The sequence below is a fragment of the Diceros bicornis genome, chromosome X, assembly GCF_020826845.1.
Source record: "Diceros bicornis minor isolate mBicDic1 chromosome X, mDicBic1.mat.cur, whole genome shotgun sequence".
Taxonomy (NCBI): Eukaryota; Metazoa; Chordata; class Mammalia; order Perissodactyla; family Rhinocerotidae; genus Diceros; species Diceros bicornis.
In genome coordinates this window covers 104,480,469-104,606,677 of record NC_080781.1, presented here as the reverse complement: position 1 = coordinate 104,606,677, position 126,209 = coordinate 104,480,469, and the positions used below count along the sequence as shown (strand labels likewise).

Genomic DNA, 126,209 nt, shown 5'->3' with positions numbered 1-126,209 from the left:
TCTGAGGAGGGTCCTATGTACTCCAGGCCCACCTGGGCTATATACCCTCCCCCTGCCTTGCTCTGCTGTGTTCAGTGTTGAAGGCTGGGCTTCTTTGGTTCCCAGAGTATATTCCAGTTCTCTCACTGGCACAGAAGCTCTTCTCTTACATTCCAGTCTTTAATGGCATTAACCCTGACTGCTTGCCTAGTTCTTGTCAGATCCCTCTCCCTGGGGACTCTAGATGATTAATTGATAAAGTATGATGAGTAAGTGAAATCACATATGTCTTAAGAGGTAAATTAAATTATATATGTAAAGCAATTAACACAGTGTCACATGGCATATACTTGGCAAATGTTAGTTCCCAAAGGGGTATTGAAAATCTGTTTAACAAAATCTACCATCTAGTCCATGCTTTTACTTTTCATTTTGCACATTTTGATATTATTTAGACTTTTTTAAAACTACAACATGAATTACCCTTATTTTAGAAATTAAAATAACTAAATAAGCCACTCACAAAAAGATAGGTACTGTATGATTCCACTTATATGAGGTACCTAGAGTAGTCAAATTCACAGAGACTGAAAGCAGAATGGTGGTTGCCAGGGGCTGGAGGGGAGAGGGAATGAGGAATTAGTGTTTAATGGGTAAGGAGTTTCAGTTTGGGAAGGTGAAGAAGTTCTGGAGATGGATGGTGTTGACAGTTGCACAACAATGTCAATGTACTTAATGTCACTGAATTGCATACTTAAAAATGGTTAAGATGGTAAATTTTGTGTTGGATGTATTTTACTACAATTTAAAAAATTTTTTAATTAAAATTTTAAAAACTTAAAATAACTAAATGAAAACGTCTCTCTCCCTTCCTCTTGTTCTTCTTAAAAGATCTCTGCCTCCCTTTTGCCTCCCCTTCAACCTGTTTTCGATACTGCCACTAGAACAGTGAATCTGACTACAACGCTCCCCATTAATCACTATAGGATAAAATGCAGTCTTCAGCCTGACATGCAAAGCTCTTCACCTAAAACCCCTGCTTAGCCCCATCTCCTAACACTGCTATATTTTGTATTTCTGATCAAGCCATACCAAATTGCTCTTGTTTTTCCAAATATGTGGTATTTCATGACTTTTTGTCTCTGTCTAAAATGTCTTCTCAGAATCCCTTATCTCTCTGACAAACACCTCATCCTTCAAGGCTAGGCTTAGTGTCTGCTCTGTGGAGCCTTCTTTGACACTCCTCCACTTCAAGCCAGGCAGAACACTGCCTCTTTTGTCCCACCACTCTACCTTGTATAGCACTCTATCACTGTAAGTAGCACACTGCATTGCAATGGTTTGTTTATATGTCTGTGTCCCTAACTAGACTGGGAGGACCTCAAGGGTTCATTCATGTTTGTATCCCTAGGGTTTAGAGAACAGTGCCTGCTACATAGAAATTGATTAATGCATTGTTGAGTGAGCGAATGAATATAGAGAAGTGGAAGCACAGATCTGTTCATTTTTATCCCTGTTTCCACCACAACTATCAACAAAAATCCTTAAAAAATCTTTAAAGAGACTCTGTGTTGTCAGGGCACTAGGTAGACCAATACCCGATGATGGAAAAGAAAAGAGGTGGCCACTCTCAAATGCCTAAAAGTCTCTGTCTTCCCTCTTCTTTTCTTCCCCTAAAGAAACCACATGAGTCTGGGAGCCAAGGGTGTTTCCCTTTTGCACTGCTTGGCTGATAAAGGATTCCGAGTTGGGGTAGGGGGCAGCACTGGAGGGGAGTCACTGCAGGAAAGGGAAATTGATTCTGGTCTTCCCATGTTGGAACTGAACTTTGTGTTTCATAAAAACGCTATTATATATGATGTACACACTACTTTACTTCAAGCATGTTATGGGTTTAGTAGCCTTGGGTGGACTGGTTTGGGAATATGCCCATAATTTATAACATTGTTTATATGGGAAAATTGTTTCTGAGTTCAAAAAGCAAACCTTTGGAACTTAACTTGGGGACTTCCTGAATTCTTTTTTGGAAGTACAGTGAATGTATCAATGGCAATCTAGAGATATACAAAAATGAAGAGTTTTAATCTAGGGGACAGTGATCAAGGCTATATTTAAGTATAACATTATAGGTATTATGACTAGATTATAGCAATCCTATTCTGCAGTTCTCGACTTACCAATTATTGCAACTAGTATTATATTCTATAACAAAGTAATTGAAATAAAGTTGAAAAATGCAAGTTTCCATTTTAACACAGTATCATAAAAGTCCACCATCCAATATAACATATGTGTGTGATACACAGTGCCTGCCACTTACCTTCAGGACTCAAGCAGCTTGTAAAAGTGACGCACCCTCTCTCAAGCATTTTTACAGCAAAATGTCAGACCATGAAAATGACTCACTGACTTACAGTTTGTCATCAGGGTAAAACAGTCCCTGAAATAAGACAGTCTTTTGTAGGGACCCTCTGTGAGTAAACAGATGCATTTGAAAGCCCATATGACCTAAACGGTTATTTCTGGCTATTCCCCTTCCCACATCCAAATGTTTGTGATATATTACTATGCAGTTGAAGGCTGCAAAGCAATATGCATGATTTGAGAGAAAACAGTTCATTTACTGACACTACACAGAAAAGTTGAAGAAAGAGGCTTTCTTCTCTAAAAAAAGTAGAAGCAGGAATCTAAAACTGCTTTTAAGAATCACCATTTTCCTGTTAAAAAAACAATCATGGATATCTTTCAAATACTAATGACAGTCTGTCAATCACACCTAACGCCACCCCTCCCTGTTTTCAAGAGCTTGTCTTCTTATTGTAAAACTAGCTTTTAACTATTTCCAAAGAAACAGAATTATATTGCTGCTGTGTGTGACTGAAATGTGTGACAGGTTGTTTGGATTGTAATTCCAAGGCCCCAGTTATGACCCTACTAGAGAACACACTCTCCTCATTCAATAGAGCCTTGTGTCTACATAATGTCAAACAAATGGTGGGGCACTAAACAAATAATGAGCTGATTCAGTAACCTGTGCAGTGTCTCAGGTTGTGCCTACGCCGTAGGTTGGCAACTTGAAATTATTCTGAAAGGCACAGTCAAGCCTGCCCCAAGGCAACACTGTGAAGTTGAAGAATTGTCTGGGCCACCCTCCCACATCTCATCTTGATATACAGTACTGAGCACGTAGAACACATTCATTCACCACTTAAATGAATGAACCTTAAAGAAAGACTCTTAGGTCTTTTTGAGATGGACTAAAGTCATTTGATGTTTTGCTACTTTAACCATCTGATTCATACTCATTTAAAGGAATCACCTACTTAGAAATGCGATATTCTCTTAAATGTTCCCCCAGGGACATCTTAGGCTAAGGCAAATTAAGGGGATTGCTCTGTTGTCTGCTGACCCAAGCAAGGCTGGATTCAAACAAAGGGATATATTAAAAATGGGGCCTGTGGAGGGTAGAAGGAGTAGGCAAGGGGCTGAAGTGTCCAGAGAAGGTGACAGAGAAGATATGGGCTTTGGGCTCTGCTTTTCAAGAGCGGCAAATTTGTCCTCTCTACCTCTGCTTCTATCTCTGAATTCATCTGTTCATCCTTCCCTCCAATCTCAAAACAAGATGTGCACCCAATTATTGTCCAAGATTAACTTTCCTGCCTTTCCTATGAACAATTTTAGCATTTATTGTCACATTTAGCACGGACAGCTCTACTGACTAATACAGCCAGTACCATGGCTTGTCTACACAACTGGATGATAATCTACCTGAGGAGAGGGACCTTAACGTCTACTTCTTAGGATAGCTAGTCAATGCTGGTCATCTCTTCTCTTCCTGCTTCTGCTGGATGTTTTAACTTTCTCTTCTTTGCTTACTAACATGCACAGGACCTTCTGACTGGTAAAAACAACAACAAAAACATAACTGTGCCTTCCCTAAGGTTTTATCATCAACCTGCTTCTCTTCTTACTATATTCTTTTTTCTGGGTGATATCATCCACTCTCAGAATTTCAACTATCAACTATGAAGATGGTTTCTAAGTAGTGGTCTCCAGCTCTGATTTTGCCTCAGAATCCCAGTCCTACATCTCGAAAGTGACTGATGTCTTGATAACTTGCTGTCATTTCATACTTGGCCTAAGAACAAAAATCCCCCTCTTCCTCGCAAACCGACTTTTCCTCCCTGGCATACAGATTTATGCTAATGGAGCATGAATCTCTAAATTATTCTGTTAAGTTCAGTTTATTTCAACAAATATTAATTGGGTACATATCATGAACAATAAGTTGAGCCCAGAAATCATGCTGGCATCATTAAATTTTCTCTCTAAATCTTCCCTCTCCTTCTCTGTCTTCAGTCTATCCTGAAGCCCCGTACGTTATTCCTTTCAAATGTCACGCACATCCAAACCTTCCTCTCTATTCTCTTTGCCACCCACTCCGGAAGTCCCAGGACTCATGATCTTAAGCTTGCATTATAATAGCCTCTAGCTGGTCTCCATGCTAGTTTCTCTCCTTCTTCCATTGCAGTGGTTCTCAAACTTTGCTGCAAATTAGGTAAACCTGGGGATCTTTTTAAAATCCGAAGGCCCAGGCTACATCTCATACCATTAAATTGGAATCTCTGTAGTTAAGACCGAGGCATCAGTATTTTATAAAGCCCCCAGCTGATTTTAATGTGCACCCAAGGTTGCAAACAAGTGTTTATTCCACTCTACTCACTACTGCCAAGACTTCTACAAACACTGTTTTCATTATGTAACTTACCGGCTCAAAATCTTTAATAAGTCTCCATTGACCAAATTCAAGGCTCCTTACAATCTGACTCAATTCTATCTTATGAAACATGCCTTGCCCCTTCCATGACTATCTGCTGGAATGCCTTTCCTCTGCATATCCAAATCTTATTCATCCTTCAAGGTCCAGTTCATCCAAGGAGAAGCTTTCCCTAAGGAATCCAGACAACAGTGATTATCTACCATTTGGGCACCTATAGCATTTCTGCCTAATATAGTCATTTCCTAAGCATCACCTTGTACTGTAGTAATATTTTCAGTTTTTGTGTCTCATTTTCCTAATTAGTATCTTAGTACTGCAGACATAGTCTATATCTACCATATGCCCCCACTGTACTTAGTCCAGTGCTATGAACATTATAGACATTCAATAAATATGTTGATTATTTTATGGCCATCCTACCATAACGAATGTTTCAATAAACATGTAACTAACTTCCTATGTTTGTGTCATATTTTGATATTATAAAATTAAGCAGTATGCTTAATCTCTACTCTTGTCAGTAGACAAACTGACAGAAAACAGGACAGCATCACTTTCAGATGGGACTGCTTCTCTTGAATACCTCCTATATAGCTAAGGCATGTAGATATACTGTATATAATAAACCCAAGGGAGGCTATTAACAATTCAACATTTCCTGTTCATGTGGGAATGCTAATTCCATTTATCAAACAAAGACAGAAACATTGTTCCTTTAGACTGATCCTCCCTTTTTGGCTCCTCAGGGCCAAAGGCTATAATCACCAGTGGAGACAGAGAAGGGAGAAAACCCTCCCACTGACCTTCTGACCACTGGTCAGAAAGTCTGGCTGACAATAGTTAAAGATTTCTATGTTCAGAAATGTTGTAATGGGCCATTTGTGGTTGGAGGTAGTTGTGGTATAGTATAAAGAGCACTAGACCTGGGGTCAGAGGAGCTGGATTTAAATCCCAGCTCTGTCACATAATTGTCTTGTGACTTTAAGCAAATCACTGAGCCTCTATGGACCTCAGTTTCTTCATCAGTAAAATGAGATTAGTAATAAATAGCATAGTGTTTGTAACTGTCCCTAGCAATATAGTAGGCACTCAATAAATGTTAGTATATTTGAATAATAATGCTAAAATGTATTTGCTTAATTAGCATAAAATACAAATATTTTAACATAGAAGAGTCATCCAGTTATCCAATGAATGTTCCATACATTTAAAACAAAAATTTCTTTTACTTGGCAATAATTTCAAACTTAGAAAAGTTGCAAGAATAAAATGGCACAAAGAACACTCACAATATGCTTTGCCCAAATTCACCTATTGTTAGTATTTTACACCATTTTCTTTTATCTATATACCTAATCTATCTATATTCCCGAATCATTTGAGAGTAAGTTGCATGCATCACGAAACTTTGCCCCTAAATGCTTTGTTGTGTGTTTCCTAGGTATAAGGATATTCTCTAACATACCACAGTACAGTTAACAACTTCAGTAATATTAACATTGATACAATACTTTATCCAATCTACCACCTGTTTTTTAGTTTTGTCAACTGGCCCAATAATGTCCTCTAAAGTATATTGTCCCCCTCCCACACAGGACCCAGTCTAGGATGAGGTATTTTAGTTGTCATATCTCTTTAGCCTCATGTAATCTGGAATAGTTCCACATCTCTATAATTATCTTTTATAACACTGGATGTTCCACAAATTTTAAAATTGAAACAGGGTTCTTTCACAAAGTATAGTAAAGAACATGGGCTCTGAAGCCAGGCTGACTGAATTAGAGTCTGAGTTCTGCCACCAATTAGTTGTGCAACCTTGAGCAAGTTACTTAACATCTCTGTGTCTCAGCTTCCTCATATGAAAAATAGGGTTGATAATGGTACTTCATAAGGTTGTTGTGAGCATTAAATGAGTTGATATACATAAAACACTTAGACTATCACCTGGCACATGGTAAGTGCTCAATAATGTTAGATATATCAATATTTCTATAATTCCAATGCCAAATCAAATGTACAAAAATTTACCAAGTACCCCTTACATGCAAGGTATTTTATTAAGGCCAAGTCACATTTACCTCACCAGTTACAGAATCATAGCATGTCAGACTTAAAGAGACCTCAAAGATTATTGGTTCTTAATTTTTCTCTGTATCACAGACACTTGAGAATCTGGTAAACTATATGGAACTCTCCCCCTGAAAAAAAAAAAAGCAACACTGTAGTGGGTTGAATGGTGGCTCCCTAAAAGATATGTTCATGTCCTAATCCACAGAATTTGTAAATGTGACCTTATTTTGAAAAATAGTCTTTGCAGTTATAATTAAATTAAAGATTTTGAGAAGAGGCGATCATGGATAATCCAGGTAGGCCCTAAATCCATTGACAAGTGTCCTTATAAGAAACACACAGAGGGCCGGCCCCGTGGCTTAGCAGTTGGGTGCCCACGCTCCGCTGCTGGTGGCCCGGGGTTCAATCCCGGGTGCGCACCGACACACCGCTTCTCCGGCCATGCTGAGGCCGTGTCCCACATGCGGCAACTAGAAGGATGTACAGCTGTGACCTGCAGCTATCTGCTGGGACTTTGGGGGAAAAAATAAATAAATAAAATTAAAAAAAAAAAAGAAAAGAAACACACAGAGGAGACAAGAGGAGGAGGCAATGTGAAGATGGGGGCAGAGATGTGGCCAAAAGCAAGGAATGCTGGCAGCCTCCAGGAGCTGGAAGAGCCAACGAATAGAATCTCCCCTAGAACCTTTGGAGGGAGCATGGCCCTGCTGACATCTTGATTTCGGACTTCTGGCCTCCAGAACTGTGAAATAATAAATGTCTGTTGTTTTAAGTCACCAAGTTAGTGATAATTTGTTACATCAGTCACAGGAAACTTACAGAAACACACACATTTACTCACAATCTTGTAGATTTCAGTTATTCTGTGAACCCCAGGTTGAAAAATGGTGCTCTTGTCCTACTTTCTCTTTTACCAATCAGGAACCAGGAACTCAGGTGAGACCCAAAGCTAGGGGAAGGGAGGGATGATTGTGGTAACCCAAAGGCCCTGGTGTAGGATAGGATATGAAAGAATCTCAGAGAACACAGCCATGCTAGCCAGGTCTAGCAAAACAAGGAGTAAGACTGGAACTTGTTCCGTGTACTTCACCAGCATCTCAGTCCTTCCTGCTTCCTCAAAAGCCCTCCTTTCCCCACCCGCAATATTTGCAAATCAGAAAAAATAAACATTGTCACACTGAAAGAATTTGAACAAAGAGCACTTTAAAAAAGCAAGCAAGCAAACCTAACACAATGGGGATGGACATACCATTTGTCCAAGTAAATTAAGATATTAAAAACATGGCCATTCAAAAAAGATTGTCCATATATTTTTTCCCTAAAAAAGGAATGTTAGGAAGAAAAAGTGAGAGCTTGACCATGGTAGAGATCAAGCCTGAAGCTATGATTAGAGAAAGATTATGTTCTCAAACTTAATAACCAGGAAATGGCATTAGAGACCTGGGCTCATTTGGGCTCTGTTGTGGAGTGAATTGTGTCCCCAAAAAGATATGTTGAAGTCCTAACCCCCAGTCCTTGTGAATGTGACCTTAGAAATAGGATCTCTGCAGATGTAATCAAGTTAAGATGAGGTCATTAAGGTAGGCCCTAATACAATATGATTGGTGTTCTTATAAGAAGAGGAGAAGAGACAGAGAGAGACACAGAGAGGAAAGTACTATGTGGAGACACGAAGACACACAGAAGGAAGATGGCGGTGTGAAGACAGAGGCAGAGATTGGAATGATGCTGCCAGGAGTCAAGGAATGCCTGGGGCTACCAGAAGCTAGAAGAGGTAAGGAAAGATCCTCCCCTAGAAACTTCAGAGGGAGTGTGGCCCTGTCAGCACCTTGATTTTGGCCTTCTGGCCTTTAGAACTGTGAGAGAATAAATGTTTGTTCTTTTAAGCCAACCAGGTTGTGGAACTTTGTTACAACAGCCCTAGGAAAATAATACATGCCCTTATTTGGGTATCCATGAGGCATTTACTGAATATGTGCCAGGCACTATGCTAGGCACTGGGAAATACAAAGATAAGACAGGCCCTATTCTTGCTTTAAAGCAGATATCAGTTTTCTATGATGGATGTAGGCTATTTGCAGGGTCCCACAGATGCCTTTCCCTACCCTGTGACCTGGCAAACATAATTTTTGTCTTATTTGCTCAATTATATAGAGCATGTAGGTGCTCTAAAGGCCAAATTTATCCTGGCATTTCCGACTATTCCATTTACCAAGGGACACAGTCATTCATACAGCTCCCTCTCCTTCTGGGGTGGCCAGAGGAGGAGAGTAGGGAGGGGGAAAGGGGGAAGGTTCTAGAACAGCTTTCATTTTGTTTCCTGCCTGTATCTTTCCTGATGGATCCGTATTCCCAATGATATTTCTCCTGCTCTAAAATGAGGAGCTCCTCACACATCTATGAAACACTATGCAGGGACCACACTGTGGCACTGTTTCATTCCCAAAATTTAATAAAATACACAGTTCATTTTATGTCACAATATAAGGCCCTCACCTCATGGTTTATGATGTGTGTGGGAGGAGGGTGCATATTTAAGGCCAACTAAATGTCAATCTCAGTGACAGAGCCCAGGCCTTATTTCTTGAACCTTGTTGCGACCATGGTAAGCCTTTGGCAAATTAATGAAGTAGGCAGTATTTGTCTTTATTTCACTCCCATATAAATAGTTAGAGACTGCATTTTCTATCATGCTCCACCTTCTCCCCTCTGCTTACCCCTAGTAAGGTACCTTTACCTGTGTCCTTGTCACATTCTTGCTTTGGCTGGCTGTGGTAACTTTGCCTGCTAAGGTACTAACTGATAGCAAGGTGTCAGCTTGAGGTGTGACCCCTCAGAGAAGTATTTTATTTTTAAAGAGGGCTATCTTAGATACCAAAAAGCCCTCAAAACCAAAAGAAATATAGCTTTAATGATGAACTGGCATGCAGTGGATGAATCCTTTGGGGTAGGGGTCCTGTACTCTGTCATATTCATTAATTCAGTTCCAACTGATATGTATCGAGCATCTACTCTTTGCCCAGTCGTGCTACACATTTTCTTTCACTCGCTCAGCTCACTGTATTCTTCACAACAACCTTGTGAAGTAGATATTGACGTCTTAATTTTAAGGAAATGGAAACTGAGAGACAGAGAATTGAAGTGACTTCCCATGGTCAGACAGCAGTTAGAACCAGTTCCCAATGTCTCTCTGACTCCCAGTTCAATACTCTTTCTTCTATACCACACTGCCTCATTAAACATGTTATAAATGTTTAATAACATTAAACATTTATTGTTTAATGCCTCCTTAAAGGCATGTCTCCTTATGTGCACGATTCTGCCTTAAGCCTTACGGGATGATGCAGAAATGAGTACAGCATGCCCATGCCCTCTAAGAACTTAAAATCTATTTTCTTGAAATCATATCATGTAGTCAATGCCTCAAGGCCAGTCCTACATCCCTAGAATGTCTCATAGATTGTCTTACACAGGTCTAGGGAATTCTCATTCAGAGAGTCACTCAGGGTCAGGGCAAAAGGGGGAGGTGGTTGATGAGGCTTTCATTCAGATGCTTTCTTGTAACCAAAAGTTTGAAAATCTTCTTCCTTCTATAAGCACTGTGTATTTCTCCCTGGGTAAGCAGTAGCCTTTTGTTAACCTCTAGCATTCTGCTAACCTTTTGCTTCCCAGGAAGTCAGCTGTCTCTCCTAACTAGGCTGTCCTCTTTCTCTGCTGGAACAGAAATTCCTCTATTGCCAAGGCTTGCCCTCTCCAATGATGGGCAGTTTCTGTGGGACCTTCAGTATGACTTTTTCTCTGCTCACAGCATTCTCTAATGCTCCACATATCAACATTCCCCCCATATTTTCAATCCTCTGTCACCATCATGCTTTCCCTGCTCTGTACCTATCAAACCTGCACTCCAGAGGGGATCAAATATTAACCCTTTACATATCACTGTGAATATGTTCAAATTCATTCATTAATCCATTCCAGTAACAAACATTTTGAAGGATTTACTATATGTAGACATCATTTATAGAAAAAAGACAGGGACATCTTCCCTCAAGGAACTCATTTTCTAGTGGGAAAGATAGACAGACCATTACAATATAGTAGAATGTCATTAGTTTTATATTCAAAATATGACCAGAGTAATGTAGAGGCCACAGAGGAACATCAAACCAACACTAGGAGAATTGAGGACGGCTGTCTCAAGGAGGTAACGGCTAAGCTGAATCTTGAAGGATAAGGAGTAAATAAACAAGCAAAGAAGAGGTAAGGATTTCCAGGGAAAGAGAAAGAGACAGAGTGTTTTGTAGGTCTCCTGTGATTCTGGCTTGGGTAACTAGGCAATAAGGTAGACGGTGGTGTCATTCGTGGAGACAGGAGATACAATAAGAGGCAGAATTATGGGTAGGGATGCAGACAGATGATATGTTTGGTTATACACATGTTAATTTTCAGATGTCTGTGTAACATTCAGGGGGCTTCAGCAGGCAGTTTGATACATAGATCTTATAAGACATGCGGCAGGTAGTATTGATTTTGGAATCATCAGTCAACATGTCTCCTTATTGTTCTCTGAGGTCATAAAAAGTCTTGGCTTCTGAATTCTCAACAGTAGGTGAAAGAGACATTTTTAAGAGGGTGGGGGGAATTCCAAGTATCCTTGAAACACTTTCATGGTCTTGGTCACTGGCTAGCCTTGCCCTCCCAGCTCAGCCTAGCTGCTCTTGACCCAGGATAGGTGTGTGGACTTTGGTTGTGAAGTATGATGTATGCAGTGGTTACGGTATTCTTCAGGGGGTGATAAAAGACCCAAGAAAGTCAAACCTGGTACCTATGAGTTTTGGTCCCTTGGTCAATCTCATTTACGCATCAAAGAGAACTGGATGGAATGAATAAGAGGTCGTTTACTCCTGGCTTTAGCCTCCTTTGTTCTTAACGCTTTGTAAAATTTTCCTGGCCTCTAGTTTATACACCCTCTAAACCATTCTGTACCACCACCAGGTTATTCTTCATAAAACACCACTTTCATCAATCTCCCAAACCTCCAAAAGAACAAGTTCCAGTTGTTCTAGTTGGTGTTCAAGTTCCTCAAAAATCTGGTCCTACCTTACACAGCTGAACCGAACTTTTCCTAGCCTCTACACAAATTGTCTACTCACTTGTACCGAAAACAAAGCAGAGTTTTTCAAATTGTAAACCCTTGCTCATGCTATTATTCCATGAGCTTGGAATGCCCTCTACTAACTTCTCCGCCTACAGTCACTCAAGGAATCTTCACTGAACACATACTATGTACCTTCTTTGCCAGTCAAAGTTCATACAGCTCTCTGCCTTCTCTTCCCTATTACAGCAAGCATGGCTACAGCAACCATATATTCAGAATAAAATAAAAGTTTGAGAAATAGATGTGTGCTTTGGAACAATCAAGAGAGACTATTTAAAATTGAGGCTATTCATTCATCTGAAGTGTATCAGAGAACCCCTCGCACAGTTATTTTAGGGTTTTGTCTCTCCAGCAACTCTGGAGTCTTTGGAGACTGAGTCCAAGTTTAGACTTCTTTGTATCCCACATGGCACCAATCACATGCTAGGTATCTAATACTTGTTCAGTAAGTATTTGTGTTTGAACTGACTGATGATGTTCTTTGTTTGAGTCCAGCAACATTCTTTAGGTGTGGCTTACCCTCAGTAACTATGAAAGTAGTGCACAAGGAAAACCAACGAGAGTTCAATTAAATTTGGCAGAAAATACATTTTAACACAGGAGATTAGCTCTTCTGCTGAGTAAGCTGAGCCCTAGTAAACTGATCCTGCCTTCTTCCAAAGAGCTGTGGAAAAAAATCACCTTGTGGGTGAAACAGAGTTAGGCTCCATTTGCAGGGGGATTTTAAAAGTCTCCATGGTTTGGTGCTCCACAGAAATCTCCCTGTATTTAACATCTGCTCTGTCTTCAAATTACCTTGGGCATTTTTCTAAGACTCTGTGAAAATGAGCAAGGAGTGCTCACTTTCCAAAGTGTCCACCAAAGTCAAAGGGATATTAATTAGAGGCAGGAGGGGAGGGAGCAGAGAGTTGGCCTCACCAAACGAAGTGAGTTTATTCCCTGGGAAAGAAATGAAATGTGATTTCAGAAGGTAGAACAGAAACCTTTTAAACTCTTCACTGCTAGACTAGAAATTGAATGGAAGAGATAGATGAGATGGTAAAATGTGGCAATAAATAAGTCAGAAATTTCCTGTAACCTTGGGAGAGAAGGTGATAGGGTCGAAATTGCTTCAAATTCTGATTTTGGATATTGAAGAAAACTCTAGGAGTCAGCAAACTTTTTCTATAAAGAGCCAGATAGTAAATATTTTAGGCTTTGCAAGCTACAAACCTATACAAAGCTATAGTCTCGTTGGCAAATTCTCATTTGTTTCTTTTAACAACCCTTTAAAAATGTTAAAAAAAAATTCTGAGCAGCAGTTTGTCCATCATTGGTCTAAAAGATGGTGTGTGTGTAAATTCCAATTTGATTTCAACTTGAAGAACACTTATTGTGGTAAGATTTACTCTGCAGAATCAGCAGTGGAAACTCTCTAGGGTAAAGGTGGAGACGATTCTGAATGAGGGAAACTAAACTGAAGACTAACTAACCAGGGATCCTCAGCCCACAAATAGGACAACTACTCCCAGCCTGAAGAACTAGCTGGAGGAGGGGGCAGGTTTGAGCGAATCTAACGGTCTGTGCAAAAGCTATTCAAAGGGAAAAAAAAAATCAGTGAGTGTGATTTGACCAGGACACTGAGCATCTGGCCAAATTAAAGCTGGGAAACTCCCCCAGGAGCTTTCAGAGCAGACCCAAATCCAGTCTGGAAGCTGGGGTCAAGGAGAGGCAAAAGCTCAGGGTGTTTTTTGACCACAAAGGCAGGGGAAGTCCTGGGCTTTGTAATTACCAAGCAGCTGAGACTGCACTTTGGGAATAAGTGAAATCTCTGCAAAATGTAACTTACCTGCCTAGGATCAGTCTAAAATACCCTATGGGGGAAACCCTGATGGATGTAAAGAAATTATGCCTGAAAAATTGGAGTCTGGGGACCCTGGGAGTTCTGGTGCAAGAGAGGAAGAGGTTAGAAATGCTCCCTTTCCCCTTCCCCCACAGGAACCACTTCTCACTAGGGAGGACAAAGCAGGCCTGAAGGTAGAATCTGCAAAGCATCTAAAGAGCACCTGACAAATATGCTTTTGAGAAACCAAGGGAGGGGCTCCCCCTAGAAGCTGACTGAAAAGACCTGAGGGCAACAAGTCTTAAGCGAGATCAACTTGTCAAGAAGATAGGAAGAACAATGCTTCCCCCATCCAGCGATAGCCTGGAGCTAGAGCTTTCAAGACTGAATAAATGCTTGGTGCCTAATTGGGGGGAGGAAGGGTTAGTGTGGGTGGTAACCACACTAACCACAGGTGTCTTGAAAACAACCATATATTTTAGTTTCCAAGGTGTTTTCACAACCATTGTTTGATCTGAAGCTCACAACAAACCAGTGTGATCCTAATACATGAGAGACATTATTCTCCTAATTTTTACGCATGAGGAAATTGAGGCTCAGAAGTGTTGAGCTACTTGCCCAAGTTCGCACAGCTTGTAAGTAGCAGCGCCACATTCCCATCTCTCAAGATTCCATATCCAACGCTACTTTTACACTACTGCTAGTGTTTTTAGTGAGAAAACACCAAGGTGAGAAATGGTTGGCAAAGAATTACATCCCTGGGAGAGGTGACCCACTTGGAAGCTGGAGAGGGTGGGACAGAAATGAACGAATAGAAGGTGAGGATGGTGGAGTCATAAAAAAAAACTTAACAGTTTCAGAAGGCTGGGAATTGAAAAGGCTTTTACATTGAAAAGTTCTGAATCCAGAGTCTGCATTCCAAGGAAACAGGGAGATGAGTTTTAAAAATGTTGAAGATCACCTGGGAAAGCTACTAAGATGGGCTTGGGAGGGCTTCGAGGCGTTTTCACTTGGGGCAGAGGGATACACCAATGACTTGGCCGGCACAATTGATCACAGATGATGAGAAAAATAGCTTTGATTTTGGATTTAAACACAGAGCAGGATGGAGAATTGAAAAGGATTACAAACGACTCATTTACACAAAAACCTGTCATGAAATGCATGTTTCCTTCATCTAACAAATACTTCCTGCCTACCCACTATGTGCCAGATACAGCGTGTGCTAGGTGTTGGGAATACAGCAGGAAATAAGACACTGTCCATGACCTCGGGGGAACCTAAAGTCTAGTTGGGAATCCAGAGAATAAATAGCTACAAAGCAATGTGATAAGTAATCTGATAGAAAGAGGGACTAGGATGGGAACTGAAGCCTAGGGAAAGAGGGAAGAAGCTAGGGATGACATGCTGCTAGCCCACAGTGCACCATGCTTCCCTAACACCCTGACTCAATGCCTGCCCCACACCCACAGGAGGGGAGTGGTAATTGAAATGCTGGAAACATGATAGTAGATGAAATATGACACTTTGTGAAATGAACTATGTAAATTGTGAAATATAAGTCATGGCTCTATTGTTCTGTAGCAAGGTAAAAATTACATTTTTTTATCAAGCTAGAAGCTATGAACCATGAAAAACTATGAGCAGCTTTCCCTTCTTTCCCCCTTTCTGACACTATGCTTCTAGAAAGGGGGCTATGGGACTCATGTTAAAAATTTGGTTGGCTAATGTCATCTGGGTAGGAGGAGGACAGGAGTGGTTGTAGGTGATTGCCATGATCCCAGATTTATGCTCTTTGATCTCCTGGAGATAATAAAGGAGGAAAGTTTAACCCAATGAAGGTTAAACCTACTAAATTTTGCCACAGCAGAATTGCTACTGAGAAAACCACAGTGGAAAAAAATATTGCCTCTTATAATGGAAAAACTCATTCAAGCCACCTGCTATTACTCTAGTGCAAGAATCTCAAGTACTCTATCCAAGCCATCTATTATCTCTTGTAGAGTAATTACCTGGCTTCACCCGGGTTTTCTTCTTTGTTTCTTTTTAACATCTCTTTGTATAGAAATTTGAGTTCATATAGAAATTACTTGGCTTCACAGATGGTGATTGCTTTATTAAAAATATAATAATAATAACAATAAAAACTACTATTTATTGAGTACTTACCATGTTCCAGGACTGTGTGGACAACATCATGAATCCTTACAGATCTTTAAATGTCTACCCACCATTCCCACATCCCTCCAAAATACAAGCTCCGTAAAGGCAAGGATTTTGCCTATTTTGTTCACCAATGCATCCCAAGTGCTTAGAACAGTGTTGAACACATAGTGGATACTCAGCATATATTTGTTCAGCCAATAAATTATAAAATTGAGACTTGTGAACTTAAGTGATTTATCCAAGGTCACATAACCTGTTGAATGTGGGGATCTTACCCAAGTTTTATCTGAATGAAAAATCTCTTTGTTTCTTCCACTATACTAGTCTGCCTTTTGGTAAATCTATTTCTAGTTTACAGTTCTGATGGGGTATAGGAAGCAACACCATCCATCAAGTCATCTGGAACCATCTTCTTGCCATCAAAGGCATTGAGCCAGCCACTCACACTCTAATTAATCTACTCCCTAGCACTCATGCCTGCACTGTCTTTGTTCTGATCTCACAGCATTCGCTTGCTAGGCCCCAAATAAACATACCACCTTCTACTTAAATAGTTAACACCCACATTTCCTCACCACACTTCAAAACTCCCCGTTATACACTGAGATCAAGGAACTAGGAGGCAGGAAGATGTGGACGACACTTCTCATACAGCTTCCCACACCAGCATTCAGAAAACTTGTCAGCATTCTGACAACTGTCAGCAGTTAAGAGTTGCAAGGAACCTTAAAGATCATCTAGTTCAATATCCCCCCCCTAATGCAGGAATAACTCTAAAAAATTACTAACTTGGGTCAGCTCATGGGTATCCCTACGGTGGTAGGTAGGCAAGTGGGTTCCAGGGTGTATACGAAGCTACAGGATAAGCCTGAAGCTTCTTCCTGGACCAGTAATTTTCTAGATAGGGAGACAAAGTTAAATAATTTACCTATTGAATAATTTAAAAAATTTTTTTATGTTAAAACCACTTCTGATATAATTTATCACATGGAATACACAATTCACGCGAATGTTTAAAGATAGACAGGAGACTAGGGTAGAGGTTACTGCTCAGGGAATATTTCCCTGAAGAAGTGACATTTAAGTTGAAGCCTGAGAAATAAGATTGAGTTAGGGAGGTGAAGAGTGGGGAGAGAGTGGAGTGAAGCGGGGTATGTGTAGTGTCCTTGGCAGAAAGAGTAGTGTATGCAAAGGTTCTAAGGCAGGGAGGAAGTGTGGGATTCAAAGAGCTGGAGGCCTGAGTGTCCCAGGCCCATGCTCCATAGTCAGGATGTTCTATTATCCCAGGATCTCCTGCAGCACCTACTAGGAGCCCCTCTTTTTGCTCACATCCTGCCAAAACACTATGAAGATCTTGGAGGGGAGGAGGCCCAGCAGACTGGAACTGAGATGTCTACAGCACCACCCCAAATTCCTTGTCAAGACCAGGAAGCCAGGAACACATAGCTGTCATTGCTTGAGGATTTGCAACACTTTTGCTGAAACCATTCACTAGTTTGGATTAGTTTAGATTATACTGCTTGGTATAAAAGTAAACTTCAGTCAGCCCACTGCACAAAATATTACAAATAACAATATCGACTAATATTTGTATATGGCTGTCATTTTATCTTCACCACCACCCTAAGAAATAGGTGCTGTTATTACTCTTATTTTACAAATGAGGAAGCAGGCTCCAAATGTGTCCAAAGTCTCATAGCTAGTGAACGACAGAACAAAGGCTACGACATTAGGTCGTTTTGGTGCTAAAACTCATACCCTTAGTACCACACTGCACTGTTGAGCAGGGTGAGTAGGGAAGAGTTATTATGAGGGCCTTAATCTCTGTAGGCCACTAAACAAACCCATTGTCCTACCCCATGGAATTCCCTAAGAAGATTGAATGGCGGGGCATAAAGAAATAAACTGTGTTAAGTGGCTACTGAATGCAGGCATCATGATAAGGCCTCTAAATATGTTATTTTATTTAATCCTCACAGCAACCCCTCAAGGTAGAGAAATTATTAACCCCATTTCACAGATGAGGGAACTGTGGCCCAGGGCGGTTAAGTAATTTACCTCATTGGAGCTGCAATTGGAATCCAGGCTTGAGTGACTCCAAAAGTCTATACCCTTTCCATCAGAGCACATCAAAGATGGCTTAATATTTAACCCTTCCCAGGTTACATATTTGCTCTTTAATAAGGGTCTTTCCTGTGTGAATCTCACAGGACCGTGGCAGACCTGAAGAGAAGGCTGATTAGGGATTGCAAGGTGGGCCTGCCTTAAATCACACCGAAATGGCATTGACCTACCTTCTTCCTGTAGTTCCTGAAGCAGGGCAGCATGCCAGAGAAGATAAATCTCTGCTCCAGTCACAACCTTCTTCTCCTCCAACTGGGATAACAACTCTCAGACACTCTGGCAACTACAGAAACAGAGAGAGCCCCGAATCAATCAAGAGTTTATTTGCAACGAGTAATGTCAGAGGATGAACTTCCTTTAAATCCTGTTAACTTTGTACATTTAAAGGACTACTGGCTCAGGAATTTGAGTTCCCCCTGACTTGCTTTCAGTGATTTGTTTTTTATCATTGACTAAATCATATTCTCCTTCTCATCGCACCACCTTTTACAGTGTAGACTTTGATGTGTGTTCCTCAGTCTCCCTACCTCCCTCTTGCTCCAACTAACCTAAGACTTTGCAAACAAACCCTATTGAGAAGTATGGACAGTCTGGCCCTTTCCAGAAACTCAAGCTGTTGAAGGAGATATGGTATTTAGTTAAGCTGAAGTGAAGCCCTGCATAAATCATAAAGAGGCGAACCCAGGTTACTCAAACAGGACCCTAGGAGGTACTTGGGGAATAGACTTGCAGGCAGCTTTATTTTTCTACAGCCGATTTACTTCCAAAATGCTGGGGCCCACAAGTACCCCAGGAGTAACTTGGCTCCCAAATGCTGGAGCAGGTCTTGGCCTTGGAGCACAGTTCTGGTGTTGTTTCCTGAATTCCCACATTGCTGTTTTCCACACATGGATCAGGCTTCAAACTTCCTGTGTCTGGACCGTGTGTGTGCGTGTGCACGCATGTGTGTGTGTTTATATGCTTGGGAAGGGTGGAAAGGGGGGAGGTGGGGGATCCAAAAGGAAGAGTATTTAACTCAATGCTTGTACTGCATATGTGTCCCTTTGTTCCTTTCCTGTTCAGATAAAGCTGATATTCTCTGATCAGCTGGCTTCTGCATGTGCAGGTCTAGCATCCTTGTGAATAAATAGGAAACTGACTTAGGAGGTGTCCTGGAGAAGTCTGCTTTTCAGTGTCTGCCTGATACATTTGCAGGGTGTTTTTTTTTGGGAGGGAGGGGAGAGTTATGTGGAGCCATAAATACTTAGGATTTATGTTCCCTTGTGTACGTGCTTGCCTCTGCTTTTGTTTCTAAATGCATTAAAATGATTTAGTTGTTCACCAGGCAATTAGAGGAAGATGTGCTCATTTCATACTCCCAGTTGACTTGGTGGGTGGGGGAGAATGTCATTCAATACAGACCACTATGATTTTGTGGTCTTTCCTTCTAGAAGAACCTAGCCAGGGATTAAGGAACAGACTATAAGCCGTGTTCTATTTCCTACTTTTCCTGTATATTGGGCAAAAATCTTGCACGCAAAGGGAAGACTTTTTTTTTTTAATTAAAACACTTATTAGTTATCTAAATTATTAACCAGGAGATTTTACATTAATACATTTGACTTGTGGTTTCTCCTGAAAAGTCAGAAGTCCTGGCCACATTGGGCCTGCATTTCTCATGGTGTTGACTGAGCTGCCCCCTTTATGAGAGTCCTGCCTTCTTCTTAGTAGCCTCCATCACTGTCTGGTCTCCTGACGCTGAGCCTGAGAGTTGTTACCTTTAAACATTTTTTTATTGTGGTAAAATACACATAACAAAATTCACTATTTTAACCATTTTAACCGTACAATTCAGTGGCATTAAGTACATTCAAAATGTTGTACAACCATCACCACTATCTATTTCCAGAACTTTTTTATCATCTGAAACAGAAAGTGTGCTCATTAAACAAATTCCCCACTCCTCCCTCCCCTTAGGCCCTGATAATCACTATGCTACTTTCTGTCTCTATGAATTTGCCTATTCTAGGTATTTCATATAAGTGGAATTATACAATATTTGTCCATTTGTGGACAAATGGCTTCTTTCAGTTAGCATAATGTTTTTAAGGGAGACATTGATTTTTTTGATTGACTTTTTTGTTGTTGTTTTTAGAGCACAGACATTGATTTTTATTGTATGTTAAAGGAAGAATTGCACTTTATTGAAAAAAAGCCAAACAGGACAGATAGTTTAGGATGGAGACTCTTGACTTCTAACCTTAAAATGATCATTATATCCATTATCAATATATGGAGGTTCTTTTTTGTTTTTTTTGTGAGGAAGATCAGCCCTGAACTAACATCCACGCTAATCCTCCTCTTTTTTTGCTGAGGAAGACCAGCCCTGAGCTAATGTCTATTGCCAATCCTCCTCCTTTTTTTCCCTTTTTCTCCCCAAGGCCCCAGTAGGTAGTTGTATGTCATAGTTGCACATCCTTCTAGTTGCTGTATGTGGGACGTGGCCTCAGCATGGCCGGAGAAGCGGTGCGCCGCTGCGCACCCAGGATCCGAACCCGGGCCGCCAGTAGAGGAGCGCGGGCACTCAACTGCTAAACCATGAGGCCGGCCCCCTGGGGAGGTTCTTAATGCACTTAGGCAACCCAGTGTCTTTACACAGGTGTTTTACAGCTAGTGGTTAATTCTCCTGGTATACCCCAGAGGCTTCTCCATATTTTACAGTCAGGATATGAAGACACAGGGATGCTGTGGGGATTAGTTAAATGTGTGTGGCATACTTTGCTGTATAAACTCACTCTCTGGAACTAGTTTTCACTCCCTGCTCTCAACTTCCACGGCTTTTACTGTCAATCCCATTCATTTAGCACTTAGCATGCGCTTGTTAGTTGTCTTTTTCTGTATATGCCCTTGAAGGCAGGAGTCAAGTCTCATCCCTCTTTGTTTTTACAGTCCCGTCCATAATAGCAGCTCTATCAATGTTTGTTGATGTTGGCCTCCCCCTCCCCCTTCCTTTGAAGCAGAGTTGGCAAAGCATAGCTTTAAATTCAAACTCAGTTTAAACAAACTGCAGGGTTTTCAGGGTAAAAACAAAAGGAAGTCTTGCGTGGCAGGAGAGAAGGAACACCTAAGACGCTTAGAAGACCTGGGCAAAGCTGAGGTACCAAAAAACCTGTTGTTTGCCACAGGCTAAGTGACCCACATGCAGCCTGGTCCACCATTAAATTCAGAGCTGTGGTCGCTCTACTCTATCAAAATTCAAATTTGGAGAACAGTAGTGACCAAGGCAGGATTTGAGGAGGGGGTATTAAAGGAATTAGTGTTTTAGGGGTTTCCACTGTATGAAGGCCCTAGTAGCTGTGGGGAAGGCAGGTTGGAAAAGTCTTTTGAAGGCAACTGCAAGGCTGGGGGCAAGCATTCTACAAACACAGCCGCTGGGCCTTTGCTACTAGGATTTGTTTCCCAGCATCTTCTGTAATGGCAAAAGATGGGAAATGGCCTAAATCACCTTTCACTAAGAGAATGAGTAAAAGAATTTTGGCACATCTAAGCAATGGAACACTGAGCTATCATGAAATAGAATGAGGTAAAGGAAGTTATCCTGAGATGGAAGGATATTTAAGAGACATGGTTGAGTAAAGAAAAGCAAGGTGTGCTGTGATTGATGATCCCACTTGTAAGGGGCAAAAATGGAATATATACATGTATGCAAATAATATATTTTGAAGATTGCGTACAGGCATAGAGAGAAAGGGAGAAAGGGACTACGAGAACGGAGTGATGGAGAGGAACTCTTCACTGTGCTCCTTTCAGTACTGTTTTAATTTTATCCTGTGCACATTTTACTTTCTCCATTTTAACAGCATTGTTAATTTTAACAAGTATCATGTTGCCATTGTGATCAGTAGTAGTCTGCAGCCTATACCCATCCTATCTAGCTCTGCTGTCCACCCCTCCAAATAACAAGGCTGGAATAATCTTCCCTTGCTTCACAAACCAAGTGTCTCCGTGTCTTTAACACTCAAAAATCTCACCTTCCCCATGAAAAATCACCCAAATAACTTCACCTCACACATAAGCTGAATCATTCCGAGAATCCATTTTGCCCACGCTCCTGCTTCTGAATCTTTCAGCCGCCCCAGCAGAGCACTCTGCACATTGGGGCTACCCCCCAACACGCCAGTGGCCCACTACTTTTCCTGCACCTGGTTATATTCCGAGACCCTGTTCATGCTGAGATAGTGTTTCTTTTGAGCACACTTCCTCTTGCATGCCTTGATCCATGGACCCTCAGAAGGCTCCTGTTAAGCAGGCTTGAATTGAATGTCACTTTTTCATTGGCCTGAGTTCATTATAATAGCTCTGCCTTGTCAAGGCCTTTACATTTACACTTGCTTCCTCCTTGTAACGTTTTCTAGGAAATATGGATCTGTAGAGAATGGTGGTTTCCATGGTAAATGTTCCCTCATATTTGTTTTCTCAAGTTCACTTCGGAGACACAGCACGATTTCCTCTTTCAGTACCAGCACCACAATAGATTTAGGTTGTGGCGCCACTGCAGAACTGTTTAAAAAAGAAATCTCACCCACCCTGGTTAGAAAAGGGGTAATTTATTCTTCTAACTGCAGGCAGCCAACTTCATATCCACCCCCAAAACTGTAGGAAAAGAGTTGACTTATTAAAGCCACAAAACCTATACACCTTGGATGTAAATGCTTAAAACAGATAAGGAGAATATTTGATTCTCAAACACATGAGACTCTCCACCATGTGACATACACAAGTAGGAACACATACATGTGTGGAGTGCTTTGTGGTTCACAGAGTGTTCACACACAATTCATTTTATTTTCATATACCAGTGTCATTAAGTTAATAGGGCATGCTTATAGCCTTTATTTACAGATAGGAAAACTAAGGCTCAGAGAAGTTAAGCGACTCAACAGAAGTCTCACAACTAGCTGATAAGTGCTCCAGTCTGAAATGAGTTCTTCCTTTAGCTCCAAATTTCATGTTACTCTGCTACCCCTACACTGTTTCTCTGTGCTTTCGTTTCCCAGATGTAAAATGGTAGATTTTCAGTGTCCCAGGATGCTGTTCTCAACCCTCTGTGTTCTTAAGCAGTATCAATTTTTCGCAGCCAGGAAATGTGAACACCACATTGATACTTTACGTACTTCTTCCCCCTCCTGGCCTAATGAATTAAGGGGGGGAAGAAAAGTTACCTATTCTCAGAGGGCCGGATAGTGCCATAAGGGTGTACGGGAGCCAGCCGACACACTGTCGCACTCTTAGGAGACTAAAAAACCGAGCGTCTCATCTTTCTCTTCTCGGCAGTACCTTGGGGGAGAATGGAGAGCTAGACAATAGCCTCTTGTTTAGTTTTATTAATTTTGAGGGCGGGTGGAACAAAAGGAGCCGAACGACGACGCACGTGACCAATCGCAAGCGATTCCTAGACCAGGATTCGCCAACTGGTAGCTGCCAAAGAAAGATGGGTGGGATTTACTCTTCTAGGCCCGCTCCGCCCAGGCCGGCCCCCCCCAGCCCGCCCAAGAGGCGGAGGCTCCGCAGAGCCCCGCCCACGCCACCTCCGCCGCCAGCGCGGCCCGCCACAGGGAGGGGGGTGGGGACGCGGGGGGAGGGGGGAGGAAGAGGGAGGCTAGGGGGAACCGAGGAAGAAAGGAGGGTGTCTCGCAGAGCTATGACCTGGGTGGGGGCCTGCTGGTAATAGGAAGCAAGAGGGGAAGGAAAACCAAGGAGCGCTGCTCCTTCCTGCATTATTTTAAGCAGGCTTTGCTAGAAGCTGCTTTTCAGCATTTCTATTATTTGTTTTTCTTCCTCCCGCTGTGGGGCGGGGAGCTGCATTGGCTCTCCCTCCGCTCTGCTGTTGCCATAGATTATTATTTGTAGTCTTTGCAAAACCCTTCCCTTCCTCCTAGCCAGTCCCTGCGTAGACTCTCATTGCTACTTTAACCGAGTCGTGCCACGTTAGTAATAGGACCAGAGCGAGGTCCCCCCGTTTTCGTCCGAGCGACCGCACTCCGCCGCTCAATTGTTTGAAACTTCCACGCCCCCTGGCCCCGCCTCTCTTCCATCCCCCCTCTTACCCAGGGCCCAGGCAGGCTCCTTCCCTTCTTTCCCCGCCCTCAGCTCCGCCTCCCTCCCTAGTCCACCCCCTCTCCCCGCTCCTGGGCGGTCCTAGCCGCTCACCGCAAGAAGAAAAGCCACCCATTCGTCCCCCTCCCCTACCTCCCATCCTTTGCCCAGGAGCTGCCTTCATCGCAGTCACGCCCCTTCCTTCCGAGGAGCTTTCTGGCTGCCCAAGCTGGAGACCCCCTGATTTATTCCTCCATCTCTGCTCTCTTTCGCCTCATCTTCTCTTAGTTCTCACCTCCCCCTCCACCCCCACCTCCAGTCTGTCTCGCCTCCGACCATCCGCTGCTCCACCCTCCGGCCCGGTATCCTGCCTGTCCGCTGCCACCAAGAAGAGCCCGGACGGAGCAGTGAGGAGGGGAGCAGCCGGGAGTTGGGGCTTCTCCCCTGCCCATCCCTGGCCTCCGGCCCGGGCCCGAAGCCGCTTGAGCGAGCGGAGAGTCGTCACCTTGTCTTCGTTGCCTTCAGGGGTAGGAGACGCGTGGTTACTTTTCGCGGGGAACTGGGGCAGGAATCCATGGTGGCGTGAACTTGATCATGCCCTCGGCGTGAGTGAGTCGATCTAGATGCGTGTGGGGATGTCCCTGTGTTGTACTTTCTTTGCAGCTGGTCTTGAGTTTTCTGGGATGTGCAGCAAGTTAAATTGGTTAAAGAGTGTGTACTCCTTTTCTGTCCTACGGAGATGCTAGTGGGTACCACTACTTGATGGTACGTTTACATCTTCCCTCCTGGAGTCCTTGTAGATCTCTAGGTAATTAAGCACAAAAGGAATTAAAGACCCGAGGGAACTTGAGGTCTACATTTAGCTCAGCAGGAATGTCCTTGCTTATCTCCAATTGCTAGATGCGTTCCTCCTAAATGCTTAGGATTGGGGTGGGGGCTCACACTCCCCTCCCCCGGGGCCCGTGAATTCTTGAAGTCTTAAAGTCTGAGAGTAATCTACAGCGTTACACTCTTTTTGGTGGTGTGTTTGTGTGTGTGTGTGTGTGTGTGTGTGGTGATGTGGAGGCATTTGTCCCTTTTCTGGTTTATAGATGTTAATAACTAGTTTTGCGGGATCATGCACACGTCTGGAGGGTCCCAAGCCTGGGTCACTGTATGTAGGTGCTTCAGCAGCAAGATAACTTGTCAATATATGAAAATGAAGAGAAGGCAAAGTGAGAGAGGGAAAGTGACAGTCTTTGTAGACTGTGAGCAGTCCCTGGTAAATTGACATTAATAATAATATAATAATAATTTGCAGCAAGGGACTAAATACAATTAAATGAGAGAGGAAAGGGAAAGTTTGTGAGAAACAGCATTTCCAATCTTTAGCATGTATTTTAGAATTTTCTGACACCTTGAAGTGTTCAACTTAGTTCTCCCCCTCCCCCCATGAAGAGTAGAAGTTGGGAGGCAGTTGAAAACTTTTTTTTAATGTAACTCTCTTCTCTCATTCAGAGAGGAATTAGTCACCATAATCTTCAATAATGGAGGGCTAAGGGTATTTAAGTCTCCTTGAACTAGGCTTTGTGAAAAGTCCTTTCTTTGGCCAGCTTTTGTGAAGCCTTCTTGGTTAGACCTTTCAGCACCCTCATTTAGTAGCTAAGAATAGTTTGAAACACTATTTTGGACTCGGGATAAATCTTCACTCATCTCCCACCTATCTCCAATTGGGCAAGCATGGCAAACTTATAAGAACAGTGGTGTTCAAAGACCTGTTACCAAGATGTCCCCCATCCATTGCTTATTTGGAAACAAATTATTTACTTATATTTTTAAATAAGTTTGTTGATTGATTTTAATGGGGGAAAGGAAAGCAGAAAGGGAGAAAAGGAACGTTACAGGGTGACAATTTTAAAGGCTATCGTGTTTCAGATCAGCTGGGAGGGAAAAGTTGTCCTGACCAAACTACATTTTATAACTGGCCTGGGACATTTTAATAGCCAGGTGGTTGTAGAGTAGTTGCATCTATTTACAGATGATAACTCAGGTTCCAGCTATTCTGTATGGATTTATCTGGTGTCATTTACCAACACTTTCTGGCACTACATCATACTTAATTTTAAGATACTTCTTTCTTGGGAAAAGTCTATGGCTCCTTAAAATTGAAAGTGCTTTTTCTAACTTCATAGTCTCGATATGAAGTAAAGCTCTGACCATGCTCGTGTGTAGAGTAACTTGTACGTGAAAGTTGTGGATCTGTTTACTTATTTAAAATATTTTAGAAGGGAATTTTAAAATTCATATTCAATACTGTTTTGGATTTGGAAATTGAAATCTCATTGCTGGTTTATGAAGTAGGAGTTATTAGACTAGTGCATAACCAAGGCATTTTGTGGAGTTGCTTTTTCTGAAGTTTTATAAAGAACGGATCAGACTCTTTCTAGAATGCCTTAAGAACAGTCTATTCAGAAAGCAGAGGGATGGATGCTATGACCTTGAGGTCCCATTGAGTGCCAGAATTCTAAGTGGGTACATCTGCTTCTATGCCTCTCCTAAGAGCCCTCTCCCAGGGCCTGCGCCTTCTTTAAAAGGGTGTCTTTGTAATTAAGCAGCCCTTCTCCCCCATCCCCCTTTCTTCCTTTGATCCAGCTTTTTAAGGCCTTTTTTACATTTGGAGACAAGAGGAGTTTCTCACACTCTCCTACTCCCCTCTTAAGGTTTCTTTTCCTTTCCCCCTCAAAAAAGTCCCCTGAAGTTCTCAGGATGGTTAGAACTTGTTCTGTTTTGTTGGGGAGGGGGTGTTACCAACAAGGAGGAGTAGAGGATATAGTCCCTCTTGGGAAATGCTTGTGACCAGGTAGCCTCCTCCATGGAGACTGAGCATTTGGAATGCATGAGAACAGTCTATTCTTGGGGACTGTCTGGAAGAAATTGTCCTTTGCACCCATTAAGCCCAGCTTAAACACACTGAAAGGGGTGGAGAGAGGTGTGTGTGGTCGTGGCTGAGCCTTTTAGGATAGTAAATGGGTAAATGTTCCCAAATCTTCTATTACATCACCTCTTTCCCCCATGGATTCAGTGGGTTTGGAGATCTGCTTGACAAGTTAATTAGCTTGGGCCTAAACCAATTTGTTTAGAATTGTGCTCCATTGATTTCCTGTCCCCAGGAATTTTTGTTGGTGGTTTACTATGATGTCTTGTCTTTAGTCTTCCTTACTTCTTCATTTCTTGCTGCCTTTTGTGGACTTTGGCCCAAAATCTAGGGTCCCACCCCCAAGTCAAAGGTTAGAATTTGGTCCCAGGAACGGAGGGGGCATTAAACAGGCTGCCCATACTGCATTACTTTCCTCTATGGTGGGCTTCTGACCCCTTTTAATCCAGAGAAAGGAGCGAAGTCGCCCCTTCCACACATACACACAAAATTTGAACTAAAAAAAAAAGGAAAATAGGAGGTCATTTGCTTTATAAAAGAATCTACTACAGGTTTCTTTGAAAGAACTAGCTCTCCTAGTTAGTGCCTTTGAACGGTAACTTGATATATAAAAATTCACTCTAACTAGGCCTTCTTAGAAACATATTTATTTCATAAAAGAAGACATTAGAATTTTGAAGTAATGATTATTGCTTGAAATCAGTGAGGACATTATTTGGTCTTTGAAATCTTGTTATATGGGATGAAGTTAATTGTCTAAATCATTCTGGTTTGTAATAATGCTGGCCACGTTTAACCCCAGCCTACAACCACTTGTAGAAGGAAGCTAATATGACTTTCTGGAAATAAATCAGATTTCACAGATTTTTATCAGTCTAAGGATGGGACTCTGCCCCATATAGGTAAAAGATTTTAATTCTGGTTATTATATTTGAATAACTCAAGGATTCAGAAAATTGTTTCTGGCAAATGACAGGAACTGATGTCTTTTTTAATCAAAGAATCTATGATATGCTTTCCTAGTGAGCCTATTGGTGAGATGGTCCTGGGTTCTAGACCCACCTCTAACTCAGTTTACCACCCTTGGCAAGTTTCCTCCTCTGTAAATTCTGGGGGGTCAGACCGTAAATTTGAGAACCTGTTCTCAAAAGTTTTATGGTGCTCTTCCTAGGCCTCAATTTCTGGTGTGAATGTGAATGATTCCTACTAGAATAAGGTGCAACAATTGTCAGAAATACAATCATGTAGTCATCTGAATGGAAAAAAAAAAAAAGCCTGTAAGGAGATATCAATATAAATGCATTGTGTTTTGTATTTCAACAACATATCAAATTAAAAAGCTGACTCTCTCAAAACTTCATCAAGAATCCCATCATCCTAACAGATTATCTGCTTTCATTTTTCCCAGTTCCTTTCAAGTCCTTGTTTCTGTACTTCCATGAATTTACATAGTTAGGGTCATAGAAATGTACAATGTTGCTTTTAAATAAAAGCCCACCTAAGGCTTAACTTTGTAAACCTGTGTGGAGGAATGAAGTCAGAACCTGACTGAGTAGGCATGAAGAATCACATACATTTGTTCCTCGAATGCCAGGAGAGACTAACAGATTTAACAAGTAATCCCTAAACTCTTTCTGTGATTTAGAGGTGTTCATGTATCTATCAAGGCTGTTAATGCTACTCTCTTGACCTCGTATTATTCCTCTCCCATTCTTTTTAAGCAAAAAGAAAACTAGGGTTCACTGTTTACTTTGTGTAAATCATTAGCAATCATTCTTAAATCACTGTATTGTGATATCCTATCAAGAGAGTATAAATTTGGGTAGGCAATGAAATCTCCTGAACGAGAAAGGAAAAGCAGGAAAGCACAAATGTTTTGTTTTGTAGCTTTTAAAATAATGTGTTTAAATTAGACTAAAAAATAGTAAGGAAACTAAGGATTTTAGACAATTAAATAAAAGACATGTAGGTGTAGCAGAATGACCCACATGTAATGAGTTCTTCCTTTGAGGCCTTTACCATATAGTGAAAGTTCAGTTACACAGTCCTTTAATTTTCCTTTGATAGAGAAGGTATAATATACATATGATATCCAAATTAGGATGGACTCATTCCTGGAAACCAGTGGCTCATCGTAAATTAGATAAAATTTCTTTAACCAGAATAGAAAAGTTAAGTATGAGGTTTTAGTACTTAGAAAGTACCAAGTTAAGTACAGGAACTTGTTTTTTATGATATGTGTTCATGGGGAAAATGCAGATGGATATATTTGCTAGTATCTCCCAAGATAATTTCTGAAAATCTTTTTTAACCCTATAGGCTGCCCCTCACATTTGTGAAGTCACTTTCACTATTGCCCCAACTCCGTGAAATATCATTAGACTGCGTGACTTGAAGCCAGGATCTGGGTTTCTCTGCCCAACCCTCTCTAACTTGCCATATGACCAAGGGTAAATGAATTAGCTGCTCTGAGCTTCAGTTACCCTTCTGGGAAGCAAGGATATTAATATTTCACAGAGGTGTTTAGGCATGTTTCATATTGGGCATATGCTTTGAGGTCATTGGATGAAAGGTGTTTGCATGATGGCAGAGCAGGCTTATTATAGGGTCCTGAGCAGGTGTTCACTTTTAATGAGCTTTGCTCTCTTATAACATACAGTGCCCTTTGGTGCCCCATTGCCTTACTGACTATAATTGATTGTCCCAACATTTGTATTATTGACCCTCTTGGCTTTTAAAAAAAATTAAACATTTTCATTCTATGTGGTAAGTTGAAGTTCAAATAAGAGGACTCTAGCATCTGCCACGGTGATGAAAAATAGCTTTGAAAAGAGACCTTAGTTGGAATGTGCCATAGAGATCAGTGAGTTCTTCAAAGCTCTTCCAAAAGATTAAAAAGAATAAAGCAAATTTCTGCATGTGTCTGTGTGTGTGAGTGTGTGTGTGTGTTTTAAGGGAGAAAGTTTTGAGTAATATTTGCTTGTGACACATACTGATGATAGCCAGTAACTGAAACCCAGCCATTGTAGTGTTTTATACACAGCTGGTTTTTATTAATGATGGGATATTTATGCTTGCTGTACAATTCGTGGCTCATTTCCATGTGTATGTCAGAACTTAAATACCCCCCAAAGCAACATTAAGATAACATTAAATATAAATGTGGCCAAGCTTTCTATAGAAAGGGTGGATTTTTGAGGGGGTCTCCCTTATTCTTATTGGTGTTGCTTCAGATCCCAATAACTGCCCCCCAACTTTAGACACTGATGCTGATCTTTTCTTTTTCCTTTATATCTCTCATAGTAGACTTCACATTTTGATCCTTTTGATATGGACAAATAATCTTTCCCCCTTTCATAATGCAGATGAAACTGATGTATGTGTTTTTTAAGAGCATATTTTCCCTGCACATGCTTCTCATTATCCAAGAGGCCTGGACTCAATCAGTAAAGGAGCAGAGAAACCACATAATTGAAAGGAGAATGACGGTGGTGCATACTTGGAATATTTGTGGGTAGGGGATTGCTGACATCAGAAAATGTAGTGGCCTGAGTGTTAACAGCATTGAAAAGAAATAAGCTTTCTGTGTTTCTGTGTATTGAGAATTATTTTTAAGGGGATAAAAATATGGGCCAGGTTTGACATCCTTTTATGAAGTTGCCCTGGAAACTTTGATGATGGTTGTTATAGAATAGTTCAATTAAAACCTTCCCCATTAGGAAGCTAATTAGTACATCACTTACTCATTTTGGTTGTTTTCAAGGGTTATGGATTTGCATTGAATTAATGACTTTTTTTCCATGTGATAGCAAACTAAGATAAAAATCACAGATGGGGAAAATTATTTAGATTGCCTATTTTGAAGGAATCTAATTTCCTCTTTATTACATTTAGGTTTTCAGTTCAGATTTTTGTTTCACTCTGTTTATATACAGTGATCACATTTTAATTAAATAGCTAGTTTTACTTTCTGGATCATGGGCTGTAAACCAAAGCTTATTAATTTCGGTTTCCTGTATGGATTGGAGAAATACGACAAATGACAATAAACCATTTTATTAAGGTAACATTTGGGTTTTTTTCTTCTACAATTAGTTTCTCTTTGCTGTGTGTGTGTGTGTGTCTGTTTGGGGGAGGCAAATTGTTTTTTTAAGGTAAACAATTTTTCAAGCTAAGAAAATTTTGATGACCTCCTTTACCCCCAAGAACATTCTGTCTGCCTCAGGCTCTCAGTTAGACTTCCATTAGGACAATGTGATGACTTTTCTGACCTGATATTTTTTGTGACTAGGCTAAGCAGTTCTCCCTTGGCAGCCTGAAGGAGAGTGGTTATGATGGGAAGCGGAGTGCAGGATTCCTAGCACATTCTTTCTACTGAACGCCATCTTTTTTAGAGGAATGAATACTTGCTCCTGCGGTTTCAGGGCCATTTGCAATAGAATAAGTGCTCTGTAGCTAAATATGTAGTATGGGTCTACTGTGGTCCTCCTTTTTCCCATAACTAGTAGGGGACAGTCATTCTGTACATATATATTTCCTGATACTTTGTCCATGGCATATACCTGCACTAGTTTTAGAGAGTGGGAAAGTTGGCTGGGTTATATGATTTGTAGTTTACCTGATTTCACCCTAACTCTTCCTGGGAAGGCAGGGTCTAGACCTAGTTTTGCAGTGGCAACTCAGTCAAGACAGGTTCCTGGGGCTTGCAAGTCAGTGGGAGGAGGAGGGGCTGCCTTTTGGGGAGTGACTCAGGCCCTTTGGTATGAAGATATGAAATGCTGGCTCCTGTCCATGCACCTGCTGGATGCCACACCTGCAGCCAGCACCTGAGCCCCACTCAGACACAGAAACCAGACTGAGGGAAGATGGGGCCCCCTTCAAAAGGGGTACAGCAAAACAGGGAGCTCCCAGTGATCTTAGTGGAGCACCGCTGCGAGTTACATTTAGATGTTCCGGTGTTGGTATGCAGAAAAACGTCTGAGATGTTTTCTTCCAGGTGCAGCACACTCGCTTGCTTAAGATACTGCTGGAGCGCTGAGGGAGTTTGCTTTCCTAATGAGTTTCTCTCGTGAACTGTTCTCTTAAAAACTGGAGAGTCAGTTCTGTAGAGATTTGTGTCTAGTAACGGAGCACAGGGCAGGAAGTCACAAGACCTGGGTTCTGATCCTGGCCCCACAGTGAAACCTTGATCAAATTAGCTAACGTTAGCTATTTGTTCTAAACTTGAGCTTCTCCAATTGTAAAATGGAATTAATCACATCTGCCTTTATTTCCTCACAGAGCTGCTCAGAAGGACAAATAAGATAACAGAAGTGAAAAATCTTTTGTCTCCTTAGAAGAAAGTCTGAGAAATTAAAGGTAATAGTATTATTGTTATTGCTATTCTGTGTCTTTCATTCCTTTTCTTTTTGTTGCCTCTAGCAAAGTCTTTGGGAAGTTGTTATTGACTCAGTATGCAATTATTAAGCATATTTTTTGTACCAATTAATGTTTTAGGTGCTGGGGAGGATACAGGGAAAAATCATGCACCCAGCCCATGCCTTCTAAGATCTCGCAGTCTAGTAACTTCCATTTCCTGCTCAACTTATTACAGTGATTTCTGCCTGGGTATTTAGAAGCTTAAAAGACAAGAATTAACTTCTTTTTTTCTCTCTGCATTGCCACTTGGGACTTCCGTCCCTAGAGCAGTATGTTGCAAGGTCTAGATTGAAGGTATATGAGGGGGAAAGCCATGAGGTAAATAAAAGAATTTCTCTCTCGCACCCACATTTGCAAAGTACCTGACCCTTGAATGATCTCTTTTTTCAGGGGTCCATCCTTAGTTTCATCCTTGGTTCTGTTCTGGTCCTACTCTATATGATGCAGGCCACTCTTTGACTGTAGCTGTTATCCGTTTGCTAATGACTCCTAAAGGTATATCTTAACCTATCTTTGACTCCTCCCTTTCCAACTTCCCCAACATCAAGTTGGTTATCAGATTCCATGTCTTCTACTCAGCTCATAGGTCTTTTCCTCTTGGAAGCTTTGTTCAGATGGCCCAGAGTTTTTTGCAGGGTCCTCTGTGTTGCCAGAGCTATCTGCTCATACCTCTGGTTTCTGGTTGGATTGTGCCCCCTCTGCTTGACTGGGAGCTCCTTGAGGACTGGGCTCTATTTTATTTCTCTTTTCTATCCACTCTAGGGCCTATACTGTGCCTGGCTATAGTAAGTGCTCAATAAATGTTTGTGGAAAATATGGTGTGATAAGTGCTATAATAGAGAGGTGTACAAAGTCCAGTAGGAACACCGAGAAGAGTGAATTCATTTTCCATATTGAGCAGAGTTGGGTGCAGGGGGAAAAAGGAGAAGGATTAGGGAAAATCCTTCAAGGAGAAGGTGAAAAGCGGAACTGCCCTCTTCTGAGAGTTCTGACTAAGCAGCCCAGGAAAGAAATGCCTGTCGTGTCTGCTCTTGCTAAGCCTGGGGCATCTCTGGCCTGTTGCCTCCCCTGCCTTACGACTAGATGACTTTTATGGTCGACTAGATGACTTTTATGGTCGGCTCTGCAAATAACCCTCTGTCTATAACACATTGACCATTTAAGACAGGTGCCACTTAGTCATATAATATTAAACAGGGCTGATCTTAAATGTGCCACCTTAACTATGGCTGAAAATAGAGGTGCACACACAGGCTCATTCGTCATGTATGCTTAGTTCTATACAGCGAAATACTCTTTAAAATATACTGAAGATTGGTATCTGAAAACTAACAAATTTAATTCTCAGAATGCAGCAGATTGGGTCACTGGAACTGAATGTCTTTGAGCTGACTGTCAGATCTTTCCAAGGGCAAAAATGAAACATGATATAAGCCATTATGGGCCATGAACCTGTTCTCACCCACCTGATGCTTTTACTAATTAGCTTCTTGGCCGGGTGGCAATTTGGGGCAAGTGCATGCAAGCAGGATTCACAGGGGAGCCCACATTCCACTCTGCCATTTCGCAAGCCACTGGGATACTACACTGCTTCTCTTGGCTACTTTCCATCCTAAGAGTCCTGCTCTGCCCTGGTGGAAAAATGGGAGCAGGAGAACTTTTCATTAAATGAAGGAGAGATTTCATGGGGCTTTGGTGTTTTGCTAGTTTTATTTTTTTTAGTGGGTTGTCTAAAAACATTCATGCTCCTTGACCCATTAATTTCACTTCTGAGATTCTATCATTAGGAAACAATCCAAAATATTGAAAAAGGCTAAATCACAAAGATCTTTTTGTGACATTATTTAGACTAGCACAAAATTGAAAGCAATTTAAATGTCTTAATAATTGGAGGATGGGTAAGTGAATCTTGATACACTCATTTAATGGACTCTTACACAGCTATTGCAACGTTTGTTATAAAGTCTGTGGCACAAGATGGAGAAAGTGCTTTTGATAAAGTGAAATGTAGGATTCAAAATTATATGTACATTAATATTTCATTACTTTATAAAAACACAAATACACATAGAAAAACACTAAAGCAAATATTCTGTAATGCTAGCAATGTTTGAGTTGAGGTGCTGGGATTATGAGTGATTTTTTTCTCTTTATTATAAATATTTGCATGTTCTGCTTATATAACTTGTAAAATAAAAATAAAATTGGGTAGTATGCCATCAAAGATAGGAGATGGGTAAAGCAGGCAGCTTCTAGGTATATTCTTAAACTTTTCTCAGTTTATGTTCAATCTGATTTCATGGACTGCTTATACTGTCTCTGAGGCAAGAAGAAATGGGCTGTGATGGTGTGATCTATTCCTCCCTTGGAATGGGTGTTTGCGGAGGGAGATGAAGGGGTAGTGGCAACAGGATTCTCCTTGTTACCCAATGTTTCACTGCTCATGTATGCTTTAGGATTAATCACCTTTGCTGCTTATTAACATGTTCAAGTTAATTGCTTTAGAGTACAGAAAAGTACAACTGGGACCAAATTGACCACACTTTTGAGTTACCATCTCAGAAACAGATAACTGACATTAACCCTCAGTAAGATTTGGAAATGCCAAGGCTTTACTGTGGTTCTTAAAATAATTTTCCAACCTAATCTAGATAGGGGTAGAGATAGGAGCAAAGAAGTGGGGCCGACTCAAAGCTTTTTCTTAAGCTAGTGCTAGACCTAACTAAGTAAGAGCAAGTGCCAAGTTGGTATGATGTTCACAAAGCCTGGAACAGGGGCCTGGAAACATTGATCAGTGGAGGTTCATGTTACTCTCTGACCTACCTGCAAATCTTGGCCTAAAGAGAGATTTTGCGAGGTCCTTCTGCCATACTTCTAGCCAAACACATCCCTCTTGTCTCCTTGAATTTTCCCTCCTGCCATTAACATTTTACTTGCAATGGAATTGGAAAATTGGTCATAACATTAAGCCAAGTTTATAGTCTCTTAAAACCAGAGTCAATTCAATTTAAGTATTTATTAGGCCTCTTCTATATACAAGCTAATATGCTAGATAATTATGGTAGTGGAACGGCTCTTGCCCTAGGTGTAATAAAACCTGCCTTCTGGCCCTGGCTTTGACCCCTTTTAAGCTCTGGCATCTTCATCTACAGCAAGAGGGGGTTGGACTACTAGATGGCCTCCCAAGAGTCTTTCTAGTTCTGGCCTTTGCTGATCTTCATAAAATTGCTGCAGCCTTCTAGAAAAAGGCCACTTTGAAATAATAATATTAATAGTTAACTTTTATTGAGCCTTTACTGTGTGCCAGGCTCTGTGCTTAGCACTTTACATGGATCGCCTCCTCTAATATTTATAACAACGCTATGAGGTATAAACACCGTTATCTCTAGCTTGAAGATGATGAAATTGAGACTGGTGGAGGTCAAGACACATGTATGAGGTCAGTTAGTAAGCCATAGATCCAGGATTTGAACTTGGGCAGTGTGACTCTAGGCCCAGACTCTTAACCATGTTGTTTATGCTGCCTGCCCATTACCCATTAAAAGTTTAGGGATAACCTGAAAAGGCACCATTGTTTCTTACCTCCCAAAGGAAGTGAATTAGTATCCTGGATTGCAAGACTGTTTGGAAAGGCGTTCTCTAGAACACTTCAGGCCACAATATGGACCAACCTGAGAGGCCGTGAGAGAATTCAGTAGGCCATTTTACCTCTCTCTTTGTGTGGGAGGTGTGTGTGTGTGTGTGTGTGTGTGTGTGTGTTTTATGCACAAATACATGCACATAGATATAGGGAAATCTTTGAACTGGCTCCTTTCCATTTAGCTGGAAGTAAAATCATATGAAACAAGTTCACCAAGATTTAGCAGAGAAACAGGTTTCCTGGACTTAGATTCTTCATCCTGGTTGGTGGAGTGAGGGGTGGGGGCGAAGTAAGAGTAGGAGGTAGAAGGGATAGAAAGATCTTATAGGCATATTTCAAAATTTATTTGAAGGGTGGGAATTCGCTCTGCTCTGGCCACCTTGTAATGTTGATTTTCTGGGACTTGGCTTGGGAAACATCTGGGCTCTCACTAATGTGTTTTGGCTCAACCTCCCAGGTATACTGGGAGAGGCCAATGACTGCAAATGGAGTAAGAATTTAGCTTGGCCTTGCTGCCCTGTTGTTGTTACAGAAAAGTTGAATATGTAGATTCAAATTGCATTTTGAAAGAGAGAAGCACGGATATCCTTTCTTTTCCTATCAAATATCCTCAGGGACAGTCTGTTTGTCCAGGAGAAACAAGGTTATTTTATTGATTGAAGATGATGTCAGACCCCTGGCAGTGGCGTGATTAAAGCTGTGGCCAGCAGAAAGGTTGCAGAGTTCATACTATTTTAGTTCTTGTACATAAGACAAGGAATCTTTTCCTTTCCTTTCTCTAATAAATAAATGGAGTAGTGTTTTCCTCCTTATGTGACTCTTAACATGTAGATGAACATAAGTTCTTTGAGAAAAAAATCCGTAAACTGGAGAGGAATCAGCAAAGCTTTTTTCTTAGGCTGATTTCTTTTCCTCTTTTAAACAGAAACAAAAAAGGCCAGGGGGCGGGGTGTGTGGGGGGACAATCTGTGTCCGGTTGACATATGGTGATTTGGGTTTTGAAAAGGATATGGAAGAGAGGGGACAAAATTAAGGGAAGAGAGTAAGACTTTGGACAAGTAAAGTTTTCTTGGTGAGGAGCTGGGTGTCGGGAGCAAGCCAGTCAAACGGCATGAAGAATCTAAACAGTACTAGAAAAGAATTGTATGGTGGTTTCTAGCCAGGGGCTCAAGTTTAAAAGCCTTGGGCTGTTTTCTGAGTGTTTCAGTTAAAAAAGAAAAGGCAACTGTTTTGTTCAGAATTGGACAATAGAAGCACGGTGGTTATTTACCATAGCTCTGTTAACAGTCCAGCTTTGATTCCAATTAGAAGTTGTTCCTCTGCTTTCAAATTAGGGGAGACACCCGAAAATAATTACTTTGCAGATTGGAGATGATTTTGCTTTTGATTGTGATTATACGTTGGGCCAAAATAAGATGGAAAGACAAATTTCCGTGTTTGTTCACTCTATATCTGTTCACTTTATTTTTGGCAACATTGCAAGGAAATAATGTTAAATTAATCACTGTGTGGTTTTGTGGATTTTTTTTTTAAACTTGGATGTTTTGGACATGCTCCCAAAATACAGAGACGCTTGTGTGCTTCCTTTGCATTGCCTTGCTCCTCAAATGGTGTTTCTGGTGCGGATTAAAGCCTTTCCTTTAAGTGATGTGAGTCATGGCTAGGCTGGGACAGAAAATAGGAACTTGGATCATGTGCATCTCACCTAAATACAAACTCCTCAGTTTTATAACTATTTTGGTTGGACCTGCAGGGCTTTTCAGGAGATCAAAGCAGTAATTAGAAATGAGGACTATCTCAAATCCATATCTGGTGAGCGTTTGCATCTAGTCTCTATGATTTGAGTCTAGTAGTTTCCTTTTGCAGAGATACTGGGATAGTGGAAGTACTGAGAAAGCAAGTGGAGGCATCTTCTCTTCAGAGAAGAGTTGCTGCTATGTGTTGAGAAGGGCAGTCACCTTTGTTACTCCTGTAAGAATCGATGGACCGTCAATCAAGCTCTGTGAGGGCAGGAACTATATGTTGTGTGTTTTTTGTGTCCCTCATTGTGTCTAGCATGAGGCTGGCAGATGTCTGCAATAGCCAGTGTGCAATAAATACTTAATGACTTGGTTGAAAAGAAGTTTTGGGTTTTTTCTGCCCATCTGAGGCTGTGGCAGTTAAATTGAGAGCTTCACTGAGCATTCTTTTTTGGACTAAAAACCTACCTTCTGATGATTGCTTTCCTTTCTGGGATGTGAGGCAGTGAGCCTCACTCACCTGCCCTGCCACTGATAGCAGTTTAAAGGTTGTACCCTAAAGGTGACAGTGGTTATGGCTTTTGTCATCACCCACCATTCCGACTCAGGATAGAAGCAGTGGCTTTTGGGGGCTGTGAGGCTAGAACAGAGCAATCTTTTCCAGTCTCAGACCTGAACATTTCCATCCCCTGGAGACTGGCCGACCTCCTGAACACAGCTTCTGGATAGTGAGGTTTCTTTTAGTCCTAGTGGAAATAGACTCTGCCACTCATATGAAAAAAAGGCAAGCACATGGGAGGACAAGTCATTCCCTTGGAAGGACTGGTTTGGTTGACTGTTGGCCATTGGTGGCAAAATAGAAACGACGTTTTTATTTCTTCCTCCCTCCCCCTCCTGAACATTTCAGAGTGACCAGTGGTTGGACTCTTGGCGGCGCTTACCCTGAACCTGAGTGTTAGGGGAGAGGGAATCTGCCGTTGCGGTTTCTGGAGCTGCTCATAAGCAAGAATTCCCTATCCTGATCAAGGCTTTAAGCCTAAAAGAAAGCAGAAATAGGTATGGACCATCAGTGTGCGTGTGTGCCTGTGTGTGCCTGTGAGCCTGTGTGCGTGCGGGGTGGGGTGGGTATGGAATGGGAGGGGGTGGTATACTCTTCAGGGTCTGGGGCAGCTCAATGTCTGGATTTCCCTGTCTTGCAGGAGGGGCTTGTAAGTGCTTTTGTTTTAACCATACACACTCCCATTTCCATTTTTTGAGAGAGGAAATGTAGTTTGGTAGTCATCTTTCCAGTTTCAGGCACCAAAAGAGATTTATATGCTGTACTTGTCAGCCTATCAGAAAGTCCCAATCTGATAGTTTAAATACAAGAGTCCCAGAGGGTCACTGCAAGGGGGGGAAAGGGGACTAGAGGGCAGGTTGTTCAGCCCCTTCGTGTACATTTCTCCAAAGAATATGATGAATGGGATTTAAAAAGGGACTGTGGAATGTTAACTGGGGGTCAAACTGCTCAATAGAACAATTGGAAACCGGGTAACAGTAATCATGCAAGAAGTGCGAAAGGAGAGAAGATGACCTTTCTCCATCTACCATATACATCTTCTAGGTCACCTCCCTGCAAGACTAAAGGAAAAGGGGTCATATTTCCAGAGAGATTGGAGGCTATTTAATATCACAGAAATCAGGCCCTGGAGCAGGATTCCAGAGTTCTCATCTAGGAACCTGAGGCTGTTAGGTTGACCTTTATTGTGACTTTTTCTGTGACATCATGTCCATTCTCCAACACTACTTAAGATCCTTAGAGTGAAAGTTTCATTATTGAACATTAGTATTGAATTGTAGTACTTAACATGACAGACAGATTCTGGCCAAAGGTTTTATGACCCTCTAATGACTTTGTGTGTACTACTCTGTGCAGAGAGAAAGAGAGAGAGAGAGGTCACCTACTATTTTTCAGGTGAGAAAATAGAAGACAAGAGAAGAAGAATCAATTGCTCAGTTCACTCTGTAAACCCATAGCATGATTAGAATTTGAATCTTGAGTTGTCTTACTACTGATGCCTGTTTCGCTCAACTCATATTACTTCCTTAAGAAGAATTAGTGGTGGTGGTGGTGGTGGTGGGGATGTGGTAATCATACCCTTTTCCAAAAGATGACCTTTTTATTTTTCAATTTCTAAAAGCTGTCAGAGGCACACTTCAAATGAAAAAAGGCTTCCCTTTTAAGCTCATTTTACTCAAACAACAACAAAATCTCAATGACTGTTCCTGGATGGCTGAAAGAGAAACTGTCAATAGCAATTATCCCAAGCCCTTCTCTTATTAAGCCAAGGAGCATCCCAAATAGACAATACAAAAAGGATTTTTTTTAAAAAAAGATATGTTTCAGAGTTTTATGAGATCAGAGAAAAAGATTTGCATCAAGGAGGGGTCATTTCTATCTGGTGCAAGCCAGGCTCTCTTCACCTTTTATTGATTTCAGTCATTGTTTGGCACTTTGTAGCTCCCTTCACATGCTGAACTGCTTTACAGATCCTGTCTATGGGGTAACTTCTCCCCACTGTCCTGCCCCCACTGCCATAGCCATTAAGAGGTGGACTTTTCATTTAAATAGAATACAAAGAGATGAACTTTGTGAGTAAGGACCTAGGAAAATTACCCTCTGATCACTCTACTTGACTGCTCCAGGTTCCCCCAGTCCTCTTAGGAGTTAAGTCAAGATTGAATACTTAACCCATACTAAAGGTGAAAGAGGAAACAGAGAGCTCTTATGCCTCCAAGTTCCTCATCACGTCAATGCTAGAGCCAGGAGTCACCAACAATTAACCTCTTAATTCTAGATTCAGTTCTCTACTTTGTTTCTCCAATGGAATCCTCACCCCCACATACCCATTTTCTTGCCCTTTAGAGGAATGATTTATCCATCAACTGGGTGTTAAGCTTCCTGTTTCCCCTTCCCAGGTCAAGGGCAGCCCAGGTGCCCAATTTCTCTCTCTCTTCACAAGGCACCACCAGCAATAGAGATGAGAAATTCTGAAGAACAGCCAAGTGGAGGAACCACGGTATTGCAGCGTCTGCTACAAGAGCAGCTTCGCTATGGCAATCCTAATGAGAATCGCAACCTGCTTGCCATACACCAGCAAGCCACAGGGAATGGCCCTCCTTTCCCCAGTGGCAGTGGAAACCCAGGCCCTCAGAATGATGTGTTGAGTCCCCAAGACCACCACCAACAGCTTGTGGCTCATGCTGCTCGACAAGAACCCCAGGGGCAGGAAATTCAGTCAGAAAACATCATCATGGAGAAGCAGCTTTCCCCTCGAATGCAGAATAACGAAGAACTCCCAACCTATGAAGAAGCCAAGGTCCAGTCCCAGTACTTTCGGGGCCAACAGCATGCCAGTGTTGGAGCTGCCTTCTATGTCACTGGAGTCACCAACCAGAAGATGAGGACTGAAGGACGCCCATCAGTTCAGCGGCTCAATCCTGGGAAGATGCATCAGGATGAAGGACTCAGAGACCTTAAGCAAGGACATGTCCGCTCCTTAAGTGAACGACTAATGCAGATGTCACTGGCCACCAGTGGAGTTAAGGCCCATCCACCTGTTACCAGCGCTCCCCTCTCCCCACCACAACCCAATGACCTCTACAAGAATCCCACCAGTTCCAGTGAATTCTACAAGGCCCAAGGGCCACCTCCCAGCCAGCATAGCCTGAAGGGCATGGAACACCGAGGCCCCCCACCAGAGTATCCTTTCAAGGGCATGCCACCCCAGTCTGTAGTGTGCAAGCCCCAAGAGCCAGGGCACTTCTATAGTGAGCATCGTCTGAACCAGCCAGGGAGAACAGAGGGGCAACTGATGAGGTATCAGCATCCCCCTGAGTATGGAGCAGCCAGGTAAGAGAGTTCCCTTTCTGTCATTTCCTGACCCCATCCCCAACCAGCTTCTGCTGTGTGTTGGGAATCTTAATAGAAGGGATGGCCAGCTGTTTGGTGTAACAAACTCTGCAATGCATGGCTGGCCCAGGCTTAGTCAATTTTCTGCCAACCTGAATTTCTAGCCTCTTCAGCCATAATTAGCGCTATATTAACATTCCCTTGACTTTAAAGGTTGAGCATGGCTTCAGCTGCCTAGTGGATGAACAAGCACAAGTCTTGATTTCAGCAGCTATTTGCTGTCCTGCCTCCTAGGATTATTGAAGGAAGGGTCACTGTTCCTCTTCTTGTGAGTTATTAAGCCCTTCCTTGAGGGGCAGAAGCAAATTATTTTGGACTTTAATCTGGAATATCCTATCACTTCCATTTATTCCCATCCACAAAACTCTCATCCCTTATTTTGGTGAACAAGTCTTTCTGCAGAATTACCATTATTCTTTTGGACGCTAAAAAACACCCCGATATTACTGTGGGGGAAACTATACATGTGCAGGTTCAAAATATTACTTGCCTTGTACTTCCTTGCAGTTCATGAACTCTAGACTGCTTCATCTTTCTTCTTAGAGAGTTTCTTCTTAGAGAGTTAGTTGCCTGTCACGTTTTTTAAACATCTAAGTTAAATTTATGTCATATCATATAGAAGTTTGGGTCAGATGCTAAAATACAGAAGGAAAATTATTGCGACTTCTGTACCACTTGCCATTAGTTCAGGAGGACTGTTTTGTATATTCAGTTATTCCTAAATATACTTCTGAATTATTCAGAAGCCCATTGTTCCATTGCTGTATCAACCAGACCTCATGATTCCATGATTTTGTTCATTGTTCCTGTTGTTACTATTGGGGCCATGTCTCTGATCAGTAGTATTTCAGCATATGGGGAAGAGGAAAGGTTTTAATTATGGGCAACAATGATGGCAGCTATGTGTGATATTCCTGCCCTGTTACCATGGGTAATTATGGGTGGCTGTGAGGTATGAAGTCCCTGGACCTAAGGTGGCCTTTTTCCATAGGTGGCCCCCAGACTAGGCCTGTAACCTCTTTGATGTCTAACTCTTTGCCTTCTGTCCCCTTCTCACTCATTTGGGAAAGAGCTTCTTGGCTTGAAGTTCACTGGTGACTCAGGGGAGAAGGCAGTCAGGGGGTGGAGTAGGGTGAAGGTAAGAGAATGCACCTGGTATTTCATTTTTTCCCCCTTCCAGGTCCTGTTTTTCAGCCAGAGGCAATTCACTTTGGGCTCCACCGCTAACTTTGCCAGTTTAGGATTTTTTTTTTTTTTCCCTTAACCCAGGTTGGTTTCCTAACCTTTTTCAACCTCTTCTGTGCGGCTTTCAAAGGGCAGGAGCCTAAGTTCTGATAAGTGTCTTGGAACAGGAAATGGGGTAAGGGACAGGGCCCTTCCAGTTTAAATGAGAGCAAGAACCTGATTCCCATCTGCCCAATGAAACGGAAGACCCAGGGAGGGGCTGGTCTGTTGGACTGCTTAGCTTAGTGGAAACCCATCCAAGCCAGCAAAATGTCAATGAAGCCGGGGGTTTTTGTTTTGCTCTTCCCATCAGCATGGAAGAGTCTGTGGGACTCCCTCCCATATGTGGATGGGCTGACGTCTGTTGCCTTGTGGGAGGGGAGTATGTTGGCCAGGGTGTGGAGCAGAATCCAAAGCCCCACTCAGCACATGGCCCGCCTTCCCAGGAAAGCTATTTTCAGAACTCATTCACCAGTATTGTTTGTGATCTGAAATGACTCCCACAGTGTTTGAAGCTAGATGGAAAAGCCCTTTGATCTGCCTAAATAAATAATAAGGACTAAAGAGGGATTTTTTTTTTCTTTTCATACTGATTAAACCGTCAGAGAAATTTAGCTGCATATATTTTACAGGAAGATATTTGTGTTTTCTCCTCCCTCCTAAATTATCTGTGGATCTGTCTCCCTATCCCCCAAAGCACTAGTAATCTCCAAATGCTGATTACCCTCTCTTGAGCAGTATTTTAATATTCAGGTTTGTTCTTTTTTTCTTTTTCTCTGTGGGAGAGGCATAGGGTGCTTGATATGCTGGATGAATAATCAAACCTAAAACAGGCCTAATCAGAAGATGCTCTGAGTGAAGTTTGGGTCTGCATTAGCCAAATTCTGGCAATAAAATTTTTGCAGGGCCTGGGGTGAGGGAGTGGCACCTATTGACAAATTACTGGCAAGGGAAGTAGTTGAACTGCTTTCTAGAAGTGTACCGCTTTTAGGTGATGACACATTTTTCCTCCTTTATTTCCTTTAACCAACTAGCTAGACAGTTTGTGAGTACCTTTCCAAGTAACTGCTGCTAGTACCAAACAATTAGAAGACTAAATTCTTAGTTCTTAATCCACAAATTACAGATCAGGATGCAAAGCAAGGTCTTTGAACAAATTGTTGTTCAAAAAACTTTTGTTTGCCTTTAGAGGTGCAGTGAAATGCTAGAGATTTGCTGTTAAAATGAACAAAATGTTATAAACAATCTTTTTATTACTTCATCTACCCTATGCCCTCCTCCCCACTTAAAAAATAAATATCCTGAATGCCCAGAACTCCAGATGGGAAACAAGGCCAAGTCATCTGAAGAATCAAAAATTTTCTGAATCTTTGTCTTTCTAAGTGCTGAGCCTTTTCTGCATCTGGGGTTTATACATTTATCAACTGCTTTTAAAAAATTAAATCCTTTCTGTTTGTAAAGCAGCCACCTCCTTTCAATTGTTGAAATCGTGCCCAGATCTGAGGTTTCTTGAAATCCTTGTTTAGTGGAATCTAAGGGTGACCTAACTCTGTACTTCAGAGCAGAGCTGGTTGTGCAAGAGAAACAATCAGGAATTTGCAGCTCTCTTCAGGATTCACAGATTCACCATTACAGAGCCTGGGAAAAGCACAGTTTCTGTGGGGAGAATAAATTGGGTTCCAGGCTGTTGGTGGCACCTGCTCTGGTGAGAGTGTGCATGTGCAGGCTTGCACACGTATGGACCAGGAGTGTGTAGTGTGTGTGTGTGTGGGGGGGCGGTGTGGGTGTGTGTGTGGCTGGGAAGGGCGGGGGCTCCCAGTCAGCGAGGTGGCAGGGTAGAAGGTGCTGTGTCAGCTCGATGAACTGGCTTTTGCTTTCCCTTTGTGTCCTCAAGCTGTCTCTGGGAGGGAGTTCCCCCGGCTTTGGCGGGGATGCTGATTTTGGTCATTGGCTTCTGTCCTGCATGTATGCCGTGTCCCCTTTTCTGCAGAGCACCAGGGGCCCAGGTTGTCTTAGGAAGGAGCAGGATGAGGGGAGGGAAGGGGCAGGGAGGCAGGTCAGGGCTTCCATGGGATCATGTGATTCTATTGTCTGCAGGCGGCTTGTTGTTCCTGGTTAATGTGTCAGTGGGGAGCGATTCACGCTGCTGTGCAGTGGAAGGACCTGGGGAGTGTGCCGTTCACCCAGCTGCCACCTTTGTTATTACTATTATTACTATTACTCTTATTATTATTTAATCTTGAGTGTATTTTTGCATCCTCTGGCATCCCCGCAGCTCTCCCTCACTCTTGTCATTCCTCAGTCGCCTCCTCTCAGGGGGAACTTCACACTAGTATTAATACTGTCCTGCTTTTTTGTGGTGGGCGGATGCAGGAGCCCAGATGGAGTTCGTTGGCTGGAGGGCTTTCTCTCCCTTTGCGACTGCCCAAGCCTTGCTTCATGTTTGCAAACCTGCCAGGGACGGACTGCCTTGGTTTTCCCAACATCACGGTGCACTGAAATCTGTTTCCTTTTGCAGCCTAGGGAACCCAAGGAGCAGCTGCTTTGTCTCCACTTATCTCCAGGCAGAGCCCAGAGTCATGGCCAGGGCCACTGCCGTCCTGAGCTAATCGGGCTCTGGAGACCTCCTTCTGGAGACCTTTGGTCTCCTCCTTCCCGAGGCCCCTGAGAAGCCATGTGCTGTCCAGGGCCTGGAGGGGCCTTTCAGCCTCCAGGCAGGAGGGAGGCCAGTGGCTGGTCTGTTCGAGAGAGAGGCCTGGGGTTGATGATGGGGCCGAGAGTAGCTGTGGGGAGGAAGACTAGTTCAGAACTGGGCATTCAGTCTCTAAAAGAGAACACCTCCCAGGCCTTGGGTTTCCAAATCCTGGCAACGAGGATGAAGGTTAGTATGGTAATTTTTACCCTAAATTTTGAGAGCTGGATTGGAGAACATGGAATTTAAGCTCCTCTTTTCTGCCCAGGATATCCAAAAGTCCCAACAAATCCTAGGACATTATATTTTAACTCTAGGGATATATATATATATATAAATTATAATAGCTCTTACTCAAAGACGAAGGAGAGTATCACATAGTCCATTTTACCTCTGAGGAAACTGAAGATCCACAGAACGGAAAATGGGGAAAGACTCTTCCCCAAATAAGTTTATAAACAGGTCTCAGGCTTTTGATTGGATGGGTACTTACTTTGAGCTCTTGGAAAGAAAGGTTATGTATGGTAGCAACTTTCCAATTATAATCATGAGAACCGTGTAAATTCTTCTGTCCACAAAGAGTTTGCCTGCCCTCTTCAATATTCAGCGATTATTTATAGTGACACGTGTGAAATTGGAAGAATGCGGGTACACCAGGGGCATCAGTGGGGCTGAGAGACAGAACCTAGGGATTGAGCAGGTTTGAGGACTCTGGCGAACACCTGAGTTATTGGGTATCCATGAGCAAGTGTTTGGAATGATTCTGTAGCTGTAAAAAAGCCCCAATAGAGAGGATCTCTTGTAGGGATAGATAAATGAACAACAATGATAATGAGTGTGTGTGAGAAGGACGTGCTTTAGCATCTGGAATGCCAGTTAAAAGTTAATTGCTCCTGGTGATTTGTCCCAGTTTCACCATGAATTTTTTGCAATTTAGTGCAAAGATTAAATGGATATCCCATAAGTAAAATCACTAACAGGGTCAACCTATCTCACTGGGAGGTAGATAAGAGACTTTTTGTAATTCTTATTGAGCACAAAAATGAGAAGAGCCCAGTATTTTTGTAATTCATTTGTGACCTCAGGAACAACCGAAAGAGGCTCATGCAGATTAAGTAACTTGAGCAAGGTTACACAGCTAGTAAGCGGTAGAAAAGGTCTCCAAACTCTGTTGGGATCCAAATCCCATGCTCTTAGCCATCTGTCTTCCCTGGATTAGGAAATATCAATCGTAGGACAAACATCCACAGGATGTGGGAGTATATGAGGTTAGTTGGGCACGGGCTGTGAGGTGAACAAGCTTTTTGTCTTCAGTGTATACTGACAGAGATTCTTCCTGGTAGTGGTGATGGTGGAAGTGATCCTTTCACATATTCCGAGCGGCTAAGAGTCTGGTATATTAGGTACCGAAATGGTGAAGCCACACAAACAATATACCAAAGTTTTCTTTCTGGAACTTTCTATAAGCAATAGGCTGGGAATCTGAACATCAGTGTGTGGAAATCAATGCATTCTGGTAGTGGAAAGAGCCTGAAAATGGGAATTGGGAAACAAGGGTTCTACCCTGGCACTACCACAACTTTCTCAGTAATATTTAGCAGATTGCTTCCCCTCTCTGGACCTGTTTCCCACTCTGTCCAATGTCAGTGTTGGACTAAATTATTTCTTTAAGATCTTTCCAGTTCTTACATTCTATGATTCAGTACATCAAAACTAGTATGATTGTGTTGACTGTAATCCTCTCCAAGTCTTGATATTATTGCTGCTCATAGGCATCATTCAATTATTAATAACTATAATCAATAATAGTTATTTGGTGTCTCTAATGTAATAAATATCTACATATCCTCAAGTAACTTTCTGTGAATATTTGAATTATCAAAGAGTTGCAGATAGCAAGATAGGGGTTGTTTTGACTGCAGTTTGCTGTTTCCTTCTGGGCAAGTGGAATATATTTTCTAAATTTGACTCTTTACATGTGCTGGACCACATATAGAATGTCGGAAGAGGTTTAGTTGAAAATAATGAGGTGAAAATTACCTTGTGGAAGACTCATTTAAAATGCTTAGATTTGAGCAATGGGTGCACAGGCATACGTAACTTAGATTTTCACAAAGCGACCTTTGAGATTCTGGTTCAGTCTTCCATGGGATCACACCTCTGTCTGTCAGGCACACAGAAGGTCAGGCCTGGAAAGGACTGTAGAGATCCTGAGGTCTAACCTTTCCCGTCCCTACTTTTGCAGGTGTCCTGGGGGGCACTGGAAGCCTCCTCATCTCACTTGCTTGTGCCCTTCTCCCCCGGTGCCTTCAGAGAGAGATTAACCTGAACATGCCCTCCATGTTTTACAGGCCAACGCAGGACATCTCATTGCCATTGTCAGCCAGGAACTCTCAGCCTCACAGCCCTACTTCTTCTCTCACGTCTGGGGGTTCCTTGACCTTGCTGCAGTCTCCACCATCCACTAGATTGTCACCTGCCCAACACGCCTTGGTCCCTAACCAAGGAGACCACTCAGCTCACCTGCCTAGGGCACAGCAGCATTTCCTTCCTAACCAGGCTCATCAAGGAGATCATTACCGTCTCACCCAGCCTGGCCTGAGTCAGCAGCAGCAGCAGCAGCAACAGCAACACCACCACCACCATCACCAGCAGCAGCAGCAGCAACAACAGCCAGGAGAAGCCTATTCAGCTATGCCTCGGGCTCAGCAGTCATCTGCTTCTTATCAGCCAATGCCAGCAGACCCTTTTGCCATTGTTTCCAGAGCCCAACAGATGGTTGAGATTCTCTCAGATGAGAACCGGAACTTGCGACAGGAGTTGGAAGGATGCTATGAGAAGGTGGCGAGACTGCAGAAGGTGAGGCCCCCGTTTTGGGATATTAGAGTCTCTCTTAAGTCTTATTTGCTTAATATTGACGCAAAAGTCTCCACTTGTTGGTGCCCGCATGACTTATGGGCAGGTCTTCAGGATTCTTACATCTGAAGGTTAGATATGGCTTAAACTTGGGAAAAAGCTTTCTACCTGTCTTTCTTGGAGAAGTATCATTTCACATTTATGTGAGGAGAAAAAAGACATATTTATACAGTTTTCCCAGACACCATAGCCCTAAAGAAAACTTAATTGATTGTTTTAGAATTCCAAAAGGCACAGAAGCTTCTTCATAAGTTCAAGATGTCGATGTCTGTGTAGGTGAAGGACCTGCCAGCATAAAGACTTTTGTTCTTGATTATATTTTCCCAAATACTGAATTTGAATCTTAAGTAAAGAACCCTGGTTCCTAGAAAAATCTCATCACTGAAGTTAGATCCTGCCCTGCCTTGTTCTGGAAGGGGCTTAGAGTACTTTGCTGAGTGGGAGTTCTCATAGTAACTCTTTCTCAACACTCCTTCCTTTTCACCTTTCTTGCTTTGGTCCTTCCCTGCAGCTCAAATTCAACATCTGTTCTCTTTCTCTGGAGAGTGTGCGGGGGCAACAGGGGCTTAGCAGCACAGCTGGGTGACAGGTGATAGCCCTAGGCTGAGGAAGTAGAAAAAAGAGTGTATGTCCCCATTTCACATGCTTCCCTGGGCCCCTCCTGTCTCCTGCAGCTGGGACTTCAGCTCTTGAGAGCCCTGAGCTAGGAACCTTAGCTCTTGGCTTCCAGTTGCTGTTGGTGAATAGGGTCATACCGTTGGCAGCCTCTTTGCAGCTTTTGTCATTGTGGAGCTCATGTGGTTTGATCTTCTAACAACGTGAACTGTGTAGGGAGGTGAGGGTGAAGGTGGAGGAGGGAGAGGAGGTTGCCTGGTATTGTTCAGCAGCTCTGTCCTTAGGATACACCCAGGAGTGGAAATTTCAGGGGCCTGAATGAAGCAAGAATTTGTAAACACCATATCTGGGTTCTAAAGGGGAGAGGAGAGCTTACTATCAGTTAAGTATTTTTATGTAGCAAGAACGCCCCCCCTCAGTGTTCCCAAATCTGGGTGAGGGTTGTTGGGGCTGAGTGAGAATGATTTCTCCCTGGCTTTCCCCCCAATTTAAAATTTTCTCCCTCTTCTCATATTAAATATACCCCCTATCACATTGGTGCAATAAATTAATGATACTCACACACTAGGAGCAGACTGGCCCGGTTTGGCTGATTAGGTTTAACAGTTGACGTACCTCCCCAAACTCTCTCTTCAGGGTGGCCCCTCCCCCATCTTTGATGCAGTAACTGAAGGATGAACCCAGATATTCTATAGGCCCTTTTTCCAAAGGATCCATATTGATGGTTTTTTTGAGAGGGAGGGTGCATGACAAGGAAGAGGAGCAGAATAGGATTTGTGTTGTTGTTTGTTCCCCAGTATGGGGAAAGATGCCTCAACCAAGTGTAATTGGCACAGTTTGAGTGTTGGGAGAAGTGAAGGCCACCCAATGCTGCAGTGGATTAGAGGCACAAGTAGGTTAGAAGAGGAAAAAGAAAGTGAGGAGAATAAGGTAGATATCAGCTGGTGCTGGAAAAAATAAGAAGGCCTGAGGCTCATGAGGGGAATAAGTTGACAGAATAAGAATGGAAACCCGCCACCACCCTCACTCTCCCATGCCCGGACCAAGACCCAGATGAAGCCGGTGGATAGGCCCTTCTGTGACTTCTTTTCCTGAAAAGTCCTGTTGACTGAGATATAACTTGCTCTTTTGGAGGGTACGGTATCTACACAGGGGGTAGGGAAAGGATTGCTACGACATCTTGAAATAGTACTCTGAATAACTTGAGTAAAGGGATTGCCTTCCAGGTATGGCATTCTGTGGAGAACTGAAAAGCCTTGCACTCTAAAGGCTGCCCAGAGCAGACCAACACCAAGCCTGCTCTTTCAAATGCAAATGTTTATTTTCTCTACCCACCACTTGAATTTCATGCAAAAGCTTTATCAGGCTCAGGCCTTGCAGATCTTGTCTCTAAATGCCATTCACCAGTTTTCACCTTCTGTGCTTCTATCTTGGTGCCATCTGCAAGGAGAAAAACACTCTCAAGTCTGCTCTTTTCTGTGGTGTAAGCCTCATTTGTTTGCAGGCAGTCCAGCCTCAGGCATAATTTGGGAGCTGGGGCAGGTGGAATCTGAGTTGTTTGGTATCCCCACCTTTCCCCCAGTCTCCCACTGGGGGCGTGATATTTTTCCCCATAAAGTACTCTGAGCTTTGTTGAGGAGGATAGTGGAAAACTGAGAAGGAATGCAGAATGGTTGCAGGAGTCAAATTTAATTTGAAAATTGTTTAATACACCAGGGGGTTTATTTGTCTTATACAAATTATATGCAAATATCTCTGTGGTTATTATATGTGCAATGAAGCTATACTGCTTACAGAAAGACTCTGGAGTCTAATTTCTTGTTTTCTTCCTGATTTGGGCTGATTCAGGGCAAGACCTTTTCTCTTTGAGGTGGCTTTTTTTCTCTATTTTACAAGATTTGCAGGGGTGTCATAAAATACAACTCTGATCATGAATTTCTGTTCAAAAATCTGTACTGGTTTCCCACTGACTACGGGATAAAGTCCAAATACCTGACATTAAAGCCCTTTTATGATCTGATTCCAGTCTGTCTTTGCAGCCCGATTTCACCAGCTTCTCTCTGTGTACTCCACAGTGTCCAGCCAAACAAGACTACTGGTCATTGTGGGAATGCATTTGCTCACTTAGAATAGAATACCCTTCCCCTCACCTCTGCTCATTGAAATCTGACCCAGCTTTCAGAATCTGACTCTAAATGCCACCTCCTCCCTGAAATTGCTTGCCTCTCCCCTAACCCCCAATCAGGAATAACCTCTTCCTCCCCTGCACTTTATAGCACTACTCCTACTTTTCTTAATAATGTATCTTTCCCTATATTCTTTTACTTGATTAGATTGAAAGCTCCTTGGGGGCAACAAGAATGCCCTCGTTCATATTTATACAACCCACAGTGTTTTAAAGAGTTCTTGTAAATATTTGGCCCTTGGTAAATGTTTGTTAAGTTGAAATGAACTACTGCAATAAGGCTGAAGTTTAGAATTTTTAGGGTTCGCCTTTGCCACTGACTTCTCAGAAAAGGCGATTTAACACTTTTCTTTGTTAAAATGGGGAGAGATATCCTTGTGAAGGCAGATATCAGGGTGAATTGAAATAAACGTGTGAAATCCCTTTGGATGCTCTGAATAACATTATATATATATATATATATATATACTATGTACATTATTATTAACATTTTCAAAATTAAGAAAATTCTTACTCAGAAATGAAAATCGTTTATAACTATACTTAAGAAATTTATTCTCTCCTACCACCTTCTTTGAAGGCAGAAACTGTATTTGTTTTTAACCTTAGGAAATCTCATGACCCTGTGTGTTAATTACTGAACTTAAGATTGAACTTAGAAATCCTTCTGGGAAATTTTTCTCATCTGACTGTGTTATGCCTGCCTCCTGGCCATCCGTAAAGCCCTGGGAGAAGCTGTCATTAAGGATTTGCATATATGTTTTCAGACCATTTTCCCATTCAACTTTCTACCGTCATTACTGTCTTTCTTTTTTTTTTGTTGTTGGTCCAGGTGGAGACAGAAATCCAACGGGTCTCAGAGGCATATGAGAACCTTGTGAAGTCATCCTCCAAAAGAGAGGCCCTGGAGAAAGCCATGAGAAACAAGCTCGAGGGCGAAATTCGGAGGATGCATGACTTCAACAGGGATCTGAGAGGTGGGTGAATCACCTCTGAAGCATCAGCCAAGATGGTGAATGGAAAGGCTAAGAAGTATACATTGAGGCTCTTAGGGCTTGTCCAACCCACTAGTATGGTCAGTAAATTGCAGGGCATGGATCAGGCTAAGTTTTTGTGACTGCACTAGTACTTGGTCCCAAGCTTGCTTAATCAAAGTGGGATGAGCTGATGTGTTAATCAGACAGTGTCCCTCCTGGGACTCCTGGATTCACCTGGCCTGCCCCCACAATCCGTGCTGCCTCTCTTCCTTTATAGGTTTTGCAGAGGCCTGTCTTTTGGCAGTGTAAGCTTGAAATGGTGATATCCTCCATTGTTTCTGGACTTTCTCCTTGTATTTTTACCTTAACATAATAATATTGAAGATGGTAAGAAATGACCACCTTTAGCACCTTCAAAACTGATAACCTTGGGGGTAATTTCTATTTTTGGGTTTAGGTTATCTTATCTATAGAATGTGGGAACTGAACTAGATGCTGCCCAAAGTCCCCTTCCAGATTTGGCATTACATGATTTTGAAGACTTCATAATAATTTTGATGCTCTTTTTCCTGGTGAATGAAAGATATCATATATTTAGGGATAGATTCTTCCATTGAAATTAAGAATTCTGCAGTTAGGTTTTGTCGGTGAGCAGTGAAAGTGTTAAGTACTCACCTCCTCCTGCCATGGTCTAGTATTGTTTTAGGTTCCACACTTGCAAACCTATGTCTGTGTCACCCGTTCCTGTGTAACAAGAAGAAGCAGGCTTGTTTTGCCCAAGATCAGTATTTAGAGGGAACTTCATGCGCTTGGAAGTTTGTATATGAGGCCTTGTTGATTGTCTCCAAATTTCACAGAGCGTCTAGAGACTGCCAACAAGCAGCTTGCAGAGAAGGAATATGAGGGGTCAGAGGATACCAGAAAAACCATCTCTCAGCTCTTTGCAAAAAGTAAGTCTGAAAGCTTCAGCAGCAGGTATTAATGTATGGATGGGAGTGAAGTGTGTGAAAAGGTTACATAGTTCTATTTAGCCTTCCAGAACAGCTAGAGGCATCTAGGGATTCTTTTCTGTTCAAGCATGAAGTTGGGAGATTTTGTTCTTTTCCTTCTAGGCCAAGAAGGCTGCTTGCCACAACATCTAGTCTAGTCACATCAACATGGCTCCTTCTGTATCAAATCAGAGAAGCCCCTTGAAATCCCTGCTTTCATCATGGCTAGCTGAAAAGGACCTTAGTGGGGTCCTTTATGGAGCATGGGGTCCCTTAATGTTGAAGGGATTTATTATTGAAGGCACAGGTGCTGGCCCTGGTAGAGATGGGATTAACATGCAGGACTGATGATGAGTGTTTGGAATACCTAACCTGCACCTGGGTCTCGCTTAGTTAAACACCCTGTATTCTATCATATCATTACATGTTGGCAGACTGCAAGGGTAGCTAGAGGGGGACCACTGCTATGGCCTGAATTAGTGACTCTGGTTGTGGAGTTGGTTGGTGTGGGGGAGGCTAGAGCTATGTCTTCCTCATAATAGTGTTTCCTTTGTCTGGAAATACTCCTAGGACCATGACAATGAATTAATCCTCTTCTTTATCGGTCCCTAATGGACTCCACCCAGCTAGACAATATCCTATTCTTTCCAGTTGCCACAGTTAAACCAGCAACAAAGACTACACAGTGGATTGAGTCCATAGGGAGAATGAGTTCAGGGGAAACAGATGAACTAGCCTCACTTCTACAGATACCCGTTGTTGGTGTCCGCTACCGCCAGCCTCCCTCAGTGCGGCTCCCAGCTGGAGTAGTGCTTGGTGGGAACTTGTCAGGCCCCATCTTTGCTGGGACTCCACATGACCCTTTCAAGTCATTCCATGCAGCTTCCAGTCAGCTTTTACAAGTTTATTTGATCTTCAGTTACATTATCCTCCTCCCTTCCTGGGTTGCTCTGTTGTGCTCTGGCTTCAGGACTGGGGCTTTTTTCTTCCTTGTTTCACTGAACCTCCTGTTCCTTTGTCAGTATGTCTTAGAGGAAGGAATGTAGTTTTTCTGGTGTCATCAATGCCTAGTGTAAATTGTTGTGAAGTTGCTTTCGTGGTGTCATGGTTACCCAGGAAGCTAGTTCACTGGTGGGGAGAGTGGACACCTCCCAGGACAAAACAGAACTAAACTAAAAATGTATGGATTCTTGCCCTGGATCTGCTAGTTCACACTTCTCCTGTGTGGAGATGGTATTTCAGGTGTCCTAGAAGCTCTGCCACTGGTTTATAAAATGTGGTAATTTAGTAGATAAAACTGTGTTAATAGTGGGGTGAAAGACTGTAAAATGGTTCTAGAAGATAAAAGTGGACTCCACCTAGTAGGCAGGGAAGAGGGCATGACTTACGGCTTCTTAATTTCTTTTGCCTTTGCACATCGACAGGGTGCTGCATGGTTGGAACTATGGCAGGAGCCAAGAAAGCCCTCTTGAAAAGCCTCCCTTGGGAATGTGCTTCAGCTACTCTAGAGAGGCCAAACCAATTCAACCCTAGAAGAAGGCAGTCTAGTCTAGTAGAAAGAGTTTGGAACAACCTGGGCTTAAGTGTGGGCTCCACTATTCCCAGTGTGGGACCTTGTGCAAGTTACTCAAGCCCTCTGAGTCTCTGTTTTCTCAAAATGGAGAAGAGAATAATACCTTCCTTGTGTGGTTGTTCTGAGGATTAAGTTAGTACAATACTTGGTATGCAATAAGTATTCAGCAAATGTTCATTTCTTTGAGATACATCTGAATAGATACATAAAGTCAGAGTGGGAAGGAAGGCGAGGCTGCCCTATTAAAGTTTCTCCTACAAATTTAAGTATCAAGGTCTTGGGAGGAAGGACCCTCTACCTCCAAACGAAAAATCAAATCTGCTCATTTGAGTTTCTGGTGTGAGTTCCGTCCTAGTTAAAAGAAGAGGGACCCAGAAAGGCATGGGGTATAATTACACGTGTCTGGTCATCTTTAGGTACAATGCAATCCTGAATTGATCTCAGTCAGAAAATAATGTGAGTGAGTAAAAGGTGGGATTTGAGGTTTTATACATTTTATGAAATAACATTTTTAGATTGATTTAACATACTGTCATGAGGAAACAATGTAGAAAATTTGGGGGGGCTCAATTGTTCTTTTGCCAGTACAAGACCGTTTAAAGAAATAAAATGGAGGAGACAAGCTTACTTGTTCTGACATGTGTGTTTGTGTATTCTCCTTTATGTAATACTTTCCATGACAATTTTTACATTTACTTTCTTATTGCTTTTGCAGAACAACCATTGTTAAGTGGCTTTTCTGAATGTACACAGTAAATTATTGGTAGAGCCAGTGATAGAGTCCAGATCTTGGGCATCCTGGTTCTTTTAGCTGTGTGTTAGAACACTAGAATGTCTAATAATGAGCATGACTGTCAGTTTTGCTCAGGTAAGGTTTTGAGCCAGTTTCAGAATGGCAGTATTGATATTTCATGTTCTGATAGATAAGGAAAGCCAGCGGGAGAAGGAGAAGCTAGAAGCAGAGCTGGCTACTGCCCGTTCTACCAATGAGGACCAAAGGCGACACATTGAAATCCGAGACCAGGCCCTGAGCAATGCCCAGGCCAAGGTGGTAAAGCTGGAAGAAGAGGTATGTATGGTTTCCTCAGCTAGCATATGAGCCTGAGAGTGGAACAGCTGAGAAATCAAGGGCACTGGGAGGATCCCCATTTTGGTGAACTGGCAGCTACACAATCCTCCAACGGTAAGAAGGTACCATCTGCTACTTCTAGTTATAGCTATGCTGATGTGAATGGACTTTGATTTCTTTTCTCTTCTCTGCAAGTTCCTTCCTTTTACTCCAGAGTAGAAAATCACCAAGGTCAAGGAGCAATTTCCCTTTGATCATTCATATAATAAGCTAACCCCTCCTCCCAGGTTCTTATATGAAACTAGCCCTGCCTTAAGCCTGTGACAGATATATATATATTTTTTAATTCCTGCCCCTACAGGGCTTTAAAGCTTTATTTGTAAGAGCTAGAAAATGATTCCAGATATTTTAAGTACTCCAAAGATCTTGAAATCAGAATGGTCCTTGTCTCCCCATGCTCAGTAGGAAGTTGTCCCTTTTCAGGTAAAAAGTGAATCTTGAAGGCTATGCCTTTTGTTGTTGGGTTTATTTTGCAGATTGGTTTTGGAATAGAAGCAATCTTAGAGGATCTGGGAAAGGATGGGACCTAGGGACAATTTTACAGTTTATGGCAGGCCAAGAGCTGTGCGTTGGCTCTCATTGGCTAGGTTCTGGAATGTAGGCATGTGGTGGGGTGAAGTTGTCAGTTATTTGTGTGCAAGAATGGAGCCTTCCCTTGACAAATGCAAGGGCCCCCAAACTACTAAGCATGTGATTAATATGTATCTGATTTGTCTTGATGTAAATGTTACTCAATTGCAACACTAAACTGTGCATGTGAAATAGAGGGAATTTTGGCGCTGGCTTGTCATTAATTAATCTTGGATGTCAGTTGTCATTGTACAGTAGTCCCCCCCCCTTATCCACAAGGGATACATTCCAAGACTCCAAGTGGATGCCTAAAACCGTGGATAATACCCAGCCCTGTGTATACTGTGTTTTTTCCTATACATAGATACCTATGATAAAGTTTAATTTATAAATTAGGCACAGTAAGAGATTAACAACAATAAAATAGAAAAATTATAACAATTCACAATTTTATGGGTAGGAGATTCATTCTTACTGTAGATCTTAGCAACCTCAACGTACAATTTTTTTCTCTCCTTATTAATTCAAGAACTTTCACTTTTCACTTAAAGTAAGCACTTTACGGCTTCTCTTTAGCATATCCAAATCGCCAGCATCACTACTCTTGGGCCATTATTAAGTAAAATAAGGGTTATTTGAACACAAGCACTGAGATACCATGACAGTTGATCTGATAACCAAGAAGGCTACTAAGTGACTAATGGGCAGGTAGCATATTCAATGTGGATCCGCTGGACAAAGAGATGATTCACATCCCAGGCAAGATGGAGCGGGATGGTGGGCGATTGCATCACACTACTCAGAACGGCATGCAATTTAAAACTTATGAATTGTTTATTTCTGGAATTTTCCATTTAATATTTTCGGACAGTAGTTGACTGCGGATAACTGAAACCACAGAAAGTGAAACTGTGGGTAAGGGGAGACTACTGTATTGGAGTAGTACTAACTCTTAGATGTTTTGCACTTTAGGGACTGAATGTGTTCCAGCAAAAATTGATGCTAAAGTGTAACTTGGTAAAGAAAATTTCACATCTCACTGCCTTCTCTATTCTAAAATTTGATTTGTTTTAAGAGAAAAAATAGCTTCCATTATAACAAGTTGAAAGCTTTATAAACTTGAGACAAAAAAAGTGTTTAGTGACCAAGCCCTCAGCATGGTGGCTATTATATGCTAGGTATCTTTCCTACCTTCATTCATTGCCTGCTTCCTCTCCCTCAGTAAGAATGGTTACAATTTCTAGACATCTCCTGACTTACAGATGCCCTTTGCTTTCTTTTTTGGGTATTAAAATGCTTGTTGGAGCTGGGTTGTGGTTTCATACTTTTGCAGTAGGTAATGCCATCTAACCTATGGTGTCTTTTAACCTGAACTGCTTAATTGTTAAAGTTTAGGTTGTGTAAAGTTAGATGAATGTCCTGCATCATCAGTTGCCTACATCAGAAATACTGCTAAGCTGCTTTATTGAAAATGAGGAATACTTGTGTATGCCTGGTGTCCAGGTCTAAGGAGCGTAGCATGCCCTTTGGCCTTTTGCTGTACCCCGTATATTCCTTTCCTTCCCTTTTTAGTGAGTAAATCACAGAATAAATTACAGGATGAGGATAAGACTGTAGTTTTTTAGAGAAGGGAAAACTGAGAGACCCGCTGAGAAGAGGTAGCTTGCTGGTGGTCACATGGCAAGTCTTGGATAGAGCCAGGAATAAAACTGGAATCTCATGACTCTTCATTCCATAGACCCTGCTGCCTGTCTCTCTGTCTGAATCATCCTTTGGTTCCACTCCCAAAAAGAAAACGTGGGCGCCTGTTCAGATTTAGTAACCTCTGCATCTTTTAATTTTAAAAAAATTGCTTTACCCGTTGGGCCCCTCTTTTTCAACAGGCTATGAGAAGCTTGTCCAGACTGCTTTGAGATTGGGGTGTATATGCAGCCCTGCTGCCTCTCCAGGAAGGGTGCCCATCCAGTTGGAGATAAATGGGGACAAAGACTGCAACCATCTTGGTTTGCAGTGTCTGAGGGCTCAGTGGTAACTGTTTGTTAATCATGAAAATAATATACATGTGCAGAGAGGATGTTAATCTGTAGTTCCCCCTGGGCAGCCCTCACTGAAACAGTTGCCTGAAATATATTTCTGGCTTCAGACTTCTGAGGCTTTTCCTGGCATTTGTTCCAGAGATTTTTAGTCATTTTCCAGGGCCATGCCCCAAAATACATAGATTTACAATTTAAAGAAATTCTAAATATTGGGCTAGGATTGAATGATGGCATCTAGTGGCAAGATATCTCAAATGAGCTCATCAATTATTGTTAATCTTTTAGTCCTCATTCAACTTATACTTTTGCATGGAGTCTAGTTGTTGGGAAATTCTGAGTTGCTGTTGCTAAAGGAGGTGGAACATTTGACGGGAAGAGCAGGCTGGGAGCCTTCTACCCGGTGGAATCACAGAGGCAGAGGCCATGCAATATCTTCCAGACTCTCAAGCCAGGTCGCTTCTAGCACATGTTGAGGCCTGAACGCACACCTCAGGGAAAATCCACTGATTCTTATTTGCCTTTTTGTTTTAGCAGCCTGTCAGAGCTGGGTTTGCTCCTGGGTGGTGTTTGTCTTATCTCCTCTACAATATGTAAAGGAAAACATTCCTTTCCCTTATCCTCAAATACAGGAATTGATAATTGAAGTTTTGCTTTTCTGCTGTGACTCAACCCTTGTTAGTCCTCATTCTTTCTGGGGTAAAAATTTTAAGTATGGAACACTAAGGAGGTATTTAAGATGAACAGGTAGCTGTGAAACTAAAATAGTAAGGAGTCTTCATTGTGATTCCTTCACAAAATTAGTGAACATTTCTAAATCAAGAAGGGTATTCATGAGTAGAAACTGTATCCTTCTCTCTGTTGGAGACAGCTCAGGTAAGGTCATGTTTGAAGGTAGAGGGATATCTTAGATGACCTGCTTATGTCTCATATGAATAGATAATTTAGTTATGGCTTACAAATGGCACTGTGAGTTTTCCTTAGAAGTTCTTCCAGGGAAAACCTCTCTAGTCTACTTAGCAAATGAGAATTAGGGAAACGTTCCCAAATTAAGCCTTTTGTCTAGGGAGTATTTTCTTAACCTATTAAGTGCAAGGTCATTCAGGTAACTATTTTTCATTGCATCAAGATGGTCAGGTTGATACATATATTGAATCATGATGTTGTACACCTGAAATTAATATATTGTTATATGTCAATTATATCTCAATAAAAAAAAGATTATCAGGGAAAGATTATGATTACTTTAATGGTCTGAGGACCCTTGCATGCATTTATGTGTTTCTCTACAAAGTCTTCATTTAGATGCTTTTCCTGAAATCCATTCTATCTTTCTAATCCCGTTAAGTCTCTTGCCTATCATACTCTACATTCACTCTGCTCTAGGCTCTACATAGAAATGGTACCTCAGGCTTACTCCTGCAATCACAACTTCCTTCCTCTTCCAAGTTCTGCATAGATTCTCTCACGAACCCTGCTCTGCTGACATTGAGGGAGGTATCTTGCTGGGAAGAAGATAGCACTCTAACTAAAGAGCAGAACTGTGTTTTTGGTGAGTCACTATGATCCAGGTCTTGCCACCAATCTATAGCTGGCAGCCAGCTGAGGTAAATGGTGCCTTTCCATCCTTGCCCTTATCTTTTGGGACACGTAGGTGCTATTGAAGTGGAGCCTCATTAAACTTCAAGTCAAAAGAACTCTGTGTCCTACAGCAACCGTGGTATTCTCCCATTCAAAGAGACGTCTCCCTGCCCCCCACTAATTTGACCTCACTGGAGAGTTTCGACAGATGCCTGGCATATCCACTCACAAGACTCAAGGAGCCCATGCTCCTGGCTGGCTGCTGTCTTATGATGATCCAGAGCTGAACCACTGCTTGGATAATTGTTTCAGGGATGGTGGGAAAAAGGTCCTGGCAAGATGAAAGAGGAAAGATGCTGCGGGTGGGCTGCTTACTGAGCAGAATGCACAGGAAGGGACAGAGTGGAATGTGGGAGGTCTGACAAAAAGAGCCAGCAAGCCTTGTTCTTGGGCTTTAGGCTAGAATGACAGCCGCAGAGATTCAGGAAAAAGGAGCCCAAGTGTTAACCTTTTCTGAACTGCAATGGCTGGTGATGATTTACACATTGTAGTGATAACTCTTGGCGGCAGTGCATTTTTTCAGAGTCCTCTTGCCACTTCACTCAATTCTACAAAACTAAATTCATATTATTTCACTCCATTTCTACCATTATTCTTCATGGCTGATATATTCTCTTATTTCTGGATCCCTTACCACTTATTTGATTTGTCTCTTTGGTTTTCGAATTGCATAATTTTCTGCTATCACACTTATTCACAGGTAACCATAACTAGTGTCTTCTTTTCCCAATATTAGAGAAAGATGTCCTAAACATAGACATTTATATGTCTAATCCAAAATAATATTCAAACAATAGGATTTTGTTGGTGTAGCTAAAACTCACATAATGGTTATGATGGATTATAAATGTGGATGGAAGATCTGAGGGTGTGAATTATGTGTATATTTAGAGTGTTAATAGGAATTCAAGTAAGTATATATCTACCCAGGAATCTTTCAGAGTGTTATTTTAATGAATTGTTGGCGACATTTCATCTAAGGATGACATTTTCCATCTTTATGGCAGTGTATTTTCTTTGAAGTAGGTGTTGCTCCACCCAATATCTTAAGAAATTATGTCCCCATCCCAAACAGAGATGGAGTGACCTCTCAGAACTTGATTTTCTCAGTTTTTCCTATGATTTTGGCTTTTGAAATTCCCAAATTGGAAGCCTTGCATATTTTTCTTTAGTTTCCTTAACAGAATGAACTCCATTCCCTTGGTAGCAAGTTTCTAGAGGTGGTTTTCTACTCTTCAGTTCTTTTAATATCCACCAGTGGATCACAGTCTCTTGGCAATGGACAGAGGCAGCTTGCTAATACCAGGGTAGTATTACCAAATTGCTTCAGAGGAAACTCTTACTTGGAGCCAGGGGCTCCTGGGTAAGGCTAAATCAAATCAAATGGAAGTCACCGAAGGCTCATGAAGCAACATATAACTAGCTATATGAAGGAGAGGAACAAAGAAAGTACGCTTCAGTTGTGACATTTGTGATACAGTGAGTCTTTGGAGTTGGGAGCAATAGAAGAGGAGAAGAAAATCAGACATAATGAAAGATGTCCTCTGTGGCACTGTACTTAGTTTTGTATTGTTAGTTTCAATGTCCTTTAGCCAATGGACTGTGTGTATATGTTGGTATTCATCCAGCTAGCAATAATAGTACACCCCCTCTACCTGTCCATCTGTATATATTTTTTATTATATATTAATACTGTAAAGTTTATGTTCACAGCAAAATTGAGGGGAAGGTACAGAGATTTCCCATATACCTCCCACCCCTATACATACACAGCCTCCCCCACCATCAACATCCTTCACCAGAGTGGTACATTTGTTACAACCGATGAACCTACAGTGACACATCCTTATCACCCAAAGTCCACAGTTTACATTAGGGTTCACTCTTGGTGTTGTACATTCTATGGGTTTGGGCAAATGTATAATGACATATATTCATCATTATGGTATCTTAGAGTATTTTCACTGCCCTAAAAACCCTCTGTGTTCTGCATATTCATCCCTACCTCCTCAATGTATTTTTTAACTTTTGAAAATATTTCCAAATGTATTATAGCTCTGCTATGAACCTTGCAAGTTTTATCCTTTTTTGACAGATTAGGAAATTAAAGCGCAGACAGATTATACAGTTAGTTATAAATCTAGGAGAAAACTGAGATCTCTTAATTCCAAAATATCCCATCCTATGCTTTACCCACCAGTGAATAAATGGAGGTTAATGATTAAATCACTTCCTTGCAAATGGCTGAAACAAATGAGTAACTTCAGGGGCTCTAGAAGTAGTTTTGTATATAACCATCCTTTAAAAAATAAATTTGAAAGACATCCACAGTTGTTGGAAGGAGGGAAGAGATGCCATCACGTGGTATTCATCTGCAGGGATCAGATTTTCCTGAGTCAGAAGGGGGTTAAGAGATCTGCCAAATGTTTGGGAACGGGTTCAAATTATTGCAGAAGTGCAATGGAAAAATATGATTGATTGAGCTCAAGAGTATTTGCCCTATTCTTCAATAGGTTGCCTTCCTGCTGTTCTTTCTCCCAACTTTATGATTCCCCTTTAAAAACTTATCTCTTAATAGAAATGATTTGAAATCCTTTTCTTGACTCACCAAGCAAAGTAAATACATTTATGAATGTATGTGTTTATTATTTATATATTTACAGTGTTATAGCCAAGTGATGCTATGCTCATTTTTGTTCTTGTATTTGACAGTTATTTAATATCAATGGTCAATAACAAGGTAGTGAACAGTGAACTAGAACTAGAATTTAAGAGAGATATGAAGGAAAATAGAAGGACCCCGCCTTAAGTGGCTTATGGGATACCACCCTCCAACAGGGCAGGGCCTTTCTCTTGCTTCCCATTGCATCACTACTGCTCTCAGATGTAGAATAGGGCCTGGCACATCATAAGTATTCAGTAAATATCTTTTGAGTAAATGAGTGAATGAATAAATCTGCACATGACTGCTAATAAAGTACACATTATGAGAGGCTCTAGAGAAAAGCAGCAACAAGAGTCAGGTAAGATGATTCAAGGAAGAACTCTGGGAGGATTTAGTGATACGATGAGAAAGGGTGAAGATATGATCAGACTAATACAAAGGTTGATCATTTGCATAGTAGGCCTGGTAGAATTTTAAGGCAGTAGAAGCCTAAGAACATTGACAATGGCACTTTTAAAAGACATATCTAGTCTGGACAGGGGGCAATGCAACAGTAGACAGAGGGGTGGAATTGAAAAGCGTCAAGTGGTTTGAAATAAGCATGAGAGAGAGGAGCAATGGTGTAAAGAAGTGAGAGAGGAGGTGTAATGGTGCTTTGGCTATAGTAGGTACCTGATCAATACTAGCCGAATGGATGTGCTAGCAGTAGATTGCTTTTGTTCTTAAATAAGGCAGCACCATAATGTACTACATGAGGAAGTCTGTTATAGCAACTACGTAGGGTGGACCGATTGAGTGTGCACTGTGTGTTTGTTTGTCCCTGTGCATGCACGTGCTTATGTGCAGATGGCAGAGGGCAACTGAAAGTAAGGAGATCTGTTAGGTTATTGTTATAATAATTTAGTTGTGAAATAAGGACTTAAACTATGTAGGCTATAAAAATATAAGGAAATGAAAGAATATGAGAGATGTTAGAGTTAAGACATATTGATACGGATAGATTGGATATGGTAGACAAAGGAAAGAGGGAAGAACAATAATTCATAGATTTGAAGACTAGAAAAATAGAGTAAATGATGATGATGACTAAACTATTAAAAGGATAGCATTTTGGGGAAAGATGAAAGCAGTCTGGGGCACGTTAAGTGTCAGAGTGAGAAATCTTGCACTCAGCTGGAGGTCTGTGACTAAAGAGAGCATGATAACATTAAAATATGAATATAAGCAGTTGGCGAAAGTCTGGCATGAAGGAGATCTCCTGTAGTGTTGAAGTGTAGAGCAAGGTTTCTCAACCTCAGCATTATTGACATTTGGGGCTGGATAATTCATTGGTGGTGGTTGTGGAGGGGGCTGTCCTGTGTACTGTGGACTGGCAGTATCCCTGGCTTCTACCTACGAGATGCCAGTAGCAACCTACCCCCAGCTATAAAAATTGAATGTCTCCACACACTACTAAATGTTTCCTGGGGGGAAAATCACCCTCAGTTAAGAACTGTTGGTATAGAGGCCGAAAAGTAAACTACCATAGCTTGGACCTTTGGGGTACAGCAGGAGGTGGGGGTTGGGGTAGGAAAGAAAGTGGGTCTAAAAGATCAAGACAGAAAGTAAGAGTGATTTAAGGAACTGCATCAGGAGGACATAAAATTAGGGAAAGCAAAGGAAGAGGGGCTTTGATAAGTTTTTGAAAATTGGCATTTGGTAAGAAAACTTGAATGGATGGAGTGATTTCCTCCACTCACTGACTATCCAGGGGAAATTTGGTTTAAATGATGGATTTACCTGGCTGCTTCTTCTGGCTTCTAGGGGCCCATGGGTACTGATCTCTAGACTCAAGCCACTACCTTGGCTTTGGAAACTTTTCAAGTGAACTTTCACTTCCTTGAATACTGAAGACATAGCAAAATAAATCATCTAGGATCCTATGGAGGGTACACACATTATATGTTCTGTCTCTTACATGTGCATACACACAAACTAAGGCAGCGCTTTTATTTTGTTTTCATCACCACAAATGTGCCTATACAGAATTCTAGGATCCCATTATGCTTAGTCCTCTTAGTTATTGGTCAGTGTTGAAGGTGGAAAGAGGAATCTTAGATTTATAAAATATTTGTGAATTAAAAGACCACTACTGGCAGCCCGGGTTCGGATCCCGGGCACGTACTGACGCACCGCTTCTCCGGCCATGCTGAGACCGCGTCCCACATACAGCAACTAGAAGGATGTGCAGCTATGACGTACAACTATCTACTGGGGCTTTGGGGGGGGGGGACCCTTTAAAAAAGACCATTAGAGATCATCTGAGATCATCTGTCTAGCCTAGTGTTGTGTTTTTCTTTTTTAACTTCTTAAAACCTAGTTGGCAGGGCATACCTAAGAGAGAGACCACTGTATCCAAAGGCAATGAGGGGTAAAACACCATGGGGTCTTCAGGAACCTTAAGTTATTTAACCATGCTGAAATGTCAAGTGTGAAAAGATGATAGAGCGAGGTAAGGTGGGAGGCACATTCTCTAGGGAAGACAGATGACACACAAGGACATATACAGGAAAGACAGACAGACAGACACACACACACACACAAAGATGTGGCAATTTTTTTTTGAAATGAAGTTTTCCGCAGAACCCAAATATATAGCATACATAAAAGAAAAGCCACTTGATACAACTCACCCACAACAGTGGCCTCTGTAGCACTCCACCAAACACTAGGACTCTGGAACACAATTTGAAAATCACTCCAGGGGCTGGCACTTTATCTGTAAAGGACCACCAAGTAAATATTTTCAGTTTTGTGGACTATCCAGTTTCTTTTGCAACTGTAACTGTCCAATTCTGCCATTATAGCAGGAAGGCAGCCATAGCCAATACATAAATGAATGGGCATGGCTGGATTTTGCCTGGTGCTGACCATTTTGGTTTGCTGACTCCTGAAACTTCCCTTACTTTTTACAAGTGAGGACTCTGAGGCTGAGAATAGGGAAGCAAGTTACCATTAAGAGCAGTACTAGGACTAGAACCCAAGTGTCCTGATTGCCACCTTATTTCTTTACCTCTACTTTGCTGTCAAATAGAAATTTCTGACTTGTATGTCTGTGTGTGTGTGTGTGTGTGTGTGTGTGTGTGTGTGTATGTAGATGAGCTCTGCCTAAGGGTCTTTAATTAAACAGTACCTTTGACCACAGGTAAAGCATTTCTTTCTCATAAAGTGGAGATGCCCCCCAAATCATGTCATTTTGAGAGACTGTGGTGTCTTTGCACTACTCAGTGCTTGCTTCTAATTGTATCTCCAATGAATGGCCTTCCCCTATAAAGATATGTGCAGCTGTATTGCATGAAGTGTTTCAGGCCTAGTGTTATATGTCTCCCTGGGGGAAAATTGCTGTGTTTTTAATGCCTTAATTAGACATTGACGTGATAGTTAAAGTTACTGAGAGACTGAGAACCATGTCAAGGCTATCTGGAGTGAGTGTTCAAAGTTGAGAGGTCTAGAGCATGTGTGACTTGGCATTAACTTTTTCTTTAAAAAAGAAAAACAACTTTGAGTACTTTTTGTACTAGACACTCTATTAAGCACTTATGTGTTATCTCATTTGATCCTTATAGAGGTGTATCACATTATCTCCATGTTATCGATGAATGAGTAAAAGAAAGCTCAGGAAGATTAAGTAGCTTGCCTGAGGTTGCATACCTAGTGAGTGGGAGAGCCAAGATTTGGATTCTGGGCAGTCAGAGGCCAGAGCTTATGACCTTAACCATTTGACTATCTGGCCTCTCTCTTCAGCTAAGAAGGAACTACTAATATTTCCGATGGTATTGGAAGGTGAATTTGGGGACCCAGTGTGTCCTAATTACTGATCTAACATTTTTGAGGAACTTAGCACAGGAGATAAGTTTGTAGAGGAGAGGCAGAAAAGAAAAGAATTTATCATGATGAAGGTAAAAGTGAAACATAAACATTTCAGGATAATAGAGGAGCTAATAAACCATATATACCCTTGGTTCTTTCTACATATAGATGAGATCTAGAAAACATAGAGTATGTAACTTAGAAGATAGCTGACTTTGTTGATTTCCTCTATAGGGTCTTGCGTTGGTAGTGTCTAAGAGTTGTCCTTTTCTGTCCTAATTTATCTAGGGATTAAGCACTTACTAGCTGATCATGGTGTTTATGGGTAAGCTGTTCTTTCTTCTTTTAAAGGAGGTAGGAGAATTATGCCAGCAAGTGGTCCTGTACCTTGTGGAAAATCATCCCAGTGGCAAAGTATAATAGGATTTTTCTTGGCCTGCTCTTGGGATGTTCTCTGACCTGCGTGCCTATCTTCAGCCAACTCGGAAAACTCTCTGGGCCTTTTATTGCCTTTCCCTTGCAGAGGGTTGGCTCAGTGACTTCTGTTGCTGGGATGCTTTTGCTACAATACTGAGGTTTCCTTTCTGAAGAAAGGCAGGGCATGAAGAAATCCACCTGGCCTTGAACTGCTTAGTTTTCAGTTCTCTGAACTTACATTGCACTACTTTACCATCAAGGAAAGAACTACATGCTATCTAACTTTAATTGCCTTTAAGTATAACTGCTATAAGCCTCAGTAATTATAGTTAACATTCTCTGCATTAACATTGCACTGCTCCCCTAGGGTTTTCAGAGTGATTCACAAATAAATGCATTCAACTTTAAATAGCTCATGGGCATTATGGAACACAAAATGTGAAGGATAGAAGATGTTTCCTGCTCTCCAGTTATTCAAAGCTTAGCAAATAGGAAGGCAGAGGCATCCATGGCCAAAAGTCTTGATTGCTCTAGTCAGTGTTGTTACAGATAGTCACGTACCCCAGGAAAGAAAGGTTTAAGCTTATTGAGAGGGAAAGAATGAGGATTTTTTTGTTTATTTTCTAGGAAAAGTTCTAGTGGATAAAAACATCTAGACTTGTAACTTGCCTCAACTGGTTTACAAGGCTAAATTGAACTAGGCCTTGGAATGAAAGGAAATGTCAAGAAAATATACAAAAAAATTTTTAAGTTTTCTTTTCCCAGTCACCTAGGTGAAACATACCACAGGTCTGGTAGGAAAATATAACATAGGTTTTCTTCCACCTAGAGAAAGTTCAACAATTCTAATTTGGGCAGAGGGCAGTTATCAGACAAGGAGAGTTTCCCCATCAGCATGTGCCTGTGCTGTCTGACTGGACATTCTATATAGCAGTGATTTGGACTCATTACCATTAATGAGTTACATGGTTTATGCAATGGGGGAGTCAGGTTGGTCCTGTTGTCTTGGCCCCAGTTAAATGGATGTGGGCAATGCTGGTAGGATGGGTATTGTATTGCAACTGTCTACATAGGTAGCTCAAGGTCTTGGGAATTTATTGAAAAGTTAGAGTTGAGCTGAATTCCTGAATTTCCTCTTGACCAGGTTGTCAATAATATTTTCAGATTTCAATCTTAATACTGAAAGTGTTCCTAATACTTAATAGTGTAAGTATCCCTTGGCTTCCATGAAAATGATAATGACAGATGTTACCAGCTTAAAAAAATTTCTCCTTTAGAAAGAATCCATGGATTCATTTTATTAGCAAGAGAGGCACCTCATAAATATTATGAAAAGTATAATCTGCTCACTTATTAAGTTGAGAAGGCTGGACTTCCCCCTATCCTCTTAGGGTTGAGGGTATATATGCCTTCTTTAAAGAGCTCTGAGATCCTCCCTCATTCCTTGATTCTCATGGGGCCAGGATTTGGCTTGTAAGTTACAAGGGTACAAAAAACTCAAATTTTTTGTTTCAACTTGCTTCTACCTTTGCTTTTGGAAGTGGCTCATAGGCTTGCAAAGAGGAAGAATTGTGTATGACTCATTTAGTCTTAGATTTGATTTATTAGTTTGAGTCTTTAGGGATCTTTAAAGGTCCCAGAGTAAAAGTTGAGAGGTTACGGTCCAACGATATCAACTCAGGCTTACGTGTGAGGCAGAAATTGCAAATAACGTGTGTTCTTTTAATAAAGAACTAGCGAAGCAATGCTGGTCAATGAGGAGACTAAAGACTTTTGAACTACTGTGTGGCAGCTTCACTTGTGAGAAGCAGAAATTTTCCAGGAGAGCAGTGATGATTACATTGGGTAATTACCAGGACTGTAGACTTAAAAAAAAAATTCTGGCCTCCTTGTTCCTTCAGCAGTTGACCACCCTTTAAGAGCTTTGCCATCTAAGGCAGACTCTGCTGATGGAAATAGACTTGGGGAAACCTAGAGATGGGGAAGGAGAAAGAGATTAAAATGGGCTCCTAATTCCTATTCCTTATCGCAGTCTCTGTATGATAAATTCAAGACAGCCTGCTACTCATCATGAAGGACCTTCTCGCCATTCATTCTTTTTTGGAGCTGGACAGGAAGGGATCTATACACAAGTCTGGATTTGAGGGCTGTGTAACTGACCCTGTTGTTCTCTTTCCTTCCATCTTGCAACTCTCCCAACCTGAATTTTCAGCTAAAAAAGAAGCAGGTGTATGTAGATAAGGTGGAGAAGATGCAGCAGGCCCTTGTACAGCTCCAGGCAGCGTGTGAAAAACGTGAGCAGCTGGAGCACCGTCTCCGGACACGACTGGAGAGGGAACTGGAATCTCTCAGAATTCAGCAGGTATGGAGAACTTAAAGACAATGAGATTATTCCTGATTGCTTATTTTTCAGTTGCTGTTTGACATGAAGACGAAAACCACACTCTTGCTCATCTTTAGGTTTTTTGCCCCACCTGATCATACTCCAGAGTGCCTTCCAATTGTAAAACCGAAGTCTACTTCCTTAGCTTCCTATCCCAGCAAAATATTTAATGCCTTTTGTCTTGCGCCTTTTATTTTCATGTAGACCCTAGAAACAGTAGACCCTATAAGAAGTGAAGATGCTAGACAAATAGACTCCTAGATATTTTAGAATTGGAAATGGTCTTTCAATTGGAATCATCTGGCCATACTCATTTTTAGTTGAGAGAAAACCAACACCCAGAAAAGTTTGCGTGACTCACTTAAGTTCATACAATAAGTTAGGGGCAAGGTAGGGACCAAATCCTAGATTTTTTAAATTCCAATTTCTATTGTGTACCTTGCTGGCAGGCAGGGATAGTGGTTTTTAAATCATTGATCCACTTTCTGAGCAGAATGACAATTGGATATGACAATGTCCTTTCCTGATCAAGGGAGTCTCATATTTGAGCCCAAGATAGAAAGTCCTGTGGCCTTAGGAGGAAATCTGAATTCTCCTTGCTTCTGAATTGGAATCCAAACTGAAGTGGCTCGGGCAGTAATCCTTTACAAGTATAGGGGCTCTTCAAATGGGACTTGGCCACCATGGTTCTTCTCTCACTAACCTGGGGGTCTTGGCATCTCTCTCAACAGCGCCAGGGCAACTCTCAGCCCACCAACGTTTCAGAATACAATGCGGCTGCACTGATGGAACTTCTTCGTGAGAAGGAGGAGAGGATCCTGGCCCTGGAAGCTGATATGACTAAGTGGGAGCAGAAGTATTTGGAGGAGAATGTGATGCGACATTTTGCTCTTGATGCTGCTGCAACTGTAGCTGCTCAGAGGTAACTAGTTGGGTGGTAGAGTTACTGCTTGAAGGGCACTGGTTGTGGGGGAGAACAGAAAGGTGACTGATTAATAGATGTCCCAGTATTTTTTTTCTGTAATGTTCTGTTCCCCCCCACTCCCAGTCTCTGCTTAAGTATGTTTTCTTTCATCTGGTTATGCAGAGACTGAATGACTGTGGGGGCAAAGGGTCAGGGATTTGAAAATTAAAGTTACTTGTGAACTTAGTGGAATCATAGTTCAGCTTTCCTCAGGAGCCAGAACAATTGCAGATGGGATCAACTGAACATTTGCAGACCTCCTTCGCCAGAGCCACCAGAGCCACAGATTCTTTCAGCCACATGTGTGGGTTTCTTTGTTTAGCCCCAGGACTGGAGTTAAAGCCTCTCCAGAGAAATGCCACTCAGAAACTAAATGTCACTCAGGAGTGGCTGCTGCCATTTGATAGCTCTGGCTCATCCAAGGGATGCCAAAGGCTGTGCTGAACATGAATCCATCCCTGCCCTTTGAGAAGGTCTATATTTGAAGGCCACATTCTCTGTGTCCATGAGTTCATCACATGTAAGCAGTCACATTTCCTTTGGTAAGGAGGAGAAAGTGGCAGGTGGAGTTTTTACTTTTTGCTTCTTATATGTTCCCCTTTTCACAATATAAACGTTAATTATTGGTGTTTGAAGGAAACAGTGCTCTTGTCCAGTTTGTCTATCTCACTGCTATTCATAATCATCAGTTGGGAAAGAAAGAAACAACAACAGAAACTAAATTCAGATCAGGAGATGACATGGGATGTTGGAGATATAGACAGAGCCTTGGTCTGGAGTTGGGTGTCTGAGGCAGGCTATAGCATATTGCACCCAAATAGGTCTCTATCCAGAAAGTTATTAAAAACTGTGGTGTTTCTTTTACCATCCTCCTAAATACGGGGAGCTGGCAGTCCGGAAGTGCTTGCCAGACTTTGGGCTGGGACGTGTGTGTGGAGGGGGCAGTGGATACATTTATTTTTGAGTCCTTCTTATGCCAAATCAGAGGGAGCTCAGTGCTTAAGAGCTAGACTGGTGGTTTGTAAACCTACTCACAATTCTTCAGGAAGACATCTTGTGTTTCTCTAACATGCTCTGCTTGTCTCCAGATACTGCCTATAAACCTTAAATAGACTGAAATTGCCTGTGCCTTGATTTTGAGATTGTCATGGGCTTAAGCTTACCTGTCTTTGTTTTCTGAGAATGGTTTGCTCAGTATATGCCAGTGTAGTAATAGAGTACACAGAAACCCCAGCTCTGCTAGAAGATGGCTGAGAAGTTTGTAGGCAGATTAGAAGCAGAATTAAGTGTAATTTTAGCTGGTAGCTCCCAAGAAAACACCTGTGCCCAGTGTTTGTTCAGAGGTTATTCAGGAACTCTAACACTGAAAAGGAGATGCAGGATAATTTTGTCATCATTGGGCAGAAAATTAGATATAGCTCATGAAGGTATGCAGTGTGAGAAAATGTTGGAAAGCCAGGGTTCTTGGTGCTGGGAGGTTCGCTGCTGAAACTGACTTCAGAATAGACTCCAGGTCAAAATGCAGAAAAGCTAGGAGGTTGTCACTGGGGGCCTCTTATAAAGAAACTACTCCCCTTCCTTCTTCCCTGGAAAGTTTTGAATATTGGGCTAACTACCTTTCAGATGGATTTCTTTCCAGAATCTGTTGACTCCCATAAGGTAGATTTAATTGGAATCGAATTCTTTTAAATCACCAAGTAGAAAGTTTCAATGTAATCAGTTTTCAGTAAAATGTGCATGCTTATCATTTAATATGATAAAAAACAGCCAGTTCCCACCTAGTAGGAACATATTATGATAGTTCCTCAGGCAAACATTCGTATCTGGACTGTGTACCTTTTGCATGCCTATTAATTCAGCCCACAAGAGAGATTGAGAGATTGCATTCAAATTCCTGTGAAATGAGAGAATTGGACTAGGCGATTCCTCCAGACCCTTCTATTTCTAGGATTATACTATTTTTCCAAAGATAGTGCCTCTTATGCTCTGCCACAGAGATCAGTTTCCTTCTTCTCCTTTCTTTATGAGATTTCAAATTTGGAAGGTAACATTCAGAAAACTTTATTTCAGAACCTCTGGGCTCTTCTGCCTTTCCTTTCAGCCATTCCTTTTCTGTCCAACGGTTTTGCTCTCCCTCCTCCCAACCCTAAATGTAAGTATTGACCAAGGTTCTGCTCTTTGCCCTTTTCTTTTTGAAAGCTTTATAGTCTATTTTTTTCCAAAATAATTTTTAAGTGCCTAGGATATTGGCTGCAGATGGAAAGTGCTCAACATGTATTTGAATAAAGAAGGAAGGAAAGATAGAAGAAAAAAGGAAGGAAGGAGAAAGGAAGAAGTGAAAGATGGAAGGAAATGATTTCTAACTCTATAACTTAAATCCCTAAATCTAGTGCCTCATTTTAATGGCCTGCTTAGTTTCTGTGTACAGATCTTCCTTGACTTACAATGGGGATACATCCTGATAACCCATCATAACTTGAAAATATTATAAGTCGAAAATGCATTTAATACACCTAACCTACCGAACATCATAGCTTAACCTAGCCTACCTTAAGTGCTCAGAACACTTACATTAGCCTACAGTTGGACAAAATCATCCAACACAAAGCCTGTTTTATAATAGTGCTGAATATCTCATGTAATTTGTTGAATACTGTACTGAAAGTGAACAACAGAATGGTTGTCAGTGTATGCATTGTTTACCCTTGTGATGGTGGGCTGACTAGGAGCTGTGACTTGCTGCCACTGCCCAGCATCACGAGAGAGGATAGTACTGCATATCGCTAGCTTAGGAAAAGAGCAAAATTCAAAATTCGAAGTATGGTTTCCACTTAATGCTTCCACACCATTGTAAAATTGAAAAATCATAAGTTGAACCATTGTAAGTTGGGGACCGTCTGTGTTCTGCAGTCTCTCAAACTTAATATATTCATGGTGTAATAGCTCATAGGTAAGTAACAGCTCACACAATTAGGAAATGTTGCTTGGGTGGTATCAGTGGTAGTTTTAGAATTTTTTCAATTAATGTATTATTTGCATATTAAAAAACCACCTATTTTAAGTGTATGGTTTGATGAATGTTGGTAATTGTATACAATAATGTAGCCACCACCACAATCAAGATGGAAGACACACTCTAAAGTGTCCTTGTGCACCTTTAACTTGATCCTTCCTCGCACACCTGACCCTAGACAACAACTAATCTGCTTTTTGTCATTATAATTTTGCCTTTTCTAGAATGTCATATAAAAGAAGTCATATAGTTTGTACTTTTTGTTTGATTTCCTTCACTCAGCGTAATTATTTTGAGGCTCATCCAAGTTGATGCATGTATCAATAGTTTATTCCTTTTTATTGCTGAGTAGTATTCCATAGTATGGATTTACCACAGTTGTTTATCCATTCACTTGATGATGGATATTTGGATTGTTTCCAATGTTTGGCCATTGTGAATAATAAAATATGGATTTTTAATATAAGAATAGACAACTCTCTTTTCTCAGGTGAGAAGACATATTAGGTAATATATTTATACCCCTTCCAGCACTTTGATTCTATGAAGCACCTCTTGTCAAAGGGAAAAATGTCAACGCAGGAATTCATATGTAGTGTTTATACATAAGGTACTCTTTTTTTAAATTTTTTGTTTATTGCAGTAACGTTGGTTTATAGCATTCTATAAATAAGGTACTCTTCTAAGCACTTTACAATTATTGGTTATCCTCACACTAATTCTTTGAGATAAGTACTATTATACATTCTACAGATGAGGAAACTGAGGCACACACAGGTTAAGTAATTTGCCCAAGATCACACACAGATACTAAGAGACAGAAGAACCAGGATTTAAATCTACATTTTTGACATCTTATCCACTATACTCTGCTGCCTCCCAGATATGATTTCAAAGATGGAGAAATAGAGATTATTAACTGTTGAAGAGTTACTATTTGAGACTTATTCTCTAGTCACTTAAAAATATTATAAATAATCACAATAATGTGGCCTATATTGTAACTCCATATTATTGTGTCCCTAGAGATTCCTCTCTAGATGCTTAATATAGATGAGAGAAATTACTACCAAGTAGGAGTTCAATCCCAGAGGAAGCGATTTGGCAATGCAGATTTTTAGTTTCAGCTCACAAACAGTGAACTTATTTCTGAAGAGCAGCAAAAGGATAAAAAGATACCACATCTAATCAACCATGTAATCTGTTAGTTTGCATTTACTAAATCATGTTATCTTTCTCCAAACATGCAGTGTTTCCTTTTTATTTGGGGTGAAATAAATCTGGGAAAGAAGGAAGTAAAGAAAGGGAAAGTAGAAGGTAGAAGCTAATCACACATATTCCACATGTCTACCTATTCCTTCATTTGTAGACCTTTCTCAGTTTGCATCCTCAACTTTCTTCTCATTCTGCATTCTATCTTAGTTATCTTATTCTCTACTATAGCTTCAAATAGTAACTCTGCCATCTCTGCGATTAAAGTTAGAATTTTCAACAACTTGCTGGATCTTGTCATGTGGCTATTCATAAGACACTTTAACTCCAGTGTAACTATAATCAAAACCCAGTAAAGCGTTTTCCAAAAAATCTCTCCTTGGTTTCCTATCACAGAAAATGAGTGGTATGCCATCTTTTCTAGTTATTTGAATTAGAAACAACAAAGTTCTCATTCATTCTTCCCTCTCCCTAATACCCACATTTAAATAGTCTCCACGTTCTAGCAATTCTGCCTCCTATAACCTGTTTCCATTTCCCTTGCCACATCCCCAGTTCTTGTTTTCAATATCTCTTGCTGGGATTATTACAGTAACTTTTCTGACTGGTCTGCTGATTCCAGTGTATCACTCCTCTAATCCATTTCAGCAAGAGATAACAGTATCTTCCTAAAACGCAGCTTAGATCATTTCATTCCCCTTGAAAAGCTCTAATAATTTTCAGTGCCTATTGCAATAAAGTTCAACTCATTTATGTAATAGTTAATTATTTACTATTTTGGTCTCCCCTTGCAAGATTCTTGCAGTCAGAGTCTAGTCTTATCCATGTTTATCTACTCTCCAGCCTCCCAGTAACTTCAAACACAGTGCTCCACTCATGGTCGAGTTCACATATTAAATAAACAGAAGGACGCTACTGATAGGAAAAGATGGACTTGAACTTTAAAAGGCCACTAGATGTTTTAATTAGGAAGATCATAGGTGATGTTATAGAAAGCAATGTAAGTAATGTGATGGGGATAACTTCATCGGATAAAGGGGGGAGAGAGAAGATGATTGGAGGGATAGTTGCCAGAAACTGTTTACTTAAGAATTTGAGATGTAGGATGTCAAATTCGGAAATATATGGTTTGGGGTTTGTAGGTTGTGTTTTAAGCCCAGCATCTATTTACTGATATGCTTAAGGATAGTCTCAGAGAATTGGAAGTTTTGTCAAGTTGCTCCTTCAAACACTGTCTCTGCTTGCTTTTGCCTAAGCCATTGGCTTAGTAGCCCCAGTCTTCTAGAAGGAAAATTGATGTTGAAGGCCATCCTGGCAGCTCTGTAGGAATTCACTAAGTGCCCCACATTTTCAGGCTCCATTCCTGAGAAGCTCACAGTGTCCATATCAATTAGCTGGCAGGGCTCTGAGTCCCCTAAATGGTCTTTTATGCAATGAAAGTGGCAGTAAGCCAGTACTGGCTCCCCCAGTGGCAAACTACACGCTCAAGTCCCCAGTGTCCATAGACACCATGCAGAGTTTAGAGAGAGAGGCCAGGCTCTGAAGCCTCAGCCATCACATTGGAACTCTGCACTGCAGGAATTGCCTCCAGTATTATACCAAGAGCTGGAATTCTTTCAAGTCATACTCCCTTGTATGGTATTCTCCTTCTACCTATACTTTTCTCTCTTAATAATAGATAACTTTGTTGGGTGTTTTTACTGTGCCTGGCACTGTATGTTTTACATGCATACTTTTCTTTTATCCTCCCCAAACCCCATTGAGTATAGGTACAATTATTATTTTCATTTTGCGTATGAGGAGACTGAGGCAAAGAGCAGTTAACTGACTTTCTGAGCTCATAGAGTTTGTTAGTGGCAGAGTACTTGGGAAAGTGGGACTTGACCCTGGTGTGGTCTTTAGTCAGATCCCATGCTCTCAACACTACGCAATGCCACTTCCTCTTGGGTACTTCAGAACACAGGGGCCATTCCCAGTAGGACTACAAGCATGTGAACTGCACTAGAGCAAGTGTGGAATTCTGAGATGCTAAAATATTTTGAATTTAGCAAATGATGAGAGCCATTGTAGTCCTTCCCCTTCTTGCTCTCCAACTCTTCACCATTCAAATAAGTTGTTTCAGCCTGGCATATAAGGTGCAAGCATTTTGGGGAATAGTAGTTTTTTGTAGAAGCTCACTCAAATTCCCCAACTTTAATAACAACTTTCTGCCTCTTCATTCCCTTGCCCTTTCACTCCCATCTGCAGTGGTTACAATCTCTAAGCTAACAGAATGTAACTAGCTGCCAGCAGAAAATATGCCTGGAGTTCTCCCACAGATCCTTGTTCTCATAGGAAGTATAATGAAGCAGTGCCAGTTCATTGTTTTCTCGACCTATTGTCTGATTTCCTTTAAGACCAATATAATTACATCAATATTATTTCTAATCCCTTTTTCTTTCCCTCCAAGTTACTCAAATAAGATCCATTTTATTCATTCCTTTCCCTCTTTTCTCTACCACTAGTTCAAAATGGACTAAAGAAAGATGCATGACTTCACTTATCAGGAGGATATCGGATTCCTATATGCCTTTGACTTGTGCTGTTTAAACATCAGCCTTGCCCATGGGCTAGATCCTCTCTTTTCTTTCCCTCTCTCTCTCTCTCTCTCTCTCTCTCACATACTTTTCTCCTTATTAATTAGTCTTTGAGTTAATGGCCTGAGACACTTTCAGATGGAACATGATGGTCCCTCATGCAGTTGGGACTCTGGCAAGAGAACAGTCACTTAGTTGAGGAAGACTCATTGATTTGGCACTAGAATGTTCCAGGTGTAGGTTAGATAGGAATCAAGTGGCACTGACTCAAAGGCTCTGCTTCTCACTCAGCTCACATGCCCTACCTGATCTTCGCTGTTGACGTGTCTAAAGTTTGTTTCTAGCACTCAGATGTGGTTACTGTTATTCATCTGTAGCAATAGCTATTTAGTACGTTCTCTGATTTCCTTCAAAATCTAGCCTTTCCCCCATTATTTATGACTATCATGAGAATGAAGTAGAAATATATAATATAAATAATAATATAAAGTGGAAATATAAATATCTTCCTATTGCCTGTCCATAATCTAAAAACTTGAAGGGACTCTCTGCCAGAAGGTTTTGGAAGGATGTCTGTCTAGTTCTGAATGCAAGCCTGTGCACCTCTCACAGAATCCCTCACAGACTTTTGCAGCTATTTCCATGCCAATAACCTCTTCTAGCTGTGAAAGCTGAGCCTTCCCATCCTGGAGGCTCTTACCAGTAGGTCACCAGAAACCAACCATTCCTAATGAGTTTAATTTCAGCTTAGGGCTTTCCAGCAATACTTTTGACTTAGGAGAAAGATAGGATTCATTGATTTTGCTGCCCTACCGTCATCATCACTGCCATTTTTTTCCCAGGGACACAACAGTCATCAGTCACTCTCCTAACACCAGCTATGACACAGCTCTAGAAGCTCGCATCCAGAAGGAGGAGGAAGAAATCTTGATGGCCAACAAGCGTTGCCTTGACATGGAGGGCAGGTAAAATGTCAATCTTGACCCTGGTGGATCTGAGAAGTTGGTATGGAGACCTGCTAGGTCAGTAGGGAAGAGCAAGCATCTTCATTCACAGCTGGGAAACCTGATAATGCAGCCTCCCCCCACCCCTGTGCCCCTGCCAGCCTGTTACTTAGGATTTGAGATGCAATGACCTTTACCTTGATCATTCCCTCTAACTGTGGGATTCCAAGTAGCATGGCTTTCCCCGTTGCTCTTGGTAAGTGCTTTCCATCTGCCCTCTGCCAGAACTGAATTGTTCGTATTTGCATTCTGGGGTATTCTTTCTAGCATCTCAACCCTGTGATACAACAGAGTGCTCAGTAAAAGAACATCCACTCAGACTAGGAGGTAGGGTACCTGATGTCTCTTATAAACTCATGATCACTGACTTATTACCTGAAATTGTGGCCCATTCATAGAAGTTCTCATCTTCTCATTGAATACATGGTTTCCATCGACTCAGATTCTTCACTACAGCACCCACTACATCAGTTTACCCTCTCATATACAGCCTTTCTTTTCACTGATACTTTACTTTGCCTTCCTAAGGTTTAAGCAACAATGCTTGGATGTTCTGCTGTATCCATTTGGGTGTGCAGACATGCATTTAAAAAAGTGTAGCATACCGTCCATTGTCTTACAATTAAGAAATAACTAGACCACCCCTTATTCGAAAAGATAATGGAGGCTCAAGTCCATGTAGGCAGTGAGACTAGAACATGGAGGTGGCAACAAGGTCTTCATATGTTCTTTGTCTTTGGATCCTAGGATCAAGACCCTCCATGCCCAGATTATTGAGAAGGATGCCATGATCAAAGTACTCCAGCAGCGTTCCCGGAAGGAGCCGAGTAAGACAGAGCAGCTGTCATCCATGCGGCCAGCAAAGTCTCTGATGTCCATTTCCAATGCTGGATCAGGCTTGCTCTCCCACTCTTCCACCCTGACTGGCACTCCCATCATGGAAGAGAAGCGGGATGACAAGAGCTGGAAGGGGAGTCTAGGTAATGACAGTAAATAAGGAAGATTAAAGTGACATGTTTAAAGAGAGCCCTGAGTTAAATAACATGCCCATGCAGGAAGGAAAAAGTGTGATTGTCCAGATTCTAGAGAGGAAGATACACCAGGTTGGGTTTTTGTCCTCCTGAGAGGCTAGCTGCATACTCAGGAGTTCCTCCACACTGTGAGGTCTCACTGAGAGAACACTGGTTGAAGCCAAGACATTAGAAGATAAGAATCCTGAGTTTTATTTGGGTGGGAAGGAAGTAACTTCAATTTTCTCTAAAAAGTTCTCAGATTTGGCTTCTGCCACGTGGGACCTTTTGTCTTTGTCCAAAGCCCATGTGGCCTTCATGTCATTCAAAATTCCAACTTTTTCTATGTTCTTTTATCCCATATAGTGGGAGGACTCAGAGTTCTAGTTAAGCTAAATGGAGCTGGGTGGCAGGTTTTTGTTACCAGAATGTTCTGAGATCAGAACAGAATGTGCTTTTTCATTCCATTCCTGTCCATTCCTTCCCCTCTAATCAAAACCCCAGAAGTATTGTGGATACCACAAGGCACATTTTTAGAGCCTGAGGAAGCAAACTATATATATTTTCATTTAAGGTCTTTTTGGTGCTCTAATACCATTCTTGGTCCTCTGTCACTTGCAGTGTCCTTTGGTTAGAGTAGGCATTTGGGGAACCACGGTCATCACCTTAGATTGCATAGTTATTATCACACTCATCTGTTCCCACAGACTTCTTGCTCTGATCCTTTTTAGCTTTCTGGTAATGGATGGTGGTTGGTTATAAGTGGAACTGAGTAGAAGTATTGTGATAGCTTGGTGGAAATCAGTCACCATTGGAAAACTAAATCAAAACAAATACCCAGGATGCTTAAATGTTTAATATGTTGTGCTGGGGGTTGGAGAATGAGGACCAGAAGGGATCTGCCAAATCTGAAAGAAACTTTTAGCCATGCTCAGACGTGCCTGGCATCCTGATTCCTGGGTTCATGGGAGGCAAAAGTAAAGAATTTAGATCCATTCATATTCTCCTGAATCAGATGTCTGTGTTTGAATAACCTGTAGTTTCCTAACCTTTTTCCCTCTTTCCTTTGTAGGCATTCTCCTGGGTGGAGACTACCGTGCTGAGTCTGTCCCTTCTACACCCTCGCCTGTGCCGCCCTCGACTCCCCTGCTCTCAGCTCACTCCAAGACAGGCAGCCGAGACTGCAGCACCCAAACGGAGCGGGGAACGGAACCGAACAAAACCGCAGCTGTTGCTCCAATCTCTGTTCCTGCTCCAGTTGCTGCTGCCGCCACTGCTGCCGCCATCACTGCCAACGCTGCCACCAACACTGCCATCGCTGCCACCAACACCACCACTATGGTAGCTGCTGCTCCAGTTGCTGTTGCTGCTGCCGCTGCCACTCCCGCCCCATCTCCAGCAACTGCTGCTGCTGCTCTTGCTGCTGCTGTTTCTCCAGCTGCTACTGCTCAGATTCCAGCTTCCTCCTCTGCTGTTGCTGCTGCTGCTGTTGCTCCTCCTGCTGCTGCTGCTGCTGCTGTTCAGGTTGCTCCAGCTGCTCCGGCTCCGGTTCCAGCTCCAGCTCCAACTCCGGTTCCGGCTCCAGCAGTGGCTCAGGCTTCTGCTCCGGCTCAGACTCAGGCACCAACTTCAGCTCCGGCTGCAGCTGCTACTCCAGCTCCAGCTCCAACTCCAGCTTTGGCTCAGGCTGAAGCTTCTGCAAGTCCAGCTGCCAGTTCTGGACCACGTCGTTTGTCTATACCGAGTTTGACCTGCAACCCAGATAAGACAGGTAATAATTCTTTGTACCAGGTAGGTTTTGCTTCTGCCCTCAACTACAGATTTGTTTGTTGGTGCCTGCTATTTAGGCACAGTTGGTCATTTGGACAGAGTTTTTCATGTTCCAAAGGGGATTAATCAGAAGAGATTAGGGTAGAGAGTCTGTAAATGGCTTTCCAGACACCAGGGTGGGAGTGGGAATGAGTCATGGCTATTCTCCTAGTATAAGTAAATGCTCAGGTGAACGAGGGGGGCGGTGGCAGGCAAGTCTCACTTTACCCTTGGCTTCATGGGGTCTCTAGAGCTGTCTATTTCTAGAAATATGAGTTTTTCCTTGTCTCTAAGAGTTTCCTAACCCCTTATTTCCATGTAGATGGCCCTGTTTTCCACTCCAATACTCTGGAAAGAAAAGCTGCCATTCAGATCCTGGGACAAGAGCCTGATGCAGAGATGGTGGAATATCTCATCTAAATGGCCTAATCAAGAGCTGCAGTTTATCAGCAAGAATGCTTTTAATCATTTTTCCCTTTTGTTTGTTCCTATTTTGAGGGTGAGGACAAGGGTTGGGGGGGATTTTTTTAAAGGGACTTTTTATTGAAACGATATAGTACTTAAATAATAGTATATGAACTCCAGTCTATTCTGGTACATGTAGAGAGTACCTCTAAAGACAGATTAATCAGAATGTGCTCTAAAGTTTATTGTTTGGATTTATACAAATACTGGGACTGTTAATAGCTGGATATCATCATTGTTTTCCATGTGCTTAAATTTGTTTAGCATTTCTGTATTCCAGATCATTTTTTATTGAAGAGCACCGTATGTTTGGAAGACAGTGTGTAACATGTAGTTCAGAAATGGGAAGCTGGAGAGAATTTGTGCATATGCTGTTCTGTATAGTTACCATCTAGGCAGCATCCAGAAAGAGCTCGCACCTCGGGCTCATGAAAGGGAATAGTTTTAGGAGCTCTGTAAGCTGGAGAAAAGGTAGGGAGTATTGGGGTGTGGAAGGGTGCTGGAGTTAATTTTCCCTCCCAATTTCCCAGCTACCCTGTGCCAGGGGATTGTGTTTATCTTCATTTCAGTGGTGCTTTGGAAGTGGATTCTTTTGGTTCCCTTGCGGAGGTTCATACATTCATATATATACTCTGGAGTAATTTATGCATTTGGATAATTAATATATTGCTTTCAGATGCTAGGAGAGTAAATTAGCTGAGTGATGTACAACTTCCTCTTTCTTAGGGAGCTAGACCATCAGAGGCCTTGATGGAGAGTTGCATGAGGTGCTGTATGCAGACTTTTGTGGTCTGTGTGTAGCCATGAACACAGCTCGCTTGCCTTTCCTGAGACCAATCTGTTTAGTGTCTATTTCTTCTCCAGCACAAATTCACTGGCTGTGTCACTAGTCTCAAACTGCCAATCATTTGCAAAATGAGGAAGCATTTTTGTTGACAGGTTGAATGCTTTGAATTTCTTGTGAAATTTGAAATAACTCATTTTGTTTTCCCAAATTCTTAGCATACATCTTAAAAGGCATATTTGACTATCACCTCCAAGGGAATAGCATCAAAAGCCCAAAGTACTATTCTGCAGTCAGAGGAGAGGTGGGCTGTAGCAGTATCCTCAGCTACCTCTTCTCACTGCCAGTGACTCCATCTTGGAATACCTTTGGAGAGCAGCAGGAAATGCGCATGTGGGCAGGGACCAAGGAGGCCGTGGCTCCAAGCTTTGCCATAGGGCTGCCTCCAGGGACACAGAAGGGCTGGCTGCCTGTTGGCACAGGTCCCTGCTCTGTGTCACCTTTCTGTCCTTCATTAAGGTGACAAATCCACAGACAATGTCATTAAGATCACTTTTCAGGGGTATGGGGGGGTGAGGGGAGTGGGGGGTGTTAGGTAAGGGTGGGAGGTAGAGTTTTGGGGATGTGTTAGTTAGAAACCAAATTAATAGAAGAGTAGGCCTGATACATTACATTGTGAGGCATAGTGGCTGGAATGAATTTTAGCAATATAGCCCTGCCCCCTCATTTTAGTGGTGGGGAATCTGAGACTTGGAGAAGCTAAGTGACTTTTTCAAGATCCCACAACACAGCTTTCTACTCTGCCGACTACCATGCTTATTTTGGGAAACCCTTATATACAAAAAACCCTGTTTTAAGAAAAGGCATCTTCACGGTCCAGAGCATATGTGTTTTGTAAAATGTCCCTGGCTTGAGTAGTTTGTCCAGGGTTCTGAATTCCTATCTTGCCTCTCCTGCAGTGCCTTTTGCAAGGTTTTCCCTTTCCTGATCCTCATTTCAACACTGAGTCACATGAAACATCCCCCTGAGAAATCAACCTCATTTCTTCTCTTGCTATGGGATTGGCTGTCTTGGATCATCTTACAGGGTTCCTCTGTGAGTATAGGAATTAAATATTTAACAGTATTCTTGTGTTATTTCTAACTATCTTCCAAAGGAATCATTTTGTGTGTGGGGGTAGAGACACGAGAGAAAGGGTGATGTGATTTTCAGCCAGTCTTGACATTTTCAGTAATGAAGTGATCATCCTAACCATTAATCCTCAGTTATCAAGTGAATCCTAAATAGAAATTAAAAGTGTGTAATTTAAAATTAAATTAAAAGTGTAAAGTTAATACTCATTCATACAACCCTTTAGTCATAAGGAAAAAAACACTCAAATAGTAGAGCAACAAGTAGCAAACTTCAGGACTACTACTTTCTATCCAAATAAATAAATAAAAATAAAAATAAACCTTTCTTCTACTCCTTTCATGTTTATAACACATTGTCAGAATTTTTGCTAGCTCTGGGAGCCATGATTTTAATCACATTCTGTAAGGTGACAAATGTCATACATTCCATACTGTGTGGCAGCCATCTCTTTAGACTCATGTATTTTTGGGAAAGGAGAAAGTTCTTGGCTAAGTACTATTTTGAACTTTCCACAACATCTCTGCTCCCTCACACCAGAGGCAGTCCCTTTCAGCTCAGTTTTTAATCCCAGATAAGTTGCTAAAATTATATCGTACATCTAAGAGATGGAAAAAGTCCATGTCAGTGTATTATGTTTACGAAGAAGATAGATTCAGCCTTTTCAGAAGATCTCTAATAGGTGTCATTTTTAAAATTCAGGTTTATGGGAGAAATCTCAAGTTAGCCACCTTTTCACAATTGTGTGGATGTAACATTTGGGGGATCTTTCTGGACTCCCACCTATCTATGCATTTTACTCGCACCTCAGGACAGGAGGATGACCTTGTTGTCTTAACTTGTACTGCCTGGTGGTCTCTGGGGACCTTCTAAGTCAGTTGTACCCCAATGTCCCATGTATAGAAAAACTCCATTAGAACAAAATTTACTTGATATAAAATTTCTATTAACAATTTTTTATTAAATAAAACTAGCTTGAGCTTTCTTTTAAAATCATGTATCTTGATTGTTGTTTTAATGAAGGATTTATTTTCAATGCTGCTTTTGAGCTTCAGGATGACAGGATAGCAGGAACCTGAAATATCTGCGATCATCTACCATAGGAAACACACCAAGAGACCCGTCGTGTTCTTTTTTTCTTGTTACACAGTTGGGTGGGTACAACAATTGGAAAATGAACAAACTGATTGTGCAGACTACTTTTTATGAAGAGCCTAAACACTCATAATGCGGCAGCTTAAAGTGTATACATATGCACTAACTTTTATAAATTATAGTCTCATGTCTCTCAGCCGTGCAATCTCCTGTTATCTCAATTGCTCATTCACATATGGAATGTGTTACTTAAAATGTGTGCATTCTTACTGAACATGTTTTCAAAGGAAGGCATCAGCTATGGGCTAATTGCCACCAATTTCAGCCCGCCACGATCCTTGGAAATATATCTTCCAAGTGCCATCCATCATCAGTAGGACAAGTGTCGGGAGTTTGTTTATTTTTTTCCAGTAGCAACGATGGGTTACATGGAGCCATCAAACCTCCTTCTGGCCTCCTTTGTGATTAATGGCATGTGTTGTAAAATGGATAGCTGGGGTTGGCAGATGGCTAAAGAAGAATCACCTTTGGTTTAAAATGTATGTGACCCCATAATGATTGAGACTCCATTCTGTAATCACCTGAGCTAGTTCCAATAAAGTTAAGCAGGTTTGAATCCACTTTGTGCCTATCTTTTCACTGACAATAAAGTTAGCTTTTTAAAATGCAGCACTGTGTGGAAAATGCTTTGGTGTTAACCCAACAGAGGCTTTATTTGCACTGTATCAGTGATTACTTTCAATTCAGTATACAATGAAATTGCCTTTCAAGGGCAGCGTGCAGCAGAATTTCCATTTGCTTAAAGTATGGAATGTGATTATAAAGTATTAAGACAACACCACGGGCCTAATCGGTTCCTTTATATATTCAGGCAGCATATATTAAAAGCTTTGCATCTTTTTATCTCCTGGTTCTGAGGGATAAAATGATGGCCACCCAAAGCAGAGAATTTATCCTTTGGTTAGCATTTTGGAAGGCCCCTTGATGTTTCTTCTGTACCCTTGTTCTCATGCCAATTCATCAGTTTTGGTTGAGGGAGCTTGTTATTAAAGGCAAATCAAAACCACAAACAAGTTGGCTCTTTTCGCTGAAAATGTTAAAGCTGCCTTTACACTGTCTCCCTGCACCTCTTGTTTGCCACTGAGTCCTAGCCTGACTGGGGAGGATGAGAACCCCATGGGCTTTGAAATGACATTTTTTACAGTGAAATTGGCTTGATGGGTGTTGCAGAATGGATGGGGAGAGGGTATGGAATTCATTCAACTCTAAATTTGATTTGATTTTTCATTAAGTTGGGCTACATTACCTCCATATTTATGATGAGTGCTTTGAAAACTGTATGTGAGAAAGCCCACTCAACTTTTTCAGGTCAAAGAAGATGATATTAAGTTAAGCGCACTTTAAAAATAATTTGTTTTTATTGCAGTAACATTGGTTTATAACATTGTATAAATTTCAGGCATACATCTTTATACTTCTATTTCTGCATTGATTACATCATGTTCACCACCTAAATACTAATTACAATCCATCACCACAAACATGTGCCTAATCATCCCTTTAGCCCTCCTTCCTCCCCTCCTCTCCTCTGGTAACCACCAATCTAATCTGTCTCTATGTGTTTGTTGTTTTTACCTACTACTTTTGAGTGAGATCATGTGTTATTTCACCTTCTCCCTCTGACTTATTTCACTTAGCATAATATCCTCAGTGTCCATCCATGTTGTCACAAATGGCTGGATTTCATCGTTTCTTATGGCTGAGTAGTATTCCATTGTGTATATATACCACATCTTCTTCATCCATTTGTCCCTTGATGGGCACTTAGGTTGCTTCCAAGTCTTGGCTATAGTGAATAATGCTGCAACGAACGCAGGGGTGCATGTATCTTTATGCATTGGTGTTTTTCATGTTCTTTGGATAAATACCCAGCAGTGGAATAGCTGGATCATATGGTAGTTCTATTCTTAACTTTCTGAGGAATCTCTATGCTGTTTTCCATAGTGGCTGCACCAGTTTTTGCACTCCCACCAACAGTGTATGAGAGTTCCCTTCTCTCCACACCCTAAACCACACTTTCTCACAAAGCCTTGTGAAGCATTCTTTTCAGAAATATATTGTGCCCAGTTCCTAATGAGCAGTCATTACTGGGGAGAAAAAGCAAGTATTCCTTCAAAAGTAACTAAGATCACATTGTAGGAACATTTCTAGATATACAGTATTATAACTGATCTGATTATTATACTTATCTGATTACTTCATCTTCCTTCCTGTGGGCCTCCCCTACTGTGATAAGCGATCTGCACAGTCTATATGAGTCACACAGTTGCAGAAAAAAACAACTCCTGCTTCCCACCTTCTCCACCTGCATCTTATTTTGCAGGAAGGTTTTTACTGGAGGAAAAAAGTGTAAGTGATTTGGTCTTAGAATACTTTCTACATTGATTGGCAGTGACTCTGGTATTTGAGTGAAGACCCTTGAGTGACAGGACTTAGTTTCCAAAAAGAAAAATGTTCTCTACAACACCAAAATTTCATACCACATCACAAGTGCTCACTCCTCAGATGCAGAAACTGGCCAAACCCAGGATACTTATTTTGGCTCCCATGTTTTTTCATTTGTCTATTGCCTCTACCAATGGTTCCAGGAATGTGTGAGTTGTTGAATAACTACATATTAGATGTTGCCATTACGTAAAAGCCCCCAAAGTTAAAAAATACAGTCCATGCTTCTAGTTTATTAGAGAAAACTATGCATACACATGCACATACACACATTTACAATTCATTGTGATATATGCAATGGAAAAAGTTTGAACTAGATACATAACTACTGCAAAGGAGGGAATGATTGTTGGGATGGCACAGAGAGTATGTGTGTGTTGGGGGAGGGGAACTAAGTTGAGCTTTGAAGGATGTGTTGTTGTTAACTTGGTGAACTAGGGGATGGGGAAGAACATCCTATGCAGAAGGAATAGCATGTGCAAAGTCAATCTCACTTTGTTAGACCTGCAATCAAATGAAGACTATGTTTCCAAGATCAAAGGCCCTAGAGAAGTACTCTGAATTTTAACAACCTCTTAATGGAAGTCTTACAAACTCACTCAATTAGGTAGTAGAACATACTGGTCCAGAGGTCAAAAGAACATGGAGTTCTAGTTCTAAGTCTGCCGCTAAACAGATGTTTACCTTTGGACAAGTCCCTTATCAGGATCAGAGAGGTTTATCATAAAATGGGGATAAATACCTATCCCTGTGGACCTCATGGAGAAGGGGTAAGAGAGCTTCACAAAGTGAGAATATAAAAAGATGCCAGTCGGGGCCGGCCTGGTGGCACAGTGGTTAAGTGCGCACGCTCCGCTGCGGCGGCCTGGGGTTCGCAGGTTCGGATCCTGGGCGTGTGTCGATGCACCGCTTGCTAAGCCATGCTGTGGTGGGGTCCCATATAAAGTAGAGGAGGATGGGCACGGATGTTAGCCCAGGGCCAATCTTCCTCAAGAAAAAAGGGGAGGATTGGCATCGGATGTTAGCTCAGGGCTAGTCCTCCTCACACACACACACACAAAAATGCCAGTCAAAACAATGGGCTGAATCTATAAAGATGAAGTGGTTTCTTTAACTTTTTATTAAAGAAAAATTCAAACATACACAAAAACAGAATAGTGTAAGGCACCTCCATATGTCTATTACTGGGCATCAATGATTATCACTGCATGGCAAATCTTGCTTCATTTCTCACCCCCACCCATTCACCCTACATTATTTTGAAGCACATCCCAGACATCATAGCATTTCATCCATAATATTTCAGTATGCATAAAGATAAAATTCTTAATAATGAAAAATGTAAAGTGCTACTCCTGGAACCAAGGTATATAACCCACCAACCAAAGAAAACAATAGCATTTTTCTGCTTTGCAGCTTACAAAACTTCTTTGTTTGATCCCACAACTCCTGCCTTAAACCAAAACCTACTGTCTCAAAATTGGAGGGATTCATTCTCCCACAATCCGCATATCAAAGGGAAAAATATTTTCTTTAAAGGCTCCCCAATGCAGGTTCTAAGCAATTATTCCTTCTCCACTCAAGCTCCAGCTCCTTTAAAGTCTCTGTCATCCAGCTGTTTTTTGTTTACCCTCATCTGCTGATTTGGTCACTAGCCCAAGGGCACTGATGATTTTGACCCCTGGATCACAGTCGTCCTCTCCAGGCCCAAACAACCAAGTGAGCATCCTGGCCTATCAGCACGTTGCCCTCTCCAGCTCCACTGATCTCCACGTCCACTCCACTTCAGCCTGCCGTGCTCATGGTAACACAGATCTGGTCATCATGCAGAACTGCTCCACCGTGGAAATCACATACACCAGTTTCCCAATCTCTGGCCACAGTCTCCCATCTTCCCAGTTCTCCTACTTTGACTCTATCTGCCCTTTGACTTCCAAGAGACCTCAAGTCCCTTGAGGACTGCATTTTCTCCTAGGCTCTTAGGCCTGACCTACCTGGTCTGGACCTCATGCTCAATCACCTGAACCCTCAAATCATTCATACTCCTTGAAACCTCAACCATTCATCACAAGCCAGAAACTCATGAGTCATCCTTGACACGTCTCTATCCCTCATAGCTGATATCCAGTCCATCACTGATCCTAACAAAATAAATCGCAAAACCCATTCACTACTTTCCAACTCTACTGTCAACAACCTATTTTAAGTCACTATTATCTTTCACCTAGACTATTTCAATAGCATATTAACTGATCTACCATGTCCACTCTTGTTCTACTTTTCTATTATATTTATTCAGCAACAAATATTTATATTTATTCTGAAACAAGTATAATTCACATCATGTGATTCCACTGCTTAAAATCTTTCAAATCTTCCCATTGCAATGTGAATAAAATGGAGCCACAAGAGATAAAGCAACTAACCCAAAGGTTTATAGTTGATGGATTTGAAACTAAAACCCAGATATCTTGGATTCTTATTCCAGTAGAATCCTTTTCATGCCTTCTTCTGAGTACTTGTTTTTCTTATGCTTTCAGGTCACTACTGCTATGGCATCATTAGTTTCTCTGATAGTAACCTAAAGCAGTACTTCCTGAAGTCTTCTCCAAAACATCTGTATCAGAATCACCTCAGGTGTTTATTGAATGCACACTCCCTGGCCTTGCCCTCAGAGAAGCTTATCCTGTAGTTCGAGGGTAAGACCCAGGAATTTGCATTTTAATGAGCTTCCCGAGATTTTGTTGTAGCTTGTCCTGAGACTACATACTTTAAGAAACACTGGCAGAGGATTTTGTAGCATTTATCTTACTTCCCTTCCCCTCTTCAGTTCCTCTGCTACGTAATAGACTCCCAACAGCACATAGTTAAATGAGTGAGTCGGGTTCGGGCATTAGCTGTCACTCACACCCTTACTTCATTAGGGAGCCATTTTATTTTCTTCATTCACCCTTAGTACCCTTGGTGAAATAGCTGCCTGTTCTCCCCAGATATGACTCTTAAGAGGTTAGATTTCCTGGTCTGATCAAACCAGACATGTTGTTGGTTACTTTTGTTATTGGTTTACATGGTTTATAGTCCTTGAGACAACCACAACCAGATTTATGATCTTGACCAGCTCCATGACTGTTCTGTAACATGAGGTCACTGGATTATGATGTCTAATGTCCCTTCTGGCTCTTACATGCCTTGATTTCATGAGACTAAATACTACCTCTGAGGTCATAAATCCTTTCACATGGATCCAAACCTGGCTATGTGGCACAGATAAAAGACATTTTAAAATCTGAATATACTGAAAATATTCTACAGGCCTAAGATCTATTCATAAAGCTTCAATTTTTTTCCACTGGTTCTGCCCACACTTGACATTTTATTTTCCCATCTTGGCTATACCTACTCTATACTCCTATTATGTGTGTCATTTTCCGAAGAAGACATGTCCACAAGAATAAATTTCCCAGAAAAATCTGAGGAGATCAAAACAGAAGGAAGGCAGGATAGTTTACATTTCTTTTAAGCCATGAGTCTATAGTAATTTGCAATTATTCAATTGTAGGGGCCTGAGTGGCACAAACAAGGGTGGGTAAAAGGGAAATAATCAAGACATGTGTCTTGTTGCAGTAGAGGGCCAAGAAAAGGATGGCAGCTACTGAGCTACCAAGATACTCAGGGGACTAACTAGAACTAGAAAAAGGAGAAAGGGAAATAACTTTTTTGTAATCTTTTAGGTGTTAGAAACTAGTTGTGTGACAAATATAAAACATCTGTATTCTTCCCAATAACAAAATTAAAAGATCCAAAAAACAAAAAGCATATATGTTTTACAACTCTTTTCTTTCTTTCACAACAAGGGGCAGATCCACATTTTGTGAATCTTGAAGCTTAGACAATTTGGAAGGCCTTCTTTATGAAAACGAATTTTAGAAATTACGAGTCACAACCAGATATTAAAGTATTTATTTAGAATGAGAAATCACAACTAATTACAAATTTTTAAAAACTGACAAATACCACAAACATGAATGTTTTTTAAAAAGCACAGTATTTTTTATTAATTAACTGCCCAACACACCTCCATAGTACTTTTTTAATATACGTTTGGCTTCATATTTTTTGTTTGCTTCTTCATTGTAATATCATTTTCTACTGAAAGAATAGGAAGATAATTTAGTCTTTCCATTAGCATGATTGATCAAAATGTATTGTTGTTATTGATCGTTGGAAAGCTAAAGCATGCAACTTCACACACTTGAAGTAGAACTGAAGTTTGTAGAACTGATTCAGGTTTGTGCTCTACAAACATAAAAATACTGATACATTGTATTTTGTGAAATTCCCATCACAGAATTAATACAAGTACTATGAATAGTTGTAAACACTGTATTATTGAGTATATTCCTAACAGAGGAAAACTTCCTCTGTGCTTAGGCATTAGTGAGAACTGAATACTCTGCATACCATTTTGCATATCAGGTAATTGAAGGAATTTTCCACAGATTAGCTTCCCGATCCATACATTTCAAACCTTATTTAAGTACCCACATACTTTCAGTATAAGTACATTCATATAGTGATAAAACCTCTGGCTTTGCACCTTTTGTATTACCATGCTGGATAAGTCAGCAGAATGAGTAGCAGGGGTATTTCTGGAAGCCATTTTTTTGCCAGGAGGGTTGAGCAATGATTTATCCATACACAGGACTGGCTGCAAACCACATAAATATACGTCACTAAAAACAAACTAAATATATCTCCAACTGAACTTCCTCTTTGCTGGATCTTAAACATAATAGAGGGAAATTGGAGTGGAAGGAGACAGCAGTTATAGTAGTCAGGGTTCTCCAGAGAAACAAAACATATATATATATATATGTATATATATACATATATATATATACAGAGAGAGAGAGAGAAGAGAGAGACAAAGAGACAGAGAGAGAGACAAGCTGGCAAGTCCAAAATATAGAGGCAGAATTGCTTTTACTCCGGGACACCTCAGTCTTTGCTCTTGAGGCCTTCAACTGATTGGATGGGGCCCACCCATATTATGAAGCACATTCTGCTTTACACAAGGTCCACTGATTTAAATGTTAATCACATCTAAAAAATATATTCATAGCAACATCTAGACCGGTGTTTGACCAAACAACTGGGCACCATAGCTTAGCCAAGTCAGCACATAAAGTTGACCATCACAGCAGTCTTAACCAATTTTAACCAATAGGTTAAGCTCTCCTATTCTTGCTAATATTATAGAAACACACTACCATGTGAACCCATTGCTAGCGACCCTTCAGGGGTGTTGGAATAGGCCCACACAATTCATACCCCACATCCAATCTATCAGCAAATCCCTTCAGTTCTACCTTCAAAATATATCCAGAATCTGATCACTTCCACTGAGTTCTGCTAGTTTCACCTTCTTCTGTTGTATCACCATCTCTTCCAGAGTTTGTTCATCTCTGCTTTGTGTTCTTCATTCAGAGAGTTGATTACCTCATTATTTTTTAATTTTATGGAGGAATGTTTGGTTAAAATTTTCGTCTACTCAGTGGCAAAATTTTTATGGTGTTTTGTTTTTGTTACAATTTTCCACCTTTTAAAAGATAATATACTTTTATCAGTATGGGGTCAGTTTCTTTTTTATTATCAATCTTTGAATGATTGGGATTATCATGTCTCAGCTATTTGCAGGACACTCCAGTGATGAAAAATGGACCAGGGTAGCCTTCCATGTATCACTATCCAAAAACTCTATTCCTTGCAGGCAGAGAGATGGATATCTTAGTGCAAATATGGCTCCTCTGTATGATTCTTTATCCATTCCCACCTCATCCGCCTCTCCGAGCCAAATCTAGTCTAAGAGGACATCTGCCACTGCTCTACTCATCCCGATCCCTGGGCCTCTTGTTGCAAAGTAGGGAAATAGCTTTTACACCTCAGGATGTACCAGTCACCTTCAGGAAGTATATTTTTGGTGAAGCATCCTAAGATCTACTGTGTCCTTTCTATACACTCAGTGCTTCTTCTCTTCACTTCCATCACTTCTTCCCATCCCTTTCCTATCTCAGATTCTTTTGGCAGATGCAATGTTGAGCCTGTGGATTATATCTGTCTTAGTAGAGAAACGGAGTTTGTAGGATTTTTTCATTCTCCTTGTTGCTCTTGAATGATTTCCAGAAAGTAAAACAGAAAATGCTGACTTATGCAGCCATCTTGATATTATAAATGACCCTATTTTTGTTCATTATCATATCCTCTGAGCCTAGAATAGTGCCTGATATAAAGTAGGTGCTCAATAAATATTTTTGATAAATGAATGAATGATCAACCCAGCAAACTGCATCCTTCACTTCTGTATCTGAAGTATTGTGATTGCTGGAAACATGAGTAGATTGGTGCCACTACACATTCAGAGGCTCCAATTTCAGCTGGGGACTTCTGTATTTGCCCTTGGCTAGTTTCCTGTTCCTCTCAGAAAGTATTCAACACATAGCACTCTTCTCAAACAGCCTGCAAACACCCACAATTCTCACTCACAGGTAGCCTGAACTCTCACTTCAAAGTCAAAGCAGAGTTTGCAGTTGGGAATCCAAGGTTCATATCAAAAATATATACAACAGGTAGAGCACCGCCACTGACCACTCAGAAAGCACTTCAGCTGTAAACAGCTGCTATTGCCGTGTTGGTGTTAACCATCTCAAAATCAGCCTCAGGAACAACATGAAACTTCCAGCCCTCTCTAACAGCTGATTTAGCTATAGTCCATTCAATTCACCTTTTTCCTCCAGTCTCTGAGGATAAGGCATGCTTCTTCCAGATCAAGATCAACCCCACCACCTCCACCTTATTCTGGACTTCACCCTCATCTTGTCAGTCACTTTGATCCACCCAGAAAGTCCCCTCTTTTCCTTATCTGCAATCTCTCCCTCATCCCCAGTTCCTCCTCCTGATCTAACTAATGTGTTCAAGCTGCAGGTTCATCTTTTGTTTTACAAACTAGGGCACAGGTGGGGAAGAAGCTGAGATTCAGAAACTAACAAAATGAGGAGAATACCCTAATGCAGAGCCCCACTGATTGGAATTGGGAATGGAGGAGGCTGAGGCTGGCCACTTGAGTGCTCCCTACTTCAAGCTTTGGTTGCTCTGGAAACTGGAGAAGGGCTGAGTCCTTAGGGTAGATCAGGGGGCTCAGTTGTGGGGGAGTTGGGGTGTGCAGAGGCAGAGACAGCGAAGCTGAGGAGGGGGTGGCTAATGATAACAGTTGCCTTCAAATATTTGAAGGGTTGGCAAGTGAAAAGGAAGATTTACATTTTGTGGACTCAGGGCTAGGTCTAGGAGAAAGGGGTGGAAGCAAAGGGGAGGAACATTTATGCAAAGTGAGAAAGAGCTCTATCAGAACTATCTGAAAATGGAATGAGCTGCTTAGAGGATTATTAGATCTTCATCATTAGAGTAGTACAGTCCAGAGGCCAAATGATCATTAAGGAGCATTCACGAAACTGCATTATACTTATTTATTCACAAAACTCCTTCAGGGCAGGGGCACATAGGATTTATTTTTGTATTCTCAGCATCTGGCACAGTGCCACGATCAATGCCTGTTACATAGTAGATGTTCAATCAGTTTTAGTTATTAATGATAAAAATAATGGTAAGTTCTTGATAAATATTTCATAAAATGAATGCATTAAAATAGAATTAAAAGAAGCATCATGAGAATGAGAAGACAAAATGACCTTTCCTAAAATGATATTCTTTTCTTTTTTATTGTAGTAACATTGGTTTATAACAGTATATAAATTTCAGGTGTACATTATTATATTTTGATTTCTATGTAGATTACATCATGTTCACCACCCAAAGACAAATTACAATCCATCACCATACACATGTGCCTAATCACCCGTTTCGCCCTTCTGCCTCCCCCTTCCCCTCTGGTAACCACCAATCCAATCTCTGTCTCCATGTGATTATGTGTTGTTGTTTTTATCTTCTACTTATGAGTGAGATCATACGGTATTTGACCTTCTCCCTTTGACTTATTTCGCTTAGCATCAGACCCTCAAGGTCCATCCATGTTCTCACAGATGGCCAGATTTCATCCTTTTTAATGGCTGAGCAGTATTCCATCATGTATATATACCACATCTTCTTTATCCATTCATCCCTTGATGGGCACCTAGGTTGCTTCCAAATCTTGGCTATTGTGAACAATGCCACAATGAACATAGGGGTGCATGTATCTTTACACATTGGTGTTTTCATATTCTTTGGATAAATACCCAGCAGTGGAATAGCTGGATTGTATGGTAGTTCTATTGTTAATTTTTGAAGACTCTCCATGCTGCTTTCTATACTGCCTGCACCAGTTTGCACTCCAATCAGCAGTGTATGCGAGTTCCCTTCTCTCCACATCCTCTCCAACACTGGTTATTTCCTGTCTTGTTAATTATAGCCATTCTGATGGGAGTGAGGTGATATCTCATTGTAGTTTTGATTTGCATTTCCCTGATAGTTAATGATGTTGAACATCTCTTCATGTGCCTATTGGCCATCTGTATATCTTCTTTGGAGAAGTGTCTGTTCAGATCTTTTGCCCATTTTTTAATTGGGTTGTTAGTTTTTTTGTTGTTGAGATGTATGAGTTCTTTATATATTTTGGATATTAACCCCTTATCAAATATATGGTTTACAAATATCTTCTCCCAACTGTTAGGTTGTTGTTTCGTTTTCTTGGTTGTTTCCTTTGCTGTGCAGAAGCTTTTTAGTTTTATGCAGTCCCATTTGTTTACTTTTTCTATTGTTTCCCTTGCACGGTCAGACGTGGTGCTTGAAAATATGCTGCTAAGACCAATGTTGAAGAGCGTGGTGCCTATGTTTTCTTCTAGAAGTTTCATGGTTTCAGGTCTTACATTCAAGTATTTAACCCATCTTGAGTTAATTTTTGTGCATGGTATAAGACAAAGGTCTACTTTCATTCTTTTGCATGTGGCTGTCCAGCTGTCCCAACACCATTTGTTTCTTTTTTTTTTTTGTGAGGAAGATCGGCCCTGAGCTAACATCCGTGCTAATCCTCCTCTTTTTGCTGAGGAAGACTGGCTCTGAGCTAACATCTATTGCCAATCCTCCTCCTTTTTCTCCCCAAAGGCCCAGTAGATAGTTGTACGTCATAGTTGCACATCCTTCTAGTTGCTGTGTGTGGGACGCGGCCTCAGCATGGGTGGAGAAGCGTTGCGTCGGTGCGCGCCTGGGATCCGAACCCGCGCCGCCAGTAGCAGAGGGCGCGCACTTAACCCCTAAGCCACGGGGCTGGTGCCCAACACCATTTCTTGAAAAGACTTTCCTTTCTCCATTGTATGTTCTTGGTTCCCTTGTTAAAACTTAGCTGTCCAGAGATGTGTGAGTTTATTTCTGGCCTCTCAATTCTGTTCCATTGATCTGTGTGTCTGTTTTTGTGCCAGTACCATGTTGTTTTGGTTACTATAGCTTTGTAGTATATTTTGAAATCAGGGAGTATGATACCTCCAGCTTTGTGCTTTTTTCTCAGGATTCCTTTGGCTATTCAGGGTCTTTTGTTGTTCCATACAAATTTTAGGATTCTTTGTTCTAGTTCTGTGAAAAATGTTGTCGGAACTTTGATAGGGATTGCATTGAATCTGTAGATTGCTTTAGGAAGTATGGACATTTTAACTATGTTAATTCTTCCAATCCAAGAACATAGAATATCTTTCCATTTCTTTGTGTCTTCTTCTACTTCTTTCAACAACATTTTATAGTGTTCAGTGTACAGATATTTCACCTCTTTGGTTAAGTTTATTCCTAGGTATTTTATTCTTTTTGTTTCAATTGTAAATGGGATTGTATTCTTAATTTCTCTTTCTGCTACTTCGTTGTAGTGTATAGAAACACAACTGATTTTTCTATGTTGATTTTGCATCCTGCAACTTTACCATATTCATTTATTATTTCTAAAAGAAGTGTTTTTGTGGATTCTTTATGGTTTTCTATATATAAAATCATGTCATCTGCAAATAGTGACAGTTTCATTTTTTCCTTTCCCATTTGAATCACTTTGATTTCTTTTTCTTGCCTGATTGCTCTGGCTAGGACTTCTAATACTGTGTTAAATAAGAGTGGTGAAAATGGGCATCCTTGTCTGGTTCCTGTTTTTAAAGGGATATCTTTCAGTTTTTCTCCATTGAGAATGATATTAGCTGTGGGTTTTTCATATAGGGCCTTTATTATGTTGAGATACTTTCCTTCCGTACTCATTTTATTCAGAGTTTTTATCATAAATGGATGAGTATCATGTCAAATGCTTTCTCTGCATCTATTGAGATGATCATGTGATTTTTATTCTTCATTTTGTTAATGTGGTGTATCACATTGCTTGATTTGTGGATGTTGAACCATCCCTACATCCCTGGAATAAATCCCACTTGATCATGGTGTGTGATCTTTTTAATGTATTATTGTATTTGATTTGCTAGTATTTTGTTGAGGATTTTTGCATTAATGTTCATCAGTGATATTGGCCTGTAATTTTCTTTTTTTGGGTTGTCCTTGTCAGGTTTTGGTATCAGGGTAATGTTGGCTTCATAGAATGAGTTAGGAAGCTTCCTCTCCTCTTAAATTTTTTAAAAGAGTTTGTGAAGGATGAGTATTAAGTCTTCTCTTAATGTTTGGTAGAATTCACCAAGGACCCGAAGCCGTCTTGTCCTGGACTTTTATTGTTTGGGTGATTTTTGATTACTGTTTTGATCTCCTTACAGGTGATCAGTCTATTCAAATTCTCTATTTCTTCTTGATTTCATTTTGGAAGGTTGTATGATTCTAAGAATTTATCCATTTCTTTTAGATTATCCAATTTGTTGATATATAGCTTTTCGTAGTATTCTCTTATAATCTTTTGTATTTTTGAGGTGTCCATTGTAATTTCTCCTCTTTCATTCCCGATTTTACTAAAATGATATTCTGATGGTTGCCATAAACCTGAAATAAAATAGTATATGTGAAAGCACTTTGCAAACTGCAAAGTGCCGTACCAACATTTAAGTATTTTTAGTGAGTTCATCTTCTTGGTCCAGCCCTGTACTAGGCCTTATGGTCAATGTAACAATATATAAACCTAGGTGTCTGATTTTGAGAAACTCACAATTCAAGTAGACCAAATAAATGCGTATGAAACAATAAGAAAGAAGTTCAGTGCTAAATTGTGTGGTGTGTCTATATATCAGCACTTCTGGTGCCCAGGGGGCCAGTGTGGCTCTGTTACTTTATCAATGACTGCTGACATTCTTTAGGACTTCAGTATTGATTCCAGTGGTAACTTTGTTTGTGACCTTGGGCACTGTCATAACTCATTTGTACCTGTTTCTTCATCTGTCAAATGGGAATAAGAACTCTTGGTTTACTTGAAGGATCAAATGTGGTAACATACTCGAATGTACGTAGTCAAAGTAGACTATGCTCTACAAATGCAATTACAATCATCATTATACAAGCATTTGATGTCTCTGCTCTTGTGATACATAGCTAATATTCATTTTTCTTACTTATCATGCTGATAATTGGTACCCAACTTCCCCTTCTCCTTGGAGGGAGGATAATTGAGCCTTAGACAGCGTGAATCTACTAGCTGGGGTATCTGTTGAAATGTGGGTTAAAGCAGGCACTCCTTGGCAGAGTGTGCATATCTAGCCATTGGGTGTGGCAACGAGGTGAGGTGGGGTTGGAGGGTGGGGGTTGGGAAGGGCGGACTGACGGGCCCTTTGGCAGTTGAGTTTGGGCTCTTTCCCTTGTCTGATGGGTGCTTCTGTTTCCTGGTTGGGCCTTTCCAGAAAGTGCTTGCAGGCTGGCCTATGTGTCTGTTTTCAGTTTTCCTGCAATGCCTTCTTGCTATGGACTGAATTGTGTCCCCCCCAAAATTCATGTATTACAACCCTAACCCCCAATGTGATTGAATCTGGAGATAGGGCTTTTAGGAAGTAATTAAAGTTGAATGAAGTCATAGGATTGTGGCCCTAATCTGATAAAATTTGTGGCTTTATAAAAAAAGAAAGAGAGAGAGGGACATGTCTCTTTCTCTCCACGGGCAAGCACTGAGGAAAGGCCATGTGAGCACACAGTGAGAAGTTGGCTGTCTGCAAGCCAGGGAGAGGACTCTCACCAGAAGCCAAACCCTGCTGAAACCTTGATCTTGGACTTCCCAGACTCCATAACTATGAGAAAATGAATTTCTGTTATTTAAGCCATCCAGTCTATGGTACTTGTTATGGCAGCCTGTGCTGACTAAGACACTTTCCATTGCACTCCAGGCACACGTAGACTTGCACACTGGGGCCATGGAGAAAAGGACTACAAATCAGGAGGAACAGAAACTCCACCCTGATTTGAGGCCCCTGAACATGGGGAGCAGTGGTGTGTGGTATGTGGTTGAGTGGTGCCTGTATCCCCAGAAAAGGAGCGCTGAAATTCAGTGTTGGGTTGGTGGAAACAACAACTGTTTTCCAGCAGGAGGTCGTTTGTGTTTTAAACTAAAGCCACAGTTCTGAGCAAATTGCTAAATTTTTCTGTAGTAAGGCTGGCTCAATTGAACCATGAGAAACTGAGTTGTTGAAGCAAGGAACAGTCTGTTTCTTTTTTTAGTGGTCAAGTTCTGTAGAGGCCTTCTGTAGCAGATGGGATTATTTCTCCATCTTCTTCTGCTATGTTTTTTTTTTCCTGTTTCTCTAGCACTAGAAGTAAATTAAAAATTGAAGTCGATTTAGAAATTAAGCTATTTTTCTTTCCATTTTGTTTTTTTAAGTATTGCTATTGCTGCTTCTGATTCTGTGCTCCATTTAACAGATCTATTTATTTCCAGGCATCCAAAGGAACAGTGGCTCCTTCAGACTATATCACCTTAGTAGTCAATGCATCAAGATGGAATGAAAAACCACAGGCTTGAGGATTGCTTCCTGCACAGGCTTCACCAAGCTTGTTTCCCCAAGCTGCCCAGGAAAACATTTGGTTTCCAGATACTATGTATGACAGGGCCCTTGTTCTCTGTTATGGTCTATGTGACCTGAGCTATGGACGCCTCTGGAATATGGTCAGAGCTACTTGCTATAGACAGTTTTTCAAGTAACTGTGTAAATGTTAGAACAACAGGACAGGTGGGTGATGTAGGCTAGGAAGGATTCAGTGACATCTACTGGTCAATCTTGACTATCTTTAAGGCACTGCTTTAGAGTCGTTTGGGCAGATTTCTAAAAATACAGGGTCCTGAACCTTTGTTCCCAAAGGATTTGATTGAGTAGGTCTGATATGGACTTGCATATCTGCATATTTAATAAACTCTCACGTTATTCCGATGCGCAGTCAGGATTGAAAGCCTTTGCTGTAGAGGGCCTCTAAAATTAAGAGGTGGACATACTGCCCAAAAGCCAACCTCACCTTTCCCTAGCTAGATTAGTTCCAGACCCTCAGGCTACCATGGTTTGAAAAAAGGCAGCTATTTCATGCTGATGCTTGATACATAACATGAAATAATCTGTCGTGCTTGTTTTCAGATGAAGAACTATGAAGTAGCACATCTCAATCCATAAATGAAATGGAATATGCAATTTGAATATTGCTATTTAAGAATAATTTATTAAATATTTAATAAGTCCTCAGAGTGGACAGGAAGGAATTTTTCATTCTATTGTTTGGTCAGAAAAATTGGTCCTGCCTGCTGATGTTATAGTGGCCCCAAAACTTCAACCCAATATTTCATCCTTCTATTTATTTACTCGTGTTTTGATTCAGACCCATTCATTCATGTATTCATTCATGCATCAGACCATGTTCCAGAGACTGTGCTGGCTTTGGGGATATAGTAAAGAAGTCAAGTCTCTGCCTTTAAGGACACTAATGGTTAAAAAAGAAGCAGCAGCAGTCTGGCACAGATGTTACCCAAACAAAGTTGCATATAGACTGGACCATACACATGGGCAGAAGAGGCAAGGGGCTCAAAGAAATATATGTGTGATCATAACCCAACAGTTATGTAGTACTTACTAAGTATCAGGCGCTGTTCTAAATGTTTTACATCTATTAACTCATTTCATCCTCAAAATAATCCTAAGAAATAGGAACAATTATTATCCCATTTTATAGATGAAGAAACTGAGACATAGAGAGCTTAAGTACTGAAGGTCACTCGGTTATCAAGATGCAGAGCTAGGAGTCAATGTCCTTTTCTTAACCACTTTTGTACATTTCCTTCACTTTGATATCTGAAATCTCCACCATTAGAGAGTCATTGTTTTTATTCATGATAACAATCAACAATGGTACCATTTATTAAAGACTTGATATGTGTCAGGTACTGTACTAAGCACTTAACATATACTGCTTATCTCATTTAACCTTTACAACAACTATCCACATTTTAGAGAGAGGAAGCTTAGAATCAGAGAAGTTAATTCACTTGCTCAAGGTCACGCAGCTAGTAAGTGGCAAAGATTTGATTTGAAACAAGTTCTGTCTGAAAAACCCACACTCTTAACTACTATACCATACTGCCTTCCACAAAGTGGTGACACAATTATGGCAATGTGACACCAAGAGAGCTGTGGTTAAGTGCACACACTCTGAAGCCAGAATGCCTGGGTTTGAATCTGCTCTACTGCTTATGAGCTGTTGTGACAATGATTCAGTGTTTTCATCTATAAAATGAGGATGATAGTAATATCTATCTCATGGAGCTGTCATGAGGATTAAATGAGTTAATATAAGAAAACACTTAGAAGAATGCCTGGCACATGGTAAGCACTATATAAGTATTGGCTATTACTAGTATTATTCTTTGACAAGAAGTAGCCACCAGCCATCTCAGTATGAATGTCTATCAGATGTTAGCTAGCTTGCCACCTAGCAAAGCTCTGACAAGCAGTGCTATAGGATTTGTACAGGGGTTATGGAGAAGGGCATTCCAGGCAAAGGCATGAAGATCAGAAATAGCATGGTGTGTTTGGAGTTGAGGAATGCAAGGTGCTCAAAACAACTAGGGCAGGACATATTTGAAGAAGAGTATCCAAAGCAGAAGTCACATCATACAGAGTCTTACATGCCACATGCAGGGATTTAGACATCACCGTCTGCAGAGTTGTGGGAGGTTTTAAGCAGGAAAGGGACATGGCCAGCTTTGCATTTTAGAATAATCACATTGGCAACAGCCTGGTTGGATGGATTGAAAGGGGTCAGATTTGAAGCAGGTTGTTCCCTTAGTTGTTGTTGTTGTCTTCTTTTTCAATGAGTAATAATGAATGTCTGAACCAGGGCAAGTAGTAGCGATGAGAATGGAGAGGAGGGATGGATTTCAGAGATAATTAGGAATTGGCATTCATAGGACGTAGTGGGTGATTGAATGTGGTGGGAAGGGTAGAGAGAGGAATCTAAGATGACTCCCAGGTTTCTGGCTTGGGTGTCTTGGGGAATAGTGGGGCAATGCACTAAGAATACCCGGGAAGAAAATAAGGTTTGAGGGGAGGAAGTAGGTATAATTGATTTGATTTGGGACATGTTGAGTTTGAGGTGCCTTTGGGACATCCAAGCTGAGATGACCAGTAGACAGATGAATATATGGGTCTGAAGCTCATGGGAGAGATCTAGACTGGAGATAAAACTGTACCTTGTATTTAAGGCCACAGGCGTGGTTGAGATTGCATAGAAAGAGTGTATGGAGTGCACAGAGAAAAGGGTCAAGGAAAGAACCTCGGGTCACAGAGCAGTTAAGGGGTGGGCACAAGAAGAGGAGTTAGTAATGGAGCCTGGGGTGGAACAGCCTGAGAGGAAAGAAGGGAACCGAGAGAAAAGGTTTCTTTTGGGAATAGGAGTGAAGTTTTGCTAGTATTTAGGTGGTATTTGTCTATAGTACCTGGGAATGTTGAAATTCTTCACTGCCAATCAATTCTTTCCCCTCATGAAATTCTCTAGGGAAAGATTTGCAAAAAACAGTAGCCAAATGAGGGAGAAAGTATCATTTTAATAGAAAAGCTGAAAACTCAATGTATGGCTCTCCAGGAAAGTTGAGTTGGAGTCCCTTGATCTTGGACTTCCCAGCCTCCAAAACCGTGAGAAACAAATTTCTGTTGTTCATAAGCCCCCCAGTCTACGGTATTCTGTTATAGCAGTCCGAATAGACTAAGACGCTTTCCCTCTAGCTAACTTAAAAAAAAAGGCTTGGTCCCAATTATCAAAACAATGCAAGGTCACTGTAGAAATGTAATAAGCATGGTATAGAAAAGTGTTAAAAAGCAGATAAAAAACATGCCTTATTATTCATCCACCTAGATGCAGCCACTGTCCATGCTTTGGTCCAGTTTTATTCCAGTGCCTTTAAAACACCTCTACATAGTTGAGAATTGTAGATACGATTTTTGGCTTGCTTTTTTTTTCACTTGATCATACATTTTCTCCATATCATAAAAAAGTTTTGCAAACTTGCACATTACACCCCAGCAGTGTTGAGCATTTAGACATTCTCAAAGGTTTTACTATTAAGAATACTGTTCTGACTGATATTTTTATTCATAAATCTCTATCTACATTCAAAATTATTTCCTTAGGAAAAATATAGCTAGAAGTGGAACTACAGGGTCAATTGGTGTGATATTGTTAAGCTTTTGCTACATATTTTTGCCTGATTTTTAAGATCTATATGAGGATCTTCATAAGGGTTTTCATTATCTTCCTTTTTTTCATTATCTTCATTACTTTTACTCATTTAACAAACATTTACTAGCACTTACTATATGTCAAAGCTCTCAAGTGAATACAAAGAATTTAAAGATACAAACTGTTCTTTGGAGCTTGTGGTCTATCCAGAAAGACAAGACCCAAATACATAAAAGGTTGCCAGATTCTACCGGTAAGAATGTCCCCTCAGACAGGCTTGTGAAAGTTCACCAAGAAACATGGAGAAGGGTAGTCACTGCAACGTTGTAATAGCCAAACAAAACGAAACACACACACACAACTGACAAAAACCTGGAAGTTACCAAAATGTCCACCAATAGGGGACTCAATAAATGAATATTGGTACAGACATACATTGGAATGTTGGGGGATAACATTGAAAAGAATAAGTTAGATCTGTATGGGTTGATATGAAAAAATCTCTAACATGTGTTATTCAGGGGAAAGGGAAGGAAGGGCAGAACAGTGTGTATACTACCCTCTGTGTGTGTCTATGTGTGAAAAAGAAAGAGAAAGAGAGAGAGAGAATACGAATATAAAGACAAACCCTTATCTACTTTTCCTTAATCCTAAAAGCTCTGAAAACAGAACAATTTTTTTCCCAAAACTTGGCACAAACTCATTTGGGGGAAAACCTGATATTAACTGACATGTGGCTGTTTGTAGTCTTCATTTATCCTAAATAGTGTGAACATTCAAACACTTTGCTCCATAAATTTTAATGTGTTTGATTAATACTGAACATACGTAACTTATATCTTTGCCGTCCCAAACTTCATTTAGTGAAACACTAAATGTCATAGGCACTATATCACCATGTTGAAATCTTAAAAATGTTGAATTCCAACATATGTCTGGCCTGAAAGGTTTAGGATAAGGGATTATGCCCTGTAATATAGATACGCATATGCGTGTCAGCATATGTTACTTTCTTTTTTTTTCTGGTTGATACCACATGAAATATTTTATAGTGATCTTTGGGATGGCAGGAAGATGCTTTTGCTTTTCATTTGGTACCTTTCCATAGTTTGAATTTTCTAACGTTTACATATGAATTACTCTTATATTAAAAAATTCAACAGTTAGAAGGGGAAAGATTATGGCTCATTTTCGTATCCTTCTTTGTATCTCTCCACATTTAAGATCAATATGAAAGTAATTAATTTTTTTAAAAGTGTATTTAAAACAATAAAAATAAAGGTAGCTAAAATGAGAAAGCAGTCTATGATAACAATTAGGAGGTGCATATCCCAAGAGCCACATACATTCAGAAGTGTGAGTGATCCCTGTAGCCTGAGAGAGCTACAAAGAGCCTTCATGAGGGTGATGGGACTTAAGCTAGACTTTACACATATGTAGGATTTCCTCGGTAGAGATGATAGGGAGTTCAGATGGGGAAAGCGGTCCACATAAAGGTAAGAAAGTAAGAATGAGCTCCTGTGATCTGGAAATTTGGGAGATTGAGTAAAGTGAGGGATACTACCTATCCAGAAGGTACAAAGGACAGAGGAGTGAAAGGTGGCTCCATTTTCCACTTACATTTGACCCTGAGTGTTCTTCCACCAAACCGAAGGGTATGAAGTTCCAGTTTGTCTCCTACTTCCAGCCATTCTCAACCCCTCATTTATTTCCTTGCTCCCACTCCTTTCACAGTCCTTTCATTAAATAGCTTCTTTTTTTAAATTCGCAGGATCCCAGTTGATGCTCTAGAAACAGTTACCATTGGTATTTCTGTGCATGTTAAAGATATGCACAGAATCATTGTGGGGAGAGAAAAGCCATTGAAAATCAGCTAGTCCACCCCCCTCATATACCAGAAAGGGAATATGAGGTCATGAGAGGTGAAGCATCTTGCTAAGTTACATAGCCCACTAATGCAGACCTCCAAATAAAACCCAGTCTTCCACCTTACCGACGGTTTTAGCCTGCTTTTCTTTTTCCCTTTTTGTTTACCGGTGGTACATTTGTTTCCCAGACTAGCCTGTGATCCACCAAGACTCCAGCATGTTATTGACATTCAGAAAAGGTGAAACAAACATAAAAGCTATGGAACTGGGTGGTCACTAGAGAAGCATCATACTTGTGTAGATTGGAGCCTGAGTACTAGTGAGTTACCATGGCAACATCTGGGCATGCATTTCTGGCTCGAGGGCGAAGACAGAATTCTCACATACTGCCTGGGCTCTCAGTGCTATCAAGATGGGATTCATCACTCTAAGAGAATGGGCCTCCAACTGTCAAGTGCTGGCAGCAGGGCAGGGGTGATGGGAAGATGGACACTCTCTTTTCTTTCTCTTTGCAATATCCTCATTTTTGAAGGTGAAGAAAGTGAAGGAAGGAAGAAAAAAACAGGAAGGAAGGAAGGAAGGGAAGGAGGAAGGGGAGAGGCTTTTCTTTTCATTGGTATTTTGCTTGCAATATAAAACACTGTGCTGCCATTAACCCTTCCTAGCTTGGAAAAAATTGTTCTGGCTATATCTCCTTCCTTAGAAATACAAGTTTCCTTACTTCTCTCTCCTGATCCCATATGCTGTAATAGGATTCCACCAATGGTCTGACATGGCTGAGAGATTCACAAGCTTTTGTAGTAAAAGTAAATGTTATTTTTCTTAAAGGGCTCTCCTCACCTGGAGCAAAACCCAAGAGTCAAGGTGAGCAGTGAAGCAAGAAATTTAAATGAGGACAGGTATGGGAATGTGGTAAGGTTCTGGCATGGATTTGAATTGCTTTGGCATCCTAAGGTAGGGAATGAGCAACTTTAGCTCAGACCTCACAAGGCTTATTCTCCTGATCCAGCCCATGAACCTTGCCAAATCTCAGTGGAGTGCTAGGAAGGAGAGATTGTGGCCTTGAAAACTGAGGGTATACCACATGGCCACGGAGCCTTTTTTTTTGGGGGGGGTGAGGAAGATTGGCCCTGAGCTAACATCTGTGCCCATCTTCATCTATTTTGTATGTGGGATGCCGTCATAGCATGGCTTGATGAGTGCTGTGTAAGTCTGTGCCCGGGATCTGAACCTGTGAACCCCAGGCCACCGAAGCAGGGTGCACAAATTCAGCCACTATGGCACCGGGCTGGCCCCTATGGAGCTTATTTTGAGGGAAGCCTAGAAGGACGATTTAGAAAGCATGATCACCTAAAGTGGATACAGTGGGGTGTGGAAGCAAAAGATTGCTGCTTCTGGATCTGAGTGGCTGAGTGGTGCTATTCCAGTAAACCAAGACTATAGAGACCAAGACTCTACTGTTCAATCTGTGAGGTGGGAAAGATAATGCTATCAGCCTGAGTTCCTACCTTTCTCCATCATTGGCCTCTGGAACAGTCAGGATAGTGTATTCTCTTTACTCCATACACACCAGGCTCATTTCCACTTTTCATTTCCGTAGTTTCCTCTACTTGGAATTCTGCCTCCTCTTCCCCTCTGCTTATCCAAATTCTAGTATGTTATTCAAAATCAGAGTTCTATCTCCTCTATAGAGCATTCCTTTATTACCCCAGCCCGTGATAATTACCCCTTGCACAAAGCTTACTTAGATTTTACATTACATAGTTGTTTAAGCTCTCTGTGCCTTGATGGGGTAGATGAGGAAAACCACAACATCCACCTTCTAGGTTTCTAGTGAGTATTAAATAAAATAATGCATATGAAGTGTTTAGGGCAGGGCCTGAAACATAGTAAGTGCTCACTAAGTCATATCCACTATTATTATCGTGGCAGGGCATTACACAGCCACAAGTCAAGGCCATCGTGCATTGCTCTATATGTTACATAGTAATAACATCGAAAGCAGCAGGTAAGGTATCTACTTGTGCTATAGATACACAACAGGATTCCATGCCTCCCAGAATAGGATAAGAATAATAGTTAACATTCTCTGAGTGCTAACTATGAGCCAGACAATGGTCTAAATGCTGTACTTGTGTTAACTTGTTGAATCCTTATAACACCAAGAATTTAGGGCTATTGTTACTATCTCCATTCTACTGATGAGGAAAGAGGGCCAGAGAGGTTGGGTAACTGGCTGCAGGCCACACAATTCAGCTAGCAAGCAGTAGCAGAGCTGGATATGAACTTAGACAGTGTGGCTGCAGAGGCTGGACTCTTAACCACTATGCTATCCCCTTGCAAATTGGATGCGACGGGGAGCAAGAAGGCCATTTAGAAAAGTGAAAGGGATTTAGCTGGAAAGTGTCCAGACTCTTAAGAGAACACAGGCTTTGGGGTGGCTCATATCTGTGGAGAATGAGCAAGTCTTGCATGTGAACTGGGTGTACTTATGCTCTCCTTGCTGTCTGTCCCAGAGTAGTTTCAGTTGCACTCGGGAAGTCCAGCATGAGAGTCTGTGGCTGTCATAATGACTCACTGTGAAGAAGGGGATGGGAGATAAGGGAAAGAGAGAGTAGCATTCTAAGGCTGTGGGCACCAGAAGAGCCCCAGCAAGCCCTGGGGTGGTGGCAGTGAAGCTGGAAGAGAGAAGTCTGCCAGCTGCTGCCTGGTCCCCGAGGGATATGATCACCTTTCAGAAACTGGACTTCATAAATCAAACCTCGAGGTCTTATCTCTCACTTCTTTTTTGGCTCCTTCTTGGCCACAATCCTGTTGTTTATCTGGAAGGAATTTCAAGTGTTACACAAAGCTGAGAGGGAACATAAATACTTGGTTTCGATGAAATAGTGCTCAGAGAGGGATTGGAAAGCTCCTCAGAGCCAAGGCTGGGTGGGGGCCTTTGGAGAAAGGGAAGCTGTCACAGCTCCCAGACTTTGAACCACAGGAGCTGGGTGGTTAGAAACCCTGGCCTACCTCAAAGTTCACAACTCGGTGGTGAGCTTTTGTTACTCACTTTGCTTCGGGCTATTCTCAAATCTCTGGTAAGTTTACAAATACTTGGAATATTAGGTTCTACCAGAGGAACTGCTACAGACCCACAGGTCTTACCAGTAGACACTTACATAGTTTTCAATCATAGGGGATATTACACAGAGCCTCATCTCTAAAGTATTGGCTGCCACCATACCTATCATCTTACTATTGACGTTAAATGTCTTTGAGTCTTGAAGTTTTTTCCCTGTCTTCAGGAATGCCCATCTCAGAACTAGAAGGGCATCTGCAGCTCATCTGACCCAACCCAGCTAACCTCTATTAAACTGTAACTACCCTTTGATGCAGGTTGCATTTAAGTTAACCTGAGGTTTATTGGTTCTCAGAATTCCCTGAAATTGTATGCAAAGTTTCATGTGCATGTGCATATGTGCATTTTTTTCTTTAACCCATTGTGAAGATTTATCAGGCCAGAGTACAGTCTGTTGTGTTAATACTTGGGAGTTAGTGTGGCACAGTAGAAGGCACAGGCTTTACTCAGAGAGACCTAGCTGTGAGTTCTGGCTCCACCACTTACTAGCTGTGTGATCTTGAACAATGTATATTGTTCCACATTATAACAACTCTAAGCATCATCTATCTATAAAATGGGAAAATAATAGTGCCTAACTTGAGTTGGTATTGTGAGGAGCCAATGAAATAAGGTAGGTCAAATGCAGAACATACTTCCTGGCACAAAGTAGGTGCTCAATAAATATTCATTCATTCATTCAATGAATATTTCTTGAATGCCCACTCTGTGCCATTCATGCTTCAATATTCCAGAACTACAACAACGAACAAAGATCTCTGTTCTCATGGGGCTTACATTAAAAAGTCAAATAAGGAGGCCAGCCCTGTGGCATAGCGGTTCAGTTTGCATGCTCTGCTTTGGCGGCCCAGGGCTCGCAGGTTTGAATCCTGGGCTCAGATCAATGCACCTCTCATCAAGCCATGCTGTGGCAACATCCCACATACAAAAAATAGAGGAAGATGGGCACAGATGTTAGCTCAGAGCTAATCTTTCTCAGCAAAAAAAAAAGTCAAATAAGTAGAATAGCTAAAGTTATGATAAAGGCCATGAAGGCATCAAACAAGGCAGCTGAGAGGAGAATAATGGGGATGGGGGGAGGAGACTCATTTTGAGTAGGATGGTCAGAGTAGGACCCCAGACATGGTGACATTTAAACTGAGATCCAAAAGATGGAAAGGAGATAACCACGTAAAGGGAAGGATGATATATTAGTATTCCATTGCGGTTATAATAAATTACCACGAGCTTAGTGAATGAAAACAAGCCTGATTTATTGTCTCACAGTTTCCATGGGTCAGTAGTCCAGGCACAGAGTGGCTCAGCTAGATTCTCTGCCCAGGGTCCCCCACAGCCAAAATCAAGCTGTAAGCCAGACTACATTCCTTAGTGGAGACTCTGGGGAAGAATCCACTCTCCAGCACATTTCCTTTTTGCGTTTTCCACATGGCTCTCTCCATCTTCAAGCCAGCAAGGGTGGCTTGAGTCTTTCTCATGCTTCCAATCTCTCTGACTTCCTCTTCTGCATCTCTCTGCTTTTAAGGGCTCCTGTGATCACATTGGGCCGACCTGGATAATCCAGGATAAACTTTCCTTACTAAAATCCACTTATTATTAACCATAATTACATTTGAATAATTTCTATGCCATGTAATGTTACACAACAACAGGTGTGACATCAGGGGGTGCAGGTTATGGGGGCCAACATTCTGCCTACAACATATAGAAAAGATATTCCATGTAGAGAAAACAGCATGAACAAGTGCAATGAGATGGATTCCAGCTTGGCATATTTGAGGAACTGAAAAAGCCTGTGTAGCTGGAAAGTTGTGAGCAAGGAGGACAATGGGGCAAGATGAGGTTGGAGAGGTGGGCAAGGGCCAGCTCACGCAGGGCCTGTAGGCCATGGTAAGGAGTCTGCATTTTAGTCTAAGAGCAATGAGAAGCCATTAAAGAGGTTAAAGCTGGGAAATGACATGATCTGGTTGACATGTTAGCAAGATCATTCTTGCTACTGCATGGAGAATGAATTGGAAGGCAGCAAAAATGAAAGGGAGAAAATCATCATGCAGAATAAAAGTAATGATCCTTAATTCTAGAGCTTCTAAACCTGTTTCAGTGACACAGCACTGGAAATCACAGAGTTCTTTGTGGACCATCATGAAATATTCATATTTAAATCATAAAATATCTATAAATATAATTCCGTGCTAACTCAGATGCTAACTTTTATAGTCTAGTACAGGCACATAGGAGCAGACACCAAGGATGTCAGCCAAATTTATGGGAACACATTCTATCCATTGACTTACTGCTTTTCCTTGAAAAATTTGAGGGGAAAGACCGTCATTTCATTTCATTTCACTTTTAGTGGCAGAATATTCTGATTTTGTTCACAGAACACAGTATTCTGAGAAGATAGTTTGAAAAACACTGTTAAGAGCAATTTATTGGGGTGTAAACACTGAGGTAGACTAGACACAAGACCAGGGGCATTCCTGTGTCCTTTCAGCCTCTTCTGGTCCTCTTTGTCAGGATTTTTAGTTAGCTGTTTGAAATGCATTATTACAGTGGGAAGAAATGCAAGATCCAAAGGCGACACACAGGAAAAGCCCAGGTTCACAGTCTAGCTTAACTCATCACTGGGAAGTAAGATACTTTTGGCCTGATTCCTAGGTGGGTCCTTTGGTCCCAGGTTGAACTTGCTCTGAATCTACCTGGCAGCCTGATCAGACAGGCTCCCACGGCCTCCTGTCCTGGAGTTCTTTGAGCACAAAGGCCCCAGCTTCAGGCAGTTTCCCACCCAGGCTCCTCCTCTCCTGCTCTCTGGCTTTCAAGAATTCTCTGATCTGTGCTCCTTGCAGGCACTCAGACTTCTTTCTTTTACTTTCTCATGCTGTCTGTCCATTTACACACCTCTCATTGAGTCCTTCAAATGTCTCATTTTTCTAAATAACTCTCATGTTTCCTTTCATCATTTCTCGGTCCCCTCCTCCCAGCATCACACATCTGGGGCTCTGATGGCACTTGTCCATTCCTGCCCCTTGCACAGACTTTATTCAGCTCGTCCATGCTCAGAACATACATTTGCATGTCTAAAGTCCCATTAACATTATGATTATGCCTTCCCCATTCATCCCGCAGTTTTCTCAACATCACATACATTGAGAAGAGGGAAAGAGTTTCTATAGGAGCCAGGATGCAGGTGTCAGAATTGTGAGTGAGGCCTTAAAGGTGGCACTGTTGGATTCCTGAAAGCCGGGGTTAAAGTAGCTAGGAGTGGGCTGAAGAGGCGCTGGAATGTCCACTTAAGGATTTGTGAGAGATTTTAGGATCTGAGAAACAAAAGCAATATTGTCATCCCTTTTGGACAAGTCTACCCAGCTTCAAATGAAACGGGGCCTGTGTACTGCCACATCTTTATATCTATTTGGAGCATTGGGGGCTTCTTTGATGGTGGCGGGGGAGGAAGGGTGTGGGGAGAGAGACGGAGAGCACAAGAGAGCGTGAGAGAGCTGGAGAGGGCACTAAGGCAGGAGAGAGATTGATAAAAGAAAAATCTTTTCAGTATTTTGAGAAAGCATTTGAAAAAGTGTGGAGGCTATGGGCTAGTCTGGTTCTGGCAATCAGCCTGAATGAGACAAGACATTTCTGTGATATATGACTCAGGTGGCAGCTCTTTCTTGTACCAAATTATTATAGTAATGTCCAACATTTATTGACTGCCTACTACTAGGTCCTGGGCTCTGTGCCAGGCCTTTGACTTGTCTTAACTCATTTAATCCTCACAATAACATTAGGAGACAGAAGTTATTATTATGTTTGCATTACATGTGAGAAAACTGAGGCACATAGAGGAAGCAACTAGTTCAAGGACACATGTCTGCTAAGGGCAGAACCAGGATTCAGGCCCAGGTCTGGCTAACTTCAATGCCCATGCTCGTAATGACTATGCTATACTGGCATCATTGGCCAGTCAAGGAACCATTGTAGAGGCCAGGAAGTCTCTTCTCATCCAGCTCATTGCTGTTCTGAATCCCTCTCCCCTTCTCTGCTCCCATCACCAGTACTTCCGATACTTTCTGAGAGGCCCAAAGCTTAGGGAGTGGGAAAGACTTGGAGAACGAGTACAGTCAGTTCACAGCAGAGAAACACCCTTTGGTGTCTGTACTCAGGCAAGCACTGATGACTAAAGAAATCACAAGCTATTTTCAGGTGAGCCAAATGGTTATTTTGTATTTTTCAGAGAGGAAATGAAAAATCTGTACACCCTTCCATGTCTGCTCTAGGGTCAAGCATCTGCTGGATGTGTTAAAGCCCAAGACTCCCATCTGGATTTCTTCAACTCTTTGCCCTTCACCCTGCCTTCCTCCCCTTTGCCTCAGCTCTGTCTCCTGCCTCTCTGTTCCTTTATCGGTTTCTGTCTCCCACTTCTCTCACTCCCTTTTCATACTTACTTGCTAAGCCATAGCCAGAAAAGAGAGTTGTATTTTCACTCTCCAGGGTGATTTCCTGGCTGGTCACATCCTCTTCTACTAACTGCCTCTGATCATTATATTCTCTCAGAGCTACCCATACATATGTTTAAGATTTAGGAAGTAAACAGGGCCCACTCATGTTCAGTATGGTCAAGCTGAAATCTAGTCCCTCCATTGAAAAATGATGTGAAATGCCAATTAAAAATAATAGTGTCACTTTGTTAAAATACTACTTTCAATTTCTCACAATATTTTTTCACTCTTTGATATTACAAGGCATAGTCAAGATGTGGCCTGTGGAACCAACTATAGAAATTTATATTCATACTACTCTCTTTCTTTTGGGCTATGGCTCTGTGAAATATACTAGGCAAGTATGATGGACCCCATATAGTGATAGGCAAGTGACTTGCCCATGGTCATACTGCTAGACAGAGGTAAAGCTAGAAGTAGAATCCAGGTATCCCACTCTTAGTTCCAGAGATCTTTCCACTGTTCTGTACCCAGTGAATATGTTCCTTCCCCCGTGCACTCCGGATTTTAGGAGGCTGCAGTTGGAAGTAGCTTTTGGATGGTGCTCTTGAGTGACAGGAGACATATAACAATAGCACTAACATTTTCTGGAAGCTTTCCTGTGCTTTACATGCATTTTCTCATTTAACTCCCACAAAATCCAACGTGGAGAGTATTATTATTGCTCTATTTTATAGATAAGAAAACTGAATTACAGAGAGGTTGAAGATTGGGGTACTCAGCAGAAGTATCCCTTGATCAGTTCAGGCTGACATTATTGATGTCTGATGGGAAGTATCCCTTGCTCCAGTTATAACTTTGGCATTTGAGTCATGGCATCAAATGTCCCCCTCTCTCAATTTCCACTTTCCGGACAGAAGTACCCCAGTCTTCATCTCTGAAACTCAGATAAGAAAACCCTATTCAGTTTGAACCATTCCTCCAGACAAAATGTGGAACCCATGAAGTGTACAATTTAGTGACAATACCAACAATCGCACCTTACGGAATCTAGGAGTTAAAAGCTCTGGAGTCAGTCAGAGCTGGGCTCAAATCCCTCCAATTATTGGCTGTTTGACCTTGACAAGTCAACCTCTCTATTATCCCGTTTTCTCATCTATAAAATTGGGCAATAATAATAATAATCACATCAAGTTTTATGGGAATTAAATGAGAAAAATGCATGTAAAGCACAGGAAAGCTTCTAGAAAATGTTAGTGCTGCTCTTATTATACTTTCACCTATTTTCTCCTGTTACCTCTTTTGAAAGTCTCACTACCCATTCTGTAGTGAATGGGAGGAAGCTGAGACAGAGAGTGAAATGACCTACTCAGGATCAGTCAGACTTCTGTATACCCTCCTGACAGGGTGGTGTTGGCTCTGTCAGTAACAAGAGTCCCACCTCAGGGCTCCAGCCCCAGCTGCCTGCATGTGTTTTAAAGGATTCCATTGAAAACATATGTGTTGTGTTCACCAACCTCCACCCCTTTTCTTTTCTTTTTTTCCTTCAGGGAGGAGAAATGAAACCAGATGCTATAAGACCAAGGGAAAAATCCCAGGGAAGTCTTGTTCTGAGTTAATTTTGTATATTTTATTGGCACAGTTTATGTCTTTCTCTCCATTCCCTTTGCACCTACACTGCCTTCATCTGCACTAAAAATGGCCCAGGCGAACAGTGCGTTCTAGAGGCAGTGGGGGTGGAGAGGTCGCCTCTGGGTTTCTCGGTCTGGACTGGGATAAATTCTGTGTCCTTGGAGAGCAGCTTCCTTTTCTGTGTGGCTTGGAAATATGTCAGTCTCTTGGGCTTCACACAGTCTCAGGTTCCTTCCTTCAGATTCTCTGGGCCTTTGTTGGGGGCAAGGAACAGGCCAGCCTCCCTGCCCTGGTCCCCTCTCCCCCTCCTCCAAACACCCACTTCCTTAAAAGCAGCTCCAGCTGCTGGGTCAGCCTGGGAGCCCAAACCCCCTCCCCACACCCCTTTTCCCCAGGTAAAAATAAATAAAATGTCAATGAGTTGATTGCTTTTTGGATTGCACCTCACCTCTTTCTTCCTGTTTTGAGCTTTCTGGTTTCTTAGTGGGAACTACAAACCTTGCCTTGACTCTGGTGTGGGTGTGATTGCCTTATTCCTGGCTCCTGTCTTGCTCTTCCCCCACTCTCTCCTTTCCTGGCTTGACTCTCTTATCTTTCTAATTGGAATTTCTCACCAGCAAAGGGTTTCCATCTTTTCCCAAATTAATAAGTGTCTGGAAAGGATGGTGGAACTAGTGTTCTTTAACCCAGCAATTGGAGCCAAGAAGTGGAAACTTCTAATCTATCTTTTACCTAAGACTTACTATGTGACTTTAAGCCATTCTCAGTGATAGTGCCATTTGGCTTGAGGAAGGGGTATTAGTCACCCTCAAGTTACCCCAAATAAGCTTACAAAAAGTCTGCTTCCTTGTTCTACAAATACATCTTCAAGACAAATTCCTTAATCTTTACCAGCCCCAACAAGCCACTTCACATAAGTAGAGAATGTGAACACAAACAGTAAAAGATATATGGGAGGAGGGGAGGTGGCTTCCCAGTATAGATATTCCGGAGCTACTGCTGGCCCTTCACTTTATATGCTACTCTCTTTTTCAAGACTGAAAACAACACCAACATTTAACATCTTTGGAATGGACTGCGATGTTTGTAGAATTTAGCTGGTGTATATTGCTCCCAGACTGTGGCCTGGACATATCGATCAGTACAGCAGCCTGTGTGGTGCGTTTGCAGTTCTTTTTTGTAATCGTTATAAAACTATACTCAATAAAACAGTTAATGAATATTGATTGAAATTCTTATGCAATGTAGAACCCTATTCTATTCACCTGAAGAGCACTTGGGCCTCCTCAGGTGATCTGGAATGCATTAAAGTCTTGGAGGCAGTGTGAAGGGGCAAAGCAGCAGCTGGAGACAGGCTTAGAGATGTAAAGCATATTGTTTTAGGGCAATGTGGCTGAAGAATAGGTGGCAAGTGAGGGAGGAGAGGTCAAGTGCTGGTTGTCTAAGCACAGTTAAGGGCTGGAAACCCGTGTCCCTATCTCCTCTTGAGAGCAGACCTGAGAGAGAGAGAGATTGTGAGTCTAACTTTTGAATGAAGGCAGTAGTGCCTATCCTAAAGGAGTTCATGTTTAGTAGGGATGAGAAAAGTGTACACAGATGTATAATGGTAAAGAGCATGGCCCTGGTGCCAGGCCATATGGATCAACTAGATCTTCCACTAACCAGCTGTGTGACCCTGGGCAAGTCATTTCCCACCCTGAGTCATTGTATCCTCATTTAGATTATGGGGCAATTGTCATGAGGACAAGAAAACAAGCTCATACATGTAAAGTGCCTGGCATATATTGAGAGCTCAACTGATGTCAGCTACTATTTATTGTCTGCTTACTATGTGCCAGACTCTGTACTACATGCTTTACATGCATTGTCTCCCTTACTTCTTACAACTACCATATAAAGTAGAAACTATTATTTTCCCCAATTTTCCAGATGAGGAAACTGAAGCTAAGAGAAGTTAAGATGATTATAATTGAGTGTAGAAGGTACTATAACAGACAGGTGTAATAAGAGTAAAAAGATAGACACGTCTAGCTCTGGGGAAATTTGGGAAAGGCACTACGGAGGAGGGCACATTGAAGGTGTGCTCTGAAGGATAAATAAGGGTTCATCAAGAGGGGCAGAGAGTATGCAAAGGCAAATGCATGGTAGTTGAGCATAGCTGGAGTGCAGATGTGGGCAGGGTAGATACTGGCTGGAAATTGACCTGAAGTTTGGTTAAGACCTGTTTGTGTATGCCACACTTAGGAATTTGGACTTTACCCTCTAGAGAATCATCAAAGACATGGAAAGTCTGCATACAGGGAAGGAGCTTACGTGAGTGATAATGAGGGTCTGTACTAACATAGTAACAGGGGGGATAGAGAGATAAATCCAGTTGCAATGCAACCTCTACTCTTACCTCATGGAGCTTACAACACAGTGCAGAAGACAGACCACAAATCAAAAGCAAACCAACAGTTATAATACAATGTGTTATGTTCAATGAGAGACACGCGCAGAGTGCTGGAGAAGCATAGAGAAAGAACATTGCTCTGGGTGGGGGTGGTCATGAAAGGCTACTCATAAGAGGGACCTCTGGAACTAAGTCTTGAGAGGTGAAAAGAGTTATCCAAGCAAAGAAAAGATAGCAATAGGGTTGTCATTCCAGTCATAGAAATAACACGAACAAAGGGGTGAAAGTATGCAACAGCATGAAATGTGTGAGGAACCACACGTATTTCAGTGTTGATGGAGCAGAAAGTGCATCAAGGGTAAGAGGCAGGAGAGTGGTAGGACGTGGGGCTGGGGAGAAAGGTAGAGGCCAAGTTTAGGGGTCTTTATATGCCATGCCAAGGAGTTCAGACCTAATCTAGTAGGCAAAGGGAGTCATTGAAATAATTTAATTAGGGGCCTACCAGATGCACTGATGCACCTACTAGACTAGTAGTAGCGTGGAGTATGAGATTGGAGGGAGTGAGATTAAAAAGGCAAGACCAGAAGCAGGAAAACCTGGTAGGAAATTATTGTAACAATTCACACTAGAGATGATGAGCGACTCAACTAAAGCAAGAGAGGAGTGATAGAAAGGAGGGGACTGATTGGGGAATTAAAAATGGCAGGACTTGGTGACTGGTTTGATATGGTGGTTGAAGGAAAAGGAGTTGAAGAGGACTTCTAGGTTCGTGGCCTTAATGATAAGTGAATTTTGGTTTCACCAACCAAGATAAAGAATGGAGAACAGCTTCTGGAAGAAAAATGACAAGTTTAGTTTTGGACATCTTGAGTTCCAAATGGTCGTGGGGCATCCAAGTGGAGTTGTCCATTGGAGATTTTCTGATATATGACTCTAGAGTCCAGGGAGATGTCAAGGTGGGAGATTTAGATTTGGAAAGCATCAGAGGAGATGAGATCACCTAGAGACACGATGTATAGTGAGAATAGAGGAGGGCCCAAGATAAAAACCTGGAGGACTATCAGTATTCAAGGGGCAGAGAAGAGGGTCCAGGAAAGTTTGGTGCTTGCCCTGAACCATATGTTTTAGGAACTGTGGGACTGAATGAGAAACCCCAACATGGCAACCCTAATCATTCCTTCTTGGAACTTTCTAAAATTATTTTGTGGTCTATATGATTGAGGATATTAACAAATTTTAGGATTGCATATTTTCCAACTTCTAAGATAATACCTTTTTTCGAATATTGCTGCAAATTGCTTTGCAACAATGTTCCTAGTGAAGTTTTCTGAGCTCCTTGACTGAAAACCTCTTTAAGTATAAAATTGTATTTATTTTCTTTGTCCCATTTACCTAAAATGCTTTTGAAGTATCACATCCCTTTTGACCCGTAAGGAGTTTCTTCCTCTTAGTTTTAACCTATGTAAAGCACTAAGCACCAAGCACAGTGCTTAGGAACATAATAGGTGGCCAAGAATTCAAGTGGCACTATCGGAATCCATTGTCTTAACCGAAATATGCACACGCTATCCTGTAGCTCCAGATACATGTGCAAGTAAGTTAGGTCTTTCTAAAAGAGTGATGGCTCAATTTGAATCTTGCCTTTTAGGTTTTTGTTTTAATTCTTTTTGGCACAGAAGGGCAAATTAGAAAAAGAAAAGAATTGGTATATAGATTCCAAAGACTGTTTCCCTTTAGATTATTGCAGCCTGTTAAAAACTGATTTCACTTGATATACAACAGCTTGCGGAGTCTCTGCACCATGCCTCAAATGCAAAAATCCTTGGTGATGGACGACTGTGGCTAAAAACATACATGCATCAGATTTCTTCTCTGATAGCTTCCAGACCCGATTTTAGTGGGTTTGGCTCTCAAGGCAAACTCCATTCGACAGCACAGGAGTAGCACTCAGTCATTTCCCCCACGCTTGGCCTCCATTCAGCGGGCGAGCCAGACTAGCTGCTTACATCCTCTCCCTCCTAAGGGAGAGGGGAAGTTAAGAGAACTCCCTGGTGAGTCCTGAGTTGCCATCTGTGTACAGGGCTTTATAGGGGAGAACCAAAGTACTCTGCTTTCTCTCAACTTAATTGTAATAAATCTCTGAAGAGACTCTAAGAGAGTTGGATTACCTCAGAGAGAGAGGGAAAGAGAGAGAAAGGGAGAAAGAGAGAGAGAAGAGAGGAGAAACAGAGAGAGAGACAGAGAAGAGGAAAAAGAAAATGGCAAGACAAGGAAGAGGAGAAGGGGGGAGAAAATAAGAGAGGAGGAGAGGAGAGAATGCATTGCCACTGACATGCACTACTTTTTTGTGTGTGCTTTGTACTTGTAATGGTTAATAAGCAGATGTGTCCTAAATTCCACAAAGCTATTTCTTTCTCAATGGCTAGTAGTAACAATCTAATTCAAATGTGACCCTTGAGTTTTTCATGAGAGGCTAGAGTCTTTTGTTTCTTACATACATTTTTTTTCTAGTACAGTGTTGAATTTAAAAGAAAAACATCTCTAGTCAATGTTCCAATAACCTTCTGCTCCCTGCCTCCCCCTACAAAACTGCTGCTCCTTGCTGTTCCACAGGTAAGCTGTGCTCTCACCTAAAGCAAGTCCTTGATGATCAATCGAGGTGAGCTTGTTATCCCCTTGCAGGCTAGAGCTATCACACCCAAAACACCAGCCCTCATCACCACCAAGTCCTTATTGCTGTTGCTGCTCTATTGACCTGTCTCCAGGAGATGAGGGTAAAGACAACTGGGTTTTTTTTTCAGCCTTTGGCACAAAAAGAAAGAAAAGAAAAGGTAAGGTAAAGAAAGGAAAGAAGAGGGGTGGGGGGAGGGTGAAAGGGGTAAAGGGGCATATGTGTAGGTGACAGAGAGAAACTAGACTTTTGGTGGTGAGCACGATGCAGTCTGTACAGAAGTTGAAATATAATGATGTACATCTGAAATTTAAACAATGTTATAAACCAATGTTACCTCAATAAAAATAAAATAAAAAAAGAAAAGGAAAGAACAGGAAAAGAGAAAAGAAAAAAAAGAAAACCCGTGTAACAACTGTCCCCAGGTTCTACACCTACCTCATGTGGCTTTCCCTGCTTCTCTGCTCAGGAATTCATTAAACAAATGTTATTTCTTTGACCCACAGCCTTTCCATTCATTACTGTGGGGTCAAGGAAAGTATATGATATGATGGAGAGAGGACAGGCATTGGAATCGGATCATACTGGGTTCTCATTCCAGAACCTAGCACAGTGTCTGACCTACAGTGCCAAATAAACTGCCTTTCTTAAGAAGTTTGTGTTTGAGTCCCCTGTAGCAATGCCAATGTCCCTGGGCTGTATATATTTTTCTATCGTTATATGGTTCCAGTAATATCCCACTGGGACGCTACTTTTCTCAAATGTGTTTGGCTATGAGAGAAATGGATTCCAATCGACAGGCAAGTATGTTGTTGCGTAACACACACACAAGGACACACACAACATGTACATGGTAAACAATCCAAACCTAAACATAGGTATACAATAAAAGGTCTCTACTCCCTCTTCCACAACAACCCTTGGTTTCTCTTGCAAATGTAACCACTGAACCACTGTTAATTGTTCTTGTCTTCCAGGTAAACTACCATGGAAAGGAAATTGGTCCAATGTGCTCCTGGTTTGCACAGGGTGCTGAAGTAGAGGGTCTTCATTAGTTTAGGGTGGGAGGCATCAAGTTTTGGGCTCTCGTGGGGATAATAGCCCTGAAAACAGGTAAGATGAGAGGATGGGAAATGTCACCTGCTTTATACTCTTGCCTCCTTTGGGGTGTGACTCTTAGATTATGGAATGGAAGGGTTCCATCAAAGGAAAATCTGAGGTCCAGAAAAGAAAGGGCCTTGTCCAAGGTCACACACACACACACCTGCACACCCACACACACATACACAGAGCCATTTAAAGGTAGACCTGGGATGCTAGCCCTTAGGCCTCCAGCTTCCTAGGACAGTGTTCTTTCTTTAATTCCCCAGTGCCTCCACAAGTGGAACAAACCAAGCTAGAATGGCTGCTTCTGGCACCTTCCACTGCTAGTCTGTTCTTTGTGTCTGGACTGTGAGCCTTACAGATCTCCTGGGTCCTTCAAAGGGAGATTTTTTTCTTCTCCTTTTAGTGGAGACATGATAGTTTGGGGGCCCAGAGAGACAGTTTTCAAATCTAAAGTGAATCTGAATCACCTTTGTTGATTGTTAAACATGCCAATCTTTCCCAGCTGTTACTGAATCTCAACCAATTCTCTCTACCCCTTTGGGAAAGGTATACCACTCAATGGAATTTTTTGTGTTTACACGATGACTTTCTTTCCAAGGCATCCCTAAATCTAGAGGAAATACATCATCTTGCTTTTTCCTTTTAGTATAATGTTTCTGTTTGACTATAACATTAATACAAATTAATTGGTAAAAATGAATATTATGGAAGAATATTAGGAAAAATATAAATCAACAGATGCTGTTCTTAAAACCTTTTGCCCATTGTCAAGGAAATCCCTATTCTGGACACAAGAGGGAGCTTTTAGCTAAAATGAAAATAAAGGCAGTTTAATGTAGGCTCTACCATCTTTATTTTATTTTCTTAAAAAAAATTAACTTTGCTATCTTTGAAAAAACTTTAGTTAACTGATCATGGAAGCATATAATGATAGAGCCGACAAGCTCCTTAATCATCGTGACCTCTCTACAGCGGTTGAAATGGTTGCCTACTCTTTAAAGGTTCTTCTTCCTTGGCTGCTAAGACACCACTCTGTCCCTGGCTCTGCTCATAACTTTTTGACTATTTCTCTTTCGTTGCTCTCCTCTTCAGTGTGAGTGCTTTCCCGAGCCCCTCAGCCCTCTTGTCTTCTCATTCTGCAATATATACACACTTTCCTTGGCTGACCTCAACCATTCCCATGGTTTCAATTCCCATTATGTGTATCTCCTGCTATTAATCTATGCTGATTAATCTATAATCTATTAAATATGCATATGTACCTATGGAGCAAGCCCAAGAATGTGAAGGTTACTCAGAGGAAGGTCAGTTGGCCTGACGCAATGGGTAGTAAATTTCAAGACTATGTAATGCATTGGTTAGGGAGTCTCTTAGTTTTTAGGGTCCACAGAAGATCACCTTGGATGACCATATGAACTGTGATATTGTTGAAACAGAAAAAAACACAACAACAAAATCCTTCTAAACACTAGAACACAACAAAAAGTATCACTTAGAGCTGGGTTGTCCAATATAGCAGTCACTAGTCATAAGTGGCTATTCAGCACCTGAAATGTTGTTAGGTTGAATTGAGGTGTAGAGTAAATATAAAATGTATATCAAGTTTTTTTTTAAGTATTTATTTATTTTTATTTTTTTGTGAAGAGGATCAGCCCTGAGCTAACATCCGTGCTAATCCTCCTCTTTTTGCTGAGGAAGACCGGCTCTGAGCTAACATCTATTGCCAATCCTCCTCCTTTATTTTTTCCCCCAAAGCCCCACTAGATAGTTGTATGTCATAGTTGCACATCCTTCTAGTTGCTGTATGTGGGACACGGCCTCAGCATGGCCGGAGAAGCGGTGCGTCGGTGCGAGCCCGGGATCTGAACCTGGGCCACCAGCAGCGGAGCGCGCGCATTTAATCGCTAAGCCACGGGGCTGGCCCCTATATCAAGTTTAAAAGAAAGCAAAGTATCTCATTAACATTTTTTCTATTTATTCCAGAACAGCTCCTAGCTCATATGAAGTACTCAATACTTGTTAGCTACTATAATTACTAGACATTCTGGTCATTCCAAATTTCTATATATTACCAAAACCAACCAGGCATGTTGATGCTTCTCTACTTTTGTGAATGCTATTTCTATTGCCTGGAATATTCTTAGATTTTTCACCTGTTAAACTCCTATACATCCTTTAAGACCTAGCTCAAACATCACCTGCTTTTTGAAGCCTTCCTCATTACCAGGCATCATTTTCTCCTTTGGCATGGCACCGTGTACATATTGCTATTATTGCACAAATTATAGTACAGTTACACTTATGGCATAATTTATGTGTTCGTTTCCTCCACCAGAATCTTAAACTCAAAAGGGATAAGCGCTTGTTTGCTTCCTCCTGTATCTCCAGAGTCTAGCACAACATTTGCCACATAATAGGCATGCAATAAAAGTTTTCCAAACAGAAAATTGAATTTTCTAATCAAACCATGTATCTTTACAGATGAAGAATCTGAAGCTCAGGGAAGTGACGGGACTTTTTGGATGAGATCACACTTTGCATCCCAGTGGACCAGAGGGCCTTTTCTCTTGCCCCTGAAAAAAAAGGGCAAAAAAGTGACTGCTAGAACACTAGTATAACCTGAAGTAGAACTTAGATTAACCCAGATCCTTCAATTTCTCTACCTTGTGGGAAAATATCGTGAGAGTGAATCCCAAACCCTGATAGTGAATTAAGCATATAACCTGTATCAAAACTCCTACTGGTTTCTGATCTCAGGATGATGGTTAACAATTTTTTTTTCATTTATTATCCCTCTTTGGATGGCTAGACAGCAGGACCTACATGCAATTATAGAGTCCAGTATTAATGTGCCCTTGGTGGCAAGGATACTGTGAGTCAAGAGACCTGGATACTAGTCCTTACTCTGTTGCTAGCTTCATAGTTAAGTTACGTAAACTTTCAGCAAATATTGTCACATCTATACAGTGAGGGTGTCGGATCAGATGATCTCTGAAGTCTAATAAACTCCTCTGTGACTGTGACTGTGACTATAATAGGATCCCTCATAGACAATAAGACTCTTTTATTTTTAGAGTTTCTTAGAGGAAGCATATATTTTCCTTAGGAATGCCTTTGGTTTTCTTACATCTTTGAGGTCAGCAAATGATGATGGAAATAATATATCAGATTGGAATAGCGTTTGTAGATTTCACATTACTTTCACATGCAATATTTCAGTTTGTAAAACCTCTGTGAGAAAAGTAGGCTGGTTGTTATGCCATTCTGTGGATAATGGTGATGATGATGATGATAAGAGCTAATATTTTATTGAGTGTGCCATATGTTGTTTTTAGAACTCTACATGTACTACCATATTAAGTTATTCTAGATGAGGATTCTAAAGCTACATAAAACTAAGTGACCAAATTGGTAGTGACAGAATGAGGATTTGAATCTAAATTGGCTCTAATTTCTGTGTTCTATACCAATTGCTCATCTTCCTGCAATAGACTGTTTCACTTGTTTTGTGCACCATTGAAATAAAGAATGAGTAAATATCATCTTTTATGATAGCACTTCACATCTGGAAGCTACCACTCTTTATTCTTTTAACTTTGTCTTCTCTTCTGGATGGGTTACATTTCTAGTCAGAGCTGGAGCTGGGTCACATCATCTCGGGAGAGCTAATTCTGTGCATCTCTTCCTGACTCCCCATTCAGTGACATCACTTTGGTGGCTTGAAATCAGCCGTGGTGGGAGATTTTTACACCATGGAAATATGTAGATGTTACAAATCAAAACCTCTTTTCTCTCTGGAGAACCATTTGTTAAATATTTACCAGCACATATCTGGTTCTGGATGAGAGAGAGAAATGCCTGAACCTTGTTCTGGATTCCATTGAGTAAAGCGGTCATTTGCATTTGAGTAAAGATAGCAGTGTAGACCACAGCATCTTTCTTAGTCTGGAGAGAGAGAGGAGTTATTCCTCCTTTGAGATGCCTTTGCTATATTTCCAGATATACCTAGACTGGAAGAAAGCCGATAAAACCAAGAAAGAATTTACTGCTCCAAATTGTTATTATCCTCCTTTCTGTTGGATCCTGAAAACTACAAAGGTCCAGGCTCTGATCCATTGCGGAATTGGTAAAGACTTTTGGTAACCTGCTTCAAGCAACTTAAATTGGTTTAGGGTGACACACCTAGTGAATTGTAATGCCTGGGTTTCTTGATGACCAGTTTGTAGCTCTTGTCACCCACTGCTGTACCTGTACAAGACGTTATTTGGAAATACTTGCAATATGTGTTGATTGTCACTCAATGGTATATGAATAAACTTACCTTTTATAAATAATCGCTCTGAGCATGTTTCCTTGGTGTTCACACTGTTCACTCATCAGAATCCCTGCATGTCCAGTTGTTACACATACTCAAATTTAACGAGAGTTCTGTGCCCCTTATAACATTTTGGAGCTGCAACAATCTCTGTTATTCTCTTGAGGAAAAGGATGATGGAAGATCTGATCCAAGAGTGCACTGCATTGACCACATGAGCACCCCATAAAGTCTAGCTGACTGAGTTATGTTCATTTTAGTGAACTGGACTTGAGACTCCTCCAAAAAACTAGTCTAGACCTACCACCTGGAAAACAAAAGCCCTGGATATCCCCCAAAATCTCCTCAACTCCAAAATTTCAGTCTGGCTATAAGTCCTTATGCTAGAAAATGTGCCCTACTTTTTGGTTCATGAAAATACCATCACTGCATACACTGGAAATGAGACTATTTTGCTAGAAGACGATAAACAATTCATCATTATTTATACATTTCATTAGGGTACTATTTTGGGGAGCTATTGTATGGTCTGGATGAGTGGGCAGAGCTCTTGAGCTGGACTGATGGAGATGTGAGGGAAATCAGAAGAAAGTCACTAGAGTTCAGGCCTCAGGCATGTCTCTTCTCAGTAGCTTCCCCTGTGGAGCTGCGTCCATGGCCCACATCCCAAGACCTGCATGTCTAGCCACATGTGTCCTGAGGGGAAGGCCGCCTATTGAATGCAAGGCAGGCAGTATTCATGAGGCCACTTGCTCCA

The 126,209-nt window shown here is 41.4% G+C and overlaps 1 protein-coding gene across 4 annotated transcripts; it reads left to right on the top strand.

Annotated features, from left to right (window-relative positions):
• Positions 1-24,311: 24,311 nt before the first annotated feature.
• AMOT (angiomotin) lies at positions 24,312-83,098 on the top strand. 4 transcript variants are annotated; one of them, XM_058536543.1, is made up of 14 exons: positions 24,312-24,701; positions 32,369-32,446; positions 38,793-38,941; positions 40,844-41,777; positions 48,105-48,612; positions 52,302-52,446; positions 53,304-53,396; positions 55,932-56,077; positions 69,525-69,674; positions 70,427-70,617; positions 78,303-78,425; positions 79,212-79,444; positions 80,547-81,245; positions 81,606-83,098. In XM_058536543.1, exons 4-14 carry the CDS (start codon positions 40,906-40,908, stop codon positions 81,701-81,703), a joined length of 3,258 nt encoding a protein of 1,085 aa, XP_058392526.1. In that variant the 5' UTR covers positions 24,312-24,701; positions 32,369-32,446; positions 38,793-38,941; positions 40,844-40,905; the 3' UTR covers positions 81,704-83,098. The 4 variants fall into 4 exon arrangements, with proteins under 4 accessions (XP_058392526.1, XP_058392528.1, XP_058392527.1 ...); XM_058536544.1 differs by lacking the exon at positions 24,312-24,701 and adding an exon at positions 31,888-32,084; XM_058536545.1 differs by lacking the exon at positions 38,793-38,941.
• The last annotated feature ends 43,111 nt before the right edge of the window (positions 83,099-126,209 follow it).

Bases quoted from the DNA above. Each gene is read 5' to 3' on its own strand.
- AMOT (XM_058536545.1), top strand. From the start codon at position 40,906: ATGAGAAATTCTGAAGAACAGCCAAGTGGAGGAACCACGGTATTGCAG. The intron at 52,447-53,303 runs GTGGGTGAATCA...CAAATTTCACAG, and splicing joins CTTCAACAGGGATCTGAGAG to AGCGTCTAGAGACTGCCAAC. The intron at 78,426-79,211 runs GTAAAATGTCAA...TTTGGATCCTAG, and splicing joins TGCCTTGACATGGAGGGCAG to GATCAAGACCCTCCATGCCC.